At 46.4% G+C, this 101,665-nt stretch overlaps 2 protein-coding genes across 9 annotated transcripts; both read left to right on the top strand.

Moving 5' to 3' along the window:
* The first annotated feature begins 5,700 nt into the window (after positions 1-5,700).
* LEMD1 (LEM domain containing 1) lies at positions 5,701-61,093 on the top strand. 3 transcript variants are annotated; one of them, XM_039881770.1, is made up of 8 exons: positions 5,701-5,743; positions 6,506-6,615; positions 36,495-36,642; positions 38,311-38,429; positions 39,038-39,160; positions 41,808-41,875; positions 59,042-59,118; positions 60,035-61,093. In XM_039881770.1, the coding sequence occupies exons 4-8, from the start codon at positions 38,348-38,350 to the stop codon at positions 60,231-60,233; spliced, it is 549 nt and encodes a 182-aa protein (XP_039737704.1). In that variant the 5' UTR covers positions 5,701-5,743; positions 6,506-6,615; positions 36,495-36,642; positions 38,311-38,347; the 3' UTR covers positions 60,234-61,093. The 3 variants fall into 3 exon arrangements, 1 of the variants encoding a protein (XP_039737704.1); XR_005657087.1 differs by lacking the exons at positions 36,495-36,642; positions 38,311-38,429; positions 39,038-39,160; ... (1 more) ...; positions 59,042-59,118; positions 60,035-61,093 and adding an exon at positions 20,653-27,288; XR_005657086.1 differs by lacking the exons at positions 36,495-36,642; positions 38,311-38,429; positions 39,038-39,160; ... (1 more) ...; positions 59,042-59,118; positions 60,035-61,093 and adding an exon at positions 19,716-20,058.
* A 27,502-nt stretch (positions 61,094-88,595) lies between these two features.
* On the top strand, positions 88,596-98,260 carry KLHDC8A (kelch domain containing 8A). Of its 6 annotated transcripts, XM_039881783.1 has the most exons (7): positions 88,602-88,812; positions 91,270-91,392; positions 91,722-92,332; positions 95,049-95,213; positions 95,369-95,584; positions 96,182-96,283; positions 97,167-98,260. In XM_039881783.1, the coding sequence occupies exons 3-7, from the start codon at positions 91,957-91,959 to the stop codon at positions 97,358-97,360; spliced, it is 1,053 nt and encodes a 350-aa protein (XP_039737717.1). In that variant the 5' UTR covers positions 88,602-88,812; positions 91,270-91,392; positions 91,722-91,956; the 3' UTR covers positions 97,361-98,260. The 6 variants fall into 6 exon arrangements, with proteins under 6 accessions (XP_039737711.1, XP_039737717.1, XP_039737713.1 ...); XM_039881777.1 differs by lacking the exon at positions 97,167-98,260 and having other exon boundaries at positions 88,596-88,812; positions 96,182-97,105; XM_039881779.1 differs by lacking the exons at positions 88,602-88,812; positions 97,167-98,260 and adding an exon at positions 90,778-91,046 and having other exon boundaries at positions 96,182-97,105.
* The last annotated feature ends 3,405 nt before the right edge of the window (positions 98,261-101,665 follow it).

Here is a 101,665-nt window from a genome sequence, read left to right on the forward strand (position 1 = left end):
TTGACAGAAGAGACTAGGTGGACGGTGAGGTGAGAGGTGGGGAGGTGTTTCAAGGGAAGAAAGTATTTCAAGGAGGAGAGAGTAGTCGCTTTTGTCAAGCACTGATGATAGGTAAAGTCAGACTGGCTTTGGTTGGCCTTTGGATTTGGTAAGAGGGGGGCTGTTTAAAAAAGAGAGAAGTTACCGGTGACACTGACAGGAGAGATGTCGGCAGATGGTGGAGACAGAAGTAAACTGGAGCGAGTCGAGGAGAGAGTGTAGGTAAGGAAGTATAGAGTCATTACAGGGAACTGTTTTGAATTTTGCTATAAAATGACAAAGGCATTGAGTCTTACCTAGAAAAAGATGTGGAGGTCAAGGCGTATTTTCGTGTTAGTGGGTATGACCTAAGGAGAGACCAATGATTCAGGAGAGAGAGGAGAATTGCAAGGAGCGAAGTCATGAAGAAGCAAGAGTGGATGGGGTTTAGTGCACAAATGGGGGGACTGGCCCCAGATAAGAACAAAGCCTTTTCATCTGTTATAGGTGCATGGATGGCAGAGAATATGAGTAAAGATCATGCGGATGGGTTGGTGGAAAGATGAAGTAGTAATTCTCATTCGTTTGCATTTCCTTGCATTATATCAGTGAAGCATGGGGCAGAATCCTACGGAGGGATGATACTGGACGTTTGAAGAAAGACAAAGTATGAAACAGTCCTCTGAGAGGAAGGGAAGACGAACACACCATGAAAATGTGGAAGCTTTACTGGGTAAATTTGCATGCTCTTTTGAGATTTAAAGTCGTAAGTTTAGAGTGAGACCAGTCAATAAGCATGGTTGTGTGGTTTCGTCAGTAATGTTCAGCCTCTTGGGCTGGTGGCTAGCTGGGTTTAAATTGGATTGTGGTTTTGCCAGATAAGTACAACAAAGTAGAAGAGAGACAAAGAAGATGAGGATGTTTGTAAGAGAGAGATCATAGTAACAAAATATGAGAATTAAGCTGAAGAAGGGGAGATGTGGTCCCATGCAGGACATGGTGAACAATGAAAATGGGTTCAGTGGATTAGGTCCCTATGAGATCAAAGACTAGTTTGAATGGGGGTGCTGAAGAAAGGTAATTGGAAGGATAGAAGGCATCAGTGACTGAGATTCTTGAAAATGAGATTAGTAGAGGTGCAGATATTGGTGAGGACCAGATTTAGGGTATGATCATGTGAGCAGGTGGAAAAGATAGCAAAAAGGTAGCAAGTGATGGGGTCTAACCCCATTCCTATCGAAGACACTGGAGTTTTGCAGAAGGAAGGAGTCGTTTGGAAGCCCTTCTACAGAACCTGAGATCTGTGGGTCTTCACCCTTCATCTTTGTGTATAGGCAGTGCTGCTGGGAAGGCAGTGTCTTCAGGGGACAGCCAGGTGTCAGTAGAGCAAGACTGTGAAGGGTTTAAGGATAGAGGGGCATTGCTGGTGGCAGACTGAGTTCCAGAGGATACAGTGGAAAGGTTTGGGAGGATGGGGAGAGGTAGTAGATGAAATTCGATTAGCAGCTGATTTAAGGATTCCAGTCTATGGGATTATGGATGATGCGGGTGAATCGGATTTGCGATATGAGGCATGATGGGGCATGTCCTGACATTGTCATTGAGGAAGGTGGGTGATTAGTTAAAGCTACACACAGTCCAAAGTATTTAGCTGGCAAGTGTGAGGACTCTACTGAAGAAAAGAATGAATGAAATGATGCTCTGATATGATGCTCCGGTAACTAATAGGAGCAGGCCGTAAACCAGCGCACTGCACACAACAGGTCTCAGAATGTGTGGGTGGGTGATGATAACCGCTAAGTACTTTTCATTGCTTAATATGGAAATAGTTTGCCCGTTGTCCTTTCTGATGAAGGTCATTTCTGTGTTCAAGGCTGATCTGGGACTGGACTGTAGTAGTGTTCTGCCTTAATTAGAAAAAAGTGGACAGTAGGCAAAAGTGGAGACCTGCCCAAGGTTGGATCTGTAAGACATCCCTGTGTCCCAGCCCCTGCTCTAGCCTAAAAAAAAAAAAAAACCCACACTCTTATTCCAGGCCCTTTTCTGGGAACTCAGAGCAGAAAAAGGAGCAGCCACATCCTCCTTTAGGCCAAAAGATGGCCATTCCACCCCCGGTCTTTGACCTCCCTTCCTTTTCTCCCTTAGCTTCTGCTCCTCCAGAATAAATGATTTCCATTTCTTTTGATTCCTATTTTTCTAGCCTTTCTGATCTTGTTTGCCCTCTCCTTTGTTTCATTGAGGCTAGGGGCACTATCTCTGTCTTTTCTGCCCCAGAATCTCCCAGAAAATGCTTCCTGTCTCAGCCCCTCCTTCAATACTACTAGATGTGAGAGTCTAAAGCTTTTTAAAAGAGGCCTCTAAAGTTCCCACTGCTGTTATGCCCCAGTGTCTGAGGTGACTTGGCCTGGTCTCTGTGTGGCTGAGAGAGTGTCTCTTTGTGCTGGCGGATGAATGGCCTCCCTGTCCTGTCTGGGACCTCGATACCTAGAGGGTAACAGGAGAAAGCCCACTCCCCTCCTTCGGCTCTGCACCTGCTGCTCTCAGCTTTCCTCGGTAGCCACAGGGCACGCAGGCAGGTAGTTCGCTCACTTAGACCAACACTAAGGAAGCAGGTCCAGGAGCCCTTCCTGCCCTATCGTCTCTGGACAGAGTGGGCCCTGCTGCAGGTCTGCCCGGTCCCCATGGCCTTCCTCTCATCACCTCTGTTCCGCCTCCATCCACCTCATGCTACTTCTAGGGATTTGGTCTCTTAATAAAACGAGCCTGCTGGGATGCTGTTTCCTTCGATAACGGAAGGTTTGAACTGTAGAATTTCTGGGCTGGAAAATATTTCACCCGGTTAGACATCTTCACCTCTGACCGTAGGCAGGGCAGTGTGCAAACCTTCAAGCCAAAGTCATTTCTGAAAGAGACTTTATGATGTTCTTTGATAACGCATCGTGGTGTTTCAAACTGCAAAGCTCAATTCAGTTCAACAAATGTATATGCCCCTATTTGTTTGTTGTTATGTTGTTTCACTTATTATCTCATTATAATATTTCAGTATTCATTTTGGACAGGCAGTACATGAACATGGTATAATGTCACAGCTACTAGAGGGTAAACCATGAAAAGTGAGTTTCTGTTTTTAAATTCTGTGCCCCAACCACTCAGGTCCCCTTCCCTGCAGTAGTTGCTGTTACCAATGTCTTGCGTATTTTTTCAGAGAGATTCCACACACACATCACTTCATTTAATCTTCACGACAGACTTCTCGGGTGGGTACTGTGAATTCCATTTGGAAGATGAAGGAACTACAGCTCAGAAAGGCCGAGTGAAATGTACAGAATGTGTTAGTAATAGTGGCAGTTCCAACTGAGGTGTGTCTAAGTTCGAAGGCCATGCAGTTTCTGCCATTTAATAATTTCCTTCCTTTCCACCCCAGCCACTCAGCAGGGTTGGCTCTAGAGCCTGGGTGTGCAGGGCCCTGTCCTAGGTGCTGAAGGCTCTCAGGGAGGCAGAGGATGGCTTAGCCCCTACCTTCATGAGGCTCACCAATGAGCTGGGGAGGCCGGCAAATACCTGAAGTCTAGTAGAGAGAAGGCAGGAAGCTGCAAACTGCTTTGCTAGGGAGTTAGTATGAGGCGCTAGGCAGGCCACTCCTCCTTTCTGACTCTGTTTCCCCATCTGACCAATGGAAATAAACTTAATTCACAGGGTTGTGAGAATCTAGAGTAGGTTAATAAATGCACAAGTACTTGGAGAGCGTACAATCCCAGTGTGTGGAAAGGAGCCTAGGCTGGGCCTAGGGACAGCTTCCTCACGTGAGGGACATGTATCCCTTAATGAAGAAGTAAATAGAATGAAACGAGCCACCGGGAAGTGATAAGATGAAGCAAGAATATCATCACCTCTGTTCTTTATTTTAGGGTTGTCTTTAGCAGGCACAGGGTTGGTCCTGTTGCAACAGACAGGGACTAAAAGTAAATTAGGGATGGGGTGTGGGGTTGCCCTGGAACAGGAGATAACAACACAAAAGTGAGCCTCTTTCAAACATTAGGCTGTAGGACCTGGATTATATCCGTAAATATTACCCTGGGCAGTTCTCTTAGTTCCCCCAGGCAGCAAGGGCCTGGGCCTTCCTAGGTCCACCTCCCTCTCTGCAAGGTGGATGTTTACTTGCCTTCTAAAGCCAGTTACCAGCAGCCGAACGCCTTTCTATGAGTTCCTGCTGCCAGAACTCTTCCCTCGCCCTTCCCCAGCCCATCTTCACCTAGCTATCTTTTTTTCATCCTTTCGGCCTCCACTCAGATCTCATTTATTCAGAGAAGCCTTCTGGATTTCCCAGAGTAAAACCTCTGCTATTCGCCATCACCTCCTCACATCTACCGATTAGCTCATCTCACCAGTCAGTGCCCATTTTGTCCAACAGACTGTCCACTCCAGAGGAGTGGGCACTGTGCCCACCGGCTCACCCATGTATCCTCAATGGTCAGCACAGAGCCTGGCATTAAGACATGCTAAATCATTTGCTGAATGAATAACTGAAGTTAGTTACTCCTGCCTCTAAGTTCAAACTTGCCTGTACCTCACACAGTTGTAATTTAATTTAATTTAATTAATTAATTTTTGCATGACTACCTCATCTGAATCTTTTCCCTTTGTATTCCTGGTGCCCAGCCCATGTCCTGGCGTAGGGGTGGTCCTGTGTATGACTTACTGAATGAATGAATGAAATGAATGAATGAATTGGCCGGGAGTTGCGTTGAACCAAAGGAGATTTCCTCAGCAGGCAGTTAACGAGCTGTCTTCCAGGTGGGCCATTTAAAGGCCCAGGAAATGGGGAATAAGACTGGGCATGAGCTGATGGGGTCGGAGAAAGCAAAGAGCCTTAGTGTCATCTACTCTTTGTCATTGCTACTGTGTGGAGGGTAGGAGATAGCCCCAAGGGAGGGAACTTGGTCGCTAACGGGATCCTCTCCGAGGGCTCTCAAAAGCCTCTCTGAGGTGGGCTTGGCTCAGGTGAGTGACCCCAGCTACTCCCGCTCTTCTCCTTAGGGGGTGAAACGAGAGAGAAGGGGAGGGAATCTGAGCTCTCAATCCTCTAGCCTTCTTTTTCCCTGTCTCTACGTTCCCAAGACACAAACCAGAATTGGGAGGGGCGAAGGGTCAGGCCGAACCGGGCGGCGGGGGAGGGGCGGTGCGGCCAGTCGGCTGGTGTCCTCTGGTGTCTGGAGCCAAGGCCCCAGGCTCTCGGCCCCCGCGAAGCCAGGCGAGCCGGAGCTGTGCGGTGAATGCAAAGAGCCAGGCGGGCTCCCAGCCCGGCGCCGCCGACGGCGGCCTCAGCCACAGCCCAATGAGAAGAGAGCAGATAATTTATTCTCTAATCCGGGTTCGGGTGCCCGGCGCGGGCGAGTGGCGGGGCCGGGGGGTGGGTCTCCTCTTCTCCTCTCCCCCTCCAGCCGGCCGCCCCTTCCCCGCCCCCCGGCTCCCGGCGCGCACACACACATTTCCTGACAATTAGCGAGCACACCTTGGCCGCGCGGCCTCCGGCGGCGCCGCAGCTTTTGTCTCCCGCCCGCCGGGCGGCGAGGCGCGGGCGCCCGGGCGCGAAGTTGCCTCTCGGACGCGCTGCTCTGGAATGCGGGCGGCCCGCCGCCGTCGCGGGGCGCGGAGGGCGGGGTGGGGGCGGGCGGGCACGCCGGCGCGGGCCCGGGGGGCTGCAAAAGAGAGAAGAGAAAGAAAAGTAAGGCAGCCCTGGCTCCTCTTCCTTTGTTACAACCCTGAGTGTGTGCGGGCGCGAGCGCGCGCGGGAGCGTCTGTGTGCAGATGTGTGTGCGCGCGCGTGTGCAAATGCGTGCATGTGTGTGCGGGCTGGGACTGGCCGGGGGCGACAGGACCCTCAGGTGCCAGGCGGCTTGGCCCGCTGGGGAGTTGCATAGCGTCCCGGGTCTTTCTCGCTCTGCCTGGAACTCGGGCGCGCGGGCAGATCGCCTTCCCGCCCTCGCCAGCTTCTCTAGGCACTGGGCTCGGAGTTTGTTCCCAGACAGGCACCGCGCTGGGGGTGCGGAGGTCGGGGCCGGCCTACGGCGTGGGGGAAATGGAAGCGCCCGCGGAGGGTCAGCCCTGACCGCAGGGGGCGCGCGAGGGGGTCTCGGGGCACGCAGCACCGAGCGGAGGCCGCCTCGCGGCCCCCCGATCCCTCTGTAGGAGCTCGCGATGGCCACCGCGAAGCCGTGGAAGTGGCTCGTGGGGCTCTGGAGGGAATGGGCGAGACGAAGTCTGTCTAATGCCAAATCCCTGAAGTTCAGCGCATCGGTTGTCATTTCATACCTTAATGCATAGGCTTCGTAATTAACTCCCGGAGTCATCCGCAGAGGTTAAAGGGACCCCGAAGATTTGTGCATTGATTGGGTACCACGGCGGGGTGTGTGTGTGCGCGCGCGCTTGTGTGCGTGCGCCCCGTGCGAACCCATTGAGAAGAATAATTATTTTTCTCCACTGGAAGCTACTGCAGAGACTCAGACAAGGAGGGAAGAAGAGATTGGAGAGAGAGAGGGAGAGAGAAAGAGACAAAGGAAGTGAGTGCGAGAGAGAAGACGGCTCAGCATCCGAACTGTGAGTACTGAGCGAGAACAGGCAGAAAGTGCGGCGAGTCGGGGGGCCCCTCGGTCAGCATGAGGGCGGGGAGCGGCTGAGGAGGGCTCGCCTCTTCGCGGGAGGTTTGCCTGGGCGGTGAGAGGTCCTTGAGGCAGGAGCGGACTCCAGAATGCCGTTCAGGCGCGCACCTGAAAGCCGGCGCTGACCGGCCGCAGGCTGCGTCAACCACCGCCCCCAGTTGGCCAAAGGGAAGCCCCCACACGGCCCCTGTTGCCTTTGTTCCTTTTAAAGGTTCTTGCAGCTAGTGGGATTGACGGGGGAGGGGGGGGCGCGTGCGAGAGGGAGTTAGGGCCCTGGCTCAGGAGGTTCCTAGTCTCCCACTCCCCTGCAGAGAGAAACTCGCTTTGGGTGTCTCCGCCCTTTCCTTGTCCCATGGTGTAGGTGGGATGGGGAAGGGGCTATAAATGAGGCGGGTATTAGGACTTTGTGACACCTGTGCTTGTGTTTGGCAATAAGAAGCGAGAAGCCGAGGTGTCCCGTACCCCTGGGGCAGAGGTCCTCAGGGGACTCCAGCATGGGAGACTGGGAGAAACCATTTCTCTGGGCAAGACCACCAACTCTTGGCCCTGGGCCAGCCTCCCACCTCCATCCTCAGTCCTAGGGCCCTTGCACACCTAAGAGGGGCTGGAGCTGGAGGCCTGGCCAGGGCGGGGCTGGGAGGCAGCTCTGAACAGGAGAGCCTCTCCCTTTCCTGAGAAAGGGTCCATGACAGAGTGACCGTAGGCCAGCCCCTGCCTCTACCCAGCCGGTCAGGAGAGGGCGCCTGGGGGCCCTAGAGAGAACCCTGCCCTCTGGACTGACATTCGGCCGCCATCCTTCAGAAGCACTAGTATCCCGCCTTCCTCCCCTCAGCCCTTATTAACAAATTCTCCTCAGGTTTGATTTTACTCTTTTCTGGTGATATTTCAATGTACCTTCATCTGCCAGTGAACAACTTAGCCCAACTCAAGAGGACTAACTTTGGAGGGAAATTCGGCTCTTTTGAAGCTGGGATGGGAGCCCCAGGATCAGAAAGCTCTGAATTGATTGGCTTCTAAGGAAGGGGGAGCAGTTTTGGTGGCATGAAAACTCTGATTACATCCTCCAGGAGGACACAGCTGAGGCTCAGGGCTGGGGACAGTGTCTCCCGATTGTGGCCTGTCACAGTCAGAAGGAAGAGGAAGATCTCTCCTTACACACACACGCACACACGGAATATCTGGCTGAGGCCACTCTCTTAAACGCATGAAGAGGAAGGAGGGACTCTCAAATAGAGAGGACCAAGTTCAGTTTAACAACCCCCCCACCCCCAAATGAAAGCTCTGGGTAGTGGGGGCCGCCAGGGGTCAGGGCAGTAGGACTGCTCTGAATGCAATCATTTGTCTATGGGCCTGTCTTCCCACCTGACTGCCCACTTGAGGCCGTACCTTATCGAGTGCTGTCTCTCAGTGCCTGCCACACAGTGCCCATCCCACTGTATGTGCTCAGTGCACATTTGCTCAATGAGTGGCTGCCCCTGCAGACCTTCTCCCCTACCCACCATCTCCGCCTGCCTCCTCCTCTGAGAGGTACTCCATAGGGGCTTGGGAGGGCCCAGCTGTGTCATTCTTTAGGCTGGGCCACCATCGCCGTATGTGGGTTGAGCGGGGCATGGGAGGAAAGGAGTAGGGGGAGGAATAGAGCCTGAGCAGATCGTTGGAACATTTTGATATTCATGAATTGCTCAGGTCGAAATGCGTGTGAGTTTGCGAATGACTGGTTATTGTATTTTTCCTTAACAGCTTGGCTGCTCTGAAAGGCAAAACTGTGGCCCAGTCCTGTGCTTGGGGAGGCTGGATTCTGGTGATACTTCCCTGTGTTCTCCCTCCCACGGCCCAGCCCTGGAGCTTAGGGGAGATCAGATGCAAGGGCAGGAAAGTGTCAGGACTGTAAAAATCCCCCCGAGGGTCTGCCTTTGCTCTTTCTGTCCCCTGGCCTCTCTCAGGCTCGACTGCCTGAGGCTATCCCAGCTCTCCCTTCTTTCCTCTTCCCTAAGGTCCCAGGGGCCCTGTCAAACTGGGAGCTTCCTTGTTTGCCTGGGAGGCTCACAACCGAGGCTCCTCAGACAAATAGAGAAAGCCTTTGGGTAAAAGAAAATTCATGTCTGACCTCTCTGCGCTTTCTCTTGCTCCGCGGAGAGCACCCTCCTCCTGGAGGCTCTGCAGCCAGTGACGGCGAAGGAACCTGAACTGACCATGCTTTGGTGTAGAGGAGGCGGGAGCAGCGGGGGGTTCGAGCCATGGGAAGGGCTACCTTAGGGCCCAGAAACAGTGTGGTCATCCTGTTCTTGGTAGCAAGCACACCACTGGTCTGGTTCGTGTCTGGAGGACAATGTAGAGGAGACTGGCAGGTCTGTCTGGAACTAGCTTTGTCCTGGGTCAGTTCCGGGCGAGGGACTAACCTGCCTCATCTCAATTACAACTCCAAATCTGGAGTCCTCTTTGGGACAGAGGCAGCAGGATCAAATCCCCGACGCTCCTCTGAAGTTTCAGCAGCGCCCCACACCCCCCGCAGTGGGTAGTCAGATGCCACGGTGTTCCCCACTCTGACCCACAGCCTGCTCCAGCACGGGTGCCCTGCTCCAGCACGGGTGCCCTGCTCCCAGAGAGTACAGGCATGAAGGAGCTCCAGGCACACACCAAACCTGAAAAATGGGAGAACCTAGGTCTTTTGCCCTTGTTTCTAAGCTTCATCAGCCGTTCATTCATTCAACAAATACGTTCCTATATAATTCAGCCTACATCCTTAGAATGATGTGTACGCTTCCAGTTTAATCTCCATGTTAGGGTGTGGGGAGTTGTGAGAGCAAGAGCCTCGCCTTCCTAACTTAGTATTTTCTGAAGATCCTGGTTTCCTGCCATCATGGGCAAAGAGGCAGGGCTGCTGATCTCCAAGCCCCCACAAATGTACTTAAGTCTGAAAAGCTCGGAGAGAAGAAGTCAGCTACAGTGGAGTTGATGGGACCTTAGGTTTGGTCTAGCTTCCTTCCATGTGCAAGAATCCTGTCTACACTAGCATAATCCTGTCTACACTAGCATAATAAATGTGTTGAGCACCTACTGTGGGCCTGGCAGTGGTCGTGCACTTTGTGTCTGACTCTGGTGGCAGGGAGCACCTTGGCTCCTTTAGAAGTGGTTCTGGTTCTTCAGTCCCTTCTCAGGCTGAACCCAATCTGTGCCCCTCGCCCCTTCCTTCTGTGGCTTTCTCCAGTGGAAGGTGGGGGCTCACAACCCCTGCCCCCTCTGCACTCCTCTCCTTGCAAAGGCGTGCTCCCCAATCTGTCTTGTCTTTAGCTGGAACCACCTCTAACCCCAACGCTCAGATGTAGGCTAAGATTCAGGGTGACCGTGTACCCTTGGAAGCAATAGTGGGACTGGGGGCTCCCTGAAAGGGCGTTGCTGCAGCCGATTCCCTGGTGAAACAGGCTTTAGCTCCCAGGCTGGACCGGGGTTCTGTAGCAGGTGCGAGCATTAATGGACGCATTACTGGAGAGCGGATGGCTCCGCAGGGCCCTGAGAGTGGCAGGAGGGCAGGGATACCTTGGGCCGGTTGCTAGCCCTCTCCCTCATCTTCCTCCTCATGCTCCCTCTCTCCTCCCGCTCTCCCTCCTGCTCTGCTTGTTTTGCATGTCAGCCCTCCTCTCTCCTCGTCATCAGCATTCTTTCTTTTCGTGCTCTCTCTTTTCTGTTGCTCAGGCTTCTCCTGCCCTCTGCTCTAAGAGCAAAAATGCCCACCCAGCCTCTGTAAGCCTCAGTTTTCTCATCTGCCAAATGAGAATAATCATAATAGTGTTTGTGCTATCGAAGGGCCCAGCACGTGCATGGCACGTAGTTTTCATTTAATAAAATATTAGTTCTTTTCCTTTGTCCTCTTCTCTTTTTTCTGTGTAATTACATGTCCACCTGCTATCACTTTCTTCTTCCTTCACGATTTCTCTATGTTCCGTTCCATTTCCTCCCCTCCTCTGTTTTGTCTCCCACCTTCTTTTATTCCCTCCTGATAGTCCCCTGCCTCCCTCCCCCGACTCTCGCCACAGGCAGGTGGCTGGGCCCAAGCTGTGCTGACTAGAGCAGGGCAGGAAGGGCGGGTGGCTTCTCATTAGAGGCCCAAGAATGTGTGGAATCATGAGGGACCATAAGAGCCAGCAGCAGGAAGAATGGGGCCTCTGTCAGGGCAGGAGAAATTTCCCAAATCCTCAGCTCAGCTGAATGGAATACCTGGGGTGGGGCAGGGAGGGGTGGGAGCCCCGGAGGTGGAGAGGCGGCCACAGGTGGCACATGGGGGGACTGGCAGGGCTCTCCTCAGGCTATCATGGGAACTCTTAGCATCTGCTGGCATTTCTGGGGAGAGCTCAGACCTCAAAGGTGATTGTCTTTCCAGAGCAGCCCGCCTTGGGGAACAGGGCCGGGGCAGCCAGAAAGTATATACACCTCCTCAAGCTGCCTGGGCCCCCATTCTCACCCCCGGCAGAGCTGCAGGAGGATTGGGGGTGGCCACAGAGGAGGTGGAATAGTAGGATGGCCCCAGCTTGAGGAGGGTGAGTCCTAGGTGTTTTCACCAAGTGGCAGCCTTTCACTAGAAAGCAGATTCTCGGGATTGGAGGAAGGGAGGATAAAGCCTCGCTGACCCGTCTCCCCTTCCTCCACATTCCAAGGAGGCCTGGACAGGCCATTGCCTGAGACCTGATAGCTGTCCTCTCCCCCTCTTCCCCAACTCTGTCCTTCTGGCCCCGGAAACACCTTGGAGAGAGACTGCCCCTTTCTGGAGCTTAGTTGGGGTTGTCAGGTGGGTTGGGGCTGACAGGCAGGCCGGGGGCTGAGCCTTTCATGTGCCCAGGGCCGGAAAGCCAGCATCCCAGGGAAGGACCACGCCAGGGTGGGTGGAGGGGCCAGACTTGAGCTGCTTTGAGGATCTTCAAGAAAGGACAGACAAGTGCGGGAGCAGAGGCTGTGGAGGGACACAGAGCGGGGTCTGGGTGAGGAGAGGAACCAGGGCTGCAGAGGTGGGGAGGGCCAGTCAGGCAGGAGAAGGGGCCTCTGAGCAGCTGCCTCAGGTCTCCTGCCAAAAATCAAACCATAAAAAAGCTGGAGGGGAGCAGCAGGGGAAGGAAGGAGAGAAAGGCGATGGGAAGGGAAGGAGGGGACGAAACAGCCCCTCCACACCAATAGCCTGGCAGGGGGATGTGAGTAATACATGGCTGGTTCAGAGGGAGTGAGATCAAAAGCAAGCAGATACAAGAGGTTTGTGCTTCACCGACCAGACAGCCAGAGGCTCAATGAGACCTTTGTTACCCAGGCCCAAGTCAGGGTTGAAGGAATACCTGACCTCCCCTCTGTCCAGCCCGCCCCCACACCCACCAGGCTGGGGGAGGGGCGGGTCAGGTCTTCACAAGTGAGTCAAGTCGAGTTGGACACAGCTCAGACCAGGCAGTGGGCGGAAGAGGGAGGAGGCTGCCCCAGTTGCTGGGGCGTGGAGCTTCTGGGGGTAAGTGGAGGAGTGAGTGGCCGCCTGGAAGGCAGGAAGTGGCTCTTCGGGAATGGTGAGGGAGACTGCAAGGCAGAGGGTGCCTTGCTGGGCCCACCAGGTGAGCGGTGCCTGGGACCCCAGCTCCTGGCCCAGTGTCCCTTGGGAGGGGACCGAGGGCATTTTGCTTGAAACCCATGGTTTTTGCAGGTCCTGAGTCTGGGATTTGGGGGCCCATGGGAGAGGAAGGGAAGAACCAAAGGCTTCTGGGGTTGGGGCTGATGAACCAAAGTTCGGGTGGAAAGTTGGAGGATGTCCAGTCTGGCCTTTAAGGTTGGGCAAGACTGGTGTGTGTGCGTGCCGGTGTGTGTGCGTGCCCGTGCGTGTGCTGCGCTGTTGTTGGGGAGTGTGGGAAGCTAGCCAGGGTCCTGCAGAGAGAGAGCCAGCAAGCCTGTCTCTGAGGCTGGGAGGAGGGCTGAGGTGGAGGTTGTAGCCGTTCTCTGGCCAAGACGCGACCTGATCTGTGCCTACAGCCTCTTACCGTTCTGTTGGGAGTACCTGAGAGAGGTCAAGGCCAGGCTTGGGGATCCGAATTCCCTGGGGCTTCACCCACAGCTGACCTGTCCCAGGAGAGGGGAGGAGGAGACAGCCCTGTGTTTATAACATCTTTTCCATGGTCCTGAGACCTTGGTTCCCCTCGACTCAGCTCTTCACCCTAGTGCTGGAGATGCCTGTGTCAGCCATCGTATCCTGCCAATGAGCGAGCGGGGCACCAAGCACCCCTCCCACAGCATCTCCCAGGGATGGCTCCAAAGCTAGCTGCCCTCGGCTGGTGGGGATTTCAAGTTCTGGCCCTTTTCCTGCCTCCATGTAGGTCTGAAAACAGAGGTTCCACTCCCCTCTAAACCACACAAGAATGGGTAAGTTGGTAACTATCCAGACTAGTCTAGGAAGCGTGGGCCACTTCCCAACCTTGGAGGTACTCAAGAAACTTGTTTGCCTCTCTAAAGACAGGCCCTCGTCTCTGCTTCCCCTTACCCAGACCCTCGCTCTCTGCTTCCTGCAGCTGGACTGGAAAGGGTTAAGCTTTGTAAGGAGAAAGCCTAATATGGTCCCCCCCACCCCACCTGGGCACTGGCAGCAGTAGCATTGAAAAGATCCCCCTTGTTCTCTAGGGGAAGGAGTAGTTAAGAACCCCGGGCAGGGGGCTGGAGGCTAATTAAGGGGATTGGAGGAGGTCCTTTATGGCCAGGAAGCCACCCCTCATACCCAGAGTGAGGCCTATTGTGTGGAGGCTTTTGTAGGGCAAGAACTGGAAACTCATTACTGAGATGGCTTTAGTGCTCCTGGGGCCAGGGCAGGTGGTGGGGGATGGTGAGAATGTGACCTGGGGGCCCAGAACCTCAAGGGTGGCAGTGTGGGTGGGTGGGAGGGGGAATGAGGCCCCCGGTACCTTCAGCTCCCTGCGTCCTTTTGAGATTCCCGCCGCTGGACCCCCTCAGCTCTGCTGTGGCCTATGGCTTTTCATTCCTATGTGATTGCTGTTCCAAACTCATGTAGGGCTAAAAGCCATGGGCTACAGTGAGGGGCCTGCTCCTTCTGCAGCACCTGCACCACCCCTCAGGATCAGGCTGGGAGCCAGCCACGAAGGGGGCACCAAGTGGGGCTCTGCTTGGGGGTGGGGTATGCACGGGATCTGGTCACCAAGGGTTTGGAGCTGTGTGACCTTGGCTGAGTCATTTCCCCTCCTCTGGACTTGGCCACTGGAGGGATCAGGCTGGACTGGTGATTCCAGAGGGAGGATTTCCTCTGAGGATGGAAGGGGACATGAGGGGTCCTGAGGTCTGAATTGGTTCATTCCCCATTGCCAAGTTACTGAGGCCTGGCTCGTGCTCAGGGTTTGGGAGGCTGGAGTCAGGAGCGTCGGGCCACGCAGCACTTGGACCTTTGCTCAATCCCTCTTGAACAGCCTCTGCTTCTCAGCCTGAATTCACTTCTTTGTGGTCAGCTTGAATCCTTAGCCTTTTCCCTAGAGACCTTGGACCTGTTGGTGGCTGAAATGGGACAGCTCGGGCTAGCCACATGGGGAGAGGAGAGCAGAGTGAAACTGGGAAGACAGCCGCTTCCCACAGGCTGCTATTTTAAGCCCAGGGTCCCTAGCTCCTGGTCCACTACCCTGTCTAGGCATTTTCTCCCTCCCTCCCTGGGTCTCTGAAGGACCTGCTCTCCCGGTCCCTCCCACGTGGCTGCCATGGCTAGTTCTCTCCCAGGTCATCCCGCACCCCTCCCCAGTTTAAATCTGCCTAGCTCCATCCCAGCCATCCTGGAAGACTCTGACAGATGGAAATAAGACAGGCAGTCTGGCTAGAGCGGCAGAAGAAGCACCCTTGCCACCCCTCCCGTTCCAGTCCCCAGTCTAAGACAGACCACTGAAGAATCTGAGTACTATATCCAGTACTGAAGATCAGAAGGCAAGTTACTTATAATGTCTGAGCCCTTAATTTCCTCAGCCAACATCTACCTCGTGCCTGCTATGTACCAAGCACGATTCTGTCCATTTTGCCTGTACTAACTCATTTAATTCTGGAAACAACCCTTGGAAAGGGACTATTATTATCCTACTTTCCTTACGGAAAATCTGAGACACAGGGAACTAAGAAAGTGGCCCAAGTTCATATGGCTAGTAGGGACAGAGCTGGGATTTGAATCTGTGCTCTTACCACACACCCCGCTAGAGCCTGGGAGTGCCAGCAAGCCAGTGCATGGGAAAGTACTTTGAGAACTAGAAAGTGCTGGTCTAGCCCTAGGGGTTCTCACCAGGTCTCTGTTGGATGCACATCTACAAATTGGCCCTGGGGCCCAACTGTGATCACTCTTTGTCCGTCACTGGTTTTCTTTTTCCAGTGGTTGGGATGGGAATCAAAACAATAGGAAAAGCAGAGAGAAAGCTCAAGACAGCTGGGTTTTTGCTGGGGCTGATCCAAGCCACTTCCCCTCCTGCCCCAGCTTAGATGGTGCTCGGAACAGGGAGGAGAATTACCAGGGTTTTCCACTTGCCCTCTGGGTCAGAGGTCAGAGGTGGCTAGCACCTTCCCCCACCTCTCTCCTTCTAGCTACCCTGGCCCAGAATGAGCCTATCCTATTCCCGACCCTGCTCGGATGGCACCCAAGTCCGTGATTTGCCTCCCTTAGCTTCCAGTCCCCTAGTTGGAAAGTCAGGCGGGAGCAGTGCCCTTTCCTACAACTGGAATCCTGTTGCCGTTTGCTAGGGAGGCCCCAGCACTGGGCTGGGCCTGGGACCAAGGGGGCAGATGACCATTCCAGAGATTAAAGGTCCGGCAAGGCAAGGCTCTCAGTTGGGGCCGCTGGATAAATGTTTGTTGAATGAATTAAAGGAATTGTGAACTGGGAGAAAAGCGGAGTGGGAAGCAGTAAGTCGGGCCACAAGCAGACAAAGCAAAGCCGCAGCTCAGCAACTCACCTGAGACAGTCCCACCTTGCGGGGCCTGGGCCTGGGGCAATGCTGCGGTTATAGAGTTACAGCACCTTTCTATTCTTTGTCTCTTGGCTGCTGCCAGTGGGGCAGGCCTGGAGGAGATTTGCAATTATGTATTTCACGTAATTGTTGAACTGAATCGAATAGGCAAGCTGGCCTCACGCCCTCTCTCCCTGGACGACTCACAGATCAGAGGGCTTCCTCTATCCTGTTCTCTGCTTGCCGACAGCTGAAACCTAAAATATTCTGCACAATCTAAGTCTTTTCCAGTCCTCAGAAATAGCCAGCAGAAGGCCTCCCCTGGGAAAGTGGGCCCATGTTTAACAACGCTGAGATTCAAGTGAAGCTCCTCTCTGGTTCTATGTCCCATTTTCCGTGGAAATGGAGTTTGATTGCTAAAACTCTACTCCTTTCTAAATGCAAAGACTATTGGGGAAAAAAAATCTCTGTTCATCTTTAGAAGGGGCTGGCACTAAAGTTTGACCTCTGCGGGTGTTTCTGGAACTGACCGTGTGGGCCATCAGGTTCCAAGCTGCTGTTGCATGTCAAGCTGATGCCCCCAGTCATGCTTGTGATGGCTCTTAGGGTGGGCCAGCTTCTGCCAAGCTGACCTGGAAGACCTTGCTAGAATATAAGGACATCTCAAGATATCTCTGACCCCTCCAGCTCCTATGCTTGGCTCCTAAGCCTCTCAGAACCACTGGTAAATGTGCGGCTGCCTTTGTAGTGTTGACAGGTGTGGGGGGCCTCCCCTCACTCTGCATAGGTGGGTGAGCCAGAAACAAAGGGGGCTAGCAGAACTGAGCCAACCAAAGGCCAAGAGGACCTTGGCTGCAGATTCCAGGGCACTCAGGAAGCCCGAGGGAGGAACTCCGTCTCAAGCAGGCCAAGAAGGAGTTAATCTCCAGGGGGAACTCGGGCTTCTTCCAGACCAGAGGCCTCTGCCAACTCTGGGAAGAAGTCCTGGGATCTGTAGTTTGCGCCACCACCCACCCCTGGCCTGCCTGTTTATCAACACAGTCGTGGAGACTACAGTTCCCAGAAATCTACGGAGGCCAGGCTTTGGGGGAAGGGATGGGGTATGAGGCTTGGTGGCGGCTGGAAGGCGAGGGAGAGGGAGGAGGTAGGGAGTGAAAAACCCAGTTTACTCCCTTCCTTTCTAATTCTTCCTCCTGGTGTGTCTGCTCCAGCTCCTGAGCTAATCCCCCAAATCCGGTCTCCTGGGCCGCAGCTGCTTCCCTTCGCAGGGATGAATGGCTCAGGGAGGGAAGGTGAATTCATATTTTAATTACTGAGGCGGGGTGGTAAGGGAGCTGGGGTGGGGTGGAGGGCTCCCCTCCTCACTGGGTCACTTCTCCTTGGCCCTTTACCTGGGGTGGGGGTTTGCCTTGCTGAAAGCTACTCTGCTTCTGCTTTGGGAGGTGAGGAAATGAGGGGTGGGAGGGGCAATCAGCCTCGCGTTTGTCAGAGAATTCCTGGCATGTCCTAACACTTGTAAATACCTTCCTACCCTTCCAACCCTTTCAACCCCACTGCTGCCTACTTTGATGGAGGACATTGCCAAAATCTGAGACATCCAAGAGTTTGTGGTCTGTAAGCCTAGAGCCCTGGCTTTCTCCTCATCTTAGTGTCTAGCCTGCTGAGTCCTTTCTTCATCTTGGTTCTTCTGTGTGTTCAAGCAGTCACTGACCCACTGCTCCATTTTCTCTGGAGATGCTAGGGTTGGAGAACCCAGATGTGACAGAGACAAGATGTGGAGGGAGGACCAAGGGAAAGAGTCAGCAGGGAGGCTGGGGAACCTCCTCGTGGTTGGGGATGATGCTCTCTGGGTTGGCAGCTCTTCTACTTGGCTCCCTACAGGCTGGCTAGGCAGAGGATCCTCCATACTCCACATCCCAGGCCATCTTGGACCTTAGCTGGGTAAAGGCCAGAAAGGAGGATGGGGAAGAAGTCAGGGAACAACAGCTTGCAGTCAGATGCAGCCAACTGTCAGATAGCAGGGTTTCGTCCAGCATCTACCTCCCTTTCCATTCTTTCCTGAGTTGCTTGGGGAGGGGGTCCTGTTTTTCCATTCCTTAGCCCCTCCTGAAAGTTGAGGTTGGAGGGGAGAGCTGCAGGGTAGGAGAGGAAGTCTCCATCGTGAGCACAGATGAGGGGGGAGTGCGCTGAGGTGCTGACCCACTTGCTTCATTGAGACTCCTGGACTCTATTTCAACATTCAGATCCCTTTTCCCTCAAGTAGAAACTGCAAAAGGAGGTTCATCAGGACTTGACCTCCCCAGGGAGCCCTCCAGCTGGTACTGGAGTATTCTACCAAGTGAAGGGACAAAGGCAGGGGAACAAAGCAGAGAGAGGGGCAGAGACCACAGCCCTGGCAAAGGGGCTGCCCAGCTACCTGCTGGTGGGGCAGAGGGATTCTGGGGGAGGAGGAGGGGGCCCACAGCAGGAGGAGCACTGAAATGGGAAGGAGTCCTCTGCTCCATGTCTCCCCACTTTTGGGGCTGGCCAGGGACCTGTGTGCCGAGGACAGAGCCTGGGTGGCCTCCAGGGCTCGGAGTCGTGCACCCTGCAGTGCGGACTCCACTAGGCCCTGGTGGAGAAGTAGGAAGATGAGTAGAGCATTTTAGACCAAAGACCTGAGCAGAGTTATCAGGCTCTTCTACTCTCTTTCCTCAGAAACAAGGGCCCAGGAATCCCAGTGAGGCAGCCAACTCCAGGAGCCAGGTTGCAGCCTCAAGCCCAGTTCTGGTCCTGGCTCCTGTCCTCCTCCCAAACTTCCCTAAGCGAGCCACATCCTCAGGATTTTCTCACCTTTCCAAAGGAGCCCAGGAGGACCCATGATGTCAGGGGACACATCTTGCTGTTTTTAAGAAAGAGCAAGTCTTAAAGGGAAGGTGGAGAGGAGAGAGGATCTGCACCCTGGGACCAGATACCCTGAGCTGCCCCAAGCCCTGGGGTGGGGTGGGAGTAGAGGGGCGATGGTCTGTGCTACTTGCCTGGTTTGTTTTCATTATAAGCTTTTTCCCCAGATCCACTTTTCTGATTTTCCTCCTAGAAATCAGTAATCAGGGGAGTGCTTTGTTGACAGCAGCCTTAACACAAATCCTCCAGCAAAGGAGTTCTCTGCATCGCGATTACTGATTACAAGGAAACCCACCTGTTCTTCCTTCTTCCTGATCAGGCTGGGATTCCCAGGGCCCTTCCAGCCCTCGGGTTTTGGATATTGATTTACCTAGTACAATGAAATGAGGAAATGAAGGCCCAGCGGAGAATAGTCACTTGCCCAGGATGACACAGCATACTAGCGTCAAGAGCCAAGAATAGAACCCAGACCACCTAAGCCCAGTTTAGATCCCTGTCTCTCTAGGTTTGTCACGGGAGGGATCCAGAGATAGCTGCAGTGGATAGATCTCGAAATATAGTAGTTGTGTCTCGGCTCTGTCTATATATATCCTGGCGATTGCTCCTGCTCTCTCTATATATTCCAGGAGAGTGGGTGTGCGGATGGTGCTGGAAAGCGGGTGATTAAATAACCAGTCTACCCACCCATGCTGACTCAAGCTGGGCCTCCTGCCCACCCAGCTGGCCATTGGGAATGCATTGCACCTATAAATTACAGTCATCAGCTGTATTACCAGGACACTGAGAGGGTACGGAAGGAGAGAATCCTGACAGCACCCAGCTCCACTGTGGGCCCTGTGCTTGGTGAGGGCCTGCCAGCTGGGCCCTCTGCTTTACCTGGAGAAACATGAAGGAAGTTAACTGTCCAGAGAGCCACCACCTGGGCCTTGCGCGTTTCCTCGGAAACAGTGGAAACACTCTGCAGGTGTGCCTAGCATTCGGGCCTGGGACATCCGATGCACTCTCTAGTGAAAAAGGGGCTGGGGCAGGGACATGCCTTCTGCTTCCTTATTCCATAGCCCCCTGCCTCTCAGTATTGGGGCTGTCCCCAGCGTTCTTCCTCAAAAGGGAAGTGATTCGAACCAGGTCCAGGATGCAGGCCCGAGTTCCATGCAGGGGGCTTTCCTTTGGGCCCAGCTACTTTGCTCGGCTGACTTGAATGCACTTCTGCTCCCTCCAGGGTCTGCTCAGGGGCAGAGGAAGGGCAAAGTGAGCTGGGGGAACCTAAATGAGTATTTGGATAAAGGGATGCTCTCCACAGACAGAGTGGATCTCCTGAAGCCCCCTCCCATCCCCAGCCTATCTGCCACGGACACCAGAGGAACCCGGCCTCCTGTGCTGAGGGCCATGTCGGCCAGAGGTGGGGGACAACATACCCACCCAGCCAGGGCATCCAGCCTCAGCCTCGACCTCAGACTTATTTTGTGCCAGGGAAGAAACTATACTTTTACCCTTATGTCCCGGCTTTCCAACCCCTTTACCCCAGCATCGGTGCTCAATAAAATATCCTGTTGGCAAAAGGACACTCTGCTATCTGTTCTCTGAGTGAGGAGGACCATGATGCGTGTTGCCCTGAGCAGTCAAAGAAGGTGCATTAAGTTCCCTACAGACTTCCTTAAGTGTATCAGACAAATTGGAGCTGCTGGGGAAGGGAGGAATCCCAGCTCATTCCGTTCCAGGTGTCGAGATCCACAAAGTCCCACATTTGGATCATTCAGCCGTGTGACCTGAAGGAGTGAGCGGAAACTCCTGCCCTCTCAACCTGTGTAAGGTGGCACAAGCCAAGGCTCGTTTTGAGTCGGCTTGCTTCCTGGTCCCCAACCGCAGGTGTGAGGAGGTGAGGCAGAGGGGGTGGGAGGGGAACGAAGGCAGGGGCAGCAGGGACTTTGTTCCCTACCTTAGACTCACCCAGGCTCCAATTTGAGGAGTTATATCAGCTCCACACAGACCAGGAAACACAAGTTTCAAGCGTTTGGTGGCACGACCCCTCCCCGAGCAGATATGAGAGGTCCCAGGGAGTGGCAGTGACCTGGAGGGCCTCTGGGAACATTAACCCCAGCTTGCTTCTCTCTCCTGCCTTTCTCCCGCCCCCTCGTCCTCCCTGCCTTTCCCTGCAGATCTTTGGTGAGCAGCCCCCAGCTCGGCCTAGGGCATGCCCCAGTTCACTTTCGCCTGCTTCTGTGGCCTCCACGGCTTCTGCAAGATGAAGAGGAAGAAAGAGGAAGTTCACAGAGAGCGGGAAACAGCAGTGTGAGCAGGACTGGGGCCCCTTCTGCAGCCCCCAGGAGGCTCCAGGCCTCAGGCGCCCACTTCTGGCTGAGGCCTGGAGGAGGAAGTCTCGATTAGGCCGCTGCTCTTCTCAGCTTTTGGCCTGACTGGATCAGCCCCCTGTGTGCCTGGGCCTCCTCACGCCCACGCCCTCGGGCTTCAGATCCCTGGGGACCTCCCTGGTGCCAGGTCCCTGCCACTCCAGGGGAGGAAGCCCAGGACCTGCCATTTGCTTTTCCGAGACTGAAAAGCCTCAGGGAGGCCCCTGAGAGCTCCAGGACTCTGCTCAGGGTAACTCCCCTCCCAAGAGAGGAGAGACATTGCAGCCCTGCTGTTGGCTGAATAGCAAAGGGGCTGCTCTGCCAGAGAAGCTCCCAGCAGCCCTGGCCCTGCAAGAGGCCTCAGCTAGGCTGGGCTGGTTGAGGTGGAGACAGGCCTCTTTCAAGACCTGAGGCAGGAGCCTCCCTGGCAATGGGAGATGAGTCCTTTCCATCCCGCCTAGTGTCCCCCTGGGCCAGGGGGAGCCAGGCCTGAGGTGGGCAGGCTGGTTGTGAGTAGGCTGGCCGAGTGTGGACGGTGAGAGGCAGGTGGCCAGCTTGTCTCCCTCTACCCAGCTCTCCCCACGTATCAGGGAGCGGCCTCCCCTCCAGCCCTGGCCTCTCTGACCCGCTCACTTCCTCCATGGCAGCAGCACAGACTTGGGGGCCTGTTCCGCAGGCCCTGACTCCCCTCCTCATGGACTGTCTTCCAGGGCCAGACTGAGGGGCCCTTTGCTGGACTGGGCTGTGCTGTCCCTTCATCCTCCTGCCTCCTCGCCTCACCCACCTGCCTCTTCCTTCTCATTTGTCTCAGGAGCCATAGAGGGAAATGCTTGCATGTCGTGCCTTTAGGGGAAACTGGGGGGAGGGGCCCTCTAGGACTGTCTTTGACTTTTCCCCTAATCTCCGCATCGACCTTCAGAGCGGTCTCTATCCCCAGTCCCAGCCTATTTCCAGAAGGTAGGAAACAAACAAAAAACCATTTTCTTTTTTTCTTTCTTCCCTCCCCCCATTTTGATAGAATTTAACCTCCTGTCATTGTGCCTAGACTTTTCATTTAGGTGCTAGAGGGTCATGCGGAGCCAACAGCAGAGACACTTTAGCAGATTCTGTAGCTTTAGCAAGTCTGCTCTCTATTTCATCACAGAAACAGTTCAGCCCAGAGACAGAATAACCTTCCTGGAAGATAACAGGTGACCTGGGCAGAGGAGGTTGGGGCTCTGGCACAGAAGGAGGGGCTGTGCACCCCTTTCCTTGGAATGTTGGGCCCTGGGCACTTAGGGAGGGCAGGAGACTTCTGCTGGTTCTTCCAGAACCTAGGAGAAGCAAGAGCACATTCTATCCTGGCAGCCTCTGCCTGTCCAGCTCATGCCCCGCGCTCAGTGCATTTCCTGGGCTCCTGGCAGGTTTGGTGGGATCCAGGTCATCTTTGTGATTTCTCTCCTCCTGTCCTTTGCCCTGCCCCCCAGCCCCAGCCTTCTACAATCTGTTATTTCCTTTTATATCCAAAGAATTATAAACAGAAGTCCTTCCCTCAAGGAAACAGCAATAAAGGCCAGTGGGGTCACAAGGGACGAAAGAAAAACTCCCTGCTTCTTCAGGCTCTTGGACAGCAGAGGCCTTGGATAAGACAAAGAGATGGGCAGAAAAACCTTCAAGGGGACCTTGATACAGAAGCAGGAGAGCCCGCCTCTGGGGCATGTGTGTCCCTAGTGGTCGCCTGTGAGGCTGCAGCCCAGAGAAGTCACTCCTGTGGTGGAGGATGAAATTGTATCCCCTAGACTCAGAGGTGTTGGGTGTTATGTCCTGACCACACAGGCTCACCCGGAGGAAAGGTCAGGAGATTGGAGCCTTGCGGGAGGGGTGGCGAACAAGAGCTTCCCCCTCTCCCCCAACCCCCGTGGCGTCTCTGGCCTTGGCAGGGGTGTCAGCTGCAGGGGATTGGCAGTGGGCCTGTTCAGAGAGCTCCTTTCCCTGGGAGAACTCCCTTGGCTCTGGAGGGATACCAGATATCTTGAGCCCCTACTGTGAGAACATGGGAGAGGTCCCAAGGTCAAGGTGTTTCTGAGTGGAGACCCAGCTGTGCCTGCAGACAGCTGCCCTTGGCCTCCAATTTGGTGGTCCTGTCTTCATCCAAGGCTAAGGTTGGGGCCAACAATGCAGCTGAAATGGCCTGAGTAAGGGGTAGCAGCCCTTCTAGCCAGACACCCCACATGTTATTGTCCCTGTTTCCTTCTCAAGGAAATGGGGACTTTGCTCCTGTCCGCATGTCAGGAGGCAGTCTGGAGACCCATACCCGCCTTTCTGCCCCTGGGTGAGCTCAGGGAAGAGGTTTAATCCAAAAAGGCAGATGTGGCGCCAGCGTCTACAGGCTAGGCACCCCAGGACCTCTGACTTGTAGTCCAGGCTTTTCTTCCTCCTGCTCTTTTTTTTGGGGGGGGAGGGGTGGGCAGGTCTGACCACCTTATTTCCTGCCCTGCCTCGAGTCTCACTCTTTTCCAGAGCTCGGGTTAGATGACTTGCCCCCTGTGTTTCTAATTCCCTCCACTCCACAGTTCCCTTTCAGGCCCACCTCGAGGTGGGGACCGGGAGCTCTTAGAGTGAGGCAGGGGACACACGGGTAGGTGATCCTGAGGAGGGGTTAGGGCCTCCTGTTTTTGCTGTGTGGCAAAGTCTTCCTTGCAGAAGGGCAAGAGGCTTTAGCCTCCTGGGCCTCAGTTTCCCCATCTATAAAAGAATGCCCACACCCATTTCCCCTCTTGCGCTGTGGAATGTTGAACGGGGAATGAAAAGGTGTGAAGGGTACCTGAGGCTCTTGTGACTTGAGTGTTGTCTGGGACCCTGGCCCAAGGGACCCGAGGGGCTTCTCATCTCAGGTTGAAGTTTTTTTGTTTTTTGGGGTTTGTTTGTTTGTTTGTTTGTTTGTTTTAGAATGTCATTTCCTTCTCTATTCTCAGGGGAGGGCTTTTCGAATGTAGCTATGAATCAATAGAAATATATAGGGAGCTTATTTTTGAAAAAAAAAAAAGCAATAATTTAATTAACTGAAATATGCATGAGGCAGCACAGTGAGATGCAAGGAGCTCTGAGCTGGGAAGCAGGTCTGGCTCTAGCGCTGCTTGGACACATGACCATGTGACCTTAGGCTAGTCATGTCCTATTTCTGGGACTCAATTTCCTCAGCTATAAAGAAGGGATCACACTTACGTCCCCTACGTTCCCTCCAGAGACCAGGGCTCTGTGGGTCTGGGAAGTCAAGCCTCTGCAGGGCTGAGGGCTGTGCAGTTGCCCCGTACCCGCCGGCATGCCCTGTGCATGCAGCAGATGAGTGCGAGGGTGGGTGGCAGTGCTAGGACATCTAAGAAGTGGGGGTGGTGGGAGGGAAAGCCAGAGCACCCAGAGCTTATGCTAGGATCCTCCCCTGCACTCCCTGCCCTTCTGCCTTCCCGCCTTCCTTGAGCCAGGCCCAAGAGGAGTAAGTCTCTGGGCCTGCAATCTAACTCCAAGCTCTGTCTAGGCCACTACAAGTGCCACTTTTGTTCTCTCTGTCTCTCACACATGCGTGCGCACGCGCACACGCCACCTCTTGCAGATGGGATCTCAAAGACCAGCTCCCTGCTCCAGTTATGTGACCCATGGGCTTCGCTGGTGAGCCCCTCTCCAAGCTGACTGAGGTGGGCCTCATTACCTGGCCTTCTGCAAGGGGAAGTGCCTCAGGCTGCAGTCTGCCAGCTACAGACTGAATGTACACTTTGCCCAGTGGCTCGTGATGTGCCGTTGGTGGGATGAGTTGATGACTGTCTTTGGATGGAGAATTGCAGCCTCCAGTTTCCCAGCACTCCACCACGGCTGACTCCTGACCTCAGCAACTTGCTTCCTTGCTTCCAGCCTCTGCAAAGGTGGTGATGAGACCTATTCCCTCCCTACTTCCCAGGAAGGCATGTATTGCAAGGGCACATTGTATCTGATGTGGCAGATGTGGCTTGAACTTTTGGAGACAATCAGTTCACAACCTCAAAGATGGACTTTCGCCAGATAAGGAAATCTCTGGCTGCTGCTTTTGGTGGGCTCCTTGCAGACTGGTCCAAAAAACCTAGTGTTCACCTTGAAGGTGGCTGCCATGCCCAACGGGTGGTGGGGCTGGCAACACCACCTGAACCAAGAATCAGAATCTGTTTCCAAAGAATGAATGCTCCATCCCCCTGACACAAAAACAAGAGCAAGAACTGGCCCTCACCCACCATCACCCTATTCCCAGTACAAGCAGCTCCCTAAGGGCATGTGCTACACCAATTAGGAGCAGGCAGTGTGGCTTGTCACATGACTCCTCCACCCCCAGGTCAGTGCCTGCCGTGTTGGGCTGCCTGGCCAGTCCTACCTGGGGCTCCCTTCTCTAAATCCTGTGGAATCAGACCGTGAAGAAGGAACAGAAACCTTGGCTGTTCACAGAGGAGCCCAGGAGGTCAAGACAACCCATAAGAGGGGTGAGGCGTTCAGTTCAGGGCATCTTTGGAGAAACTCATACTGAGGAAGAAATTCCAAAAGCCGGGAGCCCCCAAACTGGGCAGCCCAGGCTCTGGAGTTCCAGAGTTTCCTAGTGGGCAGCCTTCCCTCCTCCCTCAGCTCATTCCGGTGTTCCATCCAAGAAGTGAAAAGTGGAGGAAAGCTGGAGGAGGATGGCAGGACCCAGACAGATCCTCAGGACTCTCCCAGCCTTCGTCGTCATGGTAACACCGCTATTTTTATCCTGTTGTTCATGATGCTCAAAGCTCTGACTCTCTCTGTTCCTGAGAGGCCAGGCTGGCTTCTGCCTGCATCCTTCAATGCAGCACCTTCTCCCAGAGGCCAGAGAAGAAAAAAGTAACAGAGGAAAGGGGAACCCACTGGGTTACTCCTCAACCAGGGGACCCATTTGACAGCAGTTCGCCTCTGCACTTCTGAGCCTTTGGTTTTCCAGCTGGCATAGGCTCTCAGTTTCATATTTTCAAGGACATCACAGCTCCCCATCATCTCCCTGAGAGGCTGCTCCTGAGGAAAAAAAGGCAGCGGTACACTGGAGATGAGTTTTCCCATGCAGCTTTGACACAGACTGCTGTCCTTCTTAGTTCTGAAGAGTGTGCTCTTGGTGCAAGCCAACCCGTGGCCCCTTGAAAAGGGATGGGGAGCTAAGTTTGGTTAACCATCACATAAATTTAACATCACTGGAGAACCTAAACCAGTATTTCCCTTTCCTCTGTCCCTCCATCAAAGAACTGGGACAACTGGGCTTCATGGCTTTGTTTAGTCTTTATGCTCAAAGCAAGTTAGCATATATTCTCCAGGCCGGAGAGCAGACTCCTAGGTTTTTCTCCTTTCCTAATCCCCATATAGCCATGTTTCTAGGGGCTTGAGGTGAAGGCAGGGTTTTTAAAAGGATTTCTTAGAGCTGTTTCTTTTCTGTCCCAGCCTCTGGTTCTCTCCCTGTGTACCCACTTACACCTCAGTAGCAAGGTATCCCTGAGAGTCAATGGTGCTATATCATTCCCCACCTATATGCTCCGATGGTCAGTGAGATTTGAACTCAGCAGCTGGGGTGGTTGGGTTGGGGCGGAGAGCATTTCCTCATCAAGACCGTGACCCTGGAGACAGGTCAAGGTCTTAACCCAGTAAAGTAGCAATCATATTGTGCTGGACTCCTGCACTGAGGTTCTACCTCAGCTGAACTGACTCCTGGATGGTTAATTTTTCTAGGGTGGCTGGGACCCATTTACTAAGCCTCTACGTGGTTTCATTTTGGCTCAAGTTGCACGGTTTCCAAATCTATGCACCTGGAGTAAGCACTTTTCTAGTTGCCTCTGAAAAGCATGCCGGCAAACACTGCTCTGTTAATTGCTGTAATAAACAGACTTTATTATATCCCTTTGCAGTAAATGAATTATGTTGTCAGAATAGATGGGGCATCCGTGTTTATTTCACACTGTGATACACTGCAGCAGCAGAAGCTAAACATTTATTTCTACCAGCTCTGCTGGGGAGAGGAGGGAGAATGAGGTTGGGAGGAAAAATCAGGAGCGTGAACATGAAGTGAGGCGATGGGGTCTAGGAGGAGGCTTCTGGAGACACACTGAGCCCCGGGAGCTGTGAGCCTCACTTGTGCTACCTATAAATTGAGGGAAGACAGGCCTCCTGCCTCCTAGCATCACAGAGGAAAAGTGAGATAAAGCTGCTGGAGGAGATGGGGTGGGAAACAGGGAAGGTAGAATTACAATATGATCGCATAGACTTAAAGGTGCTTTTATTCTTTATGGAAAGAAGCCCAAACTTTAGGTAGGCTTCTCAGGACTATCAACATAGGGGAATTTTCAGACTTACAAGTAGAGAAAGATGCTATAAGATGGCATAATATTAAGGATAAGAATTATTCTATCATATGGTATGTGAATTATCAATAAAATTTTTTAAAAAGAATTATTGTATCATAACTTCACTTTGATTGGAGACACAGAGGTTCTTAATTATCACTGAGAGGGGCTGGAGAGCTAGGGCCGTTGGATCTAGCGCCAGAGCCAGCCTCCTCTAAGGCATGGAGACGTTTGGGGCAGGATGAGGCTAACGTGTCACGCACTGCTCTAGTTTAGAGCAGTGGATTGACTGCTGAGAGGGACAGCCGCCCCTTCTCTTGGTTCAGCCACCATGGTGCCTGGCTCATAAGCACTCAATAAGACTTCACTAAATGGTCTAGGACAGATAAGCGCCCCATGCCTTTCAATCTTCAGGAGTCAGCTGGGCTCCCTGCCCCCAGACCTTCTGTCGTCAGCACCCCAGTTCTTACCTCCTTGTGTGGGGGAAATGTGTGCTATGTACTGCTGTCAACTCAATCCGTTCAATCGATGTCGAGTCCCGATTGGACAAAGCCCTGTGGGAGGAGCTGCGGGAAAAACACAGGGAAATCAGATATTGATTTCTCCTTGAGGAACTCACAGTTTAATAAAAAGCAACATGCCAAGGCTCGAAGGATGCAAGATGCCTTAGATAGAGGCAAGCAAAGTGCTTTAAGGCTCCAGGGGCCTGAGAGAGCACAACCGTTGGGAGGGTGGCGAGGGATCAGGGAAGCCTTCACAGAGGAGGTGGAATTTGAGCTGAGCCTTGAAGGATGGGGAGGAAAGTGTGTTTAAAGCACAGATCCTGGGGACCCTTCTCTCCTCTTTGCCAACATCTACAGAGAGATGCCAGACAGAGCCAGCAGTGCCCTTGCAAGCAGGTGCTACATGCAGCCTCTTCTGTCACAAGTGGGCCCTCTGGCTCCCAATTTCCTCTCAGCTCCAGGAGTCTGACATCTGAAATTTCATTAGTGCTTCCTCTCTTTCACTTTATGCTTTGATCCCCTGGGGCTTTTCATCCAGGAGGGAGGCAAACACTTGGAAGTTCTCAGCCGTTTGCCCCACAGCACCCACGACTATATCAGATTCCCTCCTTGCAGCCGGTTTCATTAGGTTAGAGGGGAAAAAAGCAAGAGAGCATCAGTGGACCTCTGGCTTGGGAGAAGGGGACCGCTTATAGGGGGAAGCGGGCGAAGAAAGATGTAGCTGGGAGCTCTGGCAATGAACGTCCCCTATTCCACAGCAGCTCTACTTTGCCAGGACTGTGCATACTTAGGTTCCTTCTGACTTCCTCTCCAGACCTCCTCCCTCCTCTTCCCTTCCCCTTCCTTTCTCCTACTACCTCTTCCCCTCCTCTCCTTCCAAAGAGAGTCAGGAAACCTCAAAGACATCTTATGATGTCCCACCATGTCTCAGCACACTGCCTGGGTCCAAAAGATTGGTGACAGAGGCATGGGCTGGCAGTCCTGGCTTTGCCCCAGCTAAGATGTTCGTTGGTAGACAGATAGACACATGACTTTGTCTGTCTGGAGCTCAGTTTCCCTGCTTGTAGAATGGGTGGATCTCTGCCTCCGCCTTCCTTCCTTTCCACTGGCTGTAGGGGAAGAGCACGAGACTGGAATTCTGATCTCAATTCTCTTCACTAGCTATGGCAGCCTGGAGAACTCATCCCCCCAAACCTCTGTCTTCCATATGTAAAATGCAGATAATAATGCCCACCCCACTAATTTTTGTGAGGATCCAATAAGATAGTATGTGCCACAGTGCTTACTTTGCTCAGTGTCCTGCACGAAGCAGGGGTTCAATGCTAGTTAACTGAAAGAGTTACAAATGGCAAGAGATTCTGCATATCCCATATTGCACTGCCTCTAGCGCAGTGTTGGGTACAGGATAGAGATTCAGAAAACAAGTCAAATTGAATTGAAGAAGGTATGAAGATGTCGAGAATTATTAAATTAGCTTGCCCGTGTCCTAGATAACTTCTCCTTTCTCAGGTAATTGACAAGAAGTGCATAGATATGCTTGGCCCTTGAATGACGTGTCGTGCGATGCGGCGAAAGTGAGCTAGGGTTCCTCTAATTTCTGATTCTCCTCTTCTCCCTACCCCGCCCCCCACTTGCTGAGCGCTCCAAGACAAGTCACTTTCGTCAGCTACATTTTGGGGAGCATCCTGCAGGCGGCGCTCTCCCATCATCTCAGCGTCAGCAGAGCTGGGGCTGGGGTAAGGAGCGAGGGGAGGAGGGGGAAGTGTGAAGGAAAAACAGGCCCACGCGTCGCTCACATATTTACATTGGAACTGTCAAAATAGTTATTTTTAAGTCGAGTTCCATCTGCTGTGCTGCGGGCTTACAATTGGCAGGGTGCGGGCGGCGGGGGGCCTCCGGCACAGTGGGTGTACCCCGGCGGTGTGCGCGTGGGCCACTGCCTTTTCCTATTGCCACTTTGCACCTTGCTTTGGAAGCCGCTGAAACCGTTGGCGCCGGCCTGCACTACCTTTCCTGCTCTGCCTCTCCCCAAGGCAACGCGCATCGCATCCCAGCCAAGATGGAGATCTGTCCTGAAATCACTGTCCACGGGAAAGGAGATTCCACTACTTCGATTGTCCACCTGGCTCCGTCCCTGATCACTCTCCGTCTGGAAGTTCTTCCCTGTAGCCTATCTCCAGACCTCCTAGCGACAGCCTGGGCCCATTCCCTCTCTAAAGCAAGATTTCTTAGGCTCCAGATCCAGGTCTGATTTTGAGGACAGGCTCCCCGCCCTGCACACAGCTATCCACACCACCAGCCCTTCTTGGGAGGGCAGGAGCTGGGCATTCTTCAGGAACTGATCAACGTGTTGGTGTAGGCCTGAAGCTGAGGACACTGCTCAGCAAGCAGTGGAGAGAATGACTTGGCTCTAAATATCAGGAGTGGCAAGAATTAATTGTTCCCAGAAAAGTGAGGAGCCTGTGGGTTTGACACTCATGGTGCTTCTTTCTGGCTCTCTTGCTGGCTCCCAGGGGCAGTAGGATTTGAGACAGACGCTGGCTGGCCCCGCTGCCATCAATATGTGTCCCAGCCCTGTCCAATGTCTGCTCTGTAATGAGCAGTGTTTCGGAATGTCACCTCTGTTAATGGGGAAGCGGCACCTGTGCACAGCCGGAACCACCTCTCTGTCTTCATTAGGCAGTCCACAGCCTGGCTGCCGGCTGCCCTCGCTGGGTGACAGATGACAGGGATGAGGAGCAAGAGCAGCAGCCTCCTGCTGTCCAGGATTCATTCCCAGACACTGACCCCGGATGCCCGTCCCTGCTACCCCCAAATGGACAGCTAGAAGAAAATGCCCTTATAGGGCAAGGTGCTGCAAGGACAGAGAATAGCTAAAAATCAAGCAAAGGAAAGTGGAGGAGATATTTCTAGAAAAAGACACCAGCCCTAGCCACTGTGGTCTCCTGTCTAGATTGCATTATGAGGCATCCTCCTCCTCCCCACCCCAACTATCTTCACAGGCCACCTTTTATGTCCCTTCTAATAAATCTGTGCGCAATGCAAAAGTCACAGGATGAGTGTAGAACAGCATTCTAATTCCAGACTTCCCTTTAGCCAGGCCTGCATATTGCCTCTCAGCAAAATCCTGCTCCTTTTATCCACCTGAGACAAGGGGGCATTGAGATGAACCAAGCCCAAAGTGGCGTGAGACACTGACATGGCTTCAGAGAACCCCTGCTACCATGATGAAAACATCGCCATGGATACCATATTCCTCTGATTCAGTTCAAAGATTCCACCCTCCCCCCAAAGCCGTGTTAAACAGTGTGGCATCGCCTTTGTCTCCTCCACTGCCCCAGCTGGGCCCGCAAGCGGCCTTCTCTGCTATCTACCTGACTGGAGGTAGCGGTGGGTTGGTGCCAGCTTTGGAGGGCTAGGGGCAATGATCATGATCACTTGGAATTGCCCGAGGCAACTCTCTGATCCAGAAGTTGCATGGATAGTTGGTTTTGGGACTGGGGCAGGTGGTCAAAGTAGCTTCATTTTGTCAGGCCCTCACTTTGACAGGTTGTGAGGGGGCCACCTGAGGGCTTGGGGTTTTCTCATTACCCTTCTTTCCTGTCTCAGTGAAGGGCTCCCTTGTCATCCTTCAACTCAAAGCAGAAAGTCATCCTTGACACCACCCCTAACTCCCCACCCCATGTTTGATCTATCACTAAATCCTGTTGGTTCTCACTCAGACCTACTGATCTCCATGTCCACAGCCACCACCACCTTCTTAGTCCCAACCACCATCTTTACTCACCTTGCTTCTCCAGTCTCATCTCTACCCTGCTATTGCTCGTGCTGCTCCAGTCATCCTGACTTTCTTATTGTTCCAGAAACACAAGCATGACCCTCCCTGACCACCCAGTCTAAATTAGACCCTGCCTCCCAAGTCCTTCTCTGTCACATTATCACATTCTGAAATTTTCTCATTCACTTCATTTGCTTGTTTACCTGCTTTCCCCTCCGAGGATGTAAGCTCTAGAAAAGCAGGAGCCCCATCTGTTTTTTTAACTAAGAACAGGGCCAGGTATGTGATAGGACTCAGGAAATATTTGCTGAATGAATGAATGAATGAATTTGGTTTGCTACAACCTAAGGATGCCCACATACCCAGTCCTGCGCCACTCTGTCATTCTCGCCATAGCATCTAGAGGTATCTTTCTCAAACACAAATGTCATCACATCTCCCCCCTGCTCAAAGCCCTTTGGTGATAGGCAAAATGTTGATAACTGTTAACCGTTGAAGCAGAGTGATCGGTATGTGTGGGTTTCATTACACTTTCACTTTACTTGCTTATAATTTACTTCAGCTTGAAACTATTTAAAATAAATTGAGTTTTAAAAGTATGAAAACAAACAAAAACACCATAAAACCTTCAGTGGCTCCCACTGTCCACAGGAGGAAGCCTGAGAGCTCCTTATGCTTCTAGGTCCTTCACCAACTGGTCCTGCCTCTCGCCAATCACCCCATCACTTTACACACTCAGAGGATTCCCAGGAAATATCCACATTTCTTCTTAGTACCAGGAACAGTTAGAATTCTTCAGAACAGTTATTTTGTTTTTATTTTTACGAGTATGGAATGATAGGTTTTTTTGTGTGGCTGCTGGAAAGCTATGTCACATTGGAGATCCTCCAGCAAGTACAGGAGAGGTATTAGGCCATTGTGGTTTCCACCTCCCTGAGCTTTGTTCTTGGCTCCATTTTATGCTCCCACTTGTTCTTTCTTCTTTTGCTTCCACTTTGGTTCTCCTTCTGTGGCTGTCTCCAACCCCTTGTGGGTACAGAATCTCCTTTAAGCCATGGGAATTCACCTCTCCTGGTTTAAGGACAGGAATAGGTGTCCCACCATGCCTCCTCCGTCTTGGTCTGTCTGATCTGTCATTAAATTTACTTGCTCCTTATCTCGGACAATACTCTGTTCTTATCGCAGTGTAAAAGCCCACTTCCTCCAGTACTCACTCTCTCTCTCTCTCTCTCTCTCTCTCTCTCTCTCTCTCTCACTCTCTCATGTTCCTAAGAAGAAATGCAGATCCCTGACCATAATTTGTCAGCATCTAAGGTTTGGTTTGTTTTCATAACAGGACTAGACTCCAGACCCACTTTGGTTTTAAGCAGCAGCATAGGAAGAAGAGTAGATGGGTGGCTTCCTAACTTTGTGTAGCAGTGAAAGACCTCCTTTCAAGGCAATATTCACAGGAGCCATGTAAAAGCAGGCAGGGCTGGCTGCCCAAAGCAGGGCTGCCCCGTGCCCCCCACCCCTCCACAGCAGCTCAGAGGAAATCTTAGGGTTGGAGTATCATAGTTTGATCATCACTAGGGAAGGTTGTGTCTTATTTGACAGAAAAAAATATGTACCAAATTATTTGGGTTACTGAAAGAAGAAACATGCACTCATTTTATTAAAAGCATATTTGCTATTGTGTTTATAAAATGGCAATTAAACAACTTATCCCTCCTTTGCTTCTTACAAATTTGTTTTTGTTTTTTCTCCATTAACCTTGTTCATGCCTTATTCTCTTGAGGAGAAGAAGCTTCTGCCAGAGCCCTCGCTGCACTCAATTAAACAATCCATTCACTCTTCCACTGTCCGCTTTAAACAGCAACTCTTTGAGAGCAGACGCTCTGCTTTATTCATTTTCTCCTTCCTCTTCAGTCTGAGCGGGGTGCTCGGTACATAGTAGGTGCTCAGTAACTGAACTCCCAAGGGGTCTGAGTCTCAAGATATGCAGCCACTTCAGTGAGCCAGACTCAGTGCATATCTTCCATGAATGATCCACACAGACTTGTAATGTGAAGTGGCTTTACCCTGCCCTCTCCTCCCCTGCTCCCTGCTTCCCCTGCCCAGCTATCAGAGAATATTGGCTCAGAGAATATTAGTTAATTTTAATATTAGCCTAAGAAAGATTAATTAGGAAGGCAAATTTGCTCTAAAAGGTGTAATTAATTCCAGAGCCAAATAGAAGAACGTTATGGATTATCTGCATTGCTGCTGCCTTCAAGTAGTATACATAATCAAGGGCTGACTAGACGAGGACAGAATAATTTTTTAAGCGTCAGTGCTGTGTAGACCAACCGTCGTATGGTTCCTTATGTAAGCAGGCTCTTGGCTGAGATGAAAGATTGAGATCGAGGCGGGGCCTACGTAAGTTAAGAGGAACCATCCAATCAGATACCCTGGTTTGGCTATTCCAGCTCCTAAAATCACTCATGAATCGTGTCTTCCTCGCCGGTCTTCCTCCAAAGCGGTCTCATCCAAGTCGGAATTGACTCTTTTCTGGACTATTGTAATAATACCCCCAAGTTGACTTCAGACTGTCCTACCAACTCATCTCCACTCAAAATCGAACCTAAATAGTTTCAAATTCAAAAACACATAATCCTCCACGCAGGGTCAAACATAAATTTAATCATGCCATATCCCACTTACCAACTTCCAAATGTGCCTCGAAGTGAAGTGTTAACTCTTCTCAGTGTGGCCCACAAGATTCTTCACAAATTGACCCCAACCTACCCACCTGGCTCATTTCCCTTCTCGCTCACCACTCTCCTCGATTGCTGTCCCTTGTCCCCTGTAATAGGGCCAACTATTGCCCATTCTGGAACTCTCAGCCTAAATGAAACTTTCAAATCTTGGAGGCTTCCAATTCTGGGCTCCTATAGAAAGATCTGTGTTAACCGCTTATCTTATTTTCGTGTGTGTTTGTTTTCTTTTCTCTTTAAAAAGACAATGAGCTCCTTAAAAGGCCAAGCATAATGTCTGCCCCATTGGAGATCAATGCCAACTGGAGCAGCTCATTGAAACCGAAACTTCCTCTTTTTCCCCCCCAGTCAATAGTCAATGCAGCTTGCAAGGTCTGGGAACATTCCTCAGTTCTCCACCTCCTTTTGCCTGCCTCGCTGAGGCTCAGAGGCAGTTGGCTTCAGGAGGAAAGTCGCAGGAGAACTGCAAGTGATGCAGACTTCAGCCTGACAGCTGCTGATCTTTGCTTTAGCTGATTTCCCCCTTTGCAAATGGTTCATTGGCAATTGAAACTGCAAATCTACTTTCTGCTCCCCTATGTAAATTGCATTTACATTTAAATTGTGCATTCTTCCAAAGGAGAGGATTAGTAAATAACGGCAGATTAAACTTAAGGAGAGGAAATTGTGCCCCATGCCAAACCTGAGACTGAAGTGACATCTGGCTTTTACTATTTCCGTTATTTCAGTTTAATAACAGCATGTGGCATTATGAGAAAAGAAATTGGATCTACATTTTAATGAAAGGAGGAAACGCTCAGGGTTTAGATACCTTATCATGTTGAATACCTAGTCGATTGGCAATTAAAACTTGTTTCTCTCAAGAAATGGAATAAAATATCTTTGCAGTCATGGAGGGAATAAAAAACAAAAAACAAGCCAATGCCCAAGACTTCACAGATAAAACCGGAGGAAATGGGTGAGTGCCATAAACATCAAAACCAAATATTTCGGGATACCACAGAGTACAGGCATTCTTAAACAGAATAATGCCGAGAATAGAATCGTGGATATACTGGTGGGATCTTCGAGAGAATAACCTCAGGTAGAATAGTTGGCACATAATAATAGGGGGCTCGACCCAATCGGATCATCTGATTAAACTCCTTGTCAGCCTAACGTTTTGAATCCCAGAGGTCTGATCAAGAAAATATTTTAGAAATGTCTGTTTCATCCCAATAGTTTTTAACTGCTCAAATGGAAGCGGTTCCACCTGCTGTCTTTTTTTTTTTTTTTTTTTGTGGAAAGCAATTCTGGGAAATGTAAACAAAATATTTGTGCATCCTAATAACCCAAGCCTATCATTTATTTGCTTTGATTGAAACAAATGTGTCAATTTTCAAAGTCTTTTGTCTGGTGCATCCAATGTTTGGATGTAGGCAAATGTGTGTTATTACATGTTTGTTTAGAAACCGATGCTCTATTCAGAAACTCTGGAGCCATAGCCGTTGGAACCACAGCTTGGGATCACTCAGTGAGCCTCCCTGACCATGCACTCAGAGGTGCTCAGTCCTTTCCCAGCATCTGGAAAGTGTTGAAATGAGAAGGTTTCATGGCAAGTGTAAATAGGGTGGAGCCTCCTGAAGAAAAGATGTGGAAATCCTCTGAGGATAGGGCTCATGAATAATTAGAATAAAGAAAAACATTTATATAATGCTCACTGTGTATTATAACTCACTGAATGTTCATAACAGCCCTGTGAGGTAGGTATCATTGTCATCCCCATTACAGATGAAGAAAAGGAGACACAGTAACGTTAGTAATCTTCCCTACCCGACACCACCCAGTTGGTAAGAGACAGAGCTGGATTTGACTCCAAGCAGGCTGGCTCCACTGTCCCCTTAACCCCTTTCAGGTGACTCCCTCCTATCTCTGGTATTTAATTAAGGCATTGTGTTTTCCCAAAGTTACATTTTGTCTTGCATAATTGCTTTAGCGTAATTTGCCTTGCATAATTGTCTCAGCAGTTTCTTTTGAAAGACGCAAGCTAATAGTCTAAGGGATCTTTCCTGAAACAAGGTAAAGCAACAGCAACAAAACTGGCCTTCTGCAATATAGATGATAGTATCTGCCCCAGAAGCCTTATAGGAATGTGCAGATGAATGAGATGATAGGAAAAGTGCTTTGAAAAGGCCCAAACCATCAAAATTCTGCAATGTATTATTATTTACCTGTGCTCTTCTCTGATTCTTGTTTTTAAACGAGCAAATCCTTAACAAGTTAATGCAGGTTTCTTCCACTTTCTCATTTTCCCTAGAGGGTATGGCCAAACTACCCACCTACTACTGTGGATCTTTTGATGACAGCCTAGACGCTTGTTTGTTTGATTTCTCCTTTATCTTCCCAGTTTCTTGGCACCATTTAGTTTGGTAGCAGCTCCTTCTCCTCACTTCCTGTGCATAATGATAAGTTCTCTGCATCCCTCGTCATTTCATCATGGCAGTCAGCTTATGAAGTCGACCAGTGCCTCCCTCTGTTTGAACTTAAGTTAAATTAATCATCTAATTTTCGCATCAGTCTGTTGCTATGGGGGTTACTGATGTCACACTGTCAGTATTATGATTATCATAATATTTAACAGGCAAAAGGGATTGGTTGCTAGTGAGAACCCTTGGGTGAAACTCACTCAGCTTTAGTAACCAACTCAACTGCTTAGACTTTAGACAACCATGTAAAGGGGTAAGTGGATTAATCATACAGTTAGATTCCATTTGAATATTTTTCTTCCATATGTGTATTCCCTCCAGGCAATTGTCTAGTGTCACTTGAAATTGATGAAGGCTCTTTCAGAGGTTATTTTTGGGAAGGTGGTAAAACAACAGACAGCTGTTCTTGAGAAGAAATGTCACAGGATCTAAGCCAGCTTCCAGTTAAAAAAAAAGAAATAGAAAGGAAGTGCATTGTCCTTTTCCTTCCTAACATTAGGTTGTTTACTAGTGACCTGAAAGGGTTAATTCAGCTTCCCAAACAAGTAGGAAAGAAGGAAACCATATGTTTACTAAGCACCTATTGTGCGTCAAAATGTGACTCTGGTCAAAATACAGCTTTAAAAGTGGAGAACTGTTAAGCTAGGCATTGTCAAACAACCCTATTATACATGACAATTCACAGCTTTTTCTAGCTTGTGTACAATGTTCTTCCTAATTGGACATTGACTGATCACCAGTAAAGGCAAAGTCATTACTTAAAATTGGTCCAGATCCTCCAATGCCGAGTAATTGTCTTGCCGTTGTTTTCACTACACTATTAAAAAGCCCAGAAACATGGTAGAAATGAGGTACAATAAATAACCCCTAAATTAAAAATCTCTGTTAAAACGTTTGACAAATGGCTCTGTCTTTGTCAGGATTTTGTTAAGTAGGTGGACGGGTCAGTTTCGGGGGGATAGAGGGATCAACTGAATAAAACTGATTGAACTTGAGGCTCTGCAGGTTTGGAAAGCCATATCGAGATGCGTAAATCTATAAAAATCAATTTGCGTGCCAGAGAATGAACAGCTGACTTTTTTCAAATGCCAATTCAGCAATTACAAAGTCTGCTGGCGGTTAATTAAAAACTACTATCTCGTTAGGTTCAGAGTTAAATTACAAGTGTGAAAACTACTACTGTTTGCAATAACGGAATCCTCCATACTCTCTGTACTCTCATCAAAAGGAGGGCAGGGATAAATAACTCTTATTTAACTCACTAAAAATCTCTCAGCTCTTTCATATTTAATTAACTTCTTGTCTTCTCGGAACGTGATTCTTACTCAGAGCTCCTAAGCAATAATGGAAATATTTGTTCGTTTTGTGCAGAAGATATTTCTCATATTCGCTGAGTAGAAAAGTTAGAAATAATTGAACCCCAAGGACACTGGGGGAAGTGACACTCATCCAAAGCTTTCTATTAAGGCAACTAAACCTGGGAGAGATTTATGGCAGAAAACAGCATTTTGTGGTGGTTTTTGCTTTACCGCCTGTGCGCCTCCAAGATTGGGGAGATCGGGTCGTAAACACTTCTGTGGATGAGTAAAGTTTTAGTTCTTATTTGTAAGGCCATCTTAATGAATTTAATGTTTTACTATTTCAAAGATTCCACTATCAGAAAAGAGACCAAACCTCTATCACCATGGTGGACATGAAGTGTCTGAGTAACTCTGAATTACAGAATCGACTTGATGAGCTTGGATTTTCACCTGGCCCAATACTACGTATGTATGCCGCAAACATTAGAACAGGTCATTTATTACTTATAAACTACTCCAAAGACTTAAAATCATTTATAGGGGAATGAACATATGCAACGGAAATCATTAAAATAGAAATAGGAAAATTAAAAAAAAAACTAGAAAACTATAAAAAGGGAAGAGGTGATAAATATACTCAGATCTTACAGATTAGGAAGTATGGTGCCAGACAGAAAGAAATCCTTTTTCTCTCACAGTGAAAAACCAGTTACCCTTGATTATATCACCTTGTTTTTTTTTATTATTATTGTTACTATTTCTAGTATAGGCGCTATGTTAACTATTTATGTATTTATTGTCCATATTCCCAACAGATAGGGTTATAACTTTGTCAGTCTTTTTCTCATTTGTATTCAGTGCCTGACTCCGTGGCTAACCCATAGAGTCCTCGCCCTAAGTGTTTATGGAAGGGAAGGAGTGAGTTGAGTAGCTGTGGGGTCCACCTCATTGTACAAACCACAATTAATGATATAAGGTACAAGAATAAGGATCTGAGTTGTAAAATACCTGAACCTACCAAGATCCCATACACAAACGGAATGACTTCATCTATTCTCCACATTCTTCCTCAGCTTCCACCAGAAAAACATACGAAAAAAAGTTAATGCAATTGTTGGTCTCACCTCCCTGTGCATCACCTGTGATGAATGGAACCAGAAAGCTGGACAGAGCTCAGGACTATGATGACAGTAAAGGTACCATCAGAAGCTATACTGTTTGATAGAAATTTTGTACTTATTAATACCTTGTCCAGCACGACTTATACAGCTTTAAATGGTACGCAGGGTAACCTATGAAATAGCCATATGGCCTGTTTGCACACAGAGCCTGGAAAACAGGCCCCTGGGCTGCGAAAGGAATGCTTAATTACATGTTTATATTCATGCCAGTGATTCAACTGGGTGGAAAGTGGGGGGAAGAACTGGTCAATTTGCATGTGCTCTTACCAACCAGAGCCAAATCCGTGTTTGATTTCTAAAACCAGACGTTCCTACAGGTAATTTCCAGGTCTCCTTTGAGGTCTCAGCCTCTGCTTTGCCTCAACTGATAAATTTGACTGTTATTTTCTTTGAATTAAATGATTTTACATCCATTAAGAAAGATGAACCAGATTGTACTTCTCTGTGCCTACTGCTCCCCCGACTTAATGGGAGCTGATCACAGTGGGTCTCTCCCAGGTTCCAGGTGGATAGGGAATGGTGGCCTCTGGGATCTGAGGGCTTCCTTTACTGTGGCCTCTTTCTGTGGCACACCATTCTCCCGTAAGGGTGTCTAGTTTGGGCTCTCAGGGGCTGGGCTTAAAGAGTCCCACAATATATTCCAAGGCTCTTTCATTCAATAAACATTTATTGGGAGTTCTCTATGAAGCACAGTAAAATAACATGAAGTACCGTTTTTTGAAAGCTGCCAATGTGTTTCCAACCTAACTTGCATTATCTCATTTAACCCTCATAACTCTTAGCTGAAGTTCAGATAGGCCAAGTGACAGACCCAACATCATATAGCTAGGAAGTGGCCTCAGAAGATAAGCATCCATTAGAATGTGCCATGAAGAGCTAGACCCATGTGTCTTTGTCACCACTACATTTCTGGCTCCTAAGACAGGACCAGGCCCATAAGAATTCAGTATGTGTTTGTTGAATGAAAGGGATATAGAACTGAGATTTGAACCCAGATTTGAACTCTCATAATTGTGCTCTTTCCACCACATGCCTTATACCTTTCTCACAATTTCTACGATAAGGATAAATACATTACATTTTTGACCATGTTCGAGCTACAAAAAAAGTGGCAATTTCATATAGTTCAAATTAATAGTTTAAGAAAGCAATGTAAGTGCCTGCGGCCCTATGACAAGTCCCCTGTAATGCCTGGTATCGAAGGTGGCACAGATGAGAGCTTTCCCCAAGAGTCTGGCTTGGCCAGCCTCATTAGAGAGGGCAGCAGGGTTTAGGGACGGACCCCACTGGCCCCTGAGCAGCACAGTTAGCATGGGGGTGCCTCAGAGATATGGGATGTGTTCAAGGTCCTATCCCAGACCCGACTGCCTCTGTTTCCTGCCCTGGAAAGGAGCTGAAGGGACTAGACCAGCTCTCTGATGAAATGCAGTGCCAGGCTTGAAAGGAAAAGAAAGCTTGTGCACTCACGGCTTGTGACCGCCAAGCACTGCAGGTCAAAGCTGCAAAGTTAAGCTGTCATGGTCTCAGGCCAAGCTGCCCTGGTTCCCAGCACACACAGTGACACATTGACGCTGAGACTAAGAGAAAATTGGTCCTTTGGTTTGTAAGCTTTGCCATTGCTTTACACTTGTCCATCTAATGCTGGCCAACCATGGGCAGTCAAGTCAGAGGTGGAAGCTCTGGGTCAGTCCTGCCCTAGCAATGCAATTCTGCGACGTCAGTGGCCGGTGGTAGCACATAGGAAAGCCATTTCTCTAGGTCGGGTCTGAGTCAGACATTTGAGTTTGCTCACTGGAGGAGCCTCAGATCCTGGTGCCTTGAGAATGGAGAGCTTGACATGGAACTGGTGGGGTCCTGTGGAGATTCGGCCTTGAGCTTTTCACAGAAACACCTAGTCCTGGGTGGGGCTGTGGTGGGAGGGATGGGGTAACTCTGGACCTGCGGCTGAGCATTAGATCATCCAAACAATGGGTAGATTCGATTTTTTCTCATTTTCACTCATTGTTTTGATACTGGGAAGACATAGCGTTAGTGTTTTCAAATTTCTCAAATAATTCTGACTTGCAGAACTCATTTAAACTCCCCCACCCCCATTAAAAGCTCTGCCGATGTGCAAGAGCACATGATAGCCCCAAGTTTATCTAAATGCTTCCTCACAGGCTGAAGGCGAGGGCCGATCAACAACAGCCTTTTCTGCCCTGGCAGTTCCCCTGACTTTTAAAGCCTTTTAGCACAGGTCTGGCCTCCCCTCCCCTGGGTGATTCTTTGGATACAGAAGGAGAAAATTCTCCTGCCCTATCTTGACATTCAGAGATGCGCAAGGCTTACGGCCGGCTTGAAGGGGCAATGACTAGACTGCAAAGAGCCGCCCAGAGGAGCGGGCGGCTTGGACTCTGCAATGTATTGCTCTTGGAGGCGTACAGATGTGACAGCCTCCCTGTTAGGAGCCCTCCCCGTGCTCCCCGGGGAAGGCCTAAGTGTGTTCCACAAAGGCCACTGCAGAAATGCTCTTTTACCGCAGAAGGGCAGAGTAAACTGTCTTCCCCTCACTAAAATCTTCCGCCCTACGATTGATAGAATTCACCTTGATACTTGGTGCTTTTTTTCTTGGCTAGCTCGTATGTTCTCATGGCCTATTTTCCTTTTGTTTCCCATGATCCAGAACTTAATGTCACTATCATTTTGAAAGGAAAAATACTCTCATCAGAAAAACACAAGAGACTCAAAAAAGTATGTACAATTCTAATGCATGAATACTTTTACACATATATTAGATAGAGGAAATAGCACTTTTCATAGGTATTAAGAAAGGAAATAGCAAGTCACTTCATTCCGTTACAGTGGGGAAATCCCAGTTTGAAGAAGCTTGTTCTAATGCAGTTCTGTTTTGTGAGACTATTACCCCAGAGTAAAAGGGTCCTCCTGCCCCTCCCTGAAGTAGCAGCCGCCCTCCTCTCCCCTCCAGCTGTCCTCCCCTCTCTCACCTTTCACCACGCGTGCTACATTCACACATAGCATTGAGCACAGTTCTAGACCCATAGGGAGCACGGAATAAACGTGAGTTCCTGTCCGCTTCTCTTCCCCGGACACTGAGATCTGGCTTCTACCCGCAGCATCATATTGGAGCGCTCCGCCAAGTGTGTGAGAGTACAGGTTTTGGAGTGAAGCCTAGCTCATTTAAAGTCCCTGTGCTTCCACTAGCCGGTTGTGTGACTCTGGGGAAGTCACCTAACGGATGTGAACCTCCTCGCGCAGTTTAATATAATAGCAGTACCTACCTCAGCCGGCGGGTGTGAAGTGAAAGGCAGGTGAAGCTCTTAGCACAGAACGCGGCACGGTTCGTTCACGGAATGAACTCCAGACATCAGTGCTAGTGACTTTTTCTCAGTCTCCTGACCTTGGTCCCTCTTTATTCAGAGACGCTTGCTTCCTTAGATTTCAGCAACTTGGTCTCTGCTCCTCTGACTGTTTCCATTCTGACTATCTTTTGGGTCTCCAGCTCTCTTCTCCTCCTGCTCTGCACCATCTCCCTCAGCTGTCTCATTCACTCACCCCCTCCGTAGTGAGTCCACGTCTGACCTTCCACACAGGACCTCCCTCCTGAGCCACAGGTCCTGCATATCCACTAATTCTTGGAAAGCTCCTTCCCTCCTTCCTGCATTCAAATAACAAATGGTTATTTGTAATGATGAACATTTCATAGGTTATACAGATGTATTCATAGTTTTCCCAGAGTTATCCCCAGCACCTCGCACTCAGGATATCCAGGACCACCCACCTGCACTTGTGGCCTCTGTTTATCTCGATGGTTCCACCGCCTTCCCACTGTCCAGGCTCACAGCTCCTCTCATATAAATAATCGCCAAATCCTATGGATTCGATTTGTGATTTAAAATAATCTAGCCTTCCTTTCTCTTCCCACTGCTGCTATCCCAGCTTGCACCCATATTAGTTTTTGTTTGTCTGTTTGTTTTTAAATTACGATTGCGATACTTTCCTAACTGATCTCTGCCTCCAACCTTTACCAATTCCTGTTCAACTCTGCAAGCAGAGATTCAATCATGTCATTCATTTGCCTGGAAACTTTTCAAAATAAGATGCAAACTTACCACACACCACGAAGAGACTTCAGTCTCTCCTGTAAATTTATCTCCCTCACCATCCAACCCAACCGACACCTACCCCGTCTCTCCACCTCTCACATCTCTTCCCATGTTGAGGCACCGTGGCCTCAACTGTTCTTTACACCTGGAGTCTTTTTCATTCTTTCCCCCTCCGCTCCATTTTTCTTCCTGTTAAAATCCTGTGATCACTTAAGGAACGTCTCAAAGGCCACTCCTTTTACAATTGCATTTTAGTCCCTTCAGTAGCCTCCACAGTGTTTTGCACATAGTAGGAGCCCCAAAATCAGTTCATCACGTCTACCAAACATTTCCAGTGACACATAGGTTAGTTTGCAAATACGGTCTCATATTTAAACTACTTGCTGTGTTTAAATAAATGAAATGAAACCCCAGGCAAACATTCCTGCAGTAAGCTATAACTTTAGCTTCCTATCTAAACATAATTTAAATTTGACGAAGTAATTTGGGGATCAAATTTTCTAAAAAGATTTAAAAAAATCTTTTAAATGGCTCATGAAAGGAATCCTTTCCATTCGGTAAATTTTGTTCCCTTCTGTATAGCTCCTTCAGACATTCACAGGAGAAAACGCGACCTGAGTATTTAAAATGCATTAGGTGGGGCTAATGCTCTTCAGACTTTGCTTTAGGTAAACCTGAAATAAAACAACATCGATATTTTGAACTGGCAATAGAATTAAATAGAAAGTTTGCGATGGTATAAAATGTTTTGATCTGAGGATTTATATAAGCCATTTTGATTCTCAGAAGGGCCTCAAGACATCTGTTCAACTTTAAATCCGAAAGTAAATGTAAATAAGCATTTAAATTTCCATGTAAAAGGTAGTAGAAAGTGTGTTCATTGAGACACTTGTCTAACACCATAGATTTTAATTACTTGAGAGCAGTGGTCTGTACCTAACAGTCCTCTAAGCACTCAGAAAGGGAGTATTTGCATTTCTTTGAAATACCAATAAACACCTATTTTCCTCTCATTTTAGTAGGTCTCTAGTTGAATACAAACCAATTTGACATTTAGATTAAGTCAATTTCTGGACACTTTTTAGCACTGTATGTGTGTGTTTTATCAAATTACATATGCAGCCCATTTGATATGGTGATTAAGACCACTTAGAAAGCAAGGTCGATATTTTTTTAATTGAGGATTTTCTCATCCAATAGACTCTAGACACAGCTTAAGCTTCCGTCGATGGAGTAGGGAGTGAAGCCAATGTATATAACTCAGGCTCTAAATCTTCTTCTACCAAAGAGGAGAAATGGGATGTGAGGATGGCAGGGAGGCGGAACACGACGTCAGGCTGCATGAAGTAGGATAGGGTTCAACAGGGCAGCCGTGTAATTTATCACTCCGAACAGGATGCTATTGAGAATAAAAGGGGACACTGACCAGAAGGGTTGCTGGAATAATAGGAGTGAAGCAGGACTGTCCTGACAGATCAGGGCATATGGTCACCCTGGGCTCGGGACTGGTTCCAAAGGCTGACGTGTTTGTATGGGCACACCTGTTTGCGGAAAACGGTCGCATCCAATGTCCCGAGGGCGCTGGCCCCGAAGGCGTGCTCCTCAGAGCCCCTGGCCCCATCTAGGTGTTTCCTTATTCGCCCCCACACACGTTATGCTCTTTCCTGCCAGAATCTCTGTTCGTTCTGTTCTCCCAGCCTCGAATGCTCTGTCCTCATCTGGTCACATTCTCCTAGGAATGTCTCAAAATGTGTCCTGTGGCTCTGGGCCTAGGAATTTGCATTTTCCATTAGCCGCTACTCCCACCTTCTCCCTAAGAGTTTTTGCTCTAGGTTGTAAAATTTTTGAACTTATATTTTTAAACCCTGTGTATTTAATTCAATGTCAGGCATATGGGGGGAGGGGAGTCACTCAGTCTCTGTTGGCTGAACTGAAAGGAGCCTTTGTGCTATGTTGATGTCGATGAGCTCTCTCTTTCTACCTTCCTATTCTGTACCATCGCTTCTGTCTCTTAGACATACCTTAATGTATTCTTTTGAGAGACGATGCTTAGGTTATAGTGAATTAATGACCATCCAGGAAAGGGTTGCAAGAGAGCTTCCAGCCCTGGGTCTCAGCCTGGGAGTTAACAACTGTTTACCGAATACAGGGTCTTGTTCTAGACCTTCTCGTTCCTGTCCTGAAGAAACTTACAAAATGAGCTCTGGAAACACAGAATATGTATATCAAAAATAAGGACCCTAGAGCTGGACTGCCTGGGTTCAAATCCCAGCTCTGCCACTAAGTTAGACAAGACACTTGATCTCTCTATGTTTTAGCTCTTTGTCTATAAATAAGGATAATAGTAGACTCAACTTCATAGAGTTTTGCAGGGATTTAGTTAAAGTATATAAAACAGAGTAGTGATGGCACATAATAAGAGCTGTCTAAGTACAAATAAGAACTATTATTATCATTAATGTTATTATTATATAAAAATATGATATTTAATTATCTGCAATATAAAGCAATATACTTAAGTGAAAAGTAATATAATGGAAGCTGAATCTTTAGTATTGAACTCCTAAGTGCTACAGAATGTAATTTATCAGAGTGCCTACAAATATATTTATATAATTAAATATATAGGTATAATTAAAGATTGTTCTCTGTAAGTGCTGTGTGTTTAACAAAGCAGACCAAGCTTTTTTTAAAAAGTGCCCTCCCTACATAGGACTCCTTTCTTAATCTGATGCTTAAATTCTTCCCCTGCTTCTTTAAACGTTAAAAATAATTTCACACTTAGAAAAAGATGCAAGAATAATATAAAGAATTCTCATATCCTTTTTACTTAGATTATTTAATTGTTACCTTTTACTACATTTGCTCTGTGTGTGTGTGTGTGTGTGTGTGTGTGTGTGTGTGTGTGTGTACACTATCATTGTGTTTTTCCAAATGGTTTGAGACTCGAAGCCTCTCAGCTCTCTGGCATGTATTCTGCCCACCCCGTAGAGGGCACTTTTCCTACACGACCACCACATAACACTCCAACTAAGGAAACTCACATTGATTCAATGCCACCATCCAATATTTAGACCCCATTCAAATTACACCAACTGTCCCAATAATGTCTTTTTGCTTTCTGGTCCACGACCACTCCAGGAACACGTTGCCTTTAGTTGCCGGTGCTCTTCGGTCTCCTTCTGTCTGGAACAGCAGAACCTCAATCTGTCCCTAGCTTTCATGCCCTTGACCATTTTAAAGAGTACAGGCCTTTCATTCTGTAGGGTGACTTTTCCTTTTGACTATTCATAGAGGTCTTTTGGGCAGAAATTCCTTGGGAATGATGCTGTGCTCTTCTCTGTATATCACAGCAGGGAACAATGTCATCCTGTTCCACCGCTGGTGATATTAACTCTAGTCACCTGGAAAAGTTGGTGTCTGTCAGGGCTCTCCATAAAATCCACTGTTTTCCCGTTTGTAATTAGAATGGTATTTTGTGGGGAAATATTCTGCAATGACACGAACATAGCCCTCCTATAAAAAACCTCATCCATTAGCCCTAGGTCACATGACTATCTAAATCAACTTACATTATAATGATGGCCCATTGAGACTTTCTATTTCTATTATTCCATCTACATTTATTAGTTGGTATTCTACTTCTCCATTCATTTGTTCGTTCGTTTCATTCATTCATTCGTATTAGTATGACTCATTGATTCTCTTTAATTCAATAGGCTGTATCCATTGATATTGTTATTCATTTTAATGCTCAAATTGTCCCAGATTTGACTATTTGACAAGATGGATACTGTGTCTTTTTGACATGTCCTCATCATTCCTTGCCCCCACTTTGAACATTTCCTCAATTTCTGGCACAAAAATTTCTGGCATCTGTGCTTTTCCTGCCCCAGGAGCCTTGGTTCTTTTTCCTGCAGGATGGTGTTTGTTTAGATACCAAGATCTAGGCCTTTAGTGAGTTTGTTGCTACTGGGGAGTCATTGTTTCTAGGCCCTCTCCATGGACAGAGCTGGAAAATAAATGCATGTATATATGTATACATACATGTATGCATCTATAACTATTTTTATATCTTTATATAAATTTAAAAACTATGAGTTCACGTTGATCTTTAATTACAATCTAACGTTTTAGTGTTCTCCCTAAACTTTTCCCTTTCTATGTTTGTAAGTTACTTCTGTGACAGTGAGAAACCTGGCTTCCATTGCCTTGATATATTTACTTTTTGCTCAGCTTTCTAATTTTCAGTGTTGCCGATCTCACAATCTTAGTTGCCACTTCCCTCTCTGCATAACCTTCATGACCAACCACCTCCTCAACCGCTGAACATGCCAACACCTCCATGTGGCCCTCCCATCACTGTGTTTCTTCCTTGGACACAGGACACACTAAAGCCTCCATGGTCTTCCCCACCCCTACTGCTGCCACCCTTCAACTACCAGGAGCCCCAGTGCACACAGCCCCCCACATTCCATTTCTTTGGCCTCCAGGCATTCTGACACTCTGCATTCAGGGCCCTCTGCCCCACTTCCTGTGCAGGACACACTGACATCCCAGGAAAGGAAAGCTTCACGTCTCTTTTTTTGGTTTTCATTTTTGTTTCAATGTCTCTGTGCCAAAACTTGAATGGGGTTTTCACTCCTGGTGTCTCAATTGCTGTTGTTGCTGATAAGATACCTTGTAGGCTATAATTAGCATGTGCAGGGCCTACCCCAAATGCTACAGTCAGAAGGTCCAATGTATCAAGGGAATATATATTTAAGGACTACCATTAAGTGCGTGGTTTGAGTTGCGTATAAAGGTTTTAGGAAACCTGATGTTAAACATCTCTATAATAGTTTCTTAATTAATTAAAAAAAAAATCCTTATTCCCCATAGTAGTTGTATATTTCAGTTGGGTCAAAGTGAAGAGTAAATTACATATTCTATAACTACTTAATAAGCCCTTAGTTCTTACCTTTGATATGTTTTAATGGGAGCTAAATGCCATCTCTGCAAGGAATGTAATTTAACATTCTTCCTGTAAAAATACTGACCTCCTAGTAGATATGCTTAAATATGCTTAATGGTCAATGTGTCTTTATCTTATTGATTACATGCTGATTCTTTCTGTGCAATAGAACCCAGTTTTTGAAATAGAGGAGCAGCAGGAAGAGATAGTGAAACCAAACTCTGATTACAATGATTCTAAGATGATAATAAAGGTAAACTTATTTATTTTCATAAAACTGAATTATGAGCAGTAGTGTTCCCTTTCTGTAGGAAAAATATGAATTTGTTTAGAAAACTCAGCTTTCCTTTCCCTTAAGAATATAACAAAACAGATTTTAGCTAGTTTATAATTTGCTTTATCGGTATAGATGTATGTATATCCATTTTAGGGAGAGGAGTTTCCTGTTATACCTCCCCTATGAGCATCCCTGAGTTATTTTGATCTTTTGGGACTTCATGAGTACCAGGCACTATTCATCACAATGCCTAAGTCTAGGCATAATTTATTATAATTGTTGAGCATGGAATCTCCTATCTGAAAGGCTTCCTGGTGGAGGCTGTATGGTTCTTCTTACAGATGCAGAAACAGGCAGAGAGAGGGGATATGACTTGCCTAAGACCATACAGAGTTAGAAGAAAAATTAGAAATGGAATTCCAGTCTCCTAATTTCCATTCAATTGCCCTTTCCATTATATCAACCTGCCAGAGGAAGAGGGAAAACAACCAGGCACCTAAGTGGTGAAATAGCTCCCTCCAGTGTCTCTTTTCATGGTATCCCAGAAGGACATCTCTTCATTTGTGTAAGCAAAGGCTTTCTTTCTGGTGATTGCTTTGCAATGAGAGTCCATAGAGACACTTTTCAGTGACTCTTCTGTACATACCTTAAAGCCATGATACAGAAGTCAGCACAGTTTAAATGAGCTAATTTATATATGTATGGGTACCTGGAATTTGCCCAAGTAGACAGAAGAAAATTCAAAATCCGAAAACCTTTTTTGACATTTTATTATAACATATCTAACACATCTAAAAAGGTATAAAGAATTGTATAACGAGCAGTTAGATTCTCACCCTAGAGATTAAAAATTAAATCATTGCTAATTCAGCGACAATCCCAGTATATTTCTCCCCGATCGTATTTCCCTTCCTTCATTTCCCCCAATGTAACCACTATCCCGAATTTTCTACTTATCATTCTTTTCCTTTTCTTTACAGTATCCACAAACATTAGTTCAGTTTCTCATGATTTTGGATTTTATTTAAATGATACCGTAGTGTAAGTATTATTCTGTAACTTCTCTTTATCATTCACCATTATGTTATGGGCTTCGTCCAATATTTGTAGCCCTCATTCATTCATTTTCACTGCTATGTAATTATTGTAAAAATATATTTATCCATTTCTTATTAATGGGACATTTGTATTGTTTCCAAGTTTTCCTAATACAAGAAATGCCACTACAAACATTATGGCACATGATCCATTGTTTACATACGCACGATTGTTTTTGTGATTGAATGAGCACACTCAGGAGTGGAGCTGCTGACTTAAAGGATATATATCTCTTTAGCTTAAGAGATCATGCTAAATTGCTTTACAGAGTGGCTGCACCGTTTTACATTCCTACCAGCAATATATTAAAATATTAAGAGTTCTATTGTTCTAAATCTTCTTCAAAAATTAGTCTTGTAAGGTTTAATTTTTGGTAATGTAGTGTGCATAAAAGCATATTTCATTATGGTTGTAATTTGTATTTCTCTTATTACTAGTAAGTCGAGCCTCTTCTCATATGTTTGTTGGTCATTTATGTTTTCTCATCAGTGAAATGCCTGTTCATGTCTTTTGCCCATTTTTCTATTAGCTTGTAGATCTTTTTCTTGTTAATTTAAAGGAGCTTTTTACATATTTTGTATACTAATCCTTTGTCAGCTGTAAATGTTGCATATATCTTCTAGTAGTTTGGACTTGTCTTTTTTTTTTTTTTTTACAGCAGTTTAGGTTCACCACAAAATTATGAGGAAGGTACAGAGATTTCCCATGTAACCCCTGCCCCCCGTCTCCCTACATGCACAGCCCCCCTCATTTTAACATTGTCTGCCAGTGGGCTTGTCTTTTCACATTTTTCTCAATGCCTTTTAAAAAGTGTAACTAAAAAACTAATTTTGAACTTATAGAATTACTATGTGATCTTCACCCAGATTTATGAATTGTTAACATTTTACCACATTGGTTTTATAATTTTATCTATTTATTATTTTTTATTGAACTAAATTATAGACATCATGATCTTTTACTCCCTCCCCAAAACTTCAGTATCTATTTCTTCAGGCTAAAGACATAAGGCTATTCACACTACAACGATGAGAATCGGAAAATTTTTTATTGTGGCTAAATTCACATAACACAAAATTTACTATTTTAAAGTGCACATTTCAGTGGCATATAGGGCATTCATAATGCCACCTCTATCTAGTTTCAAAACATTTTCATCATTCCCAAATAAAACTCAGTACCCATTAAACAGTTACTCTACAATCCTCTCCTGGTATCTACTAATCTGCTTTCCGTTTCAATGGATTTTTTTTGTATATTTCATATAAATGAAATCATTCAGTATATAATGTGTTGTGACTGACTTTTTTCACTTAGTGTACCATTTTCAAGGTTCATACATGTTGTAGCATGTATCTGTATCAGCACATCATCTCTTTTTATGACTGTAGTATGGATATACTACAATTTGTTTATTCATTCATCCATTACAGACATTTGAATTGTTTCCACCTCTTGGCTACTGAGAATAATGTTATTATGAACGTTCGTGTATAAATATTTGAATACACGTTTTTAATTCTTTTGGATATATACCTAAGAGTAGAATTTTTGGGTCATATGGTAATTCTATGTTTACATAAGGGCAAAACTGTTTTCCATATCAGCCGCTCCATTTTACATTCCCACCACGAATGTGTGAAGGTTCCAATTTCTCCATATACTTGCCAAAACTTGTTATTCCACCCCAGCTTTTTGAAATACATAACTTAGTGTGTATAAAGCGGTATCTCATTATGGATTTGATTTGCGTTTCCCTAATGACTAATGATGCTGAGAATTTTTTCACATGTTTATTGACCATTTGTACATATTCTTTGGAGATCTGTCTATTCAAATCATTTGCCCATTTTTAAATTAGATTGTTTGTCTTTCTGTTGTTAAGTTATAAGAGTTCTTTGTATATTCCAAATACGAGACTGTTATCAAATACCGATTTGCAAATGTTTTTCCCATTCCAGGGGTTACCTTTTCTCTTTCTTCATAATGTCCTTTGATGCACAAAAGTTGACAAGTTTGCTTATGATATTTCTTGGCATGAATTTCTTTGGGTTTATCCTGTTTGGAATTCACTTAGCATTTGGAGTCTGTAGATTTATGTCTTTCGCCAAATTTGGGACATTATTTCTTCAAATACATTTTTCATCCCCACCTCATTCTCCTCTCCTTCAGGGACTCTGATGACACAAATATTAGATCTTCTGTTATAATTCTTAAAGGCCCTGAGATTCTTGGTTTTTGTTTTGTATTACTTTATTTTTTGTCTATTTTCTCTCTACTGTTTAGTTTGAGTGTTTTGTACAGTTCTACCTTCAAGTTCATTGATTTTTTTTCCCCTCTGTCTTCTCTATTCTGCTGTCAAGCCCACCTTGTGAGTTTTTTTTTACTTCAGTTGTTGAATTTTTTTGTATTATAAAATTTTCACTTGGTTCTGAGAGTTAATATTTTCTCATTTGTTTCAACGTGTTCATATTGTTCCTGAAACATTTTATGATAGCTGCTCTAAAATCCTGGTCAGATAATTACAACATTGTGTCATCTCGGTGTTGACTTTTTATTGTCTTTTCTCACTCAAGTTATGAGAGACTCTGGATCTTATTGAAATATTCTGTTTTAGTATCCTCCTCAGACTTTATGCTGTGGGGGAAGAGGGGCACCAGCTCTTTGCTATTGGGCAGGTGGGGTAGAGGTCCAGGTCTCCCACTGGACCTCCACTGACATCTGTTGTATGTTTGTGAGTTTCTTGTTATTGCTGAGGTTCTGGAGAGTCCCATGTGGCTCCACTGATACCAGCCCAGTGGGGAGGGGAAGGGTCTGAAACGTAGGGGTGGAAGTCCAGGCTTCTCGTGCACCTTGGCTAGTGGAGGTGGAGGTGAGCTGTTTGGCTGGAGTAGGGCAGTTATTGTCAAAAGCTTTCTGTCTTGTTAGGCTGCCTCTCTTCTCTTTCTTTGTCTTTTGGCTTTCTGGAGGCTTTTTTAAAAAATTGCACTCATTGGTGTTTCTAGGTTGCCAGTTTCTCTAACACCCAGTCCAGGTTATGTGAGGCAAAAAGAAAATCTAGGACGTTCACCACGTCATTTCTATGGTCCTGAGGTCCCTAGCCCATCTGCTTTTCTCCACTTTTCAGAACCTCATGTTTGCTTTATCTATAGTATTCAGGGTTTTGGCTTTATTCAACAGAAAAATTTTGGAGTACATCTATCTCATCTTGTTTCCAGTACCATTTTTGAATAGTCTGTTCTTTCTCTGACCTACATTGTTAGCTCTTGTCATATATCAAGTTTCTATAATGCATGAGAGTTTTAAAATATACCCAGGATTTGTTTTAATTAAATATGGTAAGGTGACAAACACAGAGACAACTGCCTTTGAAAGAAGTTTATTACAGTTCCCAAAAGGACTGGGCACATGATATCATGCAGGGCCATGTAGAGAAGTATCAGGGTCAGTCCTCAGGAGGCAGGAATGAGCGGAAGGCACGGCACAGGCTTCGCTGTAGTTTTTGCAGGAACGAATGGGTGAGGCAATGTAAGCTTTTTAGGATCAGCTAGTTTGACTAATTTCAGCAGGTTCTGGTCTCTAGGGGTGGATCCTAGTTGTCCAATATCTGGCCCTGGGCTGTTGTAGGACAGAGGAAATAATTGCTTGCTAAGTGAGAGTTAGATAAGGGAGAAGGTTGAGTGAACGGGTTTTGGATTGGTTGGCCTGCATGTGAAAACCTTGGTTACAAGCAAGTCTTTACAATCTCTGGAAATTAGCTAGCTCTGGGAGAAGCAGTCTCTCCAAGATTAGCAAGGCCACAAGATGTCAAAGCATCATAAAATACAAAAATAAAAACCATGATTAATGCAATGAGGTCTTTATTCTGATCAATTTGTCTAGCTTGTGTTCATAACAGAATGTCTTCATTACCATAGCAACCCCCCTTTTGTTGTTTTAAAATGGTATCTTTATTTTTTACTTGTCCCTTTGTTCTTCATTATATATTTTAGAATAAGCTTATCAAGTTCCATGAAAAATTCAGATTGTAATTTAGATTAAAATTTTGTCGACTCTATAAATTAACTTAGAAAGAGCTGAATCTTTACTCTGTTGAGCCTTCCTGTTCACAAACATGTTACGTCTTTACATTTATTGAAATTTTCTTTTTTTTTTCCCCAGTGAGATTTTATAATTTTCTCACTAAAGGTTATGCTCATCTTTTGTTAGCTTTATTACCAGGTAGGGTGTTAATTTTAGTTGCTAATTTTTGTTAGGAATAGTATCTTTTTTAAATTATGTTTTAAATTGTTTGTTGCTGGAATATATAAATGCATTTGACTTTTGTCAATAACTTTTGTATTATAACAATGAACTTTGCAATTATAATAATTTTCTACAGATTCTTTTTAGTCTAATTTGTATATCTTTAATTTCTTTTTGTTCAATTGTGCTGGCTAAGACTTCTTTATTACAATATTAAATAAGAGTCATAATAGAGAAATGTTTTCCTTGGTTCTGATTTTAAAAAGCTTTTAACATTTTACTTTTGAGGATGATTTTTGGTGTACATATTTGGAAGACAACTTTTATCAAGCTAAGGAAGTTCCCATTCTATTCCTTGTTTCCTAGAAGATTTTTTAAAGCGGGAATGGAGATGATCATAAAGTTTTAACCTTTCTTTTGTTAATGTGGTACAGGTTATTTTAAAAGGCTTTTTAATGAATTCAAAATCATTATTTAGGTTAAAATAACATAATATTTTAAATGAGAGCTTTATTAAATCAAGGTTGAAGTAAAAACAATAAAGTATGAGTCTGAAATTATTACAAGATCTTTTATTAACATAATCATTTTAGTCCATAAAGGGATTTGTGGTCAGCTCAATATTAAAGAGCTCTAAATCAAGAGGTTTTTCTGGCTGTAAGCAGATCACAACTGCCAGTTTGCCAAGTCATTTGTAAAAATGTCTGGTTCTACATACAGGCCTTTTTAAAAAAATTGCAGTGATTGGAAAATGTAACACATTTCGGTTAGGAGAGAATTTCATCCCCGCCCCCAGGTGTGTCACTGCCTCCTAACTCTTCAAAGTCCAACAGTAAAAAGTCCTGGAAGAATAAGAGAGAGGAGGGAGCAGGGACCTCAGCACTCAGCACGCCTTCCTTGATTGCCCATAATTGTAGATGTCGGCCTCTGATATTTCAGGCTAGCTTTGGGTCTACACTGTAAAATACACATCTTGCAGAAATGCAAAACAAACTTGTATGTCTTTATGGACAAATATTAATCATTTTAGTCAAAGTAGATTATTTTTTAAAATTCCAAATACATTTTTGGATGAGTAATGATTTAATTAGAATACAAAATTATTATTGTTCTTTCTGGCTGTGAATAGTAATCCAGTGTTTTGTAGTTATAATATGATATGACACAATAGCACATACACAATGCACTCTCAGATTCAATCTGATATACATAGGTAGGCAATAAGAGTTAGCACGAAATAGTCTACCTGGAAAAATCTTTAAAAGTTACTTCATCTGAAATATTCAAGAAGAGATCTAATGGCTATACGTGTTACTTCCACAGGAAATTAATGATTGGATAATTTATTAATTAATGAAAACAGTGTCTAGAAATATTTTTTGATTTATTTTCAATGATGAGTTCTCCCAATAGAAATATTACAAAACAAAAAGACATAGGCATTAAAACCAGAATATCTGGGCATAAGTTAAAGCTCTGCCTTTTTACTAATTGTGTGACCTGGGGCAAATACTTTAGCTCTGTAAGCCTTTATTTCCTCAGCTATAAAATGGTGTCTATAATGGTTAACTCCTAGAGCTGTTACAAAGATTAAATAAATTGAGGCATGTTGAATGACGAGATAATAGAGGTTCGCAGTGTGGTGCTCTAATTCCCTTCTAGTAAAACAGCATTACCATTCTGTGGTACAGCATGATGATTATGAGCAGGGACTCTGAGGCTTCACTGCCAGAGTTGACTCCTGGCTGCACCATCTCAACAGTTGTGTGACCATGGGCAAGCTACTTAAACTCTCCACGCCTCACTTTTCTCATCTATAAAATGGGCGTAACAAGAGCACTTTCCTAATAGGGCGGTAGTGAGGATTAAATGACTTTATTCATGTAAAATGCTTAGGATGGTGCCTGGGACATAGGAAATGCTATATACATGTTAGCTAATATTATAATGAGATACTCATAGCTTATTATATTGGCATATCTCATAATTAGTACATTTATAAATACAGCTGTGATCAGCAATATGTGGATGGGTGTAATTTTTGACTTGAATGCCAGAGGTGCAGTGTAGCGGGTGGAGAAACAGAGGAGGCCATACAGTCCCCACTCTCAGCTGTGAACACTTTGCCCAGACAGCCATCTTTGCAGATTCTAGCTCAGGGCATAGGGGAAAAGGAGCAAAGACATTACATTTCCCCATGGTGCCACTTACTATCACTTACTAAGCCATAGCTTTAATGAACACCAATATTTTTAAGTTCCATTATAAATGATGTTTATAGTGAAAACCGTATTATAACAGCATTAAAGGAATGTTCTAAAGATGAAAAACAAATCAACTACAAACATACCTGACACAAAAGCTGATTTCATTTTTCAGTTTCCCTCTAGTTTTTGTTTATGTGCATATACAGTATGTATTCACACAGTCGCTGTCGCTGTGTACATACAACTCTATACTCTTTTTACTCATTTAACATTAATTGATATCCCTTTTCCCTGTTAGATAGTCTTTATAATTATTGTATTTATTGATGGCTACACAGTCAAGTTGATAGGCTATAATTATTCCTTTTTTGAAAATCAAAATGTTCACCTTTTGCATACTGTAGAACTCTATATTTGAATAATAGTAAAGGACATAAATTATAAAAGAAAAGGAAATCAAAGACCTAAAACTCCTATGGCAGGAGGAAAGAGAGGAGAGAGAGTATTTGATTGCCTAAGAGCTTTGAAATCCTATAATTTGATTTCGCACCAGACTTCTACCCCAAATGCTTTATTTAACATATCTATTTTTAAATTTAAGAGAATTAAAAAGCAGTTGCATGTGACAGGTCTGTGGAGGTTCATTATACCATTGTCTACATTTGTATATGTTTGAAACTTCCTATAATTAAAAACATTTTTTAAAAGAATGTGCTTTAAAAAATTTTTTTTTCCAACACCTTTGGAAATAGTTTGAAGTATCTATTGGTAAGCAGACCACCTCTAGCCCAAGTGGCACCTTGGTGAGAATTTTTAAGGTCTCTCTTCCTCAAAAGCCTTTGCTTCTGTCTTCTAGGAAATTGTTGTAGTGGTTTGTACATCTTCGATATCTACACTGGGAATGGTGCCTCTTTGAACATGGTGCTCTTGTGTCATGTACAGCTTCCCACCATCTGCAGAGGCCCTGCTTGGGTTTCACTACACTGCTGTTGAGAACATCTTCTTTAAGAAGATGAGGCAGGGAGTAGAAGGAAGAGATGGAAGCCAAAGCTGTTTCATTGTTGGTGGCCTTTACTAAGAAAGGGGTTGTCGGCAGTAAATGATGGTACAGCAGGCCATGTCCTCCCCACCCACCTCAGGCTGAGACCATTGGACCTACTGACACAACACATCCTATAGGTGACATTTCAGAGTCACTAGATTTATGTGCTTTGTTGGAGTGTCCTGACAACACAGTTGCTAAGGCCAGGTCTGTCCTTTCTCCTGGTAACTCTGTGACTCAGTTGAGTGCCCCAGTGTCTCATGTCCTACCTTCCATCATACCCTAGTCCCATCTATCTCAATGTTGCTGTCAGAACATCTACTTTTGACCTTCCTTCTGATTTTTGTTCTGTCCTGGTATTGGTAAGTCCTTTCCCTGTAGGAGGTGAGTCCTATCTTCCTCTCATATTTTGAGGAATTCTTCAATTCCTGATTCCCTTGTCCATAGCCTACTGTTTCATGAGGCATCTTGCAACACAGTAGATGTCAGGAGGCTTGTCTCATGTTCAGGGGTCCTGGGCCCCTGTGAAGAGATAGAGACCAAGCTACCAATGATGTAAAGTGGTAGATATTGTGTCTTGATTAAAGAGAAATAGAAGACAGCTCCATGAGATCCAACAGGTGGTCTGATTAGTGATAAAAGAAGTCAGTGCAGGATACTTACACATAACCATTCTCAGGGGTGAGCTCTTTAGAGCAAGAACAGTGTGATGATCCCTTCAGAAATTCTCACAGTGGCATGGGGCCTGGCACTCCGCAGCATACCACATATGTTTGTTGAATGAATAAATGAAACTTTGGGTCAATAAAATAAAGTACAGAACATGTGTATTAGGACTAAAGGAATATAGACCAGATAACCAATCTGAGTGAATGAGAGTAATGAAAAAGACTTTTAACAGGAGGGAAATTCTTTTAGAAACTGAAGGATAGAGAGGAGTCTAGTGTAGTGGTTCCAGCACATAGCTTCACTGATGATACTGTGTGATCTTAAACAGTTACTTAAACTTTCTATGCCTCGACACTCATCATCTCCCAAATGAAGCAATGATAGTGCATACCAGATGAGTGTAGGGTTGTCTAGGAGGCCTCAGTGAGTTAATGAGTTAATAGAGCCTGGCAGTCAATAAATGGTGGTTAACAACATCATATGACACCACTTCTTTGCATTCTTGGACATTGTAGACACTTGAGGAAGATAAGACCTGAATATTAAATATGAATAGACAATCGAGGAAAGCCAGGCACATAAGGAAAAACAGCAACACAAAATTAACAGTAATGATTATTATCATAATCATTATTACTAATATTTATTAAGTGCTTATATGCTAAGAGATGTTTAATCATTTAGCATGGATTAAACCTCTTAATCTTTACAATTTTATTTCACAGAGAGGAAACAAAGGCATAGTGAGCTATCCTTTTTTACTTTATTAAAAAAATAACAGAATGAAAGAAATTTTCGGAAAAAGAAAATATGATTGTCTCTACTCCTATTCTTCATACAGAACATTTTCATTTTCCTAAATTATTTTCTAGTCATTGTTCATACCCAACTTGTTTTTTAAAATAACTTTATTTTTCATATAAAAATGACGCATGCTCATAAAAAAGTTCCAAGCAATAAAAGTACAAATAAGAGAGCAAAATAGATGATACTTAAGAACAGAATGCTGCTCACGTCACTGGTGTGTCTAGTGTTCAAGTATGAATCATTGAAGTAAAATATTACTTCACGGAACTTGGAGGATTTTGCTACTATTGAATAAAGGCACACTTAAAATTTGTGTTATGAAGTACTAAACTACATGATGTACCAAGAACTTTTCAGTCCTCAGATTATAAGAGGTCTGATAAGGTCCTTTGTACAAGACATTAGAAACTGTATCATGAGGCCTCTTCTTGAAAATTTGATAAATATTATCTTCTTGATAAATAAATTATTGATATTTTCTGTCTGTTCATTAGAGACCCAAGGCTTCCCGCACTAAACCAAAAGTCCAAGATATCTACTGTCTGGATCATAAGCATTCTGAGAAAATAAGGTAATACTTTTCTTAGCATATGAGGAGATATTGTTGACTTATGTAACTCCTGGAAAAAAAACTGTTATTCAGACTTTTGTGAAGAGTTTGAGTCTGAAAAGAATCTGTTGAGAAAGAGAATTTGTAATATCTCATAATTTCAAAGCTGAAGAAGTTCTAGTTCACCACTTATGTTTAGAGGTAAGGAAACGAACCAGAGAGATTGAGGGGGCTGCCAAAAGTCACAATGAACTGAAACCAGAACCCAAGGTTCTTGATGTGTAGTCATTTCAAGATATATATTCCTATTCGTGTCTTGGAAAATGGGGAAAGAAGGGAAAAAAAGAGCAGGTAGTGGAAATAAATGCTCAAGACCAGCCATTTTATTAGTCAGAAAGTAAAGCTTTCTGGAAAGTTCCCTAATTTCTGAATAAACTTCAGCCAATTTCCAGGATTAGACTAATGAAAACATAAGACTTTAAAAGATTTCAGAAAGTATTCTCTTGCCCTTTTAAATGCAAAATAAGCAGATTTCAAAAGCACTTCACAGGTATAACTGCTACCTTTCAGGTATAACCTGAAAGGTAGCAGTTATACCTGTGAAGAAGGAAGAGAGAGGGCTTGCATACTGGTGCCCTCATCCACTCTTACAGATCTCCAGTGAGACCAAGGGAGCTGTGAGGCCCTGAGTCAGGGCTTTATGCCAGCATTACACAAGTGGATGATAAAGAAATGCTTGGTGGGATTTTCTCAAGCTCACATCCCTGTGAACCCTGTTATTATCATTTGTCAAAATTAGCATAGGTTTTCAGTGATAGAGGGCTGCTCCCTAAAGCCCCACTGGGGTTGCTCCCTTGAGCACCAAGGCCCACACACTTTCAGGGGTTGCTCAGCTCGTAGATGTATGCAACCCTAAGAGTCGCTAATGTTTTCGCAGGTGTGCCTCAAGAGCACCAAACACCAGATTCAAAGAATGGAGTAACACCACAAAGAAAGACTACTGCGTAATAAACAAGAATGTTGGGAACAGGAAGCTAGAAAGGCTTCCAGTGGGCTTGAAGCTTGCTGTGTTTGGCATCTTCATCATTGTGGTATTTGTCTACATAACTGTGGAAAAGAAGCCACTCTTTGGTTAAGTGCTTTAGGAGCATAGCAATGATTGCCTCCAAGCTCTCCTGCTTCAAGAAGGAACAGGACTGCTCTTAAGGGGAAAGGCCAGCCATGTAGCCAAGTAGTCTTCCTTTGCACTGTATCCGAGCTCAGCCAGGTGGAAGGAATGAGGGGAAGAAGCAGGCACTTGTATCAAAGAGTTGGATTATAGGGAAGTCTCCCAGTCATGTCAGCCATCATTAAAGGGGCTTCCACATTGGAGCACACTTCTAAAAAAGAAACTGTGCCTGAGTTTTTCTTTTTAACTATGGTGACAAGTCATCGATCACATTTCATTCACTCTTTAAATTGTAGTCAACTATAGAAAGGCCACAAAAGGCAATTAACAAAAAAAGAGTGTGTCTAGTTTGGCAAACACAAGGAAATATCTAACATCACCAGTAATGAAAAGAAAATAATTTAGCATTTTTACCATTGAAACTTAGCAAGTTTTGAAAAAATAAGGTCTAATGAGGGAACATAATGACCATGGCCTCTGGAACCAGACAGAGCTTGGTCAGCACCTGGCTCCTCTGTGTATTGGTTCTGTGGCCTTGAGTGAGTTACTTGTCTTCTCTGAGCTTCAGTTTCAATTTCGAAAGTAGGATTAGAATAGACCTGTTAGGGTAAAGAAGAATTCGAAGAAATAATGCAAATAAAGTACTTAGTGTGGTTCATATCTGACTAATAGTAAGCCCCTAATAAATGCTCAATAAATGTTTAAGAAATATTACAGTTTAGCACAATACTTCTACTTCTAGGAGGAGCTAATTTTAGATACAGACAAGTCTTAAGTACCAAGAAGTTGACTGCAGCAATTTTTATGGTAGCCAAAATGTAGAACCAACCCGAATATCTAACAATAGGGGAGTGTTTTAATAAGTTGAAGTATAGCCTCTTGATAGATAATTTTATAATAATTAAAAATATTAAGAGTTTATTGTAAGAGAAAATTCTTATTCAAAAAAATTTTATAACAGCTTTATTGAGATATAATTTACATGCCATATTATTCACCTACTTAAAGTGTACAAGTCAATGATTTTTAGTATATTCATAGAGTTGTACCACCACCACCACAATCAATTTTAGAATATTTTCATCATCCTTAAAATACTTTTTAAAATAATAAAAAATGACACAGATTTGTTAGTATTGTGTAATCACAACTGTACAAAAAACACTGGAAGAAAATATGTTACCAGTACTTCAGTGATGGGACTCTGATTTTCTTTTTTTTTTAATTCTACTTTTCTATATTTTTTAAGATTTCTATAAGCACGGTGTGTTAATTTGCTAATGAGAGAAAATAAATTTTAATTTTTAGAACTTATATACTGTATTACAGTTTGCAAGGAAAACAAAACTCCAGTAAGGCCAAATTAGGGATTACTTTTATCTCACAAAAATAAATTTGGAGCTTAAGATATATATTATTTTTAAAAATAACCAAATGTAATATGATTCTAATTCAAATAAACCAATTGTGAAAAAAATATGATTAAGAAAATTTGAGACCAATAAGATAATCAGTGATATTAAGAGATACTTGAACTTATTGAGCAGCAGCAGCTATTCTGTGACCATGAGGTAAAAAGACTAAGAGAAAGGCTGAGATAATCAGAGACACTGGCCTGCTATCTTTGAACTGCTGAAATGAGTTCTGCAGTTCAGGCCATTGCATTAACATCCAAGACAGAACTTACAGGACTAACCACATCACACTGCCAGCTCTGTGTTACGTATTTCGTCCAGAACACTAAAGAAGGCTGGGAAAGTAAGCATTTCAGCTTTAGCAGCCTCTTTATTAGATAGACAAGAGAGAAGAGAATCAGGTATAAGAATAGGAGAAAGCAACCTACAGTGATGGTCACATGTTCTTTAAAAAAGACATTTCTGCAGCTATAATTGAAAAGTAAAAATAGGGAATTCTGGTCAAGGTGGCGCAGTAGGTATACACTGCTCACCTCCTCATGACCATATCAAAATTATAACTAAATGGCAGAACAACCATCATCAAGAGTTGTCTGAGGTCTGGCTGAATAGGAGTCCTATAACTGGGGACATACATAAGAGGCCACCTTGAGACTAGTAGGAGAAGCAGAGATGCACCATGTGTGGTGGTTGAAAATCAGGAGAGATATCTTGGCTGTAGTGGTCCCCCCAAAGGAATGAGAGGTCCCAATCCCACAGTAGGCTCACCAGCCCAGAGTTCCAGTACCAGAAAGAGAAATCCCCACAATCCATGGCTATGACAACCAGTGGAGATTGTGGCTGAATGACATGGCAGGAGTCGCAGATATTTCTCTTAAAGGGCTTGTACACAGACTTACTCAGTGATGGACTCACTCATTCTGAGCTCCAGCACTGGGACAACTGCTCAAAAAGTGCCAGGGACATACAGGGAGAAACTTAATTGTCTAGAAGGGACAGCTTTCCCAGACAGAAATGCTAGCAGAATCCATCGTTCCTTTGTTGAGCCTTCACTCCTCCCAGAACACAGGCAGCTGCCATATCTAAGTCTCCATCAACCTGGCTAACACAGGTTGCCCTGCCCAAGTGATTCCCTGAGATCCCACCCCTCCCAACTTGCAAACCCACCCAAGCCTCTTCCAGTGGCTTTTCCATATAAAAAAAACCTGTCTTGGCTCATGTTGCAGACTTTTCTAAAGTCTCTTAAAGGTTCACAGAACCCAAACAAGCAACAATTGGCCTTGGCATGCCTTGTACCTTTTGCTGAGCAACACCAAGCCTGGCACTAGTAGCAGCCAACCTCAGTTCACAGCTTGGCCTCTCAAGGTTCCTCTAAGCCCAGCACAGGTGGTAGCCATCTTCAGATTGCTTGGTGACTCTTGCCAGGTGGCCCTAGACAGTGCACAGTCTGCAGCTCCTCCATTGACAACCAGTCAGCCCAATGGTCAATCTCTCCCAATGACAAGCAAACAGCAACCAAGGCTCAACTACAACAAGAGGGCACACACAACCCATATAAGGGACAATCGGGAGCATCCAGCTCAGGTGACCAGGGAAGACTGTGCCACTGGGACTCACAGCACGCTTAGTAAATAAAGCCACTCTACTGAGACTGGAAGACATAGCAGCCCTACCTAAAACATAGAAATAAACACAAGTAGGCAGTCAAAATGGGGAGACAAAGAAACATGTCCCAAATGAAAGAACAGAACAAAGCTCCAGAAAAAAAAAAAAAAAAAAAAAAAAAAAAAAAAAAAAAAACTAAACAAAATGGAGACAAATAATCTACCAGATACAGAGTTCAGAACACTGGTTATTAGAATGCTCAATGAACTTAGGGGAAGTAGATGAACTTGGTGAGAACTTAAAGAGATAGAAAACATCAAAATGGAGATAGAAACCATAAAAAGAATCAGTCAGAAATGAAGAATAAAATAATTGAAATGAAGCCTACATTAGAGGGAATCAACAGTAGATTAGATGAAGCAGAGGATCCAATCAGTGATTTAGAAGATAAGGTAGCAGAAAACACCCAATCAGAACAGCAATGAGAAGAAAGAGTCTTAAAAAATGAGGATAGTTTAATGGACCTCTGACAACATCAAGTGTACTAACATTCACATCATAAAGGTACCAGAAGAAGAGAGAGAACAAGGAATTGAAAACCTATTTGAAGAAATACTGATGGAAAATTTCCCTAACCTGGCAAAGGAGATAGACCTACAAGCTTAAGAAGTGAAGAGAGTTCCAAACAAGATGAACCCAAACAGGCCCACATCAAGACAAATCATAATTAAAGTGCCAAACTTTAAAGACTAAGAGTATCTTAAAAGCATCAAAAGAAAAGCAACTAGTTGCCTACCAGAGAGCTTCCATGAGACGGTCAGCTGATTTCTCAAATAAAACATTGCAGGCCAGGAGAGATTGTCATGAAATACTCAAAGTGATGAAAAATAAGGACCTACAACCAAGATTATTTTACCCAGCAAAGCTATCATTTATAATTGAAAGCCAGATAAAGAGCTTTCCAGACAATAAAAAGCTAAAGGAGTTTATCAACACCCAACCAGTATTCCAAGAAATTCAGAGGGACTTGTTTAAGAAGAAAAAGAAGGGGGGGGGGAAGATTAAAAATATGAATAATAAAATGGCAATAACTACATATCTATAAATAATTACTTTAAATGTAAAAGGATTAAATGCTCCAATCAAAAGATAGGGTAGCTGAATGGATAAGAAAATGAGACCCTTATATATGCTACCAGAGACTCACTTCTAATTGAGAGACACACGCAGACTGAAAGTCAAAGAATGGAACAAGATATTTCATGAAAATGGAAATGAAAAAAAAAGTACTTGAGATAACAATACTTATACCAGACAAAATAGACTTTAAAACAAAGGCTATAACAAGAGACAAAGAAGGGCGCAATAATTCCACTTCTGGGTATTTATCCAAAGAAACCCAAAATACTACTTTGAATGGACATGTGAATCCATATGTTCATTGCAGTGTTATTTACAATAGTGAAGATATGGAGGCAATCTGGATGTCCATCAGAGGATGAATGGATAAAGAAGAGGTGGTACATATACAATGGAATATCACTCAGCCATTAAAAAATTCTTTTAAAGAATGAATTCTTGCCATCTGCAACAACATGGATGGACCTAGAGGGTATTATGCTGAGTGGAGTAAGGCAGAGAAAGACAAACGCCATATGATTTCACTTACACGTGGACTCTTAAGAACAAAACGGAAACAAACTCATAGATACAGAGAACATTTTGAGGGTTGCCAGATGGAAGCGGGGTTGGAGGAGTGGGTGAAAAAGGGGTAGGGATTAAGAAGTACAAAATAGTCATAGGGATGTGAAGTACAGCATAAGGAATGTAGTTAATAATATTGTAATAACTATGTGTGGTGTCAGATGGGTACTAGACTTAGGATGATCACTTCATGAGTTATATAAATGTCTAATTGCTATGTTGTATACCGAAACTAATATAATATTGTATGCTAACTATAATTTAAAAATAAAAAAATATTTTAAAAAGAATAAAACAGAAAAAATAAAATATAAATATAATTTTAAAAATTTTTAAAGGACACATTTGTTATTAATAAGATCAAGCATTATACTAAATAAATTTCTCCTAGAAGATTTCTTTGGTATTTTGAACCTTTGCCAGTTCTTTCTATAAATCAGAATCTTGTAATCAATTTAAAGAGACTACACAAGACATCTAATTAGTGCTTTACCACTCAGTGTGTGGGTCCCCAACCTGCAATATTAGTGTCTTAGGCCCCACCCTAACTGGAATCTGCATTTTAATAGGATCCCAGGATTCCTGGACATATTAAAATTTGAGAAGCACTGCTGTGATCCATGCCCCTCAGATGCTTATGTAGGAGGAGTCCTAGCTCAAGCCTAAGCCATACTGACTCTAAAAGTCAGACCAGGAGACCAGGGGTAGGTCCATCAGGAGGAGTCTATTACATTGGAGACTCGTTCCCCCTTTGCAAAAAACTTGTCTTAAAGGAAGAGACTCAGGCATACGAGTTTGATCCCAGGAACTGTTTCACTATTCATATAATAATTTATTTACACCTCGGGTGGCTGAGACAACTGTATTGGTGAGCAGACATGGGCATCTTCACGAGACTCCCAGGAGGAGAAGGAGGAGCTGCAAATTGCCTGGTGCAAGTAGGGTGGGAGGCGGGGGAAGGGGGTTAGTTAAAACCCCTATGCTTAGAGAACTCTAAAATGCACTGGCCCTGTTTTGTGAATATTTGTGATATGACCCAAGTATTTCATGAACTCTTTAAGGCTCACCTTCCCTTGGTAATCTGGGGAAGTGTGTATGGGCAGTGGGGCTGACTGTCGTCTCAGGACCACTGTCCTTGCTGCCACCAAGCTGACCTCAGCAGAGGGCTGATACAAAGAAGGCTCCTTTTCCCATTGCTGCCCTGTCCCTAAATTCTCCACAATACGATAACACAGGCAGCGTGTATAACAGGCTTTTCTGAAATTTTAGACATAATAAGCTAAAATATGGGGAGGGGAGAAATGTCCTCAGTGCCTTTCCCAACAACAGCATCATCTACCCACCTCCACCCCATCTTACGCTACATGGAACCAGCAGAAGCCATGACATTGAGATTATTTTGACCTTGGGCCAAATCAAATTCTCAGGCAGGGCTCTCTCCTCCAGTAGTCTCAGCAATAGAAAAGGAATGCTATAGAGATTTATTCCCTTGTCGAGAGCAAACTCCTGGCCATCGGGATGTTTTATTTTTCCAGTACTAACTACTCATCTGCCTGCCTTACAAATCTTGGAGCTCCTTGGGTTGGGGACTGTACCATAATCATCTCTGGATCTCTTCTCAAAGTGAAGTCTTCACTTCGTCCAGAATGAGCCCACATCCTTTTCAAGCCATTTCAAACCCAAACAGACATATGAAATTACAAAACCAATACCCCAGATTTTGCCTCCTATTTATTCTTGTGAGAAGTTCCTAAAATGAGCAAACTGCTGTTGAAAGGCGTTCCCAATCAACCTCATTATGCAGTGTTTATCCTTTTAACAGGCTGTCATTCCCAGGGCTCCTGTAATACTCAGTATTCGTTTCTGTAAATGTCACTATTTACCTCGGGGTAAGACCTGCTGCCCAGAAAGGGGATTCTTCCTCTCTGATTGCCAACCAGTTAAGTGGAGTGCTGGCTGGTGGAACAGAATTCAGCTAATTGCATGTCACACAGGGGCGGTGGATTTCACGGGCTTGTGTTCCACATATGGGGCAATGAGCCCTATTCCATCACATGTGTGCCGTTTAAATCTCTACCCAGCCAACACTCAGGCTGGCAGATGGAAGAAATTTTTAAAGGCTCTATTTCTGGTTTTCGACATTCAGAGAAACACTGTGCTACCACCTCTTAAAAATAATTGGTTAAGTACCAAGTTATTTTCATTGCCACAGTCATAAATAAAGAAGTGCTAGACCACATTATTCATATCTGTAGTAGTTGACGATGATTCTCACATGCAAGGAAAAGGAGTATTGATGTTTGGGAGGTTGTCTTTTCTTGCTTCTTTCCTTTCCTTCTCTCCTCAAACCCCATCCCCATCCCTAGTCAAAAAAAAAAAAAGTCTTGATTAGAGTAACATGAAGGGGTTGATCTTTGAAGTAAAATAAAACTTTACTATTTCCTGAAGCAAGAAATTATCTCAAGACTAAAATAAGAAAGTGCCTAACCAACTTAGCATTTGATTCTAGGGAAGATTTCCCATAGAAACTTGGAAAGCAGAAAATGAAAGGGAAGCCAATTAGTGTGTCAAGCCATGCTAGCTTTTAACAAGCTTGCTCAAGAAGAAATGAACCCGTTAAGAATGTCCTCCAAGGCAAATGTGACTGTCATCCTGGGCTCCCTTGATACCTTGGTGCGCAGCCTGGTCACGCTTCTTTCCAGTTCACTGTGGCAAAGCAGGTGAGTGAAGAGCAGGGAAAAAATGTGTGGAGGTGTTACAGCTCGGCGCTAGTCAGCACTGTTACAACGAGCTCCCCAAGCTCCCCGCATTACGGGACCACAGTCACTGAAAAATGAAGGCTCCTGCGAATGCTCTGTGTGTGGGTGTAACCTAACACAGCACTGCCTAATGAATCAGTCTCTGGTGAGCCAGAAGGGGGCTGCTGTAGGTGCGAGGCAGATGTGAATGAGGACATCTCTCCTCACTTCCTGGCAACGAAAGACTGGTGTGACAACTACAGTTCCTAGAGAGCCGTCTTAAAATCTTCTTTGGAGTTCAAGGATTAGCTCACAATTTGTGGAGGGAACAGGATGAGTTTCTTTCTTCCTTCCTTCCTTCCTTCTTTCCATCCTTCCTTCCTCTCTCTCTCTCTCTGTCTCTCTCTCCCCCTCCCTTCGGAGAGTCCGCTACTGTTCTGACTGGAGGGCAGCTCCTTTCTCTTTCACAGGAACGGTGTCAGGCGACCCCTGAAATGGGCAAATAGGAGAAGGGCGAGTTCGCAACCTGAAAAAATAAGGGTGTCCCTGATGCTGGGAAGAGCACATTTTTTCTACTTACACAGCTGGAGAGTTGAAACCCGGTCTCAGTGGGGCAACTAGGGGGAAAGCGCCCTGAGCAAGGAATCGGGGAATCCAGGCTCCAATTCCAAGTCTGCCCTCGGCTACTTATGGGAATGGAGGGCTTTTCTGGAGTCTCAGTTTCTTCATCTGTACAATGTGCACCAGAATTCTGAGTCAGAATCTAATTAATGAGCTCAGTGAAATAAGTCAGTCACAAAAGAAAGAACACTGTGCGACTCCACTTGTATGAGGGACCCAAAGGAGTCAAGTTCATAGAAATAGAAGGTAGCATGGTGGCTGCCTGCGTCTGGAGAGAGGAGGAAATGGAGAGTTTTTGTTTAATGGGTGTGGGGTTTCAGTTATAGAGGATGAAAAAAGTTCTAGAGAGGGATGGTGGCAATGGTTGCACAGCAGTGTGGCTGAGCTTAGTGTCACAGTTAAAAATGGTTAAAACGATGAATTATATGTTATGCGTCTTTTACCACAATTAAAAAAAAAAAAGGAAGAAAGCAATTACCCATAGCATTGCCTCACAATATAAGGAGTCTCAAACTCAAACATCCATGGGGCCAGGCAAGTCGTATGAATGAATGTGAGCCCAATGATTTGCAAAACGCCCATTACACCGGAGGGGGCAGCAGCTCCCCGGCCCAGCCAAGACTTGCCATGTGGCAATGTGGGTAAGTTTTTCAAGAAAAGTGAAAAATTCTAGAGATTTAGGTGAAAGTTCTGAATCCTTCAAATTGGCAACTAATTCAAAATTTAAAAAAACAACTGTGGGCCAAAGTACACCTACAACTTAGATTCCACTTGCAAGATTCTAGTTTCCTCCTCTGTGTAGAGAGCCGATCTGTATCGACTGATTCCCTTTTCTTCTTCCTTTGTCAGAAGACCACCCCACATGTCTCCCTCAACAACAGGTTGTGGCCAAGACAAGCTGTACCTGGACAAGTCTCTCTACTTTCCACACTGTGTGCCCATGGGAACCCAACTGGAACATACCAGAACAGGCGAGGTATACGCCACTGTAACAGATGTGCTGGCATCAACATCGTGGTGGTTCTAATAGAACCCAGTAGAGATGTGGGGGTTTTATGCCCATTTCCTAGCCCCCAAATTCACTATTTCTTATGATTTTTTTTGGTTTTCTCAATGGAGATCTAGTGAATTTGTCCTTAACTATCCCATCACACTCTATGCCATCCATCTCTTGATTTCTGTTTTAAAACCAATCAACTTCTTCACTATATCTGATATCCATTCTCATTACCATATTCAGAAGTCAGGCGATATCTTGCACCTTTCTTGATTTTTGACAAGTGTGGAAAAAACATCCCAGTACATGAGATCTCAGGGTATAGGGATTTTAGCTTATGGGAGTAGTAACAGCCATGCAGATTCTAGAGGTCACTTATACTGTATTTCCAACATAAGCCCAATATTGCAACTTGACAAAAGAATAGGCAGCTTTCTGCATTTGCTAGCAGTTTCGTTTAAAGGTAGGCCAGTACTTGTAAAAGTAGGCCATTTGGGGAGATATAGGGAACACATCACTAATCACCTGCCAGGCTGCTGCTTGCTTATATCAAATCTGGTAGCAAAAAGGAGAAATTTGGGCATTTCCTTAGGCTAGACTTTCTACAATTAATTCTCAGTGACAGCACAGATGTCTCCTGCTTGTGAGAAGCCATCAAAAGCTTCTTTTTGATGTGATGTGCTCTCCCAAAGTGGGGAAGCAAAAGTATTGCTTAAAGGAACAGATCTGCACTCTCAGCAAATCCTGGTGATGATGGGATGGTTGTGGCCCTGTAGTCAAGGAGTCCTTCTGTCTACTCTTGTGGTCCAGCGTGGCCTGATGCCCAGTGGTACCACATTCAGCTGGGAAATTTTTCCAGATAACTACAGTTTGCCTCTTTGAGAGCAGTGGCAATTTCCCTCCTAACTGCGAATTATTCTGCTTACATTTATGCAGAGCCTACTATGTGCCGGATCCTGTGCTAGAAGCTGGGATATAATAAAGTTCACCATCTAATGTGGGAAGCAGAGACCTAAACGTAGGGTTATAACTTTTTCAAAGCATGTGAGTGGATGCTATTTTAGCACTCTGCCTAGATCCCCTTCCCAGCCTAGTGTGCCCACCCCTGCTGTGTGGGTTGGCTGCTCAAGGCTTATGCATGCCCCTCTCCTCCTGAGAGTTGCCCTCATGTGGTGGGGGCTGCTTCTCCTGGTCAGTTATACCCACCTTGGGCAGCCACAGCCAAAGACTGATATCAAAAAACAAAATGTGGGGAGAAGACAACTCTGCAATGAAGACCCACTTTCCTCCACATCTACCATAAAGCAGACCAAGGCTAGACTTTCGCTTGGACCCCGGTTCCATGTGGCTCTTTCCCCTCATCTTGCTCCAGACCCTTATGGGTCTTTCTGAAGAACACTTCTGTAATAAGCCACATGCCCCAAGTGCCTACCTCAGACTCTGCTTCTAGGAAACCCAACCCATGACAGTGTTATGGGGATGATATTTGATAGAAAATTTCCCGAAGTGTTATACCCTTCTTTGCCTTTTTAAGCAAAGAATCTTAAATATAATTTGCAGGAGAAAATATTTGCAAATCATATACCTGATAAGGGGTTAATATCCAAAATGTATAAAGAACCTGTATAACTCAATAACAACAACAACAACAAAAACAATCTGAATGAAAAATAGGCAGAAGGTCTGGATAGACATTTTTTTTTTCAAAGAAGACATACAGATGGACAACAGGTACGTGAAAAGATGCTCAACATCGTCAGGGAAATGCAAATCAGAACCACAATGAGATATCACCTCGCACTTGTTAGAATAGCTATTATCAAAAAGAAAAGAAATAATGTGTTGGCGAGGATGTGGAGAAAAGAAAACTCTTTGATGGGATTGTAAATTGGTGCAGCCATTTATGGAAAACAGTACAGAAGTTTCTCAAAAAATTACAAATAACACTACCATATGATCCAGGAATTCCACTTCGGGTATTTGTCCAAAGGAAATAAAAATATTAATTCAAAAAGATATATGCACTCCCATGTTCATCGTGGTATTATTTACAATAGCCAAGGTATGAAAGTGACCTAAGTGTCCATTGACTTTATCCAGCTGAATGGATAAAGAAAATGTGGTGTATATATACAATGGAATACTATTCAGCCATTAAAAATAATGAAATCTTGCCATTTGGGACAATATGGACAGATCTTGAGGGTATTATGCTAAATGAAATAGGTCAGATAGGGAAAGACAAATACCATATGATCTCATTTATTTGTGGAATTTAAAAAACAAAACAGAAAAACTAAGTTCACAGAGAACAGATTGGTAATAACCAGATGCGGGGGCAGAGGAGGTGTGAAATGGATGAAGGGGGCCAAAAGGTACAAACCTCAAGTTACAAAGTAAATAAGTCATGGGGATGTTATATACGGCATGGTGACAACAGTTAATAATACTATATCGCCTAATGAAAATTGCTGATAGTAGTTCTTTTAAAAGTACTCATCACAAGAGAAAAAGGTTTTCTAAGTATGGTGTCAGATGTTAACTAGACTTTTTGTGGCGATCATTTCACAATATACACAAATTTCAAATTATTATGTTCTATACTCGAAACTAACATAATGTTATGTGGCAATTATACCTCATAAAAAAAAAACATACAATTTTGCATATTTTGGAATGACTTCTCCTTTCATTTCCTCCTCAGTAAAATGTGGACATTGAATGAGATGATCTTGCCAGCTCTTAAGTGTTTTTAACCATGAGCATCACTTTGGGAATGGAGTGGAGAGACAGACAACCCTGGGTTCAGAGTCTGACCTCGTAGCTAACAGCAGAGGGTCCTCGCAAGCTGCCTGGCCATGCTGAGTTACAGTTCCTTCACTTGCTGAGTGGGGCAGTGATATCTATCTCAGGGTTGCTATGTGAACTAAGTGAAATCATCTGTAGTGAAGCATATGGTACAGCACCTAGCAATAAATGACAGCTATTATATTATAATGTTATTTTAATACCATATTAAAATAGGGATGTCTATAGAGGTCTATAGAGATAGACATCTATAAGTGACTTGCCCTACACTAAGTAGTCCTAGAATGCTGTGCTTTCTGAGTTGTTGGTGGTGTTTTTTCCTCTGCTTTCAGGCTGTCAGCTATCTCGAGCAATTGAAATTTCTGACTCTAATCTGCTGTAGGTTAGAGAAACCCTCTAACCAGACTTATTAGAATGGTTGAGTATTATTATTATTATTATTATTATTATTATTATTATTATATCTCTTGGCCCAGTCTCACTTGTCACATGGTAAGTTGTAGATGTGTAGCTTTCAACTACATTATGACCTCGGCAAGGACAATGTCTTAATTAACGATCAATCTCTAACACTTAAAGCACAGTGCTAGCAGATAATAGAGATCCAATAAATGCTAGTTGGAACACAATTTTAAGAAGGGTTGAAAGTAAAATGTAAGTAAAGAGGCTCAAGATGAAGACATAAACCTTTGCTATGTAAGTCAAGTCTCTAAGTTTTCTTTCTGGGTGATTGAGGCTTCTGGGTAAATGATTTTGAGATTTAAATAGGTGTGGTAAATAATATGTACCTTGTACATACGTATGCAGATCCTGTAAGGGGAAAGGGGAGAATGAATTTTACCTTTCAGTTTAGTTAATACGAGGACTAAACCTCAGAATATTCAAATTCTGCTTTTTCTTTTTCACAATCCCATGATGGGCAGAGTGTCTTAATATTATGAATTTTGCAAACAATAGAGAAACCCGAGGGAAAAGCCACGTGGGCGTTTGTCTCCCGTAGCTCCTAATCACCCTCCTGTCATTCTCCTGTGATGTCTTTCTTGTCTATTTCCCGAAATGACACCGATTCTCTCAGCCCGTTTCAGGGCCCAGTCCTCCCTTGCTCTTGGAAGGTCGGACAGAAGCCAAATGAGAGAGAGCTGGGATGCTTCATCAGCTGTCTCTACTGTTCAGGCTGCCAGTCAGGGGTGGGAGGAGAGCCCATCCCTCTGAGATCAAATTCCACTGTCTGGTCCGGTGCTACCTTTTGTTCACACAATAATTAAACTGGTTAAACAACTGCCTGACCCCAGGATTGCTGGCTGGGAGCCCAGTTTGGTCTTATCTGTCCAACAGGAGTCCAAGATACAAGAGTCTTTGTTGGGCTGCCCGTAGGCCTAGTAAGGGAGCATTTTCCTTCTTTATCTTAAAGGCCCAGCATTTTCTGGGCAAATCTGATCTAGCCAAAGCCAGGTAGAGATCGGGCATCGCCTCTGAGTCCTTGGGGATGCAGGTTTGGATTGAAGTCTCAGAATCAGAGTCCTCTAATCCAGTGGACCTATACTTGGCTGCCTATTAGAACCACCTGGGGATCTTTTAAGTGCTCTCTGACCCGGGCTGTACCCCAAACCAATGACATCAGAATCACTGAGGGAGGGACACAGGCATTAGTGCAGCCAAGGTTGGAAATGAATTGCTTTGGGTGAAGATCACTGTAGAGAAGGTTAGAAGATTTCAATGACTGAGCTCAGAGAAGAGGAGAGAGTGTGACTCTAAGATTCATCTTCACTAGAGAACCAGGCGAAGAATTAGCGAGGCCCCAGTGAGGTAGTAGAAGGAGAAACTTCTGCGTATGTGGTACCAGACTCATGGGGCGCAGGTTCTGGTGCCGGTGCTGCCACCTACTACTACCTCTATGATCTTGGGGAACTAACTCTGGGCTTCCATTTTCTCACCTACAAAATATCTCCCCTGCATGGGTTTTGTGTGGTAGATAATATGTACCTTATACATAGTAAGTATTCAATAAGTAGTGGTTATTAATGCAATAGTTAATAATTGAGATTATTGAGACACCTTTGGTTGGTTTTCTTTTCTACATCTATTTAAGGTGGGCAGGAGGAGGAGAAGAAATTTTAACTGTTAAAGTTGCTACTCTAGATGATTTTTTTTATTGCTATATACTTTTTACATTATTTTCCATGAGAACTAGTTACACTAGTCTTTTCAGATGTTTTATGCTTTCATAGATATTATGCTTTCATGGCATAATTTGTATGTATAAATACAAGTATTTATTTTGCACAGTTCACATTTAAATGACAGAAAAATAAACATATGTTCTGGTCCTAGTTGTACCCTCTTTTAGTCAATCACATACCTACGGAAGATATCTTCATAGACTTCTACTCAGAGGATATAAAGTAATATAAAGTAATATAAATACCCCCTGCTGTGAAACTTTTAACCCAAATTAGTTTAACTGTAAATGTCTTCTGGTTTTGTTTTTTTTTATCCTGAGGATTGTGTTTCAACAATTAAGAGGTATATTTCCTAGTTTTGAAATACTATATGGAATTGTACAGTTGTAACTTCCTTAAATGTATACACTGTCCCATGAAGTTTTGAGAAGATACTTTTGTATGAGTGAAGGTACTAGAATTAAGTGTGGTTTGTGGTCACACACACAAAAGCTGGTATTCATCCAAACTTGGTGTAAGTAACATTAATTAAAAGCTTATTATATGCCTGGAACTGTGCTAAGTATTTTACGTGTCGTATTTTACTTAATCTTCTCACCAACCCTATGAAATAGGTACTATAATAACCTTGATTTCACAGGTGAAGAAATTGAGACCCAGATAGTTGATTTACTCAAGATTAAGCAAAGAACTGGGATACAAACCTCTACATATCTGAGGCTAAATAAAGCCTTTGCTTCTTAAAAAAAAAAAATACAGCTTTACTGAGATACAATTAACATATGTATAATTCAATGGCTTTCACCAGAGTTGTGCAATCTTCACCATGATCAATTTTAGAACATTTTCATCAGTCCAAGAAGAAACCCTGTTTATTAACTGATAAATAAAAATGTGTCATATCCATACAATGGAATGTTATTAGGCAAAGAAAGAAAAATGAAGTACTGATATAAAAGATTTTTTCTTTTGTCGCTTCTGCTTTTGGTGTCATGTCGGAAAAAACCATTGCCTGACTATGGTTAATAATACAGTATTATATACTTGAAAGTTGCTTAGAGAAATCTTAAATGTTATCACTACACACACAAAAAAGGAAACTATGTGAGGTGATGGAGGTCTTGACTAATATTGTGGTAATCATTTCCCAATATACACATGTATCAAATCATCACTGTACACCTTAAACTTACATGTTAATGTCAATTATATCTCAATAAAGACGAAAAAAATGAAACCATTGCCTAATCTAAGGTCCCAAAGATTTATGCCTATGTTTTCTTCTAAGATGATATGGTTTTAGCTCTTATATTTAGGTCTTTGAAGGTTTTACTCTTAGCCACTATTTTGCATGTGAATAGACACAAATACATTCACAACCCATAGAGAGGGGGGACTGTGAGACACTTGATAAGTGGAATTTGTAGTTATCTCTAGATTTTAATATGTGTTTCTCCCCCTCAACTATCCTTATAATTAAGAATTAAATCAATTGGTCAGGTCTTGAATATATTTTAAATCTTGGTGTACAAAAGCACCATATATTTCCATTTCTATAACTCTAATTTAGGTCTTCATCTCTTTACCGGTAGGGTATTTCAATAATCTTCTAAGTAGGCCAAGTTCCTCTCATACAACTTATCACCCTTCATTGAAATCAGTTGCTTGTTTTAATGTATGAGGCTATATGACAGAGACTATGTCTTTCCTTTTCACCTTCACCTCCTCGGCGCCCAGCATAGTGCGTAGCATCCGGTAGGTGCTCCACAAACCATCGTGGAAAGGAAGGCTGCATGGTCTATCTCTAAACCCTTCACCTGGACCAAACCCATTTTACAGCTTGTGGCCAGATTAATATTATAAACACTGCTCTGATAATTTCACTCCCTTGCTCAAAAATCTTCAAGGACTCTCTATTGCTTTCTCAGAAGCCTAGCTCCTTTGCGAGGCATTCCAGCAAGGGCTGTCCCTAGCATACCCAGACTTCGTGTCACCTGACCTTGCAGTACTCATAAGCGTCTTCAGAGCTGATCAAGCCTAAGGCAAAATCCTGTCACTGTCACTTGTTAACTGCTTGACTACAGTCACAGTTACTTAAACCGTATAAGACTTAGTTACCTGACCTGTAAAATGGGCACGTGGATACCCACTTTGCAGAGGGCATTGTAGTGGATTGCAAATAACATATTTAAGCACCTGGAACATTGCAGGGACTTGATTTATGAGAGTGGTCATTTGCTCCTGTCGTAGGATTACCAGATTTAGCAAATAAAAATTCAGGTTAAATCAGTTTCAGATAAATGACCAAAAAAAATTTAGTGTAAGTAGATCCTAAATGTTTAAATTTAACTGAGCATCCTGTACTTTATGTGGCAGTCCTATAGCAAGTCTCGATGACACCCCAGTCTGCAAGCATGTGTCTCCTCCGTCTCTGCTTGAAAGTCCTTCACTGTACTTTGCAAAAATCTGACACCCCTCTGAAGGCCCGGCTCAAAGACTGCCTCTCTCACAGGTCTTCTCCCGCATCTTTGTACAGTTAGGATTTCTTCTTCCTCTCCACCCCAAAAATGCAAAGAGGAGACTGATTATGTGTCACTTAACACATGCTTCCTTCCATTCTGGAGATGTATGCCCTGTGCCCTATTCCCCAGAGCCTAGAAGCCTCCTGAGCACACAGACCACATCTGGTATGCCCCTCCGGATGAGCCCTTTAGCAATCCGTTAAATAAAAAAAATTTTAAAAAATTAAAAAAAAAACAAAAAACAAGACTTAATTGTGCTAAATCAGGGCTACTTTCTACTTTCATTTTCAGAATGGACACTCTCCTGTAAATCCTGGAATCAGTGGCACATGGGCATCACTGACATATGTGGCTTTTCAGAGACTTAATCTGAAACCTTCCAATTTAAGAGAAAGAGAAGAAATGTTGATCTTTTTCTTCTCTGCACAAGGAAGTGGGAGTTTGGGGGAAAAGAAAAAAAGAGACTCAGCATTGGCAACAACTGGTTACAAAAAAGAATAATTATTATAGCATTAAATGAATACGTCTCCATGTGAACAAAATTCTCTTTTCTCGCATCACAGGCAGACCTGTATTTCAGCATCTATTTGAGTAGGGTTGTACTGAAAAGCAGAAAAATGAAATCTCCCGGGCACTATTTGCCAAGGGATTTGCTCCCCTCCTTTGTCTGTTCTTCTAATCCTGGAATGGCTGAGAGCTGCCCATTTTGTCTCTGGGTTCAGGCGGAAGAGAGAAATCTTTTTTCCAAAATAACCTATAAGATGCCTGAGCTCCCTGAGACAGATTTGGGGGAGGACAAAGCAATTGTGTGGGCATTTTATGAACGGTGTCTGGATCGGGGGCCCTGTCATTTGCAAGGCATCTGCTCTTGCCATTTGCACATCTTAGGGTAATCCTCTATCGACTGCTGCCTCACGCTCCTTCCTGCCCACTTAGACTGTCCCTCCCCGCAGTGCCCTCTGATGTCAGGCCCACTCTTTTACTGCTCTAATTCAATGGCTTCTAATTGGATGCTGTGCCTGGCTAATGGCTTCTACCCAACTGCAGGGCTGACATTTACTTACTTGATTTCCACCCCTCCCTGTGCTCTCTGGCCTCCTTTGTGAGCAGAGTTTAAATTAGGCAGGATTTCAGATCCAGTACCTTTTTGTATTTCAGCCTGGGCTCTTTTGGGGGAGGGGCGTGGCTGAGTAAAGAAGAGCCTTGGAAATAGCCTCTGGGCTGATCAATCCTGACACCTGCAGATAAACCCAGCTTTGTGACTTATCTGTATCCCCAAACCCCAGCTGACTCCGGGCTGCCTGCCTTTGTTTGCTTTTTAACCCAGACACTAATTTCAACTGGAACATGCTTGCTTTATTTCATCACCTGATATCAGACCACTGCCAAAAAAAGCCAGTGCTTGTTCTCATCATCAGGAAGGTCCCAGGCTGAAATTAGACATCCTCACCACCAGGATTTCATGCTCAGAACTGTAATTTAGAGCTACCATCATCTTAATGGCTAGCCTCGTTGTTGCAATCTCAACTTATTCCCTTTCCTTCCCTGTCCCTGGAGAGATGAGGGAAGTGATCCTGAATTTCACGTCTGAAGCGTTTTCACCGTACCACCGTCCTTGCATTGGTCTCTTAGCCGTGTAACCCAAACAAAACAAAAAAAAGAAGAGCCAGCACCCCCAAACATTTGCTTAGATGGATAACCACAGATTAAGTTAAAAATTATTCTCAGATTATGGATTATAGAATTCATTTATTTCTGGGCATCACCCCATAGGACGAATAGAGACAAGCGTTCTTCCCTTCGGTTTGGGGCCATTTGGCAGCACGGCTGCCATCTCCAGCATCGCCCAAGCAGCTATCGCTTAGACAAGCTGTTTGCTCGTGGTCTGTAATCTGTCTCTAGGGATCAGTTTTACTTGATTCTTAATTATATTCTACTTTCCATCCCCTCCAGTCCCTTTACACACACACACACACACACACACACACACGCATGCACGCACGCACAATTCCTCTTTAATTGGGCTGTAGCAGTCTCTTTCAGGCGTTTCTAATGCAGCACACAGTTCATTCTTGGGCTGTTCTGATTGAGAGCTGTCTTCCTGGGCCAACACTTCATTAGTTGTGACAGCCTGCAGCCTATGGTCACCATGCCACCCTGTTCAGGGGCCAAAGTGCAGCTCAGGGTGGGAGTGAGTCTGGAAGACAAAGGAATGATTATGGCTCAGAGGCAGTGCTGATGAAATGGCTCCTGGAACAGATGTCTAAAGCAAACGAGCACAGTACACTTTCTTATACCAGATTATGAAATTGGGAGCTGGGTTAATGAAGACAGCTCAGTTACCCAGGTGTTGCCTCTGCAGCTGAGAGATTGATGATCAAGCCTCAGGAAACATCCAGAATATCTGAGTCTCCATAGGTGGCCCACCACCTATGAAATCAACATGGCGTAGGCACGAACACCACTCTCTACCCAATCCTTCTCTTTTACTTCTGGTGTTCACTCTGCCTTTCCTCTCTTCCTGGGGAGGAGGCCAGGGAATAAGAAGGGAATGAATATTTCCCATGTTCTGGACACCTATGTGATGTGCGTGGTTATATAAACTTATATAAAAATCTAAGTGTAATCTATATGCAATAAAATCCCTAGTTTGATGGTTTCTGACAAACATATATACCCTGACAACCACTACTCCTTAAATATAATCTCATAATTAATTCTCACATCGAACCTTCAATTTTATAGCTGAGGACACAGAGGACCAGAAAGATTAATAATAATAGCAATAATAACAACAAACGCTATGAGCCAGGCACTGTTTTAAGTACTTTATACATATTACCTCATTTAATCCTCCCCACACCATCAGTCCCATTTTGCAGATGAAGAAACACACTCGAGGTCTCACAGCTGAACAGTTGGAGTGGGGTTTCTGGTGCTCGGTTTACATTCTTACCTAACAGTACCTTCTCTTCGGAGAATAATAATAACAAAAATTCTACCTAGTTAGAATTTCTTTTACTCCAGAGAGTCAGTCCCCCCAAAACAGAACTCAAAGTCATAGAAAGGAGAAGCCACATGTGCTCATTTCTGTGAGGGCTCCACTTGCTTTCTTTAAGCTCTAGGCAGTGTGCTCTACCTCATGGACAAAAGAGGTTGGGCTTAAAAAGCAGCCTTATCAAATAAAATGCAAGGAGCACAAAATTTTAAAAAGAAAAAAAAAAGCAGTCTTGTTTTGTTACCCCTTGAAACACTGGGTTTTTCATCTAAAAAACTTCTGCGAGCCATCTCCCCAAGCAAAGTGATCCAGATAATGCTGACACCCTCACTGTTCATGCAAAGGCAAAAGTATGGGGCGGCTATTTGGGACAGTGATACAAAAAAGGTCAACCCACCCCCTGCCTTTTACCCATAGCCCTACCGCCCCCAAGGGGGAAACCTGCAATTATTAGATTGGAGCTGAATTGGACATTTGCCCTTTGCATGAATGCCCTGGCAGCATCGCAAAGGACAGCCCTTTCTCTCTCCCTTCATTCTGTCCCATCTGGTAGAGGAGTCCAATTCCTAAATTTTCTTTTTGTTGGTTAGTTTCCATGGCAGTTATTGTCTGTGTATGTGTGTGCCCGCCCCTCACCCTCTCTCCTTATTTAGCAGGGCCTCGCAGCTGAGGCAGTGGAGATGCCAGGGCTCTGGTAAGCTGGCTGAGATCCTCTTGGTGGGGGTCATGCCTCCTGGAGCTTCCCGGCATTTGGTGTGGTGCCCTCTGCAGAAGGCAGGGCTCTATCTGAGTTCATTGGCCAGAGAGAGGCAGCAGTAGTGGACTCGCAATCCTAGGGGAAGCCCCGGGGACCTTGGAGCCCCTGCCAACACAGCCCCCAACCTGTTCCTAGGAGGAGCCTCCAGCCAACCCCTGCCCGACCCTCTCCAGCCCCCTCCTCTCCTTTGTTTTTTGGCAGAAGATCACCTGATATCCTTTTTCCCTGGTCAGGTAAGTTTTCTTTCAATCCATCTAGGCAGAGTGTCATCTTGGCATTCCTAGTGCCTGCTGCTGGGGAGACAGGCAATGGTGTTGTGAGAAGACCGCTTAGCCCAGGCAGACTGGCCTGGGAGTGGGAGGCGTGAGCATCTCTAAGTGCCTTTCTTTCTCAGTTGGGCCTCTCTGGCTTTGCAGAGAAAGGTTCCTTCCCAGCTGGCTCAATCCAGATCATTAACTTCAAGATCACTGTCTCAGGCACAGACAGACTGACCAACACACAGCCATCACCCCGAGACAACTTCTGGCTTCTGGTGTGAATTCAGATCAACTTGTTAAATCTTAACTATGTACAAGTTGCTGTGCTTGGCTCTGAAGGGGTTGCAAGAATGACACACAATGCAATTCCTGTCTTAAAAATGCATACCATTTGAAAAGAAAGACGACATCTACACAAATGGGTATGCAGACTCTGGAGTCAATCAGGCTGGATTTGACAGCCTATTTTGGCCATGTGACCTTGGGCAGATCACTCAACCTCCCTAAGTCTCAGTCTCCTCATCTGCAAAACGGAGATAATAATAGTGCCTACTATATGGGTGAAATTATACACACACACAATTCCTCTTTAACTATTATTACTATAATTAAATTTGCATGAAGTTCAAATTATATAAAATATGTGAAGAATCTGGCATAGTGCTCTAAATATCAGTGGTGGTTATTATCATGCAAGGCAGTCCTGAGTGCTAACACAGGTACAAATATAGTTCTATAGAAATATGGGAAAGGTTGCTTTTACCTGCAGGGACAGCACTAGGCTCCTGGAGGATGCCGAGGCTGAAGGATGAATCCGATTTCAGCCAGCAGGGAGGAGTGCATGCTGCAGAGAGCACCAAGCCAAAGCGTGGCGGCAGGAAACGAGAGGCCTCCTGGGTATCAGTGCTAGAGCAGGGTGACTGGAGGCCAGGCATGGAGCCTGCTCGAGAGGCTGGGCTAGACTTTGGTCTTCCATTCTTCTTGGCTCCCATCAACTTGAGGACAAAGGCAAACCTTGGGTTGTGACACTGTGAATACTGGAGTAACCAGCTCAGCACTAGGAGGGGTGTGTATGTGACATTTTAAAGAAACCCAGGCTGGGAGTCCCGAGACCAGGGTTCTGGTCCTAGCTGAGCTTCCAGTTGAACAAGGTGCTAATCTCTTCACCTGTTCTGGTTTGTTTTCTCACTTGTGAAGTAGGAATAATAAATCAGTTTGTAAAATACAAAGCACAGTTCTTCAAGATAAAGAAGAATTAGTGTATCATCTGCAAAGCTCTGGGGGCAACGCATAGGAATAAATCATTTAACAAAGACCTAAGAAAATCATTTAGGGCAACACCTGATTCATAGTTGTAGTTGAATAAATGTTCTCTCCCATAATTGTTTGACTGACTCATGCATTCAACAGATATTTCTGGAGCCCCCACTGCATGGCCAGGCATTAGGCTTGGTGATGGGAAAGAGTGTTGACTAAAAGAGGCATTGACCCTGCCCTGAGACACTTATAAGCAACTTGGGGAACTGGCAATCTGAGGGTACCCCTGTGCCCCACACTGGCTGGCTTCTGACTTTTTTCAAGGATTATTGTTGTTGGACATTTATTTTTCATTGATTTTAGGCTCCCAAGACACACCCCCCACCCCCCACTCCGCCATGGCTCTTGCGAACACCTCCTCTCTGCCCTCTGCTGGTGGGAAGTTGTAAAAGCTTTGCAGTAAACAGCTCAATATTCATTACTCATAAATACCAAGCATTCCTGCTGCTTTCCATCACCCCTGAGACGAACTGAAGTGCCTTAATATTTAAAGAGGAATGAATTTGTAATTAGCACCTTAATGTTATATCAGAGCCATTCCGGAGTTATCCTATTTAAATGCAAATTGAATCTTCCCGAAGGAAAGCTAATAAGTGATGAAAATAGATAGCAAGAGATGAGGAAGCAGGCAGGAGGAGGGTAGTGGTGCTGATGTGGGGTTGTCACAATTGTCATGTTGTTGACTTGCTGCCAGTGGCCCACACTCCCCGCACCCAAAAACCAGGCTCTGAGCCTGAGGTGGAGTCTGGGTCCCTGAAGTCTGAGTCTCAGTTCTCCTATCTGTTCAAGGGCATGCCCGAACCCTCGGCCATTTGGGTGGGTCCCCTCTGGGCTTCAGAAGGTCATCTGAGAAGCTTGGTGGCCTGGAGAGGATGAGGATATGGGCTTTGGCATCAGGTAGACCTGAGTTTGACTCCAGAATCCTCTTCTGATGAGCTATAAGAGTTTGAGCAAGATTCCTAGTCAATCTGAGCCTCTATGCCTCAGTGTAAGCAGCTATTGGTGCTTGTTCCTCTCAAGATTGCCGTAAAGACTATGTATAAACAGAAAATGTGCCTGGTATACAGTAGATGCCCAACAAATGTTACTTTCCTTCCATTGTCACAAGCTATTGCTATGCCAGCCTAACATGTCAAGATAAGGGAAAAGCAGGTTGTCAAGAAAAAGATGATATCCCTCTTCACCTTAAAACAGCCTAAGCTGCGGGGAGGGCGGGGGGGGGGACAAACATTTTCTGTAAAGGGCCAGATAATAAATATTTTATGCTTTGAGGGCCATACACTCTCTGTTGCAACTACTCCACTCCACCGCCGTAACGGGAAAGCAGCCACAGACACCACGTAAATGAATGAGCATGGCTGTGCTCCAATATAACTTTATTTATAGACACTGAAATGTGAATTTTATATCATTTTCATGAATCCCATTATATATATACATATATATATATTTTTTTGGATTTTTTCCCTAATCATTTTAAAATGTGAAAACTGTTCTTAGATGACAGGCTGTACACAAACAGGCGACTGGATGGATTTGGCCCCGAGTCATCCTTTGCCAACCCCTGCCCTAGGGTATTGCAAGAGGCCTTCACCTGTGATTTGGGGATGTCTGAACCAAGGAACCTCTCAGAACATAACTCCTGAGGCTGGGACCACAAAGGAGGGATGACATCCAAGGAAGTGAATAGCCCTTTCTGGGCGAGGATTGCTCAGGACAGAAGGACACACAGGATCCCTGGTGTTTCCGCTGAAGTGCATGAATGAGGCTAGGGTGTGAATAGAGGTGTCATTCTACTTCTTGCCTAGTGATGTCCAGGGAAAGGCTGATAGCTCTTGGGCGCTAAGCAGGTAGCCACATTCTCCTGGTGACAGGCTAGGAGAGAGTGCTCAAGGGGAGAGTGCCCTGCTTCTCTCTCAACTGGCAAAGCACGGCAGGTTCCCCGGGGCTCCCAGACTTCCCTAGTGCATACCTGCCTGCGCTGGGTGGGGTGCGTGCCAATGAGGTAGGCCCTCCGATTCACCTAGTGCTTGGCCTGTTTCTCCCCTTTCTGGGCTCTCTTACATTTATTCTTAAGCACACACACAGCCCACTTGCAGCCAGCCCATCACGCCTCCCCCCTTCTCTTTCTCTAGCAGAGAAAGAACCCAGGTCACCACACCAGATGGCAACCTAGCTGCTGTGGCAGATTGCCGATCTCCAATGCGAGGCAAGAGTTAAAGCAGGGCGCTGGATGATGCCTGCTTTGCAGTCCCTAACCCCTCCTTTTTAATGTGCCTCTGCCTGGTCCCTTCTCTAGAACCTCTGAGGAGGAGGGCATGTGCGTGTGCACGTGTGTGCATGTGTTTGTAAGTGTGCATGCATGAGTCTCTGTATGTATGTGTGGATGTGTGTGTGCGTGCGTGTGTGCGCGTGTGTGCGCGCGCATGTGTGATGTGAAGAAGCACCAGAGGAGAAAGGGAAGAGGTGAGGAGAGACAGTGCCAGAGCGAAAGCCACTCCATACCTCTGTAGAGGTCCCGACCACGGTGGACAGGCACCCATGGAGAAACGTGGGCTCTGGAGGTGAGCAGAGGCACAGGGTGAAGGATGAGGCTGCTCCCTTAGGAGCTGCCCCAAGGTCTGGCAAGAAGGGAGAGGCAGAAGAAGGCTAGGACCTCTCAGGGTGACTTCTCTCACTTCTCAGTTTTCTAGAGGCCCCAGGCTGAGAATCATCTCAGCCCAACTTGTGAGCCGCCGTCATTCCCTTCCTTGCTCCATAAAAGGGCCCAGAGCCTATGATCCCACTTGACATCAGGTTCAGACAATACTGGGTGCCAGCAGAAAGGCAAGAAAGGAGATTTGGGCCATGAGAAATCCTCCCCCTAAGTAAGCCATGATGATCAAATAGAAGCCTAGTAAATGTTATCAGGTGAGCAATATCCACCTGGAAATAAGGGGAATCTATAGGGAGTGGCCCCTTTCCTGGGCTGGGATGAGATGACAGCATCACAACTCGAGCTTTTGTCCTCCAAATAAAATAGTTTTGCTAGGATGAGGGACTCCAGCAGGAGGTGAGCAGGAGAGCCTTTGTTCAGCCTTTTGTTTAAGAAAGGCCTTACCACTGGGCCTGCAGAGCTCTGTGGGATTGGGCTGTGGGTCCAGGGCTCCTCCCCCTACACCCCACACACGGAGTCTGCCAGCAGGAGAGCCAAACTCCCCCCCTACCTCTTCCTCTTCCCCAGGGCAGGCACACACCATCCATGAGAGGCAGGCAGGCCCATCTGCCAATCAATCTTTGCTGCGGATTTCCCAGCCGGAGCGGCGGGCCAGCGTGTAAATCATTCAGAGCCCTCTCTCAGCTCTGCCAGGACATGGAGCTCTTTTTAATTAAGAAGAATGGAGGATGCTGCTGGATCTGGAAATGGCAATATTAACTTACTAGTGGGCATTTAAAGAACTGTGTTTGAGTGATCCACTGCTGCCTTCCCTGGCCTGTGGCCTCTGCTCTTCTGCAGAGCTGCGCAGGTCCCCACAAAGTCTCTGCTATCCTCTCCATTAGAGGGGGTGGAGGATTAGCCCCCACAGAGGCCCTGTGCCCAGCCTGGTGACCTGGGACAAATGGACCTGGGACATTTTTGCTTTTAGAAGAAGAGCCAGAATTGGGAGCCTCCTGTCCTGGCAGCCTGTGGGAAAGCAACAGGGACCCCAGAAATGTCAGGCCCCAACAGGAAGCGTGATTAGGCTTCCAGGTGAGTGCCCAAGGTCTACAAGGAGCCAGACCAATAGCAACAGCTGCAGCTGTCACAAGGCCCCTTGTCCTGGGCTAACTCAAGGGAATGAGAGGGGTAGCAGCAACACCTCCAGGGGCGGGACCCCAGTGACTGGACCTTGGGTAGCTGGCAGTGCCTATGAGAGCCGGTGGGGGCAGACTTCTGTGCATATGCACTACCCAGAAAAATGTGAGCATGTCTGTTGTAGAATCTGTTGCTTTGTCACTATAGCTAAATGATTCTTTCTCTAGGGCTTCCTGCTCTGTATGCCCTTAGAAGGAAAGAATACTCCAGCTGGGAGAGACCTCAAACTGCTGTCTTCTTCCTCTTCCTCCCTTCCAATTTCACAGGCACAGAATGGATATGACTTGCCTGGAGGTGCAAAGCCCAGTTAGGACAAAATGTGGGCTGGAACAGAGGTCTCCTGACTCTCAGTCCTGTGTCTTTTCTATTTCTGGTATCTCCCAGGGGAGGTGACACCCCAGCCTCTCAGCTCACCTCACCTCATATGGGTGTTTGAATTTTCTGATGCTCCTAGGCAGGAAATTCTTCCTCGTTTATAACCCAGATCCTCAGGCTTTAATATAAACCCATTTCCTTTTACAACTTCCTCAATAAACATAGGATCTTTTAGAGAAGGTTTCCCTTCCTTCTGTCATGATTGTCTTATGCATTCAACAGCAGAGGAGTGTGGCTTCCCCATTCTTTCTTCCCTAAATTGTGCAACTCCTGAGTCTGAAAAGCAAGATGAGCCCTTCCCCTCACTCCACCATCCCATGCCTGAAATGTACTTTCCAATGTCCCGTTTTTGCCTAAATAGGCAAGAAGTTGCTCACAAGTGGACAGATGCATTCCTTAACTGGTACCCATTGAGTCCCTCTTGGCTCCAGACATAAGCTAGGCTCTAGAGGAAAGGAGGAAAAGAGAACAGGGTGGGTAATTGAAGGAAGGTAGCTAACTCAACTCTACTTAAAGCCACATGGTCAGAAGGGGGAGCCCTACTGTCTGAATTCTGCAGAACCCCAGATGGCCACCCCAGGGTGCCATGTGAACAGATGTAGATTATGGTTCTGACTGCTGGCACCTGCGTCACATCATCTCCAATCAAGTCCACTTGAGCCCTAAATCCCTCCTCTGGGCCGAGGTCAGGGCTGGATGGGAGGAGGCCCCAGTGAGGCTCTCCCATGGGGGGAGGAATTTCTTCTTCCTTGGTCTGCGGGCAGCCTGAGCCCTAACTGGGTGAGCCATCCTCGCTGCCCACCTCCGGAATATAGCTTCCGGATGTGGAATAAGGAGGTGATTATCTAAGGGAAGGTCACCAGCTGTTCTCCAGATTAGAATGACATTAGGCCACAGAGGTAAAGGTTTCTGTTCTCTAGGAGGAAAGATATCCTGTTCAACACAGAGGCCCCAAAATAACTGGCATCAGGAGGGTGTGGGCCCTAGTAAGGTGCCTACCTTGTGAGGTTGGTGTCTGCTGGTCAGGTGCACTGGCCCGATCACACACACTCGGAGGTATGGAAACTGGCCATCACCATGGGAGAGAGAAGACCTTGATAGGGTACCTAGTACCTGCCCAAGAACTACGCCCGGCATCTCATCCTTCCACAACTCCAGAAAGTAGATTTCCTTCTTCCTTTCTTCACAGACGAGAAACTGAGATTTAGGGAGACAGTGACATTCAGTCACACAGCAAGAGAGTAGCCGAGCCAGGATTTAGTCCAATTCCAGAGTCCACATGCTTCCCTGTTCCCACATGATCTGTGGGGCGTTGCAGAAAGAGAACTACAGAGAGAAGGGGATCTCAGCCTCGGGGGGCTCCAGGTGGGTCCCTCCAGCCAGCATAGGAGCACAGAGGGCGTTCCGGCGGCGCCCAATGACAAGAGGGTAGTTTAGTATTTCTGTGAAGGGAGAAGGAGCTGCCACAGGAGCGAAACTCCCCTTCCCCCAAATGTGCCCTATGCTTGGGATTCCGCCAGTCCCTTGAAACCCTACACACGGTGACTCCGTCCATGGTCTGCCATGGTGGGACTCTGCCTGGTTTACTGGGAAGAAGCTGCCCTCCCACCCTAACACCCGACTTCTTCATAACCTACCAGAGTTCGGTGAAGTCAGGTGCCTGCTGAATAGCCAATAAACTCAATCGATACTGAGTCAAAGTGTGCATTTTACTGCATGTCGATTAGACCTGAATAAACCCCAGATGCAACTTTTTAATAAAATACTGAGTGACTTTTTCTAGGGCTGAGCACCCCTCAACAAGTTTGATTGATGCATCAACATCACAAAAATAAAGACTCCAAAGTACCAACGGCTTAATCTTTAGAGATTTTTATAAACTTTCCTTCCCCATTTCCCAACCCTCCCAATGCCACCCTGTAAACAAGGCAAGAAGTCAAACACTTTTTAAGAAAGAGAAATCCAGGCCTGATGCAAAACAAGGTCTTAGAGCAAGAGGATTTAGACTTGACGTGAGGAAGAAATTCCTCACAGGGAAAGTAGTTACACACTTGAATGGGGAGTGGGGTGTCGGCGGTTACTGGATCCCAGCCTCAGCTTGGCATTCCTTAAAGCCCCAGCTTGTTGCAGGAAGCCCAGGCATGGAAACTGCAGGTGACTCAGAGAATCTTAAGTGGTGGTTGCTAGGTTACAAGCTTCCTCAATGCTTACTCAATGTAAGAACTAAAGGATGTCACCTGGCTGGGAGGAAGAGCCGTGGGGGAAGGAGTAGGGGGATGGAGAGAAGCCAGGACTTCCAAAAGAAGCAACTAGGCCATGGCCTAGAAGCCATCCTGTTCTTAGTACTTTTCCAAGGGTCTGAATCCCTAGATCTCATGGTCCTCGTGGAGGGTGGCACTTGCAGGATGTGAGTATTAGGTAAGCGGCCTATTCTGGGACTGGACTCCAGTCCTTTCCCGGCTATGCTGCCTGGCATAGCCAGTATGGCAATGGGAACATTTTGGGGGTCTGGGCTCCTTCCCTCATTGTAATTGGACAAATTACAGGCCAGTAGCCAGGTGAGGGTGGAAAAGCTTGATGTCCTTCATAACGAACAATTCCTTCGTTTGGGATTTAACTGCGATAAAGTGAAAGAGCATTGAACATGGAAGTCACAAACTAGACCCACCCTGAGCGGCTTGCATGATAAGTCAGTTACTTCATTTCACTAAGTCTCAGGTTCCTCATCTATAAAAAGTAGATACCTGCTCTGGCGACCTTTCCAGGATTGTTTTAAGATGATGAGAAAATGGATGCACAACGGCTTAGTTTAACTCAACAAGCTATGCAAATGTAAAGTAGCATGGAACTCTACACCTGCTTACAGAGCCGCCCCAGCGGAGGGGCGGGTGCACAAGAAACCTTGCCTCATTGCTTTGGTAGGAGGCTCAGTGGGCAAAAGAGGCTGAAGATGGACCACAACACGCCTCTTTGAGGAAAGTCTATGGATGTCAATCTTCCTAATTTTGTGAACACAGTTCAAGTTGAGGGTTAAGGGTTTGTTCCCTATTCCTCTGGGCATATTGTGATACCTAGGGAAAGAGGAAATATTTGGTGTTCCCGTGAGACTTCATTAATTCAGACCACATTCTTTTGGAATTTGTGAGTTCTTACCGAATAGAGAAAACAGAAAACCACTGTGAAGGTTCCATAGGTGCTTACTCTATAAGTAGAGAGAATTCAAACTAGAAAATAATGGTATCTCTAAGACAAGGACTTGAGATATTAAGGTGGGCCCACTGTGAATTAGGACTTCTGTTTCTCACAGGAAGTCATTTGTAAGTAGGGAGCAAAACGTTTGTGCTTGTTCTCAGTTTCCTTTTTCTTGGTTTTGTTGACGGTAGTTGCAGTAATGACATTAATAGTGATGTACCAGGCCCTTGCTACGTCTCAGAAGCTGAACCGAACATTTTACAAATATTGTTTCATTTAATCTTCACAAAAATCTATAAGGCCGTATCCATACCATGGAATGCTACTCAGAAATAAAAAAGAATGAACGATTGGTACAGGCAACAACTTGAATGAATCTCCACAGAATTATGCTGGGGGAAGAAAAGCCAACCTCAAAAAGTTGCATACTGTATAATTCTATTTATATAACATTCTTGAAATGACAAAATTATGGAAATGGAGAACAGATTAGTGGTTGCCAGGAGTTGGGGAGAAAGAAATGGGAGAGAAGTAGGTGCCGGTATAAAGGGCGACATGCAGAATCCTTGCAGTGATGGAACTGTCCGGTATCTTCCCTCATCCATTTTCATATCCTGGGAGTGATATTATCGTACCATAAGTTTTGCAAGATGTTACCCTTGAGGGAAACTGAGTAAAGGGTGTTCTTATAACTGCCTGTGAATCTACAGTTTATCTGAAAATAAAAGGTTAATTAAAACAACAGAAAGAAACTGAGGCTGAGTCCTTAAACAATTTCAGAGTCAGAATTCAAACCCAGCTCTGTCAGACTCCCAAGCCTGAGTGTTTCAAGATTTGGCTATCTTCAAGTAGGAGGAGCACCCCATAGGCCTTGCAGTCCCAACAAAACAGGTGACCATTGGTGTCAAGGGCAGCTAGATTAGTTACTGGGGACTACTGTTCTGAAAAGGCTATCAGAGAGTGGCTTCAAAGAATGATTTGGCAAGCCCTGTGGGTTGGTGCTCCTGAGGGCCAAGATTGTGTAAACGGGTTTCCCCTTCTCAAGGTGTGTGAAGAAGTGGGGAGGGTGAGACAGCCTGCGTGTCTGTCTAGGTTGGTGTGTCGGCTTATCCGTGCATTTGTCAGTTTCTCTGGGGGGGTGGGGGGCATATGTAAGCTACGCATGTGTGCAGGTCGTTGTATACGTTGTTTGGGTGCACCTGTGTCAGGTCTGCGTGGGTCACGCCCACATCACTTGTTCATATTAAGTTAAACCATTTGATAGTAGCTCCCCAAAGCAAAGCTGACTAGGGAGCCAGCCTGTCACGAATTGGATCTGTGTACTGTAGATAAACTGGGTAATTGGACTCTCCGCCTCCTCATCCAAAACAAACACTCACAAACCGCCCACCCCCACACTGGAGAGAGTCTGGTTCCTATCCGTCATCTGGGTACTTGGCTCTAGTGACCCTGTAGGCAAGGTGAGCATCTTCTTCGGGCCCCTTCCCTCCCCCGCGGGCGCTGCCAGGGCTTATGTAAAGAGGTCACCCCGCTTCGCCGCGGGGCGCACGCGGATTCCTGCACAGGTGTGGCGGCGGCTGCCGGTGGGGATGCGGGGAGCGGGCTCGCTGGCCTCCTCCCCCGCGGCGGCCCCAATTCTCCTTCCTGCTGTTCATTTATTCTCCTCCTCTGCATGTCTGACAGCAGTGTGCGGACTGTGTAAGGACAGAGCGCCTATCCCCAGCTCCCTACGCCGCCGGGCGGGGGCTCCAGGCTCACGGGTGATGCGCTGTCCGCGGCTCGCGCGGCGCTGCTCCGCCTGGCCGGGTAAGTGGTGCGGGGGCGGGGGCGGGGGACTGCGAGGAGGGGATCGGGGTGGTGGGAGATGTGGGCGCCGAAAGGTGTTAACTCTTTGCTTAGCCGCGAGGCAGCTAGAAAGCCCCCGCCCCCTGCGCCCCCGCAGGTTTCCGACCAGCGGGCGGGGAGGGGTGAGGGACAAAGCGGTACAGGGCGTGATGTCGCCGCGGGGTGGTGCCCTCGGCCGCCGGGTCCTCCCTTTAAAGTTAGCGAGGGGCTGAGAGCCCGTCCTACTGCTAGCGCCAGGAGGCCGGGGTGCGTGGCTCGACCACCCCTGATTTGCCGCGTTCCTCCCGCAGGGCCTGGCGTGGACACCGCGGGACCGCTGAGTCTTGAGGGACCGTGAAGCGCTGGCCGGCGTCGGGGCCCTGGCTGGGATCCGGCGGGAGCCGGTGCACAGGAGTGAGATGGAAGCAGCAAAGGGGAGCTTGGAGTAGCGGGCGCCTTCCCCCCTACCCCAGGGCTCGCACCTCCACCCGCGCCCTAGCACTCCGCGTGCGCTGGGGCGCGGCGGGCGGGGCTCTGGGGGCTGCCATGGAGGTGCCCAACGTCAAGGACTTCCAGTGGAAGCGCCTGGCGCCACTACCAAGCCGCCGGGTCTACTGCTCCCTACTGGAGACCGGGGGGCAGGTCTATGCCATCGGGGGATGTGACGACAATGGCGTTCCCATGGATTGCTTTGAGGTCTACTCCCCTGAGGCCGACCAGTGGACCGCCCTGCCCCCCCTGCCCACAGCCAGGGCTGGGGTGGCTGTTATCTCCCTGGGGAAGAGGATCATGGTGATCGGGGGTGTGGGCACCAATCAGCTGCCCATGAAGGTCGTGGAGATGTACAACATCGATGAGGGCAAGTGGAAGAAGAGGAGCGTGCTGCGCGAGGCCGCCATGGGCATTTCTGTCACTGCCAAAGGTGAGCGGGGCCAGGCCTGAGGGCAGGCAGAGAGAAAGGAGGGCGGAGGGGCACGGGAGAAGGGATGGGAGCCAGAGCTGAGCTGGGGGTCCACCGTCACATTCCTGATCCCATTTGATCCTTACAGTAGACACTAAAACTAGAGACCTTATTTTACAGAAAAGAAAACTGAGATTCAGCAAATGAAGTGTTTAGTAATTCCATGTGATGCCAAAGCTCCACTCCACCAGGCTGCTCCCAAAGTGGGCAGGCTGGACCAGAGGGGAGAGCAGAGGTTTAGAGCAATGGCTCTGCCGACTCCCTCGTTGAGTAGAATGATGGAGCCTCCCACCCACAACACCCCGTCCCCTGAAATCTGCTTTGCTCGTGGGACCACCTCCAGACACATATCTGGGGTCCTGGAACTATTCACTCACCTTGTCCCATCACCAGGCCCCACTGAGAGGCTTTGGGACCTGATTCCAGGGCCCTCTCCCCACCTCTAACCTCCTCTTCTGCCTCCTAATCTTCAAGATACTGATGAGTGGAGACCAGAATGTTCCCGAGGGTTGTGCTCCTACAGCATCTTGCCCAGGTTCACTGAGTTCTCAGTGCATGCCAGTGCTAACCGCGCGGTTTTGATTCTCATTTCACTTTCCCCAAGACCCTACTTTCCTTTTCTTCTAGCCTGGAACAGCCCAAACATAGAGGGGGCCCTGAAAGATTGTTTTTGCTGAAACACAAAGGGTTTTATGGGACATGGTCCAACAGGAATTAGGAGACTCTCAAATTCAGAAAGGCTGAGTGCAACCTTCCCACCCTCTCTTGCAAAACCACCCATCTGCCTGCTGGGTCTACTGTAGAGCAGGAACCAGTATCTCCTGAGCACAACCCTTGGCACAGGTCTCTAGGTCCCAGGGAGGAAGGAAAAAGGCAGAAAATCTGGTCTCTGCCCTCAGAAACCCTGGTGTGACGAATGAAAGTGATCAGAAAGAAAACTCTAGCCCAGAATCCCTCAGGGCAGAATGGCCAGCGAGGCCTCCACAAACTCCCAATAAGAAAGATGGATGGATGGATGGCATGGAGGCCCCTGGGGACTTAGAGAGGGAAAGAGTACTCCTTTATCCTCAGACCTTAATAAATGATGCTAAAAGATTAAGAACTAACATTTATTGAGTCTTTGCCATAGGTGTTTTATATATATTAACCCCTTTGATCCTCAAAGTCTGTCTGATGAGTTAAGTGCGATTATTATCCTCATTTTAGAGAAAAACAATGGGAGGCCCAGAGAGGTTAAATAACTTGCCCAGGGTTACATAGTAAGTGATGATCTAGTCTATGCTCTTAACTATAGCCTCGAATGGGTTCATCGATTAGTTTAATAAGCATTTATATGCCTGCATATCAGGCATTGTACCAGACGCTGGGGCCACAGATCAACAAATTCTCAAGGATCTAACAATGTATTGGAAGAAACAGACAAAGATTATTTCAGTAACATATCGTGACTAAAGTGATGCAGGTGCCATGGGAAGCATTGAGCTGGTGTTCTCAGCCCAGCTTTGTGGTTCAGGGAATCAGAAAGGATGAGTGGAGAGAACTAGAGGATCCCCAACTGGAGGCGCGTTTCCCGTGCCTGGGATGGGAGGGGTGGAGCTTGTGTAAGGTAAATTCATTAGCAGGTCTCCTCTCACAGCCTCAAGCTCGGGTTGGGATTTTTTTTTTTTTCTTTTTTCAGTAAGATTGGAAAAAAGGAAATAGTACTCATCCCTGAAATACTCTTGAAGAACAAAGGCCTCTTAGAGCCAGAAGTGGTGAGGACTGGCTACTGGGAGGCAGGAGTAGGTTCCTTGAAAAAAGAGGGCCGTGTGTGTGTGGGGGGGTGGGGGGGGCAGCAGGAGGCTGTGTCCTTGAGAGGCTACAGGTGGTACTGGGGTGAGGCCCAGGGAAACATGGATGCTTTGCAAAGCCACCAACAGCCAGAAGCAGTAGAGCATGAGGAGGACCCTTCTCTTCTCAGAGTGCTCAGCTCACTGCCTGGGCAGGATTTCTTAAAGGGACTAGTTTCCTCTCCTCTAAGCCTCACCCTTATTTACCCGAGCCCTATCTCACTTAGTGCAGGGTGCCTCCTGGAGCACACAAGCTTCCCAGCGTATGAAGGAGGTTGGCATTCTCTCCTAGGGATGGCAGTAAAAGAAAGAACCAGCAGCAGTACAGTGTCCCACAAGGCCAGTGACAGCTGGACTGACCTCATTTTCAAAGGCTTCTGCTAGGTCTAGAGAGTTCCAATCTGGGAGCAGCTGGACCAGGCCACTACTGGAGGGTATCAGAGGACTACCTCTCCTCTTTTGCATCCCCTCTAGCTGTCCAGGAAGGAGGAGAATGGAGGAGACAAGGCCTGCGAAGGGTTGCCCAGGTCTAGACTCCACTGCAGTTTACCCCTGTGCAACGCTTAGTTTTCAGACTTAGCCAAGGGCTGGACACCAAGGAAGGCTAAGGCATGCAGGCCTGACATGGCTTCAAGAAGACCCAGGCTCAGCTACAGCAAGGACTTTTAAATGGTGCCGTCCGCCCCACTGACACATACATGGCTCACGCTGGCAGAGCGGTGGTTGAGAACCCAGCCACTGGTGTTCAAGGGGCTATTAGCCTGGCCATGGTAGGCGATGAGTACTGATGGGTCTGTCTCACGGTGTCTGTGAGCTGAGCAGGGGTTGCATGTGGCCTTTCTCCTTAGATTACCGAGTATATGCAGCAGGCGGGATGGGCCTGGACCTCCGTCCACACAACCACCTTCAACACTATGACATGCTCAAGGACATGTGGGTGTCGCTTGCACCTATGCCCACCCCGAGATATGCTGCCACCTCCTTCCTCCGAGGTTCCAAGATCTATGTGCTGGGTAAGGATAGTTCCTCTCTCCTTCCCTTGGGTCACTTCCTATGGGAAGCGGTGCCTGTGTGTTGCACATCTCCTTGGCACTAGAGGGTAGGCACACTGCCCCTGTTCTCAGGGATTTACCCTTCTGTCCAACACCCACCCTGCTCTGCTCTCCAGGGGGACGACAGTCCAAGTATGCGATCAACGCCTTCGAGGTCTTTGATATTGAGACTCGCTCCTGGACCAAGTTCCCCAACATTCCCTGTAAGCGGGCCTTCTCCAGCTTTGTGACCCTAGATGACCGCTTGTACAGCCTGGGAGGCCTGCGGCAGGGCCGGCTCTACCGGCAGCCCAAGTTCCTACGGACGATGGATGTGTTTGACATGGAACAGGGTGAGCTGGGTGCCCCTGGCTGCCAACCTCCCTCTGGCTGACTCCCCCCTCCTTACCTCCCTCCCCTCTGTCCTCCCAGCTGGGTGAGCCTTTCGGAAGTCTGAACACCCCTGTCATTCAGGGCTGTTCTTTGAATCAAACTCTTTTATCTATACAGGGCTCCCTTTGGTTGGTGGGTTGTTTTTATCAAAGCCTTTTCCAGCTATTGTCTCTTCTCGCAACATCCAAGCAGGGCCAGGGGAACGAGGGCTTTTTCCTACTTTTACTCAGTGGAGAAACAGAAAGATCCTGACCCCTATGCTCACCGCCTCTAGCTCTTCACCAGTTTAAAGCTTGTAAGAACAGAGGTAGAACAGGTGGTTCGTTGTAGAGGATTATGGTTCCTTGGACTGCAGCAGCGTGGGAGAGGGTAGAAGTCATGGAGAGTGTCATTCAAACAGCAGGTGTTGTGTACGTTCTGAGCACAAAGAGTAGATGAAGTACAGACGTGCCCAGGGTGAGAGCTATTTGGGACTCAGTGTGTATTTGGGGAGGGGGAAGGTTTAGCATCTATCTAATTCTCTCTACATGTATTCCGCCATCGTCTATGGCCTACAGGGGGATGGCTGAAGATGGAACGCTCCTTTTTCCTCAAGAAGCGGCGGGCAGACTTTGTGGCTGGCTCTCTGAGTGGAAGGGTCATAGTGGCTGGAGGACTTGGTAAGGATGAGCTTTCAGGCTGGTACTGTTGTTCTGGTGCTTGGTGGATCCTTGGCACTCTGCACAAGCAGGAGGAGGTGCTGGCACCTTGCATTCTGCCTTCCTATTGCTTTATTCTGAAGAATTCAAGACACTTCTTCCTCCTAGCCTGGACTTCACATATCCACATATGGGCCCCAGATGTGGTCTTTCTGTCCTCTTACACAGGGCACACCGAGACCTAGAGCACGTCAGGGACATACTGATAACCATGTAACACAGAGGTGTGCTTTGCATAGATCCCTGGGGCCTTAGTCAGGAATGATGGAGGTAAAAGTGTGGCAGGGACTGACCTTGGTCCTTTTCTCTGACCATCTCTTCTCCCTGGATACCCAGCTCTATCATGGAATAGGAAAGCAATCTGATCAAATATGTTAGTCCGCTGAGTTCAGGGTTTGCTGAATTATCCCTCCCAGAGATTCATGGTATTTTGAAAGCAGGACCCCAGCATCAGCAGGGGAGAGATATATGAGCAGTGGGCTTCCAGGCACCCAGAGTTTGCTCAGTGTGGACCAACTCCACGGGCACGTGAAAGGAGCATGATGTGAGCTAGACCACACAGGCCACTGCTTAGTAAAAGGCCGTAGTGTCTAGAAACTTCTGGTAAAAGCAGCAGATGGAGAAAGAAAGCTTCTGGTGAAAGGATGAAAAGACAGAAGGTAGGAGGGGCAAAGTGGCTGTTTGACCAAAGCTACCTGGCCCAGGGTAGGGAAGGGGCTGTTCCAGCCGAGGGAGCTGAGGTTGCTCAGCTTCTGCCTGTGAAAGAGAGGGAGGCGGGACAACGGTGGGGCACGGGTTGGTGGCTGGACGCCTTTGTAAGGTCCCATTTCCTTGGCACTTGCAGGGAACCAACCAACTGTCCTGGAGACGGCAGAGGCGTTCCACCCAGGGAAAAACAAGTGGGAGGCCCTCCCGGCCATGCCCACACCCCGCTGTGCCTGCTCCAGCATTGTTATCAAGAACTGCCTCCTGGCTGTGGGGGGTGTCAACCAGGGTCTGAGCGATGTAGTGGAAGCCCTGTGGGTCTCTGACTCCTAGCTGTCCCCGCGCCCAGCGCCTTTGCCCTGGACCAGATCACTCGACTCTTGACAAGAGGAATGGTCTTGTCAAAGCAGTTCGGACTACTTCCCAGATGCCAGCTCTTGTCAGCAGCCAGTGGGGCCAGTCCCTGGGGCTCTAAGTAACCTCCCTCCGCCTCCTAACCCTACTGATCCTAGGAAACTAAGACGTCTCAAAGACTCCGCCAGCCCCAGTCAGAGTTCAGCTGACCTCTAAGGAGAGTCCTCACTCACTGCTCATGCAGAGAAAGGCACAGGAGTCTCCGCTACCTCCCCCTCCGCGAGTCCCACCTCTCCCCATCGCCAGAGCAGCAGGTAGGCAGGTAGGGCGGTTCTGGTCCAGAGGACGGGCAGCTGCTGCTGTCCTTTCCCCAGCTCTCAACTAGTTCAAGGGTCTCTTAGGATGGAAAATGGAGAAGGATAAGCAGGGGTTCCTAATACCTCTCCTCTCCCTTGGTCTACATCCCTTCCCCATCTGGTGGTCAACTGTGGGCCTGCCCTGGATCTTCCCTGGACACCATCTACTCAGCAAGAATTGGCCTTAGAGCTAGAGGTGGCTGCATTGGAAGGGCGATCGTGGACTGGTCCAGGTCAGCAGGCTTGGCCTGGAAGGACCCATTGCCTTTCCAGGGTCCTTGGTGGGAATGTGTTGCTGGGGAAGAAGCAGACTCCCAGCCTAGGCTCTGCTCCCCACTCCTCACTCTGTTTCTCCTTCTGCTACCCCTCCCCACCAGAGGCCTGGCCCTTTTGTCACCAATAGCCCCAGAGTGTTTCTGTGTGAAACCTTCTCATTTACACTGTGGCATCGAAATCCACAAAGGCTGGATTAATTGCACTCTGGTTAACAGCAGCAGCACAATGATTAAAATCTATATTCCTATCTTCTCTAGCACCCTGGTGCGGGGGTGGGGTGGACATGTGTCTTGATGGGTGGAGGGGATCCTACGACAGTCCCTCTGGTATTCTCAGGCTAAAAACAGCCCCAGGTGACCGCCTGTTCCTGGCTCTTCCCTCTGAGGAAGGTTCCACTTTCAAACCAGCAGTCCCCCACCGTCCCCTCGCTCCTAGTAAAACCATGTGACTTCCTTCCCGTAGCATTGAGATGCCCGTATGTTAGTAGAAGGTCACATTCAGCAACTGGCTTCTTCATCAGGTTACTCCCCACCATCGAGCCTCAGTCCATTCAGCTGAACCTCATTTCTGTCCGGCCCAAAGGAGAAAGGGAATTGCTCACTGATTTAAAAACTCGAAGAATGTACCTTCTCTTAATTTGCATAGCACCTCTTTCTGATTCCCGGTGAGATTTTCAATCTGTGCTAGCACCAGGGATACAAATATGGAAAAAAGACCCATCCAGGAAGCATTACAGTAGGGGCGGTGTGGAGGGTGTCAGGTAACCTGTCCAACAAGGCAGGAACAGAGGAGGGAGCACCTGTCTCCATTTGAGGGTCTGGGGGAGCCTCCTAGAGGAAACGACTCCTCTGCTGAACCTTCACGGACCAGTGGAACCTGGGTCCTTAAAGGATAGGTTTTTTTCTCCCTTCCCCTGGTACATGCTCTTTGCTCTTTACGTGGGCTCAGAAGGGCACCGCCCCCTGCTGGTCCAGCCTTGCCTTCCCACAGAGCTAGAGGCATCACGTGGCCAGGGGTGCCCCCCTGGTGAGCTGACTGCAGAGATGCCTTTTCTATTGATCTTGAGTATCCCTGTTTCAGTTCAGCCCTCTGAGGTAACTGCTCGAAAACGGGGCTGGAGGAGCTGCAGATACTATGAGGGTGGAACCGCGTGTTAGTGGATGCTGTTCCACAATCCATCCTGGTCTGAACGGATCCCCGTTCCACTTCCATTTATGCACCGCCCCCACCGCCCTCCCTGAGAAGGGTGTTTCCAAATAGGGGTCCCCCTAAGCCTCAGGAAGAGGGGAGGGGCTCCATGTGCACAAAATGGCACCAGATCGTGGATGAGACCGAAGCGTTTTAAAATGGTGGAACCTTAGCGGTACAGCCAGCCTCAAATGTTCTTCCCGTTATGAGAATGGGGGCTTAGCCACGGGAACCTGTGCAGGCCACTCAGGGCTGAAGCTGGTGTCTGCTGAGGACTCACTTCTTGGAGGTTCATTCTGGGAGGACTTTGGGGGTGCCTCACTGAGAAGCCAGGGAAATAAGGGAAGGTCAGTAGCAAACCTCGTGTCTGTACCTTATGGTGCCATGGAGGTGGCTCAATCGAGTTGGATGGTCTGGCTCCAGACCTCATTCCCCTCCCCACCACAGGCTTTCCCATCGCTGTCCACCCTGGGAAGGTCCTGCCCGTTTCTCGTCTTCATTTCCCAATATTCAAAACAAGATCAGCGATGATACCATCACACAAGGTGGTGGAGCACATGCTCCATCCTCAGATCAACTCTGTGAGGTAAGTAGTATCATCCCATTTTGCAGATGAGAAAACTAAGGTTCGAAGAAGTTATATAACGTCCAAGGTCACAAGCTAATAAGTAACCAGGTCTGATTCCAAAACTTGTGACCACCGTACCATATTGCCTCAAATGAAATAGCACCTGAGAAAGTCGGGGAAAGTCAAGAAAATCAGTTGCCCTGTACTAGGTAAGGGGTTCTGGTGTCAAACCTGGAAGGACGGAGACTTTGGGTCCCAAGGAATGAGTATGAAGATCAAGGAAAGATTGGGAAAGCCTCCCTGACATGAACTGAGCACAGAAAATTCCTAAACTTATATCCCAGGAAAGTTCCCTTCCAGCTTCTTCATTCCATAGCTTATTGCGAAGCATTGTTTAACCCTGAGCACCTATCATGCCTGGCTCAGTGTTTGATTCCTGCCCTCTAGCGGCTGCAGTCTGGGGAGAGAGTCAGGGAACTAAATCTGCAGTTACTATCTGATGAGATAGCTGTCAGCCTTTGCTAGTAAAACCCAGAGGCGCCTCACCCATGGTGGCTACAGAGAGCCAAGACAAACTGAGGGTGTTAGGGCAGGGTTCCGGAAAATAAAAAACTGCTCTTTCAAAGAAGAGGGGAGACCAGCCAGGCAGAGAAGGAAGAAGACCCCAAGTTTTGAAGCAAGAGATGTGTGCGGAATTGTTTGTCATCTGCTAATTGATATTGGGTAGGCTGTTAACCTCTCTGAGTCTATTTCCTTGTTTGTCAGCCAGGCCAAACAAGGCCTTACTTTGAGGTTAAGAGCTAAAATATTTCTGCTTAAAATGTTTCACATATATTAGGTGAACGGCTACATTGTTATTTTTGTTATTGTTGGAGAAATAGAGGGGTTCTCAAGCCCCCTGGGGGAAGGAGTTTGGTTTGTTGGGGGACAGAGCTAGAAGTGCAGGTCTGCAGGTCAACAATGGCCTTACACGTCCTGCTAAGGAGTTTGGACTTCATCCATACGGGAAATTGGGAGCAAATTCAGGATTTTAAGTGGAGGAGCATTGTGATCAGATTTGTACCATTGAAACATGGAATATTTGGGGTTCCTCTTTGGAAGAAATTGAAGTACTAAGTGAAATCACCAAGGCACCATCTAAGATTAGAAATAACCCAGATGGGGTTGGAATCTTCAGAAAAACACGAGACCAACGTTTCGGAGGCTTTCTCTGAAGGAGCGCCATCTGCTGGGCAATCAGGGAGTTTGGAACCACAGAGAGCAGACAAGTCCCTCTCCTCCACCGCCTCATTTCTTCCAGAATTTCTTTTTAATAATCTCTTGCATTTGCATTTTGGGCTTTCTGGCCCCCAGGGATCCTGCATGGGAGGTGGGGTATGGTTGGACTTTCTAACTCTCATCTTAAAGGTGAAGAAATTCTGAGAACTGGGAACCCTGTGACTAAGCCAGGCTGTGTCCACAGGGCTAGGGACCCCCTCGGGCCCCACTCACTATTTCCAGAAAGTGGCCTGCCCTGCCCCCCTCATCAAGTGGATGAGAAGAAAGACTCTGGAACACCAAACCTCCCACTCAACAGAAAATAGGCCTTGGTCCTAATCTCAGTTTAGCAATTCACATTCTTAAAAATAAACATTTATAAGGGAATAGCAATTTATAAATCCCTTTCCCAGGCTCCCCACTCCATGACCAAGTGTCCCCATCTGTGGATGAAAGGGACTGGGTTGGAGCTGCCTATCTCAGGCCACCTCAGTCCTCCAGTTCCCCCACCTCTGGGAAGCTGCCTCAACCCTGGGTGGTAATGACCCCCTCACCTCGCTCCTCTCACCCACACACCTCTCAGGTTGGCCTCTTCTCTAGTCCCGTGGCCACGTCCTCTGTTCAGACCCTCATAGTCTC

This window comes from Pteropus medius, unplaced genomic scaffold (genome assembly GCF_902729225.1).
Source record: "Pteropus medius unplaced genomic scaffold, Ma_sr-lr_union100, whole genome shotgun sequence".
Lineage (NCBI taxonomy): Eukaryota > Metazoa > Chordata > Mammalia > Chiroptera > Pteropodidae > Pteropus > Pteropus medius.

Excerpts from the sequence above, each read along its gene's own strand:
- KLHDC8A (XM_039881777.1), top strand. The coding sequence starts at position 91,957 with ATGGAGGTGCCCAACGTCAAGGACTTCCAGTGGAAGCGCCTGGCGCCA. Across the intron at positions 92,333-95,048 it reads CATTTCTGTCACTGCCAAAG|ATTACCGAGTATATGCAGCA; the intron begins GTGAGCGGGGCC and ends CTTTCTCCTTAG. Across the intron at positions 95,214-95,368 it reads TTCCAAGATCTATGTGCTGG|GGGGACGACAGTCCAAGTAT; the intron begins GTAAGGATAGTT and ends TCTGCTCTCCAG.
- LEMD1 (XM_039881770.1), top strand. The coding sequence starts at position 38,348 with ATGGTGGACATGAAGTGTCTGAGTAACTCTGAATTACAGAATCGACTT. Across the intron at positions 38,430-39,037 it reads TTCACCTGGCCCAATACTAC|CTTCCACCAGAAAAACATAC; the intron begins GTATGTATGCCG and ends ATTCTTCCTCAG. Across the intron at positions 39,161-41,807 it reads GGACTATGATGACAGTAAAG|AACTTAATGTCACTATCATT; the intron begins GTACCATCAGAA and ends CCCATGATCCAG.